Source organism: Falco punctatus (assembly GCF_963210335.1).
Source record: "Falco punctatus genome assembly, chromosome: 5".
In the NCBI taxonomy this organism is placed as follows: domain Eukaryota; kingdom Metazoa; phylum Chordata; class Aves; order Falconiformes; family Falconidae; genus Falco; species Falco punctatus.
Window position 1 is genome coordinate 52,385,570 of NC_137584.1, and position 118,477 is coordinate 52,504,046.

General features: G+C 41.5%; 1 protein-coding gene across 5 annotated transcripts; it reads right to left on the bottom strand.

The window, feature by feature from the left end:
* Positions 1-2,891: 2,891 nt before the first annotated feature.
* On the bottom strand, positions 2,892-101,360 carry ARFGEF3 (ARFGEF family member 3). 5 transcript variants are annotated; one of them, XM_080390095.1, is made up of 36 exons: positions 99,158-101,360; positions 97,949-98,000; positions 81,727-81,808; positions 78,434-78,565; positions 63,404-63,472; positions 60,586-60,717; positions 58,161-58,283; positions 56,548-56,590; positions 55,467-55,545; positions 52,237-52,341; positions 50,466-50,790; positions 49,037-49,149; positions 47,378-48,288; positions 43,740-43,823; positions 42,374-42,540; positions 39,283-39,448; positions 37,777-37,884; positions 37,314-37,529; positions 36,947-37,057; positions 35,424-35,574; positions 34,082-34,396; positions 32,414-32,547; positions 30,739-30,884; positions 28,984-29,163; positions 28,459-28,603; positions 27,225-27,347; positions 24,829-24,932; positions 23,123-23,267; positions 20,315-20,443; positions 19,584-19,760; positions 18,895-19,009; positions 18,154-18,256; positions 17,388-17,519; positions 15,638-15,768; positions 10,915-12,145; positions 2,892-10,161 (listed from the first exon to the last, which is right to left on the bottom strand). In XM_080390095.1, exons 1-36 carry the CDS (start codon positions 99,240-99,242, stop codon positions 9,970-9,972), a joined length of 6,756 nt encoding a protein of 2,251 aa, XP_080246221.1. In that variant the 5' UTR covers positions 99,243-101,360; the 3' UTR covers positions 2,892-9,969. The 5 variants fall into 5 exon arrangements, with proteins under 5 accessions (XP_080246221.1, XP_080246223.1, XP_080246222.1 ...); XM_080390097.1 differs by lacking the exon at positions 60,586-60,717; XM_080390096.1 differs by lacking the exon at positions 58,161-58,283.
* Positions 101,361-118,477: the final 17,117 nt, after the last annotated feature.

Below are 118,477 nucleotides of genomic sequence, written 5' to 3' on the forward strand. Positions count from 1 at the left end.
GAGCTGTTACCCCAGTAGGCGCTTAAGTTACCTACTAAAAACAGTGAAGGGAAGACTGAAGAGCTCTTACTATGGAGCTGTAAATGGAAACTAAAATGTTAGGGGACAGAGGGGAAAAAGAGACGAGTTAAACACAAAAGGTGGAGGTTTTGCAATGTAAGGGATAAAAAAATGTTTCAGAATCAACCAGTGCAAGGCTATAAGGATAAGAGAGCTTGGGACAGCAGGGTAGAGGCACTGCTACAGTGTCCTTGGGCAGGGGCGATGAGAGCTTACAGAGATGCAAGTGGAAAGCATGCTATGGGATTGGAAGTGAAAGGTCCTTGGTATTATAAAAGGTAAGGCACCATGCAAGGCCCTCAACAGAAAACCACAGGTACAAAAGCAAAAGCTGTAAGTGTGGCTTCTTAAAATGAGGGGCTTATCCCGGCAGCAGGGTGTGGCACTGAAAACAGGAGATCATGGATGAAGTGTGTTGTCTAAGGGATGTGTGAATGATTGGAGGGGAACACTTACACATTAGAAACACCGGGACAGCAGAGCTGCTGAGAACCATTACTCAATGTGGACAGCTCTGCAACAGGCTCGGTTTTCAGCTGCAGCCCAAGAATGATGCACTGGTATCAAGGTGTATGGAGGTCCCCAACAGCGTCTCCCCAACAGTGTCTCTTGTGGGCAGCTGACATTGAGGTGGGAGCTTATGCAAGTGGAAGGGCTAAACCAGTAGCAAAATACAAAAAAGATTGTTCTGGGGCTTGGGGAGGTTGAATGGATGATCTGAACAGCCATTTCATGTGCGCAGTCTGTCATCTCCTAAATCTAGGAGACCTTATTGCCATTTCAGAGAGTACTGAGAAAATACCTACTGCGGTGACCCCCTTCTGAATAATGTGTAGGGAGAGGGTGCCCCGTGGTGCGCTCCAGTTCAGCCTGCATGGGCTCCATTGATGCTGCTGTGCAAAAGTTGCTCCTGTGTGAAGCTCCAGCGCTGCTCAATGGGAACAGAGTTTACAGTGGGGAAAGGTTGGGTCCAGGCTGATTGTATGTGGATCTTCTTTTTAAAGAACAAATAGATCTTGCCTGGGGCAGCGGTGTGCAAACAGTCACCTGTGGACAGAACAGCTGAGGCAGTTATCTGACTTGATTTCCGCTAACAGGCGGGAATCCTCTCATTCCACTTCCAGGCAAAGCCTCACACTCTGTGTGAAGTGACTTGGTGTATTATGGCAAGGAGGAACCGGGTGGCTGCTGTGGAGCAATGGAGTCTACCAGGGTGAGCAGTTACAATGGGCCCAGGTTGCAGGGGCAAGCACTACACCTGATTGGTTAGAGGCATTTGGGTTCTCATGTTGCTCTTCAAGGTTTGGTTTTGGGATTTGGGGTTTGTTTTTTTAGCTCCAGACATTGCTTTTTGCCACGTGTAGGATAATGACTCCTTGCAAGGGATGCTCGTCCAGCCAGCCTGGCTTGGTTTGATGGCTCAGGCTCTTAGAGACACCAAAAGTGATGTCATTTGGCACTTGTGCCCTGCCCCAAGCTCTTCTTTCTCATCCTATTTTTGTTCAGCAATCCTTGCAGATCTGTGCTGTTGTATAGGATAGCTTACCCTGTACTCCACCACCACCCCAACAGACACTTAATGGTGGTCATCCGTCTTATCCCACTCTCAGTACACCTCTGCCTAAAAAATGCCATGGCAGGCTGATACGCTGTGTTTCTTTTGCATCCCTCTTACTGCTCTTGTTCCCCTGAAATGCTACAGGAAATTTGATTGAAAACTTGTATGAAAAAATTATTAGTGAGCTAGATTTAAACCTTCACTTTTTTCTTCTTTTTTTTTCTCCATGGTTGGCTTTGCAAACTAATAATCTTTATTCTCTTGGGCTTGGTGCTAGTACAAGAGCCTGCATTGAGATATTCAATTATTTAGCGTCCTTTTAAAAGAAAAGGTAATGTATGCGAGAGAGATGTAAGATCTGCTCTGATGGCCATCCCTGCAGCTGCGACTTTTAAAAGAACATTTTCATCAGGGCACTTGCTCTTGTGGTGCTGCCACTGCAATTCTACCCAGAAACCAATTCCCGTGTTTCCTCAAGGGAAGATGAATTGCTTTTGCAGGGAAGCTTTTTGAACCAACCAAGAGCCATGTCACCTTCCTCTCCTTACATGAGTTACTGCAAACCATTTTTCACTTTCTCATTATGTTTGACATCCTTGTTTCCCAAGCTTGAAGATTTGTCTGTTTCTGACCTCCTGGGCACGCTTACTTATAGGACAGATTTCAGTATAGCATCTTGCCCAGCTTTATTTTGGTCTGTTTCTCTCCCCATAACCTCTGGCATGAAGGAGAACCTGATGTGAAGTACAAAGCAGTCTGCCAGGGATGTAATGTAACATTCAAAACCATAGTAAATATTTGATAAATACTATGCAGGAAAATATTCTAAACTATTTTAATCTTAAGTAATTTTGTTTGACTGTGGTAGGGAAGGAGGATGATGAGAGACCTCCTCAGAAGTGGTTGCACTAGCCACAGCAAACAAAAATAATTCAGCTTGGGCATATTTCCTCAGACCTGGCAAACCAGATGTCTCTACTTTATGGATACAGATCTCCCAGTAAATAAAATGTAGATAGAAGTACAGTTCTCTTGTAAAAACAAAAAAAGAAACCAGATTTACTACCATGGATTTCTATCAGGAGTCAGAAAATGGCACATGCAGCCTGACTAATGTGTTGGGTGTGAGTTTTGTGGTGGGTTTTTTCTTTTTTTCCTTCAATATTAGACTAGGACCTAGCTGATCCAAGTATTTCAGGCCCATTCTCAGTTCTGATCCTTTGCTTCATCAGTAACTGTAAAATAACTTTCTTTAGACAAAACCAAAGCATCGTTTATTTTGCATCTGCTTCTTTATTCTACAACACAAGCAACATAAATAGTTTATAATTTCATTTTAAAATATTTCCATTTCAGAATTCAGTCAGAATAAAATATACACAAAATACAATTTGCAAGCCAGCTGACAGTGACTGCCTGACCACTGGACACCCAAGGACCAAACAAAGCTAGCAGCACAACAGGACGCGGCGGACACAGGGAGGTGTTTTTCTAAAGAAGAGCAGAATAGTAGGGGGAGGAAACGTGTATGAGACCGGGGAATTGCAGCTAGGTATGAACTCAGTAGAAGCTAAACCCAATGTAAGCACTTGCTTGACAAGGCAATTTACAGTCTCTTTTAAAAAGTGTTAGTGGCTCCTCCTGAATATACAGCTAGAGAGATGAAGTCCTGGGAATAATGTTTTGTGGTAAAATGCTTCCTATGGCAGCCATCATAATGGAAATAAAATTTGATTTTTTTAAATTTTTGAACAGGAAAGGCTTAGATCTTTGGCAAAATGTAGCGTCCACTCCCTTTGGCTTGCTTTCAGTTTTAAATTCTGGTTGAAGGGCCCACGGAAATATGTTTGCAGTCTCACAAATCATGACAAAAAGAGGGGCGGTGGGGAAGAAGAGAAAGAGGGGGGAACTGAAAGAAGGTGCTCACTGCTGTCATTGTATGTTTTTCAATCTCTTGCTCCCATCTGCTCCAGCGAACAGCACACTGTACATGGCTCCGTCAGCATCACGCTCTGCCCTTCCTGGCTGTTCTCCCCTGGGTATTGAATCCTGCTTTCCTCTGCAGAGCCCGGGCTCAAGAGCCATAGCCTGCTTGTGGAGGTGATATTTGTCCCTTGCTTGAACCTGTGTGCCTGTGCCTCTCCGCTAGCTCAGCTCTCTCATTTCAGCTTGCTTCTTGTGGAAGCATAGCACTTCACTGCAGCCCAGATGAACTGAATGCAATAGGAAATAGTGCCCTGGTGCTCCACAGAGTTTAGATGAACTTTATGGAAGTACATAACTACCTTTTCAAAAGTGGGATGTTGGGGTAAAAGGATTGAAATAGAACTTGTTGCCATGTTTCTTAGCAAAAACCGCCTTCCATAAACTCAGTTCCCTGATTCAATGTGGTAGTGGAGACTACGCAGATCTGAACTTGTGAATTTGCCAAAAACAATTTGAGGGATCTGGTCCCACAGGCAAGCTCGGTATTGCATTAATCTGTGATCATACAGTGTAGCTCCACTGATATCTACAGAATTAGGGCATTTCTTCTTCCCTCTGCTTTTAGTTTTTAGCTTGGAGACCTCTGAGCACTAACTGAAAAGACTGATGCATACTTGTGACATGCTTTTTTAATTTTTTCTTCTTAAAATAGCCAGCACTCCGTGTTTGGCCAAAGCTGTTTGTTTAGTATGGTATCATACAGTTAAGTGTCACATAAAGTTTATGTTCCGAGAGGGATCAGTGGAAACAACAGAAAGAGGAGCTATGACTTCTTCCGTGCAGCCACACAACTTCCTGGAGTCCCAGGCACATTGCTGGTGAGGGCTGCCAAGAGACCCTTAGGTCGTGTCCCTATAGAAGCTCTACTCAAAATAGGGAGGTTCTGTGAAGTGGGATCTCTAGCTGCCAGATGCTGTTATCTACATTGCATAAAATCCAACATTTGTGCTTCTGTGCTATGGTAACTTGGTCCTTTTATACTAAAAAAGAAGATAAACTTTTTTTCTTTAATTGATGGTATTGTATAGTTTCTTCAAACGATTGTGGAATGATCCGAAATTGAAAAAAACTAACTGTATTTTGTGTCATATGCCACGATTAGCACTGTACATAGATCTTCCCAGAAATTACTGTAACTGGAGTAATGACTAAATAGCTTGCTTAAGCATAATCTTAGCACAGCCCCACAAAAGCAAGGGCAAGGAAAGAAAGCACTTCACTGTTTGGGGTTTTTTTGTGAATTAAAAGCAATTTATCACTGAGTAATGGCATTTCTAGAATGGATTGCTCAAGGTGAAAATAGCCAAGCCCCATACTCAATTTCTGAGTAAGCTTCTATACGAATGAGCTAGGTAGAAATAAATTACTTTGGCTTGCTATGGTCAGACTCCTACATGTTAAAACTGGATCTGTGCAACGAGTTTTGGGGTACTGGGATGCATGGGAATCTGTGCTGGTTCTTGTGGATTTTTCAAGCAGAAGGTCTATACAAGACAGCAGCAGAGGGTGGCATCAGGAACTGTCCAGGACTTCCCCTTTCCTGAGAACTTGTGAACCTGTATATAGAGACTGAAGGATTCAAGGACCGAGTCCTGAGTGTTAAAGATTCCAAGTACAATACTTGCATTGATTTCAACAGCTTAGGCACTCAGAGGGTGGGTCTAAGCTGTGAAGAGAGGTACAAAGTGCAGGCAGCACGCAGAGCTGGACCTCTCTACTTGCTAACTTGTTTGCCACTCCATTTCATACGGGTGCTGCGCTGAGCTCTGCAGCGGAGATAACAACACTGAGATGGTACTGTATCAAGTGCAGATGATGGAGAGCACATATGGTAACACACGGTATTTAGAGATGGGGTTTGTATCTTTGGCAGGTGAGGATTTGTCAGTGAATTTTACAGTACGGTGTAGGTTTTAAACAAAACTTGAAGTTCAAATTGAAAGGTAAAGTACCTTACAAGTATGGGTGTAAACTCTGCTTGGCCTTGGCATGAGCCAGCGGTAGTCCAGAGGACATGAATTTTTTATTGGTGATGAGGCACAAGCTGTACTGCCTCTGCTTGGAGTTTTAGAAGGAATGTTTTGCCCAGCTCTATCTAAATCTTTCCCTAATGATTCTTTCTAAATGCTAAATTGTCAGTTATTCTCACATGAGTGTTTATCCCTAGGAGAGTATTATCTGTATATTAACGTCTTAAGGACATGAAAGCATGTTAAATGAGTTAGCGGTGGTAATTCTATGGCTGCTGAACGGTCAGAGAAGACTGCTGTGGGGAAGTTAGCAGAGCAAGTGTGTTGAGCACTGATGTGACACAAATATTCAGAGAGCATGATAAACATACTACTAATGTGGACAGTGCCCTGTAAATATACAGAAGCTCAGAGTATGACAGTGACTGGAGCTACAGGTACCTATACATAAACACATCCATCAGCCCATATATCTGCATATACTCACACTACAGAATGAAGTGCAAACATGCAATGGCCTGAGACCATATCAGCTGGGGGTCAAGCCCTGCTCCAGCTATACGAGAAAAATAGCGCTCTCCTGGGTGAGTACACTGCTTTTTCCAGCTTTAAATATTTGCATGGTGATGAGCTATTCCATGTGATATAGATAGCGGATGCTGGCTGACAGCAACTTTCTCCGTTAGTGGCTGCCTACAAGATTTTAGAATGTGATGTCATTGCCTATGATTGCTATGGTGGCCCTGAGGAGGGTAGTATGAACTAGGCAAAGGCAGCAGAGGTGCAGCTCTGGTACCTGAGAAGAATGTCAAATCGCCCCACTTTTTGTATTTATTTCTTTTCTTTTGAAGTAGTTCACTTAAATAATGACTACTTACCAGTCATTTTTATAAATAACTGGCCAGTTCAATAAAAATCAAACCCAACTCCTACAGAAATATAGGTAACAAAAAAGTAAGTGCAAGAAAAAAGAATAATGTGGGCATTAGCTAGAACCAAGAGAAAGAGCAAGCTCAAGCTATAATACACAGACTGTTTTTTCAAGGCTCAAATGTTCTGATGCAACAGTAAAGCTGGTAACGTGCTGCTGTTAGCTTATGCATTACATTATTGGGCTATAAGTGAGGATTTGAATGGATTATGTGAGAAAGCCTTACATGTGTGGATACAACGGCTACTTTGTGCTACTGCCGAGGTGCTTCCTCACTCACAAGTGGAAAGCAGAAAAGCTGCTGTAGGATGGTACAGCTGGACATGACTGGGGTGTTCAGTGTTGGGGAGTCCTCTCCTGAAGCTTAGGACAGGCTGGTGCCAGTACCTTTTCCTGGGACTGTTCTGGCAGACACTTCCTTTAGGCTAGAACCTTGCTTTGTGAGGCCTGGAGGCAGCACGCTGGCAGCCTAAAGCCCCAAGTATGCATGAAACAGGCTGCACAGGTCTACGAAATGGTGACTTCGTATGTCTCGTGTTGTATTTCTTTGGGGTTTGCTGCTGTCTGTGGCTAAACTAGCAACAAAATAGTTGAGAATCTGACGAACAACTCCTTTTTTAAATTTATTTCTTTATGTTTCGGAGGGGCATCAGAAAGCTTCTTTAATGGTTCATGAAGTGGCCATGGGTTGCTCTCCTCAGCTGCTTACCGTTTCACATATAAAGAAAAGGAATAGCAGCCAATGCTAAACTTTGCTTATATAAAGCCTGCTGCTTCAAAGGTTCCTTAACCCTCACCCCCTATCCTTTTCAATTACATTTCTGGTATTATTCAAACTTAACTTGTGCCCTCTTATGGAGGCGTGTTAATGAGCAGAGGCACCGAGATTGACAATGGGCACTTAATTTGGAGGGCAAACGTTAAAACAGAGCAACAGCAATACAGCAAGTTTACTCCTACTCATTTCTAGTATGGCATTTGTACTGTAAAAAGTTTAAATGAAATTACATTTTGGGTCATGATGGTGGCTAATCAAATAACACTACGCAATGCTGCGTTCATGGGCTTGAGGGGTAGTAGCGGTAGTATTGTCACTCCTAGAGCTTTTCTTTCTGTTTTACAGAAGGGTTTTGTATTGCAACCACAACATATAACCATGGTGTTCCCTAGATACTAGGTCCTCTTCTTGAGTCCCAAGTGGTTCCGTTGGTACTGCTATCAATTTTAGTCCTCCAGTGTAATTTAGAGATTTGCTTTAGTTTTAGCTTAGTGCAGCAAGGATCTGCATCCATTCAGTGCACGTATAATGAAAAACAGCAGGGCTGGGTGTTTTGCATACAGTTTATTATTCTGATTTCTGTTGTTGCCTAATTAATGTACTCTTTAAAAGCAGTTCTGTATAGATGCCTGATAAAAACTTCAACAAAAAATATAACCACCCTTTTACTCTACCTAAAGATGTGTAAGAAAGACATGGCAACAGCAATTAAACCATGTCACTACCCTCAGAAATAGCAAAGGATAATCTCACCTGTCCTCAAGGAAATATGAAAACTGCTGGGGGAAAACTGAAAATTGACAGTTGATAAAATTGTTAAATTACTCCTTTATAAAGTCAATGTAGGTGGTAAGAAAAAAAAGAGTTGTTTTTACAGAATTTGTATGCCCTTGAAACAGTTTAGCAGAGGGAAGCTTTGAAAGAAAGGGAAATGGTGTCACTGGCACTATAGAAAGTTAAGGGACAAATATTCCCTGCACAAATCTAGCAGGTGACAAATGGGAAGTGGGCAATGGAGGAAAAAAGCAGGAGCATAGTGGCAGACTGTCTGTAAACACATCGGCTTGGGTGATGGCTGTTCAGTAGAGCCTCTTGGTTCCCTCTGTTTTTCTGGGTTTAAGATGCTAAAAGCAGTTATTTGTCCAAAATCCAGGCCTGATATGAAGAGATGACATTTTAAGGATGCTTTGGAGCTGGAACTGAAGCTGTATATTTAGTTGGTGTGCATATGTAAAAAGCCTTGGGAGAACATCATTAAGGGGTCACCCAAGATTAAAATAATCCTATTTTCAACAAAATATTTCAACTTCTAATCAACAATTATGTAGTATGGGAGTACTGAGATGGAATGTCCCGGGGGCTGTGACATGACTTGTGCAGCAAGGTAACCCTTTGCTGTGTCTAGCGTGAAAAGCATCACATGTGTTTGACAATACAATAGTCAATCCTTCCCCTTCTCTGCCCCCTTAATATCAGCAAATTGGAGTAGTGCCTATAGGAGTGCTGCACAGAGGGGGATGTACCTCCACGGGGATCTCTCCCCTTCTATTTACAGCAGCAGACAAGAAATGGGAGAGAAAGAGGAAAGATACCTTCCTTTCAGACTATTTTCCATCTTGATTCAGCTCAATGGGGAGCGATAGGCTAAGTTTAACAAAGGTGACAAGGGAGTTCCTGGCTGTAGCAGCTCTATATAAGCAAACATAAATTTCCCGTAGAAGCATAAGCTAACTTAGCTGCAGTGTTGCTTAAAGTGTTCCAGTTTATCTCTACTCTGTTTAGTTAATGCTGGATATTGGCACATGCTGGTATTTGCTCTGTGGTGTGTCTTCCTCCCAGCTTCACAGGAAAGAGCAAAACAAACTTCCCTGTTGCCCTTTGAGGGAATTAGACACACAGAAAAATGATCAGCCGTAGGCATAGGTGAGGAGGCAGTCAGGGTAGCGTTTTAGAGAGGGCAGCTCAACAGTGCCATTTCCCTTCAAGCAATGCTCCACAAGAGCAATGAAAGGATGAATAGTCTGTGCTTGGCTCACCAGTTCTACATCTGGGACACTTTAATAGTCACTTATTAGCTACCTCAAATGTGACCAAACTTCAAAGGCTCTTGCCAGAGCAAAATACATTCCCACTTTCTCTAGTGAGTGAGGCATATGGTTACTACAGTAATCTTTATGCGGCTCTCCTCTCGTGCTCATTTCGGAAGGGAAAAAAGCTACCCTAAACAAGTGTCACCTTGTAACTTGTCCTATAGCCCATCTTTTTCCTGACTTTTTTTTTTTAAAGTTACATAGGCTTACTGGCCTGGTTTGACGTCCAGATGACAACTGTGTTCACAGCTAATTGCGAGTGTGGAAGTTCTGCTGCAGTTCATTGTGGCTCCCACTGCTGCAAATGTGAATTAAAATGAAGGCTACTGAAATGTTCACCCCTTTAGGTACCAGCCCGATTTACTGGCAGTTTCTGGGTTCTGGGGCCACCCCAGACTCCCTGGACACACTCATGCTTTGCCTCCTTTGGTAGTGTGAGTGAGGGACACACAGTCTCAAGTGGATAGAGGATATACATCGACAAGCTCATTGTTTCTTAATTTATCACCAACAAACAGGCAATTAATGAACCCCAAATACTTCTTTGCTGTATACCTTGGATGTCTTCTGCCCTTTGCAGCAGAGCACAGCTAGGTCTAAATGATGATATCGTAAACTCGGCCCACTCTTCCCAGCCATTCCCGTACTGCCTGGCGGACACGGATGTCTGTCACATGGCAGGTCAGCTGGCTGATACAGGGGAACACCGCTGGCTGCAGGGCTGTGAAAGTTTGGTCTGGCAGGGCCTGAATCTGGTTGAGAACTGTCAGCACCATGTTGGTCCATGCCTACAAACAAATTGGATACAAAAAACCTCTTTAGAAGACTTTTCTAAATAGATGAGCCCATAGGCTGAGGCAGAAAAGAAGATACCTATCTGGTGGTTGCAGCCTCACGAAGAGGACTGAGTAACGCCAGCATATTCATTTAATATTCGCTGTGTCTTTCTAATTCACATTTAGCACTGTAAATCATTGTTGGACTTCGTATTGCCGGTATCATGCTCACCCTTCATCACCTTTTATTTCATCCCACAGTGAACAAAGACTTTCAAGTTTGATGCTTTCACTGATTCATTCACTTCGACATGCAAGTAGCAGGTTTCTGTTTAGCAACAGAGCCCGCTATTTCTGCTGTGGAATTAAAAAAACCTTCCTAAGCACGGAAGTATTGTGACAAGCAGCACGGCGTTTTCAAAGGCCTTAAGTGAGCTCGAGCCCTTAGCCGTAAGCGATGAGCTCACTGTAGGCTGTTAGTTGTTAAGGCTAAGCGCAGCTTTGGCCCTGGTCACAGAAGCACTCTTGCAAGCTGTACTCAGATGCCTGGTAACACTTCCCTGAAGACTGATTTTCTTTTGATAGGGCAGAGTCAGGCTTTTAGCAGTGCCAGCTGCAGAAATAGTCAGTCCTCATCATGATGACTTCTTTATGAAACAAAGACATTTAATGAAGATATTATAATCCCTGTAATAAAAGCAGTAAAAAAATATTTATCTTTTTAATTATTACTATTATTATTAGCACTCTGAAAGTATGTCCTACCTGTATCTGGGCCTCAGCATCCCTAACAGATATATTCAGGGAACTGACTGTGGATCCTGAGCGTGGTCTTTTCTCTTGTCTCAGGATCTCTGGACCAGCACTGAATGAATGCCTCATTTGACCTTGATCTATAAGATGTTGTGGCCGCTGGAGTACGGGCGAGTCTGGCCCTCTTGAACCCAGGAGCTCCCCTTTCTTTTCTGCTTTGACCTCTTTGGTGAAGGATGTCGTGGCCTGTTGCTGCTTTCTTTTCTTGTATTCTGTCATGAGCTTGGAGATAGTTTTGTCAGTGGCTATGGTGTAGATCTTGTTGCCAGCACTCTCCCACCATTCTTTTTTCCTGGTTTGCTCTTTTTTCTCTGGTTTAGGACTTAGGGGTGGGGGTAGCAGCACCATTTCTCCACTCCCTCCTCGGGGTGTCAGGCTGTCTCCCAGTTGGTCCCTGATTTGACTCCGGTCATCTTCCGATGGCGTTTCCTTCCCAGATTGCCCTCCGGTCGATGGGGTGGAGGTTTCTGAGTGAAAGGATGGTAAAATGAAGAAGGGGTCACCTTTGAACACTGGAGGCTCCTCTACATTATTCTCCAGGTCCAGATGCATCTGGATATAGTTGTTGCACAGCTCCATACAGAGCTTATGAAGCCGCTTAATTAGCCACCCCCAGTCCGCGTTGCTGACAGGCTGTACGCTCAGAGATGGTATTCGAGCCCTCCACTGTCTCTTCTCCTTCCCTCGGGGAGGACTGACCTGAGCAGTTTCTTCAAAAATGTCTTCATCTTCTGAAGAACACTGCTGTGATGAGTCTGTGCTTCTCTCATCATCTTCAAAGAGGATCTTTTTCACTTGCTCTGCCGTGACGTTCTCCTGGTTTGTCAGGATTGCACAAACCAAAGCATGGAAGTAGATGTTGAAGCTCATTGCGGATTGGCGATACAAGTTGGCAGCTCCACTAATGCCAGACACTTTTTTCAGCAAACATTTCAACCCAGGTCTGGTGTCAAACTCTCTGGCTGTTCTATAGGAGTCCAGCAGTAAGTCAAAAATGACAGCCAGGTTTTGCATGGAGATGTACCTGAGAAAACCAGCCAACTTGTTTTCTGGTACTTGTATTGTCATTTTCTCCTCCAAGTTAGAAGGGCCTTTCACAAATTCTTCCAGTAAGATGTCATATAAATTCTGTAACAGTACTTGGTGGGACAGCAAGCTCACCACTATCGTCCTGAAAGGAATACTTGGTAAACCAAGCATGGTAAGGAAAAAAATAAGATAAAATCAAAATGGTGCATTGTGCTTTTACTAGGAGTACAGGAAAACTTTGTATTTTAGAATCTAACATGAAAGATGCAAATGAAAGGCCAAATTTTCACAGCCTTATTATAAAACAGTGGAGGAAGATAAAGCTGTCTAGAATGGTCTTTCAGCTACTCTTTCAAATACTTGCCTAGAAATGAAGACACTTACATTGGTTAAGAAAAATAACTGTCCACAGCAAGCACCCTAATGGGACTTGTGCGGAGGTGGTATTAAAACAAAGCTCTTATATTTTTTTGTTCTTTTCTCCTGAGGTGTCTAACACTGAAGGATTAAATATTCTGTTTTTCAATTTCACGACAGCTGCCAGTACTCTCAATATTTCAACCTGCTATAATTAAGGAATTAGTTAACACACAAGTTATTCCTCTAACAGCATTTCAGCCAACCTTAACTTTACCATGACAAATTGAGGCCCAAGCTAGTTTACTACTTGGCTTCCGTTTTCACTAATGCCAGGAATACTTCTTAAAAATAAACACAAAGAGCCAACCAGCCAATCAATAAAAAAACATCTATAGAAACGTCAGCAGTGCAATGGAGCATGCAAAGAAGCTTAAGTCTTGCTGAAGGCACATCATTGTTTGCTCTTAAGACTTCAACTGGAACACTGAGAGCCTAGCATGAAAATACCTATTTCTGACCCTGTTTCTCATGTACACTACTGGGCGATTCTTAGCTGTGCTCCTGTTAGAGAAATGCTGCAAGTTGTTCTAGATCTTACTGATACTTGATTTGCACAGGGACAGGAATGGCAAATTCGTCCCACCAAAGTTTTCAGGTCATTCACCAGTAACACTGAGAAGCTTACAGACAAGGGAGGCTAGGAACAAAGGGGGGACAGGATTGTTGTTTGGTACCTCAAGGATTTAAAATTACAGACTATGCAACCTATCTATTTAAAAAAATATTTTTGCATAAGCTTACAGCGGTTATGTTTTGAATGGAGTTGACGCTCTGTTATACGTACTAATACTTGTGTATTAAATACTTTGATTTAGGGAGCTATGATGGGTCACATTCTAATTAGCATTGCTATCAAGTGAGGAAGAGATTTTTCAGTTTGCTTACAATACTGAAGTCTTAGGTCTAAGTCAATCTTCATGTGACATGAGATGTTTAGTTGCAGACCTTTAATATTTTTGTTGCAAATAATATCCTACTTTCATCAAACAATTTTTGAAAGTGTTTTCAAAATACCAAACAAAAACTTTTTTTTTGAGAAATCATATCAAAACACAGTTTTTTGAATGCAACATTGAAAAAAAAAAAAAAGGTCAGACAAAACTGCTTCTTGGATTAATTTAATTTATCTATGTCAGTTTGCTTACCATGACACAGCTGTCAGTGCTGATACACCAGTAAAATTTAGTAGCCTTATTATCTGACAGTGCTAAAATCTTGATGAATAATACATTGGAGCTCTTTATTGGGAAGCAGTTTACTGCTGTAAAAATAATTAGAGGCTCTGACTCAGGAAAGCTCTTAAGAGCGTGTATAAAGTTAAATGAGTGCTTGCATTGATTTCAAGAGACTAATCCTGTTCCAAAAGCAGGATCAGACTGAGGGAGATCTGCTTTCCTTGTAATAGCCAAAAAGGCAATTTACAAGGAGAGCTTAAAGTACTGCTCCATTCCAAAAGAAACTAGTACAGAGCTACAGGTGGAAACACACGGTGCCAAAGCTGGTTAAGGATAGTATTTTCTTATTCTGCTCAAACTGAAATATATTACTACTTTTTAGGAAGAAGAAAAGCTCCCTTACCCCAGCTTCCTGTGAAACGATGCAGCATTAAGGAAACAAAAGCAAAAAGGGAGAAGAGAAACCCCACTAAGGTTAAAGTAAAATTTTTGAAAGGCCACAGTTACTAACATGCAAAATTGGCATATTACTGCATTGCTGTAGCAAATAATATGAAAAACAGTGGCACAGTCAACTTTTGAGCCCTGTTTTGGTGAAAAATGAGCGTTGCTGGGGTAACATTTGCCTATTAGCATATACGCTTTTTGCAGTTGTTTAGACAAAGCGCAGTGTGAAAGCATTCAGAGTTTGTATTAATTGCAAGCTTTAATAATTTGTTTAAAGACAAGCAAAATCCATGCTACCTTTATGAACGCAGCCTGTTAGATTGCACGGCCTTAGGAGCCACAAGAGGGGAGCGAGTACTCCAGTCTTTTGCTTTGCATTCATTATAACAAGAAGAATGATCTGCAAACCTTTGAATAAAGCAGGTATTTTCCCACCACAAAGGAAGGGTTTAGACTGTGATCTCAACTTTTCTTCATCTCTGCACAGGGCCCTATTCTTTGAAGGCGAGGCAACAGAGCACCTGCTCTTGGGGGAAACTTCTGTACAGCTGCATAAGAATAGAGACATCTGGCATGGTCTTTCTTCCTGTCCATCCAAAGAAGGACCATCACATTCTGGCTCCTTGTTGCTAGCAATAGTTTAGTTTTGTATAGGAATGCCTGAAGTGATACAGAAGCAGGTTTGGTATCTAGTAAAAGACAATTTCATGCCATGTATTAAATATCTTGCAATACAAACACAAACCCTGAATGCAGAATTCTAATTCTTGGCCCTATTGACATTATGGCAGTTGTTTAAACAACCAAATGCAAGCAAAAAGAAATATTGAAATATTTTTTGACAGGATCAGATTGTCATGCAAAGGCATGAGTTTCTAAGTTGGTAACATATAGAAGGACTTCCACGAAAATAAAGTGCCAAGCAGAAACATCATTCCCTAGATCAGTATGTTGGCAGTTTCGCAGCTTTAGGTGTGGTCTCTTCACTTTAAACTGCTCCAGTTTATCCATTAGCTTTTTCTACCTTCTTAATCCAGTAATACTGATTTAAAAGACCATTAGCAAAGCAGACATTTCATTTGTTAGGTATCATTACAAACATAACAGTACTTCCGAAGCTTTCTTCAAACTGATATTTTTAACTCTACTTTTTAAAGAAAAGAATCTCAATATTGGAAAGGTTTTCCTACTATTTCCTATGAGATTCTTTTCTTAATTTAATCTGAGTTTCCTCTACTTGAAGGCTTTGTGTGACCTTTTGTATCCTTCAGGTATTTGTAACCTACCAATTTTTACTATTAGAAGAGTTTTCCTTATTTAGGTTGCTAAGGGCCATATTACAGACCCTGACACAGGCTTGTCTATAACTGTAACAGCTGTTGCACATGCCTGCTCACCAGTGTATGATCATGGGATCATCTGGAGAGCAGACAGTACTAGCCTATAGTCTCCTGTGTCACAAAACCTGATTTTTATTTGATTGGTGTATTTCGGTTTTTTATGAGACCTGGCACAGTTTGCCAGGCTTGGTTCTCATCTCTGCCAGCCTGACAATATTTTTATCTTGCTTTTAATGACAGGGTTTTCCTGAGAAGGTACTTTACCTTCTCTGGGTATGTCCATTTGGTTTCTTATCTGGTGGCAGGTCAATGATGAGCACGCATGACTGGGCATGTTCAAACCCTTCCTTGTTGCTAGGGGTCTTTGGGGAGCACTGTGTCTCCAGCATGAAGACCTAGAAAACAACAAGTTACATAAAACAATCAGGTTCACACTTGCACTGGGTCCTTGGGGGGGTCTGGAAATGGGATTTCCTGTATTGCAAAAGATCTCTTATGATGACTGCCTTTACAGTGATAGAGAGAATGCAAGGTATTCCCTCAGGAGCATGGTGCTTTGCTAAAACAGCCTCAGAGCCATGGGCTACCTCTAGACACCCAGAAGAGCGCAGGGGCAAAGGACAGACATCTTTTTCTTTGAACTTGTGTAAGGCATAATACCAAATGCCAAAACAAGCTTTCTGCTGTCTGTATACTACTATCAGAAAATATCAGGTATAGTGGAGACAAAGACCTGGGGACAAGGAGTTGCATAGTTGCCTGTTGTACCTAGAAGGGTTGGCTGTTGGAAAGATTATTTCCAGCCATGAAGATACAACAGACACCTAACTTGCAAATCTTTGGGTGGGAAATGGGGAAACAACTCTCAGTTGCTGTAGCTTTGTTTTGTAGCTTAGTAGTTGTGTCAAATCCCCACTGAGGAGGACGTAGGGCATGCTACTGACGGTGTCTACCAGAAAAGAAAGCAGGGAATGGGGCATTTATGCTTGAGTTCTTAATCTTTAAAACTTAATTTAAAACATTTTTTTCTATTCAAAGTCTGCCTCTGCCACTGCCACGTTATTAGTGATCACAAATCCTGGTCTGCGTGTCTCAGATTTTCAATTTTCACACGGCATCAGGGTATGATTAATCAAGTCAGAAACTGACACCAAACATCTATTGGCTCTTTTAATCCAGCTGCTTTCCAATGCTGAAACTGTCATACAGTATTTACAGTTTCATGGTACCCTGCAGGTCATTAAATTCAGTCTGCTGTATTTCAAGGAACCCGTTTCATACAACCACTTCCATAAAGTGAACAATGTCCATTGTAGTCAAAAAGACCCTGAGAAGGTTGTCTCCAAGCTTGCTCTGCTGATTAGGATTTAGTGGCGAGTTTTAAATTATTTGTTAAATGTCAGCATTATCCTCTAGCTCTCAAGAACTCTTTTTCTTCTCTGCAATCTATACTCAAGTATTTATAGAAAAAAAAATTTGCATTCCTCTTCAAACTCTGTTTTGATAGGTTGAATAAATCTTGTTTTCCAGTTTCATATCACAGTCTCTGTTGCAGTGCATTTTTTGTCCTTTGAATTTGTTGTTCTTTAACAGAGTCATCAGAAATATGTATGATATTCTAGATGAGGATTCATAGTGACACTACTAGTTCCCTTTCTCCATCAGAAACATTTCCGCTGATGTAATGGCAACTAGGGTTGCCATTTTCAAAGCTACATTACACAGTAGGCTCATCGTCAGTCCTCCTCAGGTACCTATGCATCTTCCCCCCCACCTTATGCATTCCCAATTCCTGCTTACGGGGGGGGGACAGTTTTAAGGTGTGTGTGGGGGGTTTCCTATTTTTTATTACTTTGTCTCAATACTACTGTTAGACACATAAATGTTAGTCTGGTGACGAGGAAGTCTTTGCCCATATAATTTGTGAGGAAGGTGGTGGTAAAGATATCCTTTTGTAAAGAAAAGCCCCAAGTTTAAAAAGTTCTCTGGCTTCCCCAGAAATGTCAGTCAGTACCTGTTGTGCCATGGCTCTGATTCTCCAGTATTCAGCTTCAGCGCTTGGCGAGAGGGAGGGGGCTGCCACCTTCACTTCACAGGCATCTCCACTAAAGCTTTCAGAACCACTGTGGAAATAGCCCAACAGGTTCTATAGAGAGACACAACATCAGACTTTCACTGTGTGTTACATGAAGCCAGTGACTAGTGCTGCGCAGCCTGTTTGTGTGTGATACAAGATTCAGAGGGATCTGTCCCGTTACCATCAGCTGGGCACTTGCTGTTTAGCAGTAATTGTGTATTGTAATGCAAAGGCATTACACATTTTTATGTACTCTGGCCTGTGAATGACTTAACAGGATTTTTTGTTACAAGAAAGACAGTGAGTTGAGAAATAATCTATATGGAGCATGGAGCTACAGCATCAAGTAAGCAGCTTTGTCTTCTGTCTAGTTTTAGCCAATCCAGAGGAAGAAATTGATCAAAAGGTAAGTTTTCACCTACTTAACTCTTCTGATTTCATACTGGCAAGGCAATTTAAAGCCTGGATGGTAAGCAACTAGTGTTGTTCATACATGTTTAGAAAAACTGATTTCAACCTCCATTGTTGATCCAACACCTTTCATGGCGAATTGACAAAATAACAAAAGCTGCCACATAACCTTTATGCTTCTCTTCTGGGCCCTTTACCCCAAAAGTTTTCTGAAAAATGAAAACCAACCTGTCAAAAGCGAGTCTATAACTAGTGTGATTACATTTTGACTGTCAGCAAAAAGGCAGTTTACCTTTACTGGCTCCAGAGTGGCAGAGAACGCATCCTGCAAGGCACAACATGCAAGCCTCCACATCTCTTCAGTAAATACAGGCCCTGCTGTCACTAACACGTACCTGCAAGGACACAGGAGAGCGTTACCATGTTCAGAAGGAACTAGACAATTCTTACTTGTAACTGGAGACGGTTGAAAATGGAACAAAAGGCCTACTCCGTAGCTAGCTAATGATATCCAATCTCCTCAGCTGTTACCCTGACCTATTTTTGTAATTACGCTGTAGCATTGACAGGTTTTTTGTCTCCTTTGCTTTTCCTCTTTCAAGTAGTCATCTTGCCATGACAAGAACCATATATTGTGTAACTATGTAATGCAGTGCTTATTTTGATTATGATTGTAATAACCTGAAGACTGGGAAAGGTACTAATTACCTCTAAAGACCTGTGAATTCCAACAGAAGGACCCTTGATTATTTTCCTAAGGATTAACTATTGACTGACTGCATATAAGTAATGTATGAGTGCTTTTTATGGGAATCATACGCATAGTAATGCCTAAAATTACTGGTTCTGAAGCAGACTGAAAACAGCAAGAAAAGGTTGGTAAAGTCTAAAATTCATTATTTCAATAACAAGAGATAGATATATTGTAGACTTCTTTTGAGATATTGACCGACGTAAGCAGCCCACAAGTTCTTCAAAGATATAGACTTTTTTTTTTTTTTAATATCCTAACAGAGTGAACAAACTGTGTTACCTGATACAAGAGCAGCCAACTCTGGAAATAATTTCTGTTGGTTCTGCTACACAGGCTACCAGCAACTTGAAAAGATCTTTCAGCATAGTATTGATCATATTTTCATAACCAATATCTATAAGGAAAAGACAGACTGATTTTAACATAATTGCCTTTTCATTATAATTAAACAGTCTTATTAAACTTACTGTTATTCAGAGACTTTTGAAAACCAAATTCCTTTTATGCAGTTATCACTGGAGTTCAATTTTGAAACGTGTCATATCAAACTGGAATAAAGACCAATCTTTTTGATGTTAACAATATAAAATGTCTGGACTAAAGTGGTACTGTAGAAATCCTGTTAGATCCTGTTTCTGCTAGTCTAGTTCTTTATGATCAAAGTCTCGGTATCTTCTTTTAGAAAGTATAATATAGACTGTGATGACTTAATTTTGAAGACAGCCCTGCTCTGAGCAGGAGGCTGGACTCAGTAGCTTCCATAGGTACCTTACAATTTATTTTCTTTTTCCATAATTCTAAACCCTATAAAGAAAGAAAAAAACCCCTCAAATGGACAGAAATTTTCAGCCCTCCTATTATATTTGAGCAACCAAAAGCAATGAAACCATCTCCCCAAGTAACTGTTCAGTAACATGCCACTGACGACTGTCAGTAGACATGTATGTACATACAGTACAATGACATACCTGAGTGTATGAAATTTTGAATGTGCTCTACTACAAGTTCACAGGAAAGGCCAATGGCATGCTTGAAATTAGCAGATGCCACATCCCAGTAAGAATGGTCACCATGGCTGCGATGGAGCCAAAGAGACATCGTGGGAAGAAGAAGATGTACAACTGCATAAATGCCAAATCCTGGTCCTTAAAATAAACACAATTATGGTTGTATATTTTTGCTTACAAAGCCTACATGCACAGCAAATTCGCTAAGCTGTTCCAAGCTTGAGGCCAGGGATGATGCTAAAGAAAGCAGGTTCTGAAACATTTTTTGTGGGATGAGAGAGGTAAGCAGTTTGGGATTTAGTTGTGAGGTAATATTATACGAACATTTAGCCAACTGTTTAACTGCTGTCTTTCCCAGCAGGTCTACAGGATTACATGATTTTCTTTTTCCATTTCCTGGACACCAGGCAAATGTTTTTTGTGGCTAGGACATCAATAGAGTACTGCACCTCTTTATTTGTGCAGTAAATCTAAGAGTATGTTCAACAAAACTTTTACAAGACGCCTTTTGTCAACATAGAACAATTCACTAACTGGAACAACAAATCATACTCTAAGAAAATCCCTTTCTATTTGAGAATGTCTCTGTGTAGCTCTAGTGTCAGTAACACACTTTACAGAAGTGGTTTTGGATTCTAAGAGGTTCGGGTTAGGGCTCTGCTAGCTCGTGTTTTATCAAGCCCTTTCATTACCAGGTGTCTTGGCAACATCCCTCAGCAATTCAAAGAGCAGATCCAAAGTAGGAGGCTGGTGCTGACGGGGACAGTTGGATATGGCAGTTGTTAATTCTTCCAGCAGAATAATCCAGACATTGATAAGGCCTACAAGTAAGGAAACAATGATTAAAAATCATGAGTGAGATACTGCACTGACCACAGGTGGAACTTGTCCTCAGAAAGTGACAGAGGCTAAGAAATTAATTAACTTAAAGATCATGGTTTCTTGCGTGTTCACTGTTGCTGCGTAATGGTTGTGGGCAACAGCAATTTTTAAAATTACCTCCTTTTCCTTCTCTTTGTATTAAGTTTGTATTTTTTCCCATCCTTCCTCCTCCACATATACCTTGTTCTGGTCTTCTTTCTTAGTTCACTACTTCCACTAGTTCAGTCTTTTTATCTTCAGTTTTGTTTGTTGTTTTTTTTTTATGGGACATTTTACGTATCTCACTACCATTGCACATGCTGCCCAGAATGGATTGTACTCATTTAGATTACGCTTTTAGGTAAGGAACCTAAGGTGATTAGCTAGGATTTAACTGGCTCTATTTGGTACCCAGAACTGAACAGTAATAATACCTCAGGCTGCCTCACAAGTCATCTTTAGATGTTAAGAGGTCACAGATAGAAGAGTATTAAATGTGGATAGGGCAGAACTGGACAACTACAGAACAGCAGTTAGGATACAGGCAGTACTGTGAGTTCATATCTACATTACCAAACATGTATCTCCTAAAATATTATGGGATATAAATAGTTTTTAATAGAATTAAATACCATCTTAATAGAAGATGGTTAGGAACTGCTGCCCTTTAATTTTGCACAGATCACTTAAGTACTTGCTAGTTCCCCATGATACTCTGAAAGACTAGAAGCATCTTGTGTATTACACTCATAATGCTCCTGCAATATATAGTGTTATTCTTGAGCTAAGTCTCCTTAAAAGGCTGTGGGTTTATCAGGCTAAAATGGATTTTATTTTGGTCCGTTTTCTCTGCCCCTGGTAGCCATGCTGCTGTAATCTGTGTCTGCATGATGCTTGTTGGCTAATTATGTTCCAAAAGCAATAAAAAAGGCTGTAAGGGAACTTTGTTTAAGACACGCTAAATTCACTGACTGCAAGAGTCTTCCTGAGAATCAAGGAAAAAACAGCGAAATCGTTACTTAGTAACTGGGTCATCATTTATTTATTCACACCATCTCCACAGGCCAGTATGTATGGTGGCATTGTTTGAAGTCATACAGACTTTAATGATATTTCTAGATAAGGAAACAGCACCAATCACTCAGCATGAAATCTGGGTATCTTCAAATCTGGAAGAACTGAGTATCTTTTAGAAATACCCTCTTTAAGAGTATGGCATGGAATCAAACAAACTATGAAAATACACTGCACCACCATATGGCAAAGCGGGCTAAAACATTTTGCCCCATCTTGGTACTGACTTTCAGCGCTAGAATGCCAGGTGAAGCACTGTCTTCTGTCTTGATAAAGTCAGTTTGCCTAGCAATGTTCTAACACCATTACCAGCTAAATAAAGATAAGGTGAAAGTTTCAGTGCTTAGCTCTGACAAGAGCCAAATCAGAAGGTTTCTTTGCTGCAGGGTGGCATTTTTATTTAGAGCAAGCAAGACATTAATAGGCAGAGCCACTTCAGAACAGCAGGCAGCGGTGCTCACCTCAGATGGGGAGACCCTTGGTCAAGTCCCAAGCCTGACTCAAAGCAGAGACTTCAGTGACTTGGGTCTCCCACATCCCAGGTGACCATCCTAAAATTTCCAGACAGAAGAAAACCGAAAACAGAAAGAAGAAAGTAAGAGTTGGTTGGGTTTTTTTTAAAAAACCCCAACACCTAGGACTTGTGGTTTGCTTTTTTCAGAAAGCAGCTTTTCTCTCCTTTATCCAGGGTAGCAGTGGAACAGGACAACCCATGTGATGGAACAGCCTATATAAAATCAGGTACCACGAGTCATTCTGTTGAGGCATGTGAATGAAATGCATTGGAGTCAGCCTGCTTTCTGCCTGGTTGGAGCTGGCTCTTCACAGAGGCAGCCAGGTCAGAACAGCTCAGTAGTTCAGATATTCAAAAGCATCTATACTGCTTTGAAGGACCATCACTAGTCCAGAAGCAGTAAGGCTGCATTCCTGTACCGCTTGGCTCTGCACAGATCTAGTTCATCAAGCACCTGATTAATCCACAACCCACATAGCCACACAAATAATCAAGAGACAAATGCTGCTGGTTTTTCTGGAGGTCATAGTGCTTTTTATGGACTATAGAAATACACCATTTAGTTCAACAGACCACAGAACATAAGTTTGGAAACGTATTTAAACAATTATTCTTTATCTTTCTAAACTCCTACTCAACAGTGGTATTTTTTCTGTTAAAGGAAAACCTGCCAATATAAACCTTAAAAGGTTTTCACTACTTTACTTCAGCTGTAGTCCAGAAAGTATTTTTGTGTTAGCTTTCAGAGATACAAACTCGTTGTATTATGCATATCAGGATAATGAACATATTATCTATTAAAATAATATAATTTTGTCCCAAGAGAGGGGCAGTATTTTTCTTCTATCGAACTGTATCTTTTAACATAAAGAAAGTGACATGACCTGAACTTCCAAGTTCTGTGTGCATGTGAGTGTGGGTAGACAACAGGGATATGATAAACTACGAAGTTTTTACCTTCCTTTTTGCTTTCAGCAGGTGGCAAAATTTACAGTGACAAGTAGAAGAAGCAATTGATTGATTCCACATTTACTGTTTTTAATGCACTTACCAGTGTCGTCATCAAAATCAGAAAGGATGCACTCAATGCCATCCTCACTGCTGGCTGACTGCTCCTGCACTCTTCGGGGCAAGTTAACCAGCCGGCCACTGAGGAAGATGGGTTTCAAGGGCATTTTATAGATTTTGGCTAACAACTTGAGAAGGCAGGGGGAGGGGGTTGGGGAGGAGGGCAGGGAGGGAAGAAAGAGAAGAAAAGATAAATATATATGGGAAAGTTTGTAAAAGCTATCACATACAACATAGGTAAGTAAAATAAAATAAAAGCTACAAAAGCAGCATAATTTCAGCAACTGTTCTGTTCATTCCGCAACAGTGTAAATGAAGAACAACTAGAGGCCGTAAGTCTTCTGTTCATTTACAAGTAAGGGGTGTCAGGGGGAGAAAGAGAGGGAGAAAAGCCATTTAAATAACACATTCTTGGGAAGTGAGTGTGGTCCCTCCTCATTTCTGAAGACAAATGTTACTACTTACTGATTGCACCTATGACCTAAAAAGCTCCGCTGGCTGTACACAAAAAATTATGGAGCTCTGAAGGAGTAAGTAAACACTGACAAAAGGACCTGTACAGGTTTACTTCAGAGCTTCATTGCCTGGGTTGTCCATTACATAACAAATGCAAGTTTTGCAGAATTGTGCTATAGCTGGGACGCTACCAGTATTTTACCAGACCTTTCTAAACAATGTATTTGCAATATACAGACAGGATTTATTTTTAACATCCTTGTTCTTCTTCTACTGGCTAGTTAAAAGGTGTAACCAGATAAAAATGGCTGCTTCTTTAAAAGAGGAGAAAATATTTCTTCCTCACTGTGGACTGGGGTTTGTAAGAATGAGGAAGAGTGATGTGATACACATAGCATATACATAGAACATACATTAGATATACACACAGATATCCAACTATATTTTTTTAGGTGAACAAGATCACAAGTACAGTTTGATATGTCTGCTGTTTATTATTCTGAGCTGCCTTATTCTTTCCTTCTCCTCTCAGCCTGTGTACTGAATCCACCCATTACTCTGAATTTAGGTATTAAGTCCTTTCAGCTACAGTGATATCTTTTGTTATACGTTTGTATTGTACCCAGAGAAAACATGGCCTTGGTCCAACAAAAAGACCTCCAGGTACTACAGAAATACAAACATATAAAATCAGACAAAAACTATCCTAATAACCCTGGATAATAATCCATAATGTGTGCAAGGAGATTACAGGAAACATGCCAGCATTCCAGCATTCTAATTGTTAGAGATTTGCCCTGAGCTTCAGATAAGTTTTCATGGTACAGATAAGCTGCTGCTGCGTTTTAGAGGGTGTAACCTGTTGCTGTTCTTCAGATCTGAGAATTCTCGGGGGTTTTTGTTCTCCATTCCCAACACTGTTTATGGTAACCATTTAAATAAGAATGAATGTAGCTTTGAATATGTCACTACTAGGTTTTGAACATTCACATTTTCCACATGCTCCTTGGGTCTGAGTGTTTTTACCTCCTCAAGTTTTCCACCATTACCTGGCCTAGAAGGTGTAAGGTTCCTTCAGATCACACTTTCCTTCTGGCAGTGCAGGTTATTACCATCAGGCTTACCACAAATCCTGTGGTATTCATGCAAACCAGCTAACCATTGATGCATAGCCCAGAGTTTAGAACAGTTTCCTAGGCCAGCTTAGCACCTGTGTAAGATTGTCCACTATACCTGAGAACATCTCCTGAGGTAATCAAGCGCGGGAAGGCACAAGTCTGTAGATGCGGATCCTAATCCTGGCACACAGTCACCCATCTCCTTACAATCTACTTCCCCTGGGGACAGGAAAGGCAGCATTGGGAAGGACAGAAGACAAAAAAACATAGCATTAGTTTTCCTTTTCCATTCAGTTGTGCCCTAATGTCTGAACAGAACCCAGAAAACATCTTTTGTTTGATCTTATTAGATGACAACCAGATGACCCTCATACAAACAACAGAGTAATATTGGTCACAGTTTATACATGGACTTTTATATGAATAAATGCTTTAATAGATACATGCCTATTTAGTAACTCTTTAGTAGAGCCTTTGGGAGTTCTTATAATCATACCTTATAGTCATCTGTCATATTGACTCCCACTTTTTTCCACAAGTGTATGAATTACTTGCTCAAATTCACCCTTCACTCAATTAACGTACTCATTTTTTTCTATCCATTTGCACCCCAGTGCCCTGGCAAATGCTTCTACCACAAGTTTTTCCTTCTAGTTTATTTACTTCTTAAATACAACATTTTATGTTTTGTGCCACAATATTTCCTTCTACTAATTCAGATGTCAAGGTCTCACAGTTTCAGCTGTAAGATGTCCTCAGGCTCTAGTGTCTCAGTGTGACAGGTATTACTAACTCTGTGGCATGAGCAGTCTCCTACTTTTAGGCCAGCTTCACTAAGAGTATTAAATAAGCAGGTCAGTTCCAAGGCGTCCTGTTGCAGAGCTCCTCCCTGGATAACTCCACTTACTCCACTATCTTCCCTGTCTGCACAGCCTGTTCTCCTCCGCTCTCAGACAATGTTCTGCCCATTCTAGAATATCTGGCTCAAAACCGTTTTTCCTTTTTAGCCAAATCTGAAGCTTTACTCAATACCTATATACATTAACATTTTATTGTCTTAAAAGCTATTCCTCTCATAAACCCCACAAGATTATATTAATACCTTTTATTAAATCCTACTTTATCTCCTTTGACTGCATTTATTTGCTTTTTCTATGCCCTTAACTGTTCCCTCCATAATGCACTTTAAAGTCTTGTCTACTATTGAGATCAGCTAAGTCAGACAGTGAAGTCTGAATCCTTTAGTTTTATGTTAAAATGCACATAAATGCTCATAAATATTTGTTATTGCCTAGCACTTAAGTATCTATATGTATAGTAGACTATACAGAAGTCCTACTACCTTTAATACCAAAAAAAAAAAATCTTGCTTTTTGACATGTGACCATAAAGCAGATAAGTTTATCTCATGAAAGCAAGAAACCTAAAGAAATATGACAGGCTTTTAAGTTCTCCAGAAGGAACACGAGTTCCCTCTACTGGTACTGGCCATGCAAGTTTTTTTTCTCTTTTGTAGTAATAACTATAATTCTGGTCTGTCACCACAAGCTGAATTCTGCACCCATTGAAATCAATGGTGAAACAGCTTAATAAGATGAGCTAACGTTAAAGACTAGGTCTGCTGCAGTTAGGTGCTTCAATTAAATCCGTCACTTACAGACCTAGATACCTCTGTGCATTAATACACATATAAAACACAAAAGCCCCATTTTACCACTCATTAGAAGTTTTGCAATTTACGTAAGGGGAAAAAAAAAAAAAAAGTCATTGCTACAGTTCAATGAAAAGGGTCAAATTCTAATGATCAAGGCAAGCCAGGGAACACATGGGGGCAGAATGACCCAACATCATTTACTTTTGTTCTGAAGTCTGGTGCAGCACCACAATTACTCTGCAGGGTTACCTTGACTTGACATGCCTAGTCTCCGCTGCCCTCAGTAACACAACAAAGAACACCTAACCATGGGAACAGAGTGTTGTTAGTTGCAAAGCTCATGATCTCACTGAAGGTTCAGCCGGTTTTCAGCACTGCATATGCCAAACTACTGCTGCTGCGGTGGGCAAGGCTAGAAAGGAGCCATATGGCTTTGACCACCGAATGCAAAACGTACCGTGTTCTGTTGCAGACAATCCATGCTGTCACTGCACAGTGCCAGCCCATTTCTACAATATTCTGGGTTTTGGTGTTGGGTTTTTTATTATTATTTATTTCATTATTTAAATTAATATAAGCAAGTCCTGATGAAAATTAAGATCAAACGAAGCAGACGTTTAATAGTGAGATGCATCTCTGCTGCTACAATAACTTGAAGAATTGATACCATTAAAAATGTTCCTGAAATAATCCCTTGGTCTTGATTTTATTTTGTTAAAGTATTCTGGACTCAATTTCTTGACTGCCTTTCTCTTCCTTACCATACTATGTATTACATGACTGAATTCTCCTATTCTGCAGGATCAAGTTTGACACACCGTGACTTAATAGGATAATATGAAAATGAAAATATTTACCCAGTCCTTTGACAAACTTCATAAGGCACATAATATAACTGGTGGCAGCGTTGGCAAAGACCTGGATGCTGTCTGTGTTTAGAAATGCTTCAAAGACATCAAACACCGGAGCCTGGTGTTTCCCTGTGGAAATAACAAGATGAGAACTCTTCCCCATCCGCCATAAAGGTAATTTTCCAACAGTTTTTCAGCAATTTAACTGAATCTGTAGAATCTCGTCTATTCTGGGCAGAGACAGAAATTAGCTTAGAAGTAAAACCTCCTCTTGCTCCAGAGGCAACTCTGGTAGCCCTTCACAGGAAGAAATACAGACTCCCTCCTCTGCCTTACATCTATGAAGAGTGTCAGCTGATGCCTGCCCAAATCGTAAAAGCAGGTTTGAGCTTTTCAGCTCAGGAGGTTTCTGGTTTAGTTTTTGATAACTGCCAAGATGACAGCAGTCACGTGGGAAAACTATTCAGACTGTACAGTAACAGAATAGCCTTGCTTTTCCTAAGCAGATTATCAGTCTTCAAAAGCTGTATACACTTGCATTTAGCCATTGACCATAACAGATATGAAAGACAAAATTTAGGAGGAAACCATATCCCTTACATGTGACCTGTAACATTTCAAAATACCTTCTAGTGTGGCAAAAGCACAGCTTTAAGTGACTTTCTCATACTACTCAGTTTCCATACAAGCAAACACCTCTAGGAGGGATGCAGAATTATTCTTACAGCAAACATGCCTTGTAAAAGTGCTAGAAATTGACTGCCTTCTGATTAAGTGCCTGGACAAGCCCTTGCCTAGAGTATCACACTAAGTTACCCTGATCTATAAGAGTGATAGGTTTCACATAGTTAAGAAAGACAGTCCACATGAGACGTGGTGGTTGTACACAGTATGCTTTTCTTTCTCTAGCAGGACAGTAACAAGTGCCCAGCCAAGCTCAGTACTCCTGCACTCCTGTTTTGCTCAAAAATATTTCAGTAGGTTTGAGGCATTTCTTTCTCATTCTACTCATCTGCCAGAATCTAGAGGATAAAAAGTCAGAACAATACCTCTGCTTTCCCTCCCACCCCAACTAATAAACCAGATACTTCAGTACAGTCCTGAAGTATCGCAGTGCCGCTGCTAAGTGCCACTGTTCAGGTAGGGCGTTTAAATGGAGTTATAGTTAGTTATCATGTCCCCAAGGAATAAGACAGGGAAACAAAAGCACACATGAGACAGTCAGTGCATAAGTCCTTACCCACAGAGTATTCTCCTACAAGGTACTCTTTAACCTCTGACTTGCTGCTGCTGTGCACTGTTTCCAGAGCACTGAACAGGGGTCTCCATCCTGACTGGATCTGGGTAGAACACATTTCCACCAACTCTCCTATAGAGGTGACCACCTGCAGACAGTGCAGGAGAGGTTAAAAAATAAAACCAAACCCCAGAACTGGTATATAGATGGACCTTCAGAAGGAATGAAGATGGCTTTAAACACATTCTCGTATGTCAATACGTCAGTCTAGACTAATTCAGGATTTTATCTTTTAGATAATAGAGAGGTTTTATTTAATTGTTCTAAAGCCAGCTGTACTGTCTTTGTGCTTTGCCACAACGCTGGCTTAGGTAGGCAGAGCCTTCCCGACTCCTTGAAGATGATTAAGAGACACCATTTGAAGGGAACTTGGGAGACGCTCTTGAGTGGACCAAGTGCACTCTGGAAAGCATCCACCTTTTGGGCATGGGAGGCCAGATACAGACACCGTGATCAGGGCCAACTTGCCTGGTCTTGGACATCCTCATCACACAGCTCTAGCTGCATGATACGCTCAAAGGGGCGGAAAAGCGCTTCATTAAAGTGAAAATGAGAAGGCTCATTCCAGTCTGTCAGCATTTCGGTAAGGATGTCATGGATGAAGGAGACAGCCTTCCGAGACACGTGTCTCTCCTTATGACAGGCAGCCTGCAGAGAAAGGAGGAGTATTAAAGTTTGTCCAAGCAAAAAGTTTGCTTTTAGTGAGACACTTTTAAAGGAGATAAGCACTTTATGTTGCTGAAGCCTAAAAATGGCTTCATGACTAATGTGACTAGGGACCCCACTAATGAAAATGGGAGAGTACTGCCATGGAAACAGATGACTGAGACTCTGAGTTGCTTGGAGTCCAAAGATGCATGAAGGTTTGCTGACAATTCAAAAACCACAGAGCTAAAAACAAATAAATAATAAACCCCCCAGAACAGAAATTGTGTGAAATGTTGTCTTTCGTTTCTACCATGTGACCGTTTTTCCCTTTAAAAAGGTAGTTTCTGCATATATTCACCATACCTATCTATGCATGACTAAATGTCAGTTTTTATTTGGCTATTTATGGAACTTAAAAGTGAGAAGGTTCTCATCACTTTTGGAAGAGCTATTAAAAAAATTAAACCATCGGTGAATCTGGATATAAATTTACTGTTTTGAACAACCATGCAGGTTTTGCTAAATTCTGTCCTTTCCCTGATGCTGCTTCTTCCCAGTAATGCCTTCATCTGCACTGAAGTCAACCAAAAAGACTGACCAGCCCTGCATTCTAAAAAAATGGAAGGTACTTGAGTTTAAACTGGCTTGGGATCTTAAAAGAGTTGGAAATTTTCAGTATGTGAAAAGCATTTGAAGCGGTCTCAGGCATCTAAAGGCAAGCGAGACACTAGTTTTCAAGGTAAAGGGCTGTTAAAGCATACAATAAAATAATTCTCTGCTATTTCTACTTCACTTAGAGGGATTCCACTGAGACTCCAATGTCTAAACTCTGTTGTAATATAGTCCACCCATTTCTTGAGTCAGTGAAATTAAGTGCTATGGCAATTTACTCAACAGCTCATCTCAAAACTCCAAAGCAGCATGCTGCCGGTAGGCTTGGGCAGATGACCTCACCGACAGAAAGAAAGCAAGTACTGCACGTTTATTCATACCAACGATACAAATCAAAACACTCCGAAACGTTAAGACACCAGCATTTCAGCAGGTAAGACTGAATGTTTGGCTGAGAAAAGGTCATTTGTTAGGACTGAAATTCATTACGTGGCTGCTGCTGACATGCCACTGCCCAGGGGTAACAAGGAAGGAGAAGGAAAGGAAAAAATGTCACCATCCTCTCAGTTGAGGTGGCTTTATGTGGGAAAAGAGAGCCTGTATCCTTTTATAGGAAAACTTGCAAGGACACAGACCTTGACTGGGAAAATAGGTAGATGGAGAAGTTACTTGTACCCTCTTAGGATGGTTTCCATCACATCCATCACATCCACCACAGACACAGAGGAAATACATTGCAAAAATTCAACATGCTGTCACTGGACCTGCCCATTTCGGTTATTTAAAAGTGAGCTCCTCAGTGGCAGTATCACAATAATTGAGACAGTGTATACCATAACCCAACAGGAGTGTAACCAGATTTGACAATGTTGAGGGTTGATACGCATTTTAGGAGCTCTCTTCTCCAGCTTTTGCAGCTTTGCTATCTCCTGCACATATTCCCATTTTCTCCCCAACTCCTACCTCTACAAGGTGCGGTGCCACCAGGCTCCAGCAGCGCATGAGATGGAGCAACGGGCGAGATTTACTCCTTACAATTCTGAGCATGGCATCACCAAGTCGGAACAAGTGAAGTGCACTTCTCCTGTCCTGGGTAGATTTTACTTCACCTACAAGAAAGTATAAGAAAATAAATGCAAGCTAACAACAGCTGCTCCTCCATCTCTAGATGTCTAAATTGGAATATAAATCAGGTTAGAAATTATTAGTATTGTCTGGGCGAAGGCAAGGAGGGTGATGGAGAAAAAAAAATTAAAAAAAATAAATCAAACTAAAATACAGCCTATGCCTCTACAGGTAGAAGACCAGGAGATGGACCCAAATTTTAAGAACAATGTGTTAAACACATTTTATTTTTCTTAAGCGATCTTATTTTGGCAAACTTTTTAAAGGGATGGGCTTGGATAAGTAAAGCAAAAAAATTAAGCAAGGAGTTAAATAATTAAGACCCAAAATAGCAGCTGCAAAAACCTTTGGTGACATCTACAGGAAAGAATATAAACTGCAAATTATTTAGTTTTGGTTTGTCCTTTTGTATTTCTTATCAAGCAAAGGATATGAAGCAGAGAATGTCAGAAAATACTTCATTGTTCCCCAGCCAGTAATACTTGTTATCTCCTATTGAAAGGGATTCATCTTCCATTGCTCTTACAACATCTGGAAAGACACTTCATTCTCTCATTTAAAATATGCTGGTGCCTTTATCTCTAATGAAAGACGCAATCAGGGGGTATACCACTTTTAATATATATTACAAAAATTCAATTAATTGCTGTACCCTAATTTTAATTTTGCTATAACTAACTACTGTTGATTGAACACTATGCACCTGATAAGAAGTTCACTATATATTAAAAATAAAGTATGCATGTTGAGGCATGGAGACAAGCAAGAGCAAAAACTGAACAACTTGGAGTGTTACATGGAGAAAATGACAAGTAGTGCTTCAAGCAGAGGCGAAACTGATTGAACTGGAGACATACACCAGATAAAATCCATGTCTGCTACAGGACAGAACAAAACCCGTATGATTAATGTAACTTCTACAGACACAGTCGAATATATTCCTCTGGGTCCAATCCTGCTCTATTTGAGACAGTGATGGAAACGACAATTTGGAGGCTCTGCACCGTAAGGTATATGCTCCACTTGGCTGGGGAAGAGCAAGACAAATCCCACTGCTTCATTTAATGTTCTTCACTTGTGTGCTTTGTTTGCTATCACCCATTTTCTGAACACTTCTGAGGTTATCCCACTGTCAAATGCCTAACCTAAATCCACCGTCTTACGTCTACATTCACCCGAGTTCCCTAACTGGATCAGGCTCTAAAATGGAGCTGTGAGTAAATACCTGTGGATAACTAACACACCCCAAAGTCAAGAACCAAATTAATGTCCTCTGAAGTGTTTCATAGCAGGTGTGGATGCAGTCCCTGTCCAAAAAAAGCACTCAACATTTTCTAAAGACTTTGAATCACTCCTACAGAAAAAGATCTTACTAGACTACGTGCTGTGTTTTATTTACCCCTTGAAATTTCAATTGGAAAAATTAAAATTGTAGGAACACAAAGCAATTTCTGTAAGCAATACAGTTGTATATGAAACACAGAATTCTGTAAGGGATCTTCAGGCAATTTACCTGGCATTGCTAGGGAGTAATCAACCGTATCTGTGACTGAATGGAAAAGCTGGGCCTGAGAAGCCTTCTTGAGCTGGTAAAGGAAGCCTGCCAATGCCATCAGGTTTAACTTGTCAGCAGCATCTTCAAAGAGCCTGTGAGTGAAAGAACAGGATCTAATTGAAAAATTCATGAGATGCAGACTTAAAAGCTTATGTAGGAGAACCCCCCTTATCTGTACATGGCTACTATGTGTTGCCTTTGGTGACACATTGAGCTAATGAGGACTTCTTCATTTATACATGCTACAGAAAGACTTTGATCCAGAAGCTTTATTAATTGGAGGGTAGAAAGCAGGGTGCTGTAGGACCAGCCAGAACCCTTCCAAGGTTCAACTGCAGTATTACAACCAAAAATTCGCTTTTTCAAGGAAACTTCCTCATTTACTGTATCTTAATTGCTATAAGCAGTTCGTGAAACAGTAATCAAAAAACAGTGAGAATATGCCCAGTCCGCAACACTGATCATGATAGCTTCATTGACTTCAGAGTTACACCAGTTTGCTCCATCTGAGGTTACAGCCCCTTGCATAAAAAACAAATTACTTCAAGTCTTAGACCTAGAGTTACTGTACCTGAATTGCTATTTTGGAATATAAACAAGAGTTGTTATTTTCAGCTGCAATAAGCTCTTAATAGTTAAAATCTGTACCCTTAAACCAGTAAACATGCTTACATAGGAGGTGGCTTCCACAGAGATTAGTGAAATTTCACATGGTGCAGCCATAAGTTGACTCAAAGACGATTTTCTGACACTGTTTTCCATGAAAAACTTCCTATAGTCCTAGAAGACTGGGGATCAAGTCCTACTAATGCCTGCACTGAACTGAAAGTGCAGAAATCAGACCCGCATCGTTAAAATTACAGTACTGCTATTCTCCAATCCTCAGAACCAAGTTGTATTGTGATGTTTCTGAATAGAAGGTACTTTCCACGCACAGTCAAATTCCTACAGGCAGTGTCAGTATGCGTTTCTTTTTCCTCTGAACTTACCACCCTCTTATGAGCAGAGATTAAGAACGTAAAATGTCAGCTGGAGAAAAAAGGTTATTAGAAGCATGCAAACGCAGGAAATTTTCAATTCTAGCCTGGGCTGCCAAAAGAGTAACAGAAATAGTGAGAAAGTCTGCAACATAGTCTGCAGACTGGACTGTTATAGGGACATTTAACCTAGCCATTCTGTGATCGTGCTTGGTAGCCCTTCCTCCTCCGGACATGCTGGGGCAGGCTGACAAGCTGTCCACACAGTCCTGACAGAAGCAGCTGCTTTCTAATTGACACTGCTCTTGTCACTCAGTACCTCAGGAGAAGACACCCACTTATTTTGTCAACAGATTAATTTACATGCAAGCAACAAATCCACCCCTCTCAGGATACATTTGATTTACTTGGCATATTCACTGTTGTGCACAGACATACTCAGCCAGTACCAGCAGGACAAGTACTGCAGAGATGCAGAAACTCAGGTCTTTTAGGAACTGCTGGTTGTGATGCACACACAGCTCTTGTGAAACTCAACTGAAACAAGCAGCTGCAATGGACAAAGATCAGGTGACACTGTACCACAAAAGGTCCATTTTGGTCACGTTTTGGGAACAAGGATTCCGGTTCCTGACTACAATGCTTTTACCTGTCAGCTTGCGTGGAGAGCGTGAGAACAGCCTTGGCAGCACTGGTCCCACACAGCAGGCTGCCCCCACGGAAGTCAAAAGCTCTGCCCTTACTGCTCTCCTTGATGAGTTCCTGGATAGAAACCGGCTGAATGACAGGATTGCTGCTGAGGCTGGTCTCCTGCTCAGAGGTCAGCGCCTGGGGGGATTCCCCAGGCTCAGAGTCTGGGTGCAGCCCTCCAGGTGCCTGCTGTGACTTGGTGATGGTAAGGGAGGGCTGGGAAGCACCATCACTGAAGTGGGTGTGCTCCAGCGTGCTGATGTACTCGCACACCCTGAGAACAGGAGAAGCAAAAGATTAATAAAACCCCCAAAACAACAACTCCTCCCCCCACTAATCACCACAGTCACTGAAAAAATGCTTGGGTCTGCACTTCGGAAGCGAGTCAGAAGGACAGTGCAAGTACAGCTCTCAGCCGCCGCACAGCCCCATCACTGTGAGAAGCCAGCTTGCAGGGAAACCCACTGCCAATTCACGGGCATCGATTTCTACGTCTGAACCAGATACAATGCATGTAGAGGGATTTTTAAAGGCCCGAGGTCATACGTTACCATTGTCTGGGTTGGACAACCCAGGCCTGTTAGTTGAAGCTGCAGAGCAGTTTTAAATAGTCCTGGGAACAAGCCGTGGGAGAAGGAAAACAAGCTATGCACAAACAAGAAGCCAGGTGCAGCGCAAGCCCTGGGAACTGCAAAATCAGCACACTCTGATCAGGCACCTGCAGCATGCCCACCAGTCAGTGACACGGACCCCCACGTGGCCCAGAGACTTTTATCCAATCACCCGTGTGTAAAGTCAGGTGAGCGGTCGGTTTAAGTTATAAATATGATCTGTTTGTTTAATAAAGTGAGCGCGGCACATAGCCATATTGGTGTGATTGTCGTGACTTGGCCGACTCTCCACGGGGAACTCTCTTTGAATGCACAGAATATTTTCCTCAGACTGTAAACAGACAATCTCTAAGCTCTCAGACTACCCATAGATAACCTGTCTTCTTACACCCTTTGGTCTCCCATGTGCCTAGATAGCAAATAGTTTAGTGGTGGTGCCTGAAAAACCCATTTTAGGTTCCTGGGTCTGACACAGTCTTCTGGTAACTTTGAAGTTTCTAAGCATTAATTTTGCCTCTGAATAGCAGTCGAAAACAGCACCGTCTCTTCTCCTACAGATACTGGCAGTGAACTCACCGTGACACTGTTTATACAGAACACTCCCAGAATAAGTAAGGTTCTTTTTCTCAGTCCCCGACTTTCAGACAACACGGCGTAAATTCTGTTTCTTTTGGGAAAGCTGGTGAGTACCTGAACACATGAGGCCAACAGTCCTGATTGTGGCTTCCCATCTCCAGGCCCACATTAAGAACTGCATCCATACACAGAACATGAGCAGTGTGCAGGCAGACTCCCTGCACCTTCCCCATCTGCTCCAGTTTCTGCTCCACTTTCTGTTTCACTGCAGCATGAAAAATAAATAAAAAACAGCATTAGCTTCTCCAGCTTTTTAAACAAACGTTGGTTTGTATATAGGGCAATGACAAACGTATACAGTCTAAAAGTTATAAGCATGTGGATTTTAGACAAAAAAACTAATCACACAAACCCATTTATTCCTAATAAACATAAGGCAGTTTTAAAACTAAAATCCCTTTTGATTGATCTGATATGCATGAAAAAAAAATCAATGCCAGATTGACAGCCTCCACCCCCAAATTCAAATCTTGTTGCCCACAGAACAGATGCAGATTGCCAGTGATAGTACATATCTCTCTTTGGAGCTGGCTGCTGGATATTTATTTATTTTTAGCAAAATCTCTTTCACTACAGAAAAAAAAGTTTGTGGATTTCACATCTATGTCCATACAAGAGTTTCACCAAAGAGCTTTTGTTAATGGATACTCTTGTCAAAGCAAAACTAATCCTGATCTGAACTTCAAGCATTTGGACCTCATTCTTTTTCCTGAGAATCTCTGAAAAGCTTAGGTTTTAAGTGGAAACAAATGTTGAAGCTTTGCAAGCTTTCACAGAACAGATCTGTTGGCCTTTAGCCACCACTACCACCTCCTCTTTGCTTCAGTGTGGCCTGGCCAACTAGCTTCAGTCTCATCTAGCAGAGCGGTCAAAAGCTAGTTTGTGCTCAGGCCTGTTCCATTTTGTTTTGTCTACTGAGACACCAAATTTAAGTGCCAAGCAGGGTCATTTCTGCAACACGGTGTTTTATTATGGGCTTCTTGCCATTAGAAATCAGATGTCATCAGAGGAATTTTATGTGCTTCTCCAAACAGTCATTGGAGACAGCAGCTGACTTCACTGATTTCCACTGGGTTTGAAAAGTAGTGCTATAGAGATGCAAACTTTTTATGTTGTATCTTTTTTTTTATTCCAGCTTCACCTAATGTGATTTAGAAATAGTTTTAAATATCTGATGATGAAAAGACAACCAAAGATGTACACAAAAGACAGGGAGAGGGACACAAACTCAGTTTATATTACCAACCAACACCACCCAAAAAAATGATTCCCTCATGCCATCTGGTTGTTCTAGTATCACAAGACTTAAAAAAAGCATATTTCAAAAATGCTGTTGGCTTATTTGTTATTCCACTGATTATATTTGATATGGAACTGAAATTAGTATGACATAACGTTAAGAGCCTAGGACAGCAGGACATGTACTGAAGTCTCTAGACATACATCCCATATGCCTAGAAGTGACTGGGGCACAGTAGTGGCATTCCTCTCCATCCTTCTATGTGTAGCAAGGTACTTTCCAGTTGCATCTTTGCAGGCAACGTGAAATAAGGTAGGTAATATAATCACATAGTTACCTTGAGCTATAGTATCACTAGGCTCTTGGATTTCTTTTTCCTCTTTCTCTTCTTGGACACAGGAGGCAGCAGCCATTTGGGCAAGAGCTGATGCACAGTTAGCAGCAACTCCTGTAAAACACCACTACAATTACTGTTCAACCAGCATTCCCTCCCCAATCCCATGCAATCTCAGCAACAGGTTGTGTCAAGGAAAGTTGGCTGGATATGTCTGTGCTGTAGGGGAGGTGCATTCTATGGGGAGTCCTGCAGTCCAGGTTCCTGTTCAAGACTGGAACAGGATACTGCTTTTCTCTCTCCCCAGTTCCTTCAAGGAAAGTTACCATCCTATTTTATAAGTCTGCCATGACATCCTACATAGCAGTACCTAGAGCACAGCTCAGTCTGGCTGCCCTCCTCAGTCCATCCAGGCTCACGCAGATGGAATCCTTCTCCTTTTGGTTCTGCTCCTTGGCTCCTTCTGCTCCCAAGATGAAGGCCAGTCCCTTGGAACTGCCTGCCATGCGGCCAGTCAGTGGCGTGGACAAGGTATCAATCAAGTTCTTCCAACAGCCGATTAAAAGGTATCGGGCAAAAGCAACTCCTGGAGTGAGAAATGTATTACTACTACTGAAAAACGACACAACAGCAGTTCTATCATCAGTGGTAAAAAACCAAGTCATATTTTGTCCTCTGCATGGCGAACTACCAATTCACATGTAGGATGTACTGATATACTTCCCTCGATGCTTAAACTGTTGTTCTAAACCACAACTTATCTGAATATGCTTACAGTATATAGCAACCCACCGCTGGTAGATACAGTTACGCTTGTAGTACAGTCTTAGTACCTGCAACAACAGAATCATCTGTCTTCCGGTTTTGGGAAAGAGGAGATTGAGCTGAAGCAGATGCCATCAATTGGCCACCAATCGCGCTGCTTCCCAAGCCATCGATATCTGCCAGAACATTAAAACCCAACAGATTACTTACTATTTGACACACGGATGATACAAGGAAAGCATCTTCCACAGGCTTGTTGTTCAAGTAAGTAGTAGCACTCCTGACTTCTCAGGTATGCTTTTGAGCTGCTCTTTTCTGGCAGCCTTCTGAAACCTTGGCATAAACATGAGCTGTGGCATCTTATGCTTTGCCCAGTATAACCAATGTTTTCTTGAAGAGGGGGAATATCCCACTCTCAAAAGTCCCCCACCCCTCCCTGCCCCAAAGCTATATGGTCAACAGAACTCTCAGCAAAGATTTCATGGTATTTCTTAAGAGTTCAGAACTTCCCACACCCTTAAACTTCCATATTTCTTAGTATAACCTTTCAAATCTTGCTAAATCCTGTATCTAGATGTTTCCAGACCTCAGTCTTAGTCCTCAAGATGCACTGGGATCCTATGTCCTAGAGGTGGTATTTAGTAGACCTATATAGGTTCAATCTCAAGAAAAGAAATACAAGCCTTTCTCCAACACAACAAATGACCAGCTTCTCATAGAGTTTAATGTTAGGGACATCAGGTTGATTTCCCTTCTAGCAGCCCCTGTCTGCCTGCCTCTTCTCCGCATACTTTATGGCTACTATTTTCCCAAAGTGTTTCTTTCAGCTTCCCAGCTCAATAGCTAAAAGCAACACTGAGCTCAATACAATTAGCAAAAAACTTTCAGAGCAGTGCCTTTTGATTACCAGTTAATAGCTCAGCTGAAGCCAGTGTTCTCCCCGCATGCACTTTTTTAATTATCTCTTTGTAGTCATACAGCATACACATTCAAGCAGATAGAGCATTTTATATCAATACACTATCAAGACCTCCTGCTGCCTTTCAGCTGATACAATTTGATTTTTTTCCCCTCAAATGAAGCCAAGGATTGTTTTTAAGCATTTGTTAGAGGTGCCTCAGTGTTCAGCTTCTCTCTGGTGCCATTTGGCATATACCTGGCACAGCACAAATCTGAGCTAAGGGGAGCCCCATCTGTGGAATGCTTCCAGGATCAGACACCACTACTTATATTTGTATAGCACCACAGGCACACTGAAATAGCTTTGCTGTGACATCAAGAAAACAGCAGCCTTACTGCTTATCATAAACAGGTACCAAGTCTACCAGAACTGAAGCTAAAAGTGAACAAACTTATTCTCCCTGTATCCCAGGGACAGTCTGTTTTTAATCCCATGCTTCTAAAGCTTTCTGCCTGACCCAAAACAAACACTTAAGTACCTGCCAACTAAATTTCATTAAGTTCTCCTCTACTGGTAATTTCGTGAAACACCGTGTGTTGCATAATGCACCGAAGCAGTGTATTGTTGTAGCTTGGTTTAGACACCTTTGGAAGTTAGCCTAGCCTGTACTGACCTGTCAGCATGGTGATAAGTGGAAGGCTGTGCTCTTCAGGGCTCCCCCAGTATCCAGATTCCCCCAGCATGTTCCTTTCTAGTACCTGGTGGTACAGCTCTTCAACCCAGGCCTGGGAAAATACCATCAACACTCCACTAGACTGCACCTGCTTCATGAACTCCTTCTGCAGAGAACCATAAAAGCCAGATATAAGACAAAAGTAAGCCCCACAGCATGATTTTCAGCCCCTAGATCTACTCCTGAGCGTACGGGGCTGCAGGAGTAGAAATGAAGTTATGCAAAAATAAGAATTAACCAAGGATCACAATGTGTATCTATAGTGGAGAATGACATGAATAAGGAGCTTTCCCTTCTCTTACTGCAGTTCATGCAAGATGCAAATCATGACAGTTCTTGTACAGTGACAAAGGTACATGCTGATCTCTCACTATTTCCTCAAGGTAGGGGTGGGATTCTCAATTCACAGTATCACAGAATGGTCAGGGCTGGAAGGCACCCCTGGAGATCATCTAGTCCAACCCTTTGCCAAAGCAGGTTCACCTACAGCAGGTTGCACAGAGTCGCATCCAGGTGGGTTTTGAATGTCTCCAGAGAAGGAGACTCCACAGCCTCTCTGTGCAGCCTGTTCCAGTGCTCTGTCACCCTCAAGGGAAAGTTCTTCCCCATATTCAGGTGGAGCTTCTTGTGTTTCAGTTTGTGCCTGCTGCCCCTTGTTCTATCACTGGGCACCACTGAACAGAGCCTGGCCCCATCCTCTTAACACTCGCCCTTAAGATATTTCTGTGCATTGATAAGGTCCCCTCTCAGTCTTCTCCAGGCTCAACAGGCCCAGCTCTCTCAGACTTTCCTCATAAGGGAGATGCTCCAGTCCCCTCATCATCTGTGCAGCTCTCCACTGGACCCTCTCCAGTAATTCCCTGTTTCTTTTGGACTGGGGAGCCCAGAACTGGACACAGCACTCCAGATGGGGCCTCACCAGGGCAGAGCAGAAGGGGAGGCCAACCTGCCTCGACCTGCTGGCCATGCTTCTCCTAATGCACCCCAGGATCCCACTGGCTTTCTTGGCCACCAGGACACACTGCTGGCTCATGGGCAACTTGCTGTGTCCACTGGGACTCCCAGGTCCTTCTCCACAGAGCTGCCTCCCAGCAGGTCAGTCCCAGCCAGTACTGGTGCAGCGGGCTGTTCCTCCCCAGGTGCAGGACCCTCCACTTGCCTTCACTGAACTTCATTGGGTTCCTCTCCACCCAACTCTCCAGCCTGCCCAGGTCTCGCTGGATGGCAGCACAGCCTGCTGGTGTATCAGCCACTCCTGCCAGTTCTGTATCACCAGCAAACCTGCTGAGGGTACCCTGTGTCCCTTCATCCGGGGCACTGATGAGTAAGTTGGACATGATGGGACCCAGCACTGACCCCTGGGGAACACCACTGGCTGCAGGTCTCCAGCCTGACTCTGTGCCATGGATCACAACCCTCTGAGCTCTGCCATTCAGCCAGTTCTCTATCCACCTCACTGTCCACCCATCTAACTCACACTGCCTGAGCTTAACTATGAGGACACTGGGAGACCGTGTCAAAAGCCTTGCTGAGGTCAAGGTAGACAACGTCCACTACTGTCAATCCATCACAGAAGGCTCTCAGGCCGGTCAGGCATGATTTCCCCTTGGCGAATCCATGCTTACTGCTCCTGATAACCGCCTTTTCCTCCACATGCTTTGAGATGACCTCCAGGATGAGCTGTTCCATCGAGGTGAGGCTGACCAGCCTGGAGTTTCCTGGGTCCTCCTTCTTGCCCTTCTTGAAGACTGGAGTGATGTTGGCTTTCCTCCAGTCCTCAGGCACCTCTCCTGTCCTCCATGACCTTTCAGAGATGACGGAGAGTGGCTTGGCAATAGCATCTGCCAGCTCCCTCAGCACTCAGGGGTACGTGCTGTCGGGGCCCGTGGATTTGTGGGTGTGAAGTTTAAGTGATTTCTAACATGGTCCTCCTCAACCAAGGGAAAGTCTTCCTTTCTCCAGTCTTCGTCTCTTGCTTCCAGGGTCTGGGACACTTTGAGGACTGGCCTTGGCAATAAAGACTGAAGCAAAGGCGGCATCCAGTAACTCCCCCTTCTCTGTATCCTTCATTTGTGTTCAATAAAAAGAAGTTGTGGCACCTAATGCTGGCTGTCCAGCAATCGGGCCCTTCTGCAACAAACAGTCACCACCGATGAACTGGGGTGCAGTTAGATATCTGAACTATTTTCAACAATACTTAGGTCATGCTCAGCACTGCTGCACACAGTGCTGCCCCTAGAGAAGTTTCTGATTCACAGATTTGCTCTTGCAGCTGCTGAAGAACATACCAGAACTGCTGATGATGTTAAAACCCATTTGTTTTGAGGTCTTCTAGAATATATGTTCTCTTACATGGGAAACTCAGCAATAATGGTACTTCTTGACAAACTTGTTTTTCATTTTTTCGTTCTGTATATCATTGGGGGTTTTTATTTTTAGGAAAACTCTGAAGCAACTTCTCTTGGACAACTTAGTTGAAAAACATAGATCTATGTTTCGTAACTCCTACAGCCTTCAAAACAATTTTTTAAAAGCCCAAGAAGCTGAGAAATCCCAGGTGCTACAGAAATCATCAGTTCATATTACTAAAACCTAATTATTTTTCACTCTAACATCTCATGTCTTCATCTGCGTAAATACAAATCAAGTATTAAGCAAGAAATTTGTCACTATGCTCAAAAGTAGTTGCAAGATGAAGGTATGTCCCTTGATAACATGCACAAACAATACTTGCTATATCACATCATGCTAATGAAGATCTGTTCTGAAGATAGAGTATCCATCTAAAGACCGCTACTTCAATGATAATCAGCAAGCAGCATTCATCCCCCTCCAAAATTACAGAGAAGCTGTGTAATTCAGATGCATGACATTCAGCATGCAAGATTCAGAAGCAGCTTGGAGAACGCTTCATTTGCAATTATTATTTCACTACTTAGCAAGCAGCCTGAAGGCTTTATGTGTGGACTGGTTTATGTGAAAGGAAGTAAAATTTCTTTTCTAAATAGTTTTCCCATATTCCCCAACTCACCAGCAACACAGGAGCTTGGGCAGGCTTCTTCCTGTAGTAATCCGAGTTGGCCAATTTTAGGTTGAGCAGCAGAGTATAATGTGAGACCATGTAGAGACTGTCTGCATTCATCAGAGTCTGGAAGCTGAAATTTAGGTTTCCCTCAAATCCTGGTGAGTACATCATACCTAACAAAAACACCATGTGAGCTCTCACATTTTACACAGATTTTGCCTGGAAAAAAAACATATCAGAAACTAACCCTAGCATTTCAGCAGGAACAGATTGCTAGAATAGTTAATGAATCATCAGTAGAAATTACTCTACTAAATGCGCTAGAATAGGAAACAGAAAAATAAGTAGTCCATCTAGACTGCAGTGCTGCAAGGCAAACTGAACACTCCAGTCACAGTCCAGCAAAGCAACATGCTCAATGTGAAATACACAAGGAGCACCAGCACTCGTTGGGACGACTGCTGGTACAAAGCACAGGGCAGGATACACGTGCAATGCTAACTGGAAAGGTGAGGTGGGAAGCAGCGGAGGCAAAGCCTGTGTACTTAACTGAGCATACATTGCACCAAATGGTGCTAATGAGGGTGACAGCTCTTTTAACCCCCAGTAAATCTGTCCTGTCTGAGTTGTTGGATGGGGACTGGAGTGCTCAGCACCTTGTTGGATCAGGCTGTAATCATCATTCTCTCCATGGCCTAGAGGTATGTGGACAAATATTTGGGGCCAAGCTGGCTGGAATTCGTTACAACTCCAAGCCCCATTTAGTTCATACAAGACCTGCTTTCTGAATAGCTGAGCACCTGCAGCTCTGTCAGCCCCACAAGCCACCTGTAAGTGCTCAGTACTCCTGAAAACACTATTTGTATGAAATGACAGCCTGCAACCATGCCCAGTGGCACAATCCCTTCTTCCCAGGTAGGATGGATGGCACATACATTTTCCTTTGAGTTAGCTGACCTACTGGTAGAAAAACATAAATCAAGCATGAGCAATACCTAATTGAATCCCCATGACCTGTAGTTTGAGCCATGAAAAAACCAGAAATATTAGATATCCCCCTAAATGACCCACAAAATTTCATGGTTTTCACATCAGCTGTGAAATCCATTCATGTAACGTCAATTAGAGATGATTAAGGAGTAAGCTTTATCCTAGAGGAACATTTGAAATGAAACAAAAAACAGCTTCCAAGGTTAGTTACATGATGAAGCAAAGCTGTGTAATTCGTTAACTGCTGCAGTGGTTTACTGTGAATACATTCCTCCCACCATAAAGCTCATACCTCTTCTTAGACAAAATACAACAAACCATTAACATTAAAAAAAAAATAAAAATAATCCACACACAGAAAAGAAGCAAATGTTTTTCTTGCCTCGTGAGAGTTTGAAAGCTCTGTGCTGCTGCCTTCTCGGACTTTCCACTGTCGTCACTTTGGGGGCGTGGATAAGGTGAGTAACTGTTTGAGGGCGGATTTAGAAAGACAGTAACTGTTCCAGGGTGGGTCTAAAAAATGAATAGCTGTTCAAGGGAGCAACCTTTGTGGAAGAGGGGTGATAGGGCTGGCCACAAACCATACCCACATGGGTTGGCATGTGCTTGGGGTAGAGAATCTCTACCTAGTACCAAAACTGCAACCCTGTGCTTGGAAGTAGCCTGTGAGTAGCTCCAGTGACTCCTTCATCACTGAAGGCAAAGATGCATCTTAACACTTTGCTGGATGGAGGATCATGATATTGATGTAGCTAGAATATATTGATTCGATGTCTTATCTCTCTTAAATATGTACCTCAGGGACTAGAATCTTCTGGAGTAACAAAAACCTCAGGGAAGAGAGGTAGTAAAAGAAAAAAAAAGCCCACTTTATTTTGCATTAGAATATTTTGAAAAATTGTGCAACCTCCTACACAAGACTGCAATTAAAAAGGAAGGTGTCTAACTGCACATAAAGTGGCTACTACATAGTGGGTATGTATCTGAGCACCAGAAAGTGTTTGGGAAAAATGGTCCCTAATTTCCTCTAAAATACAGGAAAATAAACAAGTGCATTTAAGAGATGCAGAGTTCTCAAAAGCAGCTGATTAGCTTATGAGTAAACTTGCAATGATGCTTCCCAACATAAAAACCTTGCCACTAAAAGCTATGGAATCAAAACTGAAAAGAGCTGCTAAAAATGTTTCCTACGATTATTCACACAATGGCACACCATTTTTAGAACTAATGCCTTGACACTGAAGTTGACAAGAATAGTTATGTCTGAATTAAGAGAAAACTGATCATCAATTTTAATTACAAAGACCTGCCAGCTATAATAAACAATGAGGTCATAAGACTCTTAACAGAGACTGCAGTTCATTCAAATCGCCCAGGTAAAAGTTGGTACTGAAAAAATGCAGACAATGTTTTCTGCAAGCCAAGATAATGTGGAGAATTTTTAGATAATCCAGTATTTTTTAAGATAAGACACCACACGTCAGTGTCCCTAAGGAATTTTTTGGCATTGCTTTTATTTAGCAACAAGGAGGAACCTTCTGTGGAAAGATGAAAACTGTAGATTATGAAGGCTTTTAACCAATTGACTTCCAAATCTTAATTTCACGACTTCACTTTTTCTATGCTTATACTCCCATACCAGTGCCTCAGATTCCTACCTCCTTTCATTGCTTTTCAATCCTATGAGAACATAATAATAGTACAGTATTATTTAGCCTGTAGGAAAGACTACTAAACTGTAGCAAATGTATTTTTCCCCCAAAATGTAAGAAAAAATGAAAAATGAAACAAATCGGTTAAATAAGGTCTCTCAAACACAAAAATACTGTTTTGTACTGGCTGGTCTCAGAACTGCACCAGTCTCTTTCCTCAACATCTTAACTAATACTCAAATTTCCTAATGTATTCTTCAGGAATTATAAATGACTAGCTGTTGTACATACAACGAATAGGACCAGTTCCTCTAACTTCATCACCTAATTTGAGCCCTGAATTGCTGCTGTTAGCGAAGGAGTCCTGAAGTAAGAACTCAAACACTGACGATAGAGGCAGACCAGACTGGAGTGTCAGCAGCTCCTCAGGGGGAGTGCCTACTCACAGACATGTGGTTCAACTTTAGTAAACCTCCCTCTACAGGTCTTCAGACTCACACAGCTCTCACAGTAACACAAGCCCTCACCTCAGGACTGATGGACTTTTGCTTAAGATCCGAGGTACAAGTTAAGGGACAGTTTCAGCTGGACTGAGTCTCATTCCAGGTGCCCAAATGAAACGTGAACTGCACAGATCCTGTGAGAGCGTAAAATTACAACTCTGTAACAGCCACAGCTCTATGAAAACACCAGGATACCTCTTCTGAGCAAATTTAATACAGTAACCTGCTACTATATTTTCCCATGATTCCTGAGTGGCATCTTCTAAGATTACTTCACCAAATCAGACTGGAAACATGGTGCACATTTTCATGCACAGGTTTAACCGTGGAGGTGGCTTCCTTAGCAAAATGAAGGGTCTGTCTCAACAGTCTAAGTCCGAGACTAGGTATCTGTTTAAGAGGGAAGTACAAACCATAAATTATGGACTTAATGCAGAAATGGAGTGTATTATTCCATCTTTCTCACTGCATTAGTCATACTGAAAGACAACAAAAGCTGCTTTTATCCTTAAAATCTAGAGGCCTGCTAAGTCTACCCTTTCCAATGCTTTAAAATGTTTTAAAGGGATTTGACAGAAAAAAGAGAAAGCAAGTGGTATACTCATTCACGCACAACGGAACAGGTGCACAGAGGTTTGAGCTAGAGTTCCAGTCTTGGTCTTTTAGCATAACCTCAAGATCACTCTGTTTCAGGAAAAATAAATCCTTGTGACAGAAAGGATGCTTTTGAGCACCTCAATTAGGAATGAAATTAATATTAATGTCCCCTTTAAGTACGCCCTTCCTGTGATATAACATGGACAACGTATCTTAAGAATGTCATCTACCATGAATTAGGGCTTATTTGGCCAGCATTTAAACGAGGGTATCACAAAGATCAGCTAAGTTACCCAGCTTTATATCTAAATTATGCTCTATGATGATGGGAGGCATCCCTTCTGACTCTGTATGAGTTTAATGTGTGTGTGACAGCACAAATGAATGAAGCAATGATTAGGAGAGGAGCAACAGGAAAGGCAATTATGGTGAATTAAGTTAAAGACACAAAGAAATATATTTTAACAAACATTTCCACTTCGGCCACTGTCAGAAAAAAAGACACGCTTCTAATATATATATATATATAAACATTTAAAATATACTGTCAACAGGACAAACTAGCCTTTGCACAGTGTTTTTTTGTTTGATTGACCAAGTCAGGATCCCCAAGGTTCTAAGCCTGAAAGAACTGCAGGTATTTAATCTCTTAAAAGGTAAGATCTTTATTTTTCACTTGGCCTGGGCTTTGAGCTTGGCATTTCCTGTCATGATAGATGGCAGTATTAAGAGAAACAGAAGAGTGAAGAAGGGAGATGCTCCTCTTTTCTTAATCCTTCCAAGAGCTTTCTGCCATGGAATTTTTACCATTTTCCTTGTGAGGCTGGCATTACTAATAGTAATGCAGTATCGTACTAAGCTACCACTTAAATCTCTTTCAAAACAGGTGATGGTCCGCCCCACACCCTTTCATGCTCAGGGGCAACCCAGCCTCCCTTTAAGGACAGCATGTGCAAATCTTTTCAACGGATCTTCACAAACCTGTGAAGAGGTATCGTACTACAGAAAATTTAGTTTTCTCTATTGACTGAGGATGTAATCCAGAGCCTGTTAAGAGTCAATGGATTGACCTTCCTTTGAATCAGTGCCTGCATACTCAATTTGCTTTGCACTGGATGAAGTGTGCTGCTGTGGAGGAATGTGCTTTGTAAAGCACAAACCTCCTTATTCTGGGTATGTTCTCTGAAGATGAAATCCTACAAGACAATTTACATGCAGTGCTGTCACAGTACGCATGCTGGTTCGACAGTAAATATTTGCTTGCAAACCTGAGCAGAATGTTGAAGAGAAGCTCTGCAGTGCTCCATCCACCTCCTCTACGCTGGAAAGAGCTATAAGCCGAGGAAGAAGAGCTTCAAGTGACTGGATAAACAGCCGTGCACTGTGCTGGTCTGCTTCTTGGTTTTTCAGCAATTTTAGAGAGAGCGCAGCAGTACGTAAGGACCTGTGACCTGGACAATCCCGTGGTGTCTGCTCCTCATCAGCCAAGGAGCAGTTGTCAGACCCTATGTCTGAGACATCTGACCTGCCCGAGTCCTTCTCTGCTGCCATGGAATACTGATCGCAAGAATCAAACTCAGTCCTAGAAAGGTCCTGGTCATCTACGCTGAAGTTACTTTCACTATATCTGGATCCATAGGACCGGGTCTTGCAATCAACTGATAAGAAGTTAGTTATATCTGGATAGACTATGGTGTGGCTTCTCTGAACAACATCTGGCTGGTCAATGGTTTCTGATTCTGGTTCTCTATAATGAATTCCTTTGCTTTCGTGACCAGCTGGAGATGGCAGTGAGTTTTTTTGACTTTCTGGGTTATCCTCTGGAGTTGTCTGTCCCATGTCCCCTTCCAAAGTGGTCTGCCCAGTGTCTGTGGTAACGCTAATGCTAATATCAGGACTCTTCTCATTTCCTGATTCCCAGGCAGGATTTTCTGAGGACAGGATGCGCCTCTGCCACCTAAAGTCAGCATCATTGATCTCCATGGAGTCCCTGCTCGTCTCAGTTCCATCCTTCAATTCTTCTAAGCGTCGCAGCAGTAGCTGGACCTGCTCTTCACTAAGACCTCTCCCTTGGCTCAGCTCATCTAATGCTCCAAGCAGGGCAAAGACGCAGGACACTGAAGCATAACATGCTTCAATACCACCTTTGATGCATGCTTCCGTCATCCCATCCATGATACTACAATTAAAACAGAGTTTATTTAAGTGATGCAGCACATATAGGGAGCATGTCACTATCATCCAACACCATCCCCCCATAACCAGCAAAAAAAAGAAGTTAAATTATCCTGTAAGACTACTGCTGAGAAAGACAACTAGTATTGTGAGAACAAATTATTAAGTCTCCCACACGGACACAGCCATGCTGTAAAGGAAATGCCAAGCAGGGAAACAGTTACCAGGCATTTGTACCAGCATGCACAGCATGTTTTTCCTTACAGACAAACATTTACACTAGAAAAAACCCTCAACACTCAACTGAAGCTAAATTTAAAGCCATTTGCGTCCTGAAAATTATCTTATCTACAAGATGTGATCTTTATAGGAACTGAGAATCCTTCTTGCTCAATCCGACAATGTTTAAATTTTCCGATTACCTCCTTTGACTTCATCTTGGAAATATACATCTAAATAAGCACAGTTATTTCATTGCAAGGTTAGGGACCCAAACCCAAGAATTTCCAGCTGTAAACCAACACATTTGAGTATTTTGGCAAATTCCACAAGGTAGTTATCTATGCTCTTACAAACAGGCCCAGACTGATGACAAACCAGTAAGAGCTTTTACCCGTCTTCCATTTTCACAGCTTATTTAACCAGGGAGATACCCTGGCTCATATTTGGGTATGTTTCTGAAGGTACAGCTATTTAAGTGTCCTGTGTACGCAGGTTTAAGAGACAAGAGGCTAAAGGAGGAAACAGCATACAGCTTGAGAAGATCCAGATGGGACTTCCTTTTAGAAATAGACCTCTTCCTGGATTCTGACTCAGAAGAGCAGGGCCCTGCCAAATCACAAAGCTGCTGAGGACTGCCAAGTATCTGAAAGGAAAGGAAACAGAAGTTACTAGAGGGTTATCTAAGCATTATTTAAATACAATAAATGAGTCATAGTTCTACCAAGCCTGGAACTTGAAGTAGCAGTACTGTAATTTCTCACAGCAAAAGAAAACAGCACCCTGATGTTCTACTTATTAAAGCTATCTTTCCTCTTTTTAAAGGCAGAAAAACAGATAGAGAAGAGCAGAATATTCAACAAGAATGACATATAGAATGTTGTCCAGTGCTTTACATTTTTGACTGAATACGTTTTAATAGATACTGCACGCAAGACAATCTCTATGCTTATAGGTAGAATAAGTATCTTACATTGTATTATATACCAAAGGGAGCCTTTCTCTTCAGTCATCCAGTTATAAAATGATAGTCATGCAAAGACAGACAAAGTGATTCCTTCTGGCTCAACCTGCTGGGTGGCGTCCTGTTAATACCCACCAAGAAATACAAGGCGGCAGCTTTACAAACAAGCCCATATTAATAAGCAGAAAGAGGCAACAGACATGTCCTGCAGGAAACATTAGACTGAGCTTTTCCTAAAGGTTCAGTTGTCATCTTGCTATTCTTTAAAATTAGAGGAAGACAAGTGTCACGGTGACTGCCAGTTCAGACAACAACCCAGAAGGTGTCTGTGTGGTGTTAGAAGAGATCTTCAAGACACAGAACAGCCTAGGTATACAACAAGCTAGAACAAAAATCCTCTAAGAAAAGACCACTGTTCCTACAAATTACGTAAGTTGCCTTGTGTTCCACAACATAAGAGAGCTGCACACGTGAAATGGAAGAGCCCATCTTGACAGGGCCACTAAGGTATTGGCAGCTTACTTGTGGCTGTTCTAATATAGTTCCAGGAAACCAGATTTAAAAAACCTGGCATGTAATCAAAACATATTCACCTTAGTGCCTGGAATACTATGCTGTGAGGATGAATGTCTCCTTCAAGCAAGAGCAGAGAGTGGGGCAAGATGCCAAAGAAGTTGAAAACCGGATCACTACACTGCATCTCACTCAAAAGAGCAGTCATGACTCAGCTTAAGATCTCCATGCAGTACCACAGCATGAACGCTGATGAAAGTGCCACAGCAGCTTGTGTTATGGAGACAAATAAAGCCATTACAACTTTCTAAAACTAAAAATATTTGTCAGATTTACTTTGATGTAACAGCTATGCTCAGAAAGGGCAATTTCAGCATCCCTACTGCTAACATATGGAATGGACTGGCATGCACGTATCACCGATTTTTACTGTTAAATAAACATTTTGCTTTACATGCCTGGATGTGCACATGTGATTATCTCACCTCTTTCATAATTTTGATGGCTTCTACTCGGTGCTGAGGTGGTGGGTAAAGCAATATCCGGTGATAGAGAGACTGCAGCACAGGCTTCATGGATTCCACTGACCCCACCAACCGAACCAGTTCTGCTGCAATATAATAAATGGTCCGTGCAACGGGCCCACTGAGGGCAGGTGCTGTGGATGAACAACCTGAACCCCGGCCATGATCAGAGATTCCTGAGGAAGGTGAATCAGCTTCAAGGCAGATGCTGCTGTGGGCAGAGGTGATAGTTTTGTCATGGATTGGATTTCCCAGGATTACTACCAGGGCTGGACACAGTTGCTTCCTGAGAAAGAGAAAAGCAGCAGATGGTAACTGGAAAAAAATAATCTCACAGGAACAGATTGAAAATAGCCCACAGTTTAATGAGATACACATGCTAGTTTTAATGATCAGTCAACAGCAGATAGAATAGTTAGACAGAATAAAAAATTACAACAGGCTTTTTTCACCTCCCAAGTATCAGCATGCTAGGACATATGGAAATACTTTTGGGTGCTTTATAAACGGTACTGATTCTGCAAGTTCATGTTGCTGCCCAGTGCTGTCCTTTACAAGACAGCACGCCTGCCTCTATTGTCAGCTGTAACCTATTGCAAGGTAGAAATTCTAGGTTTCTACTGCTCTGTTTCTTCTTCAGTCCAACTCAGGAGCTTTAAAAAAACATGACCAAACAAAAACTAATCTATGTTAACTAGATGGCCTGACATTCTACCACTGAACTGCACATGCACCCTCAGTTGTGAGTCTCTGTTTTGCTGGCTTTTGACAATATAATTAAAGCCCTCTACAGTAACTCAAAGTGTGCATTGTAACATCTCATATGCCACTATACACTAAAAACAACATCCTTCCTTCAAGTGATTCCACAGCAGCAGATCACTCTTCTGTGCAGCCAGAGCCAAAACTAACTCAGCACTTTGCTCAATTAGCTGTTATTTCAGCTTTGCACTCACGCACTTAACATTTCACTGCAGTCTGCATGACCCTGATTTAAAAAACCAAGTGAATGCAGTCCCAAACCTGATTTTCACCCACATGCCTCACAGGTTCAAGCTGCCGCCTGGAGCAAGCACCCAATGACAAGTAATGTTTCAGCATAAAATGTAACACATCCTCATAAATCTCTTATTTTCTCAAGATTTTTATGCAGTCCAGAAATGTCATTGCTTCTCTTAATATGCTTGCTAAAACAGTTCTGCTTACTGAAGTCACAGAAAGAAAAAAAAAGCTTTTAACCAGGCATCAGATAATGACTTTGAGTCTGCATATTCCACTTCTTTCTCCAATCAGGTACACTTAAAAAATGTATCAATTCACTCCTTAAGAAACACACCTGCCTCAAAGCAGATGTAATCACAGCTTTCAACAGCAACAGCTGCTGCATCAGATCAGTAAGAAGCTATTCAGCACCCTCTAACAGTAAGCAGAATATTTTGTGTGCTCAATGCCACACATGATTCTGCTGAGCTACTACAGAAAGTGTAAAGAGTTTTTCTGTTCTAGCTAAATATATTAGACTTCATTACAGTGATAATCCACTACAGGGATTTAATGTGCTAGCTGAGCATGAAATCCTAACCAACCTTATATGAAGCACAGAATGAACTGACAGCAGGTTAACAGCAAGCTCTGCTCACATCTGGAGATTTATTGCAGGTTTGTTTGCATGGCTGGGGGGAGAAGGTCCTTTTATACTTATAAACTGAATATTTGCATCAGATGTACTCACCATATTAAATCAGTGAATCCTTTGTGTTGGTGCATGCAGGGAGAGGAGCTGTTTAACATGGAGAGGATACACTCCAAGTAAAGAAGCTGAAGATGCCGATTGTCACTGGCAAAGAGAAAAGATACCATTCATGTTACATTTAAACAAAGATTATTTGATTTTCTAAAAGAATTACATTAGTTCACTTGAAAATTATACCGCAATTTACAGCAGTGACTTCTTTTTGCTTCTTCCTATGGATTTACAATGGTGTGATCACCTTTACCATCCTATTTATTTTACGCTGACTACATGCAGTGATCTGCTACTGAAAAAAGAACCACAAACAACTTTGTGAAAAAAAAGGAAGAAGAAAACAGAAATAATTATTACAGTTCAATCTAAAAACCTGAGGAGGAGGGAACTCTCAAAACAGAGGAAAAGGAGACACCCAGATATCCCAGATTGGATGGTTTCTTCAGGCATTCTGAAGGGCATTGAGGCTGCTCTCTTCTGGTTACTTTTTCTCTTTTCTTGGTGACAGCCACAGTGGTCAAAAGTCAATGTCTACAGGCAGTAAGTCACATGACAACACGGCTACCTTCCAGGGCCTTACCAGTTACTCTGTCAAAACCATAAACACCAAGTGAGCTTCATGAGAAAGAACGTAAAAGATCCTGTGGACATCTGGGATTGATACACTTGTAACGTACAATGTGCTTGTACCTACTCTCAGAATTACCTCTGGGATTCAGGAGCAGCTGATAGCAGGTGAATGAGAGCTGGAGGAATGTATTTTCTGATATATGATGGTGGGTAAAGAAAGCTGTACAGAATGGACTTAACTGAAATTAAAGAGTGAGAAATGCCTGCTCTTCTGTCACTGCCTGAATTCCTTTTGTTCCCATAGATGAATTTTCATTTGAGTAGAACAGTACCTGTTTCACATGCCATGCAGAAAATAGTGAATCCTGAGGCCTGAAGCTAGATTTCTAACTCTGTGCTACAGAGGGTTTAAAACTGCTGGCTGGTTATACGTTTTAGAGGTGATAGCATTTTCCTCACAACAGTCGACACCTATCTGGAGAGATGCACACAATCCAGGTACAATTGCCTTCCTTCCTGACAGCTTATCTTACAACGTATCTTAAAGTAGATCATCAACAACTTACAGCTGACACTTGCATGGGCAGGCACAGGGCATCCCTGCACCTGCGATTGCTCTAATGCTTCTTACTACCATATTCTTTTCCTGCTGTCAAGAAATTAATATTGCGCTCCTGCATGCCTCAGCATAGGCAGTGTGTTCATTTCACTGCTGCCACAAATTCCAGTACCACCAAAGTCACCAATGGTCCCAAGAAAAAAATTCACCTCCCTGAACTATTGCTCATAGGTGTGCCTCCCTCAAAACCAAATTCTAATAAACTTGAAATTTAGAAGGAGGAATTTCTTTGGACTATGAAATTAGAACAGGCAGTATATCATACTAAAATCTCACTTCACTGACCGGGAGGTTAGAAAGTTAAGTTGCTGCCAATTAAGTGTTTTGAAGGAGATACTAAAATTTGCCTTGAAAGAAGAAATAAAGGCTTTTCATTCATGGAGCTCTTTAATAAGCCATTCTAACTGTATTATTTTTCCTCAGAAAATAAACAGAGATCTCATAAATAGAGATCCTAACAGTCTAGGTACATAATTACAAGCATGAATTAAGCCCTTTAAATTTCTTATTGTACTTTATCTAAAGCATGCCTCAATCTGTTCTGATTCAGGACAGTTTTATGGAAAGCTGGGATTGCAGGTAATTTTTTTAAAGACTTTCAGTGATTCTGAGCGATCCGGTCAGGTAGTTTAATTTTGATGTTTCATAACCAGTAATAAAAAGTGATTACTTGGAGGACAATACCTAAAAGATGATAGCTGTTTATAGCTTCATATATGGGCAAAAATTGATACAAAGAATTAACCTTTCAGCTGGTTTTGCCACTTGATATTGTTAGATACACACTTTTGAAGATCTCTCCTTATCCTGTAGCTAGACACAGAACTGGGAAAAAAGGTTCCTTTAGAAGATTCAGAAACAGGCTTTTATTTTCCCAAATCGTGACACTGATTATATAATGCTAAGTAAGGTAATCTTCCCTTCCAAATCTTGCTGTAATTAGAAACAGTCATCAGAGAAAAGTCTATAGAATTGCACACAAAGATGTCTGCGCTGTCTTCAGCTCTGGCAGTTCCTAAGCCATAGGTTTCCTGAAAATGGTACAGCACATGAAAGGAAGGACCGATGCATGCTTGTTTTGTGTATCTCCCATTTCCCCCAAGTTCATCACAGGCTACTTTCACGGACATACAGGCCAACCAAAGAGACAATGTTATGCTACATTTTCAATACGTTCAAGATTGGCTTTTTTTGCTACCACTCAAGAGGACTTGCAACTCGGAGTAGTAGCAAGTTAAATCTTACTTTACTAATACAGAAACAGTGTTACCAAGTGAAAACTTGTTTTTCCCCTTAAAAATTTTGAACTATTTCCAGCTTGCTATACTTCTGTTTTTCAAATAACTGCTGTATAATGTTTGCACATCTCTTTAAGACTTCAGGCTTTTTTTCGCTCATTTCTCAATAGCCCATTAGTCCAGCTATGCTAGAATGACACAGGAAGTAATTTTTAACTCATGAGTAATTATTACTCTTACCATACTGGCCAACAAGAGACTCTTAATGCAGTGTAACATGCTATTACTGCCCATAATAACTGCATTTTAAAAGTCAGGCTAGTGCATTTCCAAGTGTACAATATTCCTAAATTTAAGGAATGCTTTGGTACTGTAAATTATTTTAGTTGGATAAATGCCACATTTCTAAGGACACATTAATTCCTTCTGCATATTGTCTCTGTTACATTTTTCCACGTCTCTTGTAATTGTTCTCTTTACAATGATTACTTTCAAGCCAGAAAAGACAACTCCTTTGACAAGTATTTTGCTGCTGTATGGAAGTTACTTACAGATTAGATTTACTGGAAGCTCTTTAAAGCTGAACACTGCACAAAGAAGGCAAATTAGCTTCTTATTTCAAGTGAGGATTAAATTAATGCATCATGAACAACACTTCCTCTAATAAACACTTCATTTAGGCACATTTTTGTTCCATAATTCCAGGACTACAATAGTAAAATCACACGTATCAGTGAAACTCTCAATCTCTAGGTAGTAAATTCAAATTATAAACTGAAATAACTCACTTTATGACAGCCTGGAGCTTCTCACAGAGCACAGTGAGGACAGATACAACATCATCACAAAGAGACTCAGTTGAAGTACCTCCAAAAAGAACAAAGATCAGAGGCATTACATATGTGCAGCTGGATTACAACCCCAATTCATTGCATGTACTTTCAGAGCTGGTCCATGCTTCTAAACAACAAGCAGTGCTGCCAAAATTTACAGAGAAGATGCAGTAGGAAAAGTCCAAGATCGGAAAGTGATCTCCACACAATGAAAAAGCAGTAGTATTAGATCCGGAGAGAGCATTGATTGCTTACGTGCAATCACAGAAGGTTAGCTGAAGTCTAATCCAGATAATAAAGTAAGTATACTAATAAATAATAAAAAAGGACTGGCTCCAGTACTTCTAGATGGCAGCTAGAACGTCTGTATCTCTCCCCGCAGTTAGTCTCTGCTACACAGCTTCTGATGTCTGATCAGGTCCTGATCTTAAAAAAGGATGCTTGTGCACTCCAAAGATTTTAGCCTCCATCCATACAAGTTCTCCTGCAGAAATCCAGTGAGAACGTCAAAAGCAGGGATTACTTTTACCTATCAGGGAAGATGTTGGAAGCTAAGCCAGAATGGGAACAGAAAAAAATCCTCTTGTAAATTAATCATTTGGCAAGCCTGAACAGACCTTTGCTAGTGGTGCACTTTCAAAAGCTGCCATTATAGACTGCGTCTCTGGCCTGAAAGACAACACAATCATTTCCAGATTCCATGTCCTACCCCATGAATCTGTTTCAATTTAGGAAGTAAAGCCACTTACTAAAACTTTTTCCTGAGCACTGAAACTCACCTTGAAACAATCCTTTTATTACTATGTTGAGTGCAATGATGTTACCATGGTCCAAATGAACACACGACTGAAAATATCAGGAGCTAACAGGGCTGTCTCAGTTATTACCACAGGTAACACAGCATCAAGCTACGGAGAAGGGAAGAAACCCTGAAGATGCAATTCCTGTGACATTAAACAGCACTGTGCTGATGAAAGGAAAGCGAAAAATAAAAAAGCTGGATTGGAAGAAGTCACTAAAAAAGTGTTACAAATACCTTGACTCTTGAATTTCTGCAAGGCATCATGGTTTTCAATTGTCTGTTAAGGAAAGACAAAGGTGGTGTAACTGGTACAAGGGGCAGAAAAATACTGCAGAAGCAACATTTAACAGCAGAGCTTTCTTAACAAACCCATGTCACCTATGTGTTCTGGGGTGGTGTGGTTTTTTTTGTTAGTTCTGTTTTTAAGCAAGCTTTTGCAAAACATCTTCAAACATTCCTTAAGATCTGTTTTAACAGTCATTTACATTTAAGGAACTCACATCTCATTGAGTAGAACCAGGATTTATAAGTTCTTTAGGCATTTATTTCCTACACCTAAAACAACTTAATAATAACTAGGCATGTAAGTTGCATTAACTGAGAGGAAAGCATAGTCTAGATTTCACAAAGTACCAAAATCAATTGAGTATAAAAGAGTTTATCACATTGTCACTGTTAATGTTACAGTGCCAACAGCATTAATGGCAGTCAGGAAATGGAAACAATCTCTTACATCATTTGGTTCAGCAGCAGTATAGGATTTTTTCCTATCAGTGCACAAAGGGGTCAAGCCAAATTCCTCTCTCAAGCATCAACAACAAACCACCAGGAAATAAATGCAGCTCTCATATGCTTTCACCCACTCCTCAGCTAAGAACAGATCTAACGAAATTCAGCTTTCAGACCCAAACTAAATCTCAAAACTACGGGGGTTTTTTTGTTTCTTTTTTGGTTTGGTTTTGGGGGTTTTTTTGGGAAATGTTTTGGCTGTTAGAATGAACCTACCTAGCACAGACAGAAGCTAAGTCTACTTAAACTGATTAATTCTGTTCTGCAGTTGTTCATTAGGATAAAAGTAATCTAGTCTACTAATCCAAAATCGAAGTGATCATCTTAACCCAAAACACATATAAGGAAAATAAACTGTGCAATTACAGTACTTAAAAATTCCTAATAAATAGAAACTGACTTTTATAAACAGTAATTTTTTTGATAATATACACAGCAGCACGAATGACTATAAGAAGCCAATGTACTTTTGCATGTGCCCAGAACACCTACAGTTTTGCTGACAATATGCTGGGATTTCATTTAAACAACTCTCATGGATTTTAGTAATGCAATAAATAGAATTAATTTTTTTGCTAGCCAAGCAAAGAATGTCATGACCCTAAATTATCTTCTATAAAAAAGTAGAAGAAAAACCTCAATTACACTTTCCTTAGTTGAGAATTATATAGGTAAATATCTGTCATGCAAAAACTTTTGGCAAAATTATTTCAATGAACCTTAAGAAAACAAGCAAACAAAAGAAAAAGAATGGAAAAGGAAAAAGCCAAGGCAGCCTGACAGCAGAGCAAAGACTCTTTTGTTTAATGGAAGGAGAGAAAAAATAAATAAATAAATTAGCCAAGTAGATCTGACAATATGAGAGCTGCGTTTCTGACGGACTGCTGTAAGGCAAGCACACAGTCAGAGCCCCAAAACGCTTTTAAACAGGATTAACTGTGGAAGTGTCAAATAAAAGCCGTAAGGCACAACAAGCCAGTACAATACACTGCATTCAGAGAAACAAAAAGGTACGCAGCCATGGACGTGGAACCACTTGTTGATGCCAGAAGGCTCACCATGTTTTCTTGCTTTTGTCGTAACTGTAAAGTCAAGTCACTCAACATTTGGCTGAGGGTTGCCCGCACAGCGGTGTTAATGCTCCGCTGGTGACAGCTAGATACATATGTCTCAATGCAAACCTGATGAGGAAACAAGATAGCAGTACACAGATATGAACTGTAACTTACCAGTAACACATTTTAGGAGGAGGATACCAACATCTCTTGCATGCAGATAGCCAGCCTTCCTTACTATTTCAGATTGCTTTATGAGCACATTAGAAGTTTTCAGCAATATGGAAAACTGAGTAAATAGCATCTAGAAGCAATTCATCAGTCTCACAGCTGCAGGAACGGTAGGGCAAAAATGGTGAAATCTCCTGTCAAACCCAAGTGCTTTTGGCACTTGCCTTGCTCCATAGATAATTCACTAAATGCTACTTGAATTGTTCATTTCTAGATACTTATTTGTAACTATCACTCTGCAAGTCTGTATCTGCAATGTAAATACCCTCCAATTCTTTAAGATTGTTGCTTCTGTTCTATAGGTATTTGCCACTTTTTCTGTAATTAATTATTACATACTGCAGCATATCTGAAAGCCTTTGAAGGCCTGTCCTAATACGGAAAACAACAGCGCTTCACCACAAGTAACAGAAATGATTGCCTTTTAATAATTGGCAATCAAGCCAAGGGCTCCTCAGCTCAGAGATCCCATGGGAGCTAAGGCAGCAATGGAAGATCACTGACAGACCACTCAGTTCCCAGATCCATACCCAGTTGCTGGCAGTTTTTTGACACTGCTGTGACCAGAGCTGTCCTTGACTTTTGCCCCAGATGATGTTATACAAATAGTTGCCAAAGCATACTGCAGCTAGGATCCTGGGGACAGCACACTGCAAAATGCAATTTCTGTCCTTCATCAGATTTTCTGCAGGAGATACTAGTCTCCGTAATAGCTGCTGTAACTGTAATAACCACTGTAATATAACTACTAAAATAACTACCGTACAGCAACTACCAAGTGGATAACAGTCTTGATGGAGCTAAGTGGGACTGCAGCAGAACTGTACAATACGCTCTCCTCAGACTGTGATCCAAAGAAGCAGTTTTGGTCCTTTGGCCTACACTGAGCTTTGTCATGAACAATGAGCATTAAAAATTTTTTTTCAAAAAGTAAATGACTGTTCACATGCTTTTTCAGTCCTTGTGTTTTGATTCTGCCATCATTTAAATATGTAACTAGTGAGAAGAACCATGAATATAGATTAAACTATCTGTGAAAAAGTATTTGAGAGATATATAGTATAAATTATATGCATAAGCAGTACACAGAAATGCATCTGGTGCACATTTTTGAATGAGAAGGATATTATATGATGGAAAGCCATTTTTATAGTTCCCTAATGAGGATGAGTTTTTAAGAGGGAAAAATCAAAGTGATCTGATTACATAGGCTAACCAGTATTGACATAAGCACACGGACAAGACTCTTGATTGTTTCTAACTCCTATAGAAATGAAATGAAGCTATTTCAGCAGCTAAAAAAAGCAGGCTGTGGACTCAAGGCTATGCAGTTTAAGATGTTGCTGGCCCACTTCTGCATTTGTTAGAGTGGAAAAAAAAATATAGGTATGTTCCTAAAACCCTTCTGACTTCCTCACTTTGGGCAACCTCACATCTCAGCATTTCAGTAAAGCCACAAACACAAGACATTACTGAGTTTCTTGGATACAAACAGTATCTTTAGTGAGTGATCTAAGACATCACACACAGAAGCTACTTAATTATGGCTCTTGCCTTATCTTCCCTTATTTCCCAACTACACTGACAGACAGGACTTCAGAGTTTTTCAAGTGTATGTGTATCACTCTATCTCATGCTAGAAACACTATGCAAATGACAAACTCAGACCGACTAACTCCTTTGACCATATACTAGAACAGGTTACAGTTACATGCATTTGCAGGATATAAGGGACTGAACCGACAGCCTCTCATTCTTGTTGCCCTTTTTCAAGATTCCAAGAGCTGCCAAACAAAGAAGGGATTTTATTTAGCTAGAGATCAATGTCAGTGATGAAGATGGTCTTGTAAGTTAAAAGAGGGCTTGGACCAACTCTGCCCATCATCTCATTCAGCTATGACCTGAACTCCAGTGGACAAAAAACCCTAAATTCTGTTAATCATATACAGCCCTTTGTAGAGGCCAAACCATTCCAGTGCTGCTGAGATCATTCTCCTCTTGAGCTGTAAGCCTTTTTCTAGAGTACCTGAATTAATTGATGAAATACCATTCTTAGGATGTAGGCTGACTTTCTGGAAAGAGCATGACTGGTATCTCCTTCTCTCCCCTCCCCATGCCAGCTAATGAGCAACAGTCCTTTCCACTTGGGCTCCGATCTTATGGAAGGCCTGTGTTCTAAAATGGCTGGGCAAGGTACCTTTTGAAAAGCCATTGATGAAGAACCACCAGTAAAAATGCGAGAGCTCAGGGCCCCAAGGAGGTGTGCAATGGACTTTTTGATCATTTCATGCATTCGGGGACTTCCAGCTCTATGGCATGCAAAACACAACTAAGAGCAAAACACAGAAGGGTTAGCCAATGAAAACCAACAATGTTAAACAAATCAAACCTCCATAAAGTAGACGAGAGTAACAAATACACACATGAAAACAAGCAACAGCATAAACTACATTTTCTTGCAGGGGTCTAGGCAAGCATGGGAAGGCGCACAGAGCAAGATTCAGTCTGTTTTCAATACTGTTAATACTTACGCCACAAAATATAGTACTCTTCATGTTGGATGCTTCCTTAATTCGAAGCTGATAATATTCAGAAAGATCTGAGGTGCCACTATTTTGTGCACATGAATTGAGAATGATCTGGCAGGGCAAAATGGCCAGACTCCAGCCTTGTTTGTCAGGCAGTCCCCGGAGATTTCTACCGGTAACGCAGGCAGCACCTTTCTGATTCTGCAGTGGCTCCACTTTGCTGCAGAGGGCAGGCTAGGAAAGCTAAGGGACTGACTTGGACAGAAATGTCAAATAGCAGGGGCACTGGAGCAGAAAGCTCCTCTCTGCCACCTTTCCCTTACAGCAGGTCAGAAAAATAAATGCTAAGCAAATGCTGAACTCAGAAATAATTTTCTGTTTCCTACTGCTTATAAATTGCAGAATTCAGATACCAAGGCATATTGATTCCAGCTGCTAAAGTCTTTGCCTTACCTAAAACCTGGCCAGGAGGAACCTGAGGAAGTACATATGTGCCTGGTGGGACTGGCTAATTAATTAGAAAGACACAGGCATTGAATGAGGCAGTATTTTCTCAGGGTGTGGGGACAATAGCTGTACCTCCAAACACCTCAAATAGAAACACGCATGCTCTGTATTACAGCTTGTTCCAATTCCCTAAAGGAAATTGAAGTTTTGTTTGTTTTGCTGGCACATCTCATCAGCCTGCATCAGAGCTCCTCCTCTTCGCTTCAACAGAAAAAGGAGAAGCTATCATTGTGCTAATTTGTGCCACTCTACTAGTAAAGGTTTTTAAGAGCCAGGCTAGCCTTTTGGGAATGAAAGTGAAGTGCAACTACCAAGAACAGCAGGGTTTAACTCCAGTCTATGAAAGAAAACTGCCATTTTTCAGGATGCTTTAAATGAATAACATTTGTTATCCAAATTTACACAGAGAACAGAAAATATGATTTCTGATACAGCTTATAGCACACAGAGCATGACTGATGGGCCATTTCCCCCCTAGTCTTAGGCAGTGCTCTTAAAGATTGAAATCTGAAGGGTTTAGAGCCATTAAATACTTTTCCCAGCAAGTATTTTGACTAAGCTAGAGCTCTTTACCTACAGCAAAGAGATACACTAAGCTTTTGCTTTGCATGTTAGAAAGTCTGCTGAGAAAAACTACAGCAGGGGAAACTATCTGTATTTTCTTCAGTTTGGAACATTGATGTAAAGAGCGTTTAGTAAAACTTAAAAAGTTGTGACTTGCTCTAAATACCAATTCAGTTCATCCTTGCTGCAGGTGGGACTTACAAAGACCTCCAAATACAGCCAAACCTTATGGTCTCACATAGCACAAGAAAAACCAAAGTTTAAGCGGTGCAGGACATCTGGAATAATTACTACTTTTTTTTTTTTATCCTATGTTTGTTATATACACAAACTGTTTATGTTGTATCTCTGCCTTTTAAAGTCCATTTGTTACAAACTGGCAGATGTTTTCTTTGGCTCCCTGTTATCCCTACATCCCCATTTTCAGCTTCCAATATGACAATGCAAGGTCAATTTTATTCCTAAACTTAGAAAATACTGTATACTGTAACTTCCAGGTAAAGTGAGCTATTTTCACATGGGATTTTTCTTTTTTATGGAAAACTCCACCCAAAATACTAAAACCTGAGAAGGAACACTACAAATGTCTACATATACTTGGAGTGTATGACATGTCTATAACCATTCCGTTGTTCCACAAACATTAGCTTTCCCCATACCATGTTAACAATATAATTTTATATGTTCTGCACACAATAGCAAGTGCTTCATGGGAGGCTTAAGTGTTCCTGTGCATCTTCTCTAACCTGAACAAACAGCCTCATGGCTTGCTACACACTGTGCTAAAAATATCATCCATCTACAAAGGCTCACTTAACAAACACGCAGGTATATTTTTTCTACAGCCAAAGCTCCTTTACAATGTAATTCAGACTAAAATCTAATGGAATAAAGGGAGAAGAGTGGCTAATAGCACCAGGACAACACCACGTATCTAGAGGTGTAATAAACCTTTTACTTGGATGTATTAGGAAAAAGATACACACAAAGCTAACAAGGCACGTTGGTGGCACTTATATGGGCCAATACAGTACGTTACAGCCTACATGCCTCTCTGAGAAAACTTCACTAGTTTTAGACTTGCAGCAGGTAAGGAATCAGCACAGTGTTGTTTTATAAAGAACTCAAGGAATTTTTTCTATTGCAAAAGGCAAAGTAAAGTGAATATGAGGATTAGTAAACGTGCAACACTGTAATGCACAACTGTCAGTCAATTCCCTAGTGCCTTCCCATGCAAGCCCATCAACCCCACCTAACTTGGAACTATTTTTTCACACTAGACAAGAAGTAATACCAGCCTTTAGGATGGTAATTATGATTTGGACTAGTTTAGTTTCAGGGTATGTATGGAAGACACAGTCTAGGTAGCGGGGGAATGTTACGTGACACAACCACGGGTATGACAGAGGCACTTACCTCCGCAATCTTCAACACTGAACTCCCATTCAGCTCAAATGTGGAAGTATATGTTATACAGAGCAAGACCTTGAATCAAGAGAGAAGGGGGAAGAAAAAAAAGTGTGAGTTTCATCCATTATTGCCTCCCTTCCCCACCCATGTGCTTTCAGCCACAGCTCCTTCCATTTTTAGAGCAGACATCAGAAGCTTCTTAGGACCACGTGTTACCAGGATAAAGGAGATGGCACAATCAAGTTGCTTCCTCCTGAGAAGCTGCAACTGCTGGCCCCAAAGGTACAGCCCAATGCATGATTTATTGCAGTCTCCTATGTCTGACCATGGATGGAAAGACAGCCCTGTGATCAACTTTGGCCTCGAACTCGATAGCCAGAATCCATTCATACTCTAACTGCAAGCTTTGCATGATTTATAATCAGTCCTTCCATTCATTTCTATCAGGATAACAAAGGAGGAATGAAAAAATGCATGTAATACAAGTTATTACTTAGGCGACACAGATAAATATGTATTATGTGAAACAAGCCATTAATTGCTGCTTGACATGAGGATTTCCCAGCCTAGCATATTTCCAGTAAGTGATTACAGTCATTTGATAATGAGCAGCTAAAAAACAATTCACAAGCCCCTGTTCATCAGGGAAGGCTTGTCCTGTCTCAAACTCAGCAGGAAGACTAAGAACTAAAAGCCTCATCCAACACCTTACTTTGACGAGAAGCGGAGCGGGAATGTGGTGTGATCTACCGGGAGTACTGTGGTGGGTAAGTGGGGCAACGTGGTGAGACGTGCCGTGGTGTGATGCCTTTGGTGTCTAGAGGTGTCCTCCCTCCTTGTCTTCCTTTCCAATCCCTCCTGCCCACAGAAGACAGAGTCTGAACTACTGTCCTCTCTCCTTCAAAGCATAAAATTCCCCCAGTGCCAGAATTTATGCTTTGCTTGGTCTGAAATAACATGAATTTCTTGGGATAAGCGTACCAGCAAATATCAATGACATTAACACTAACGTATTGGTCCCTACAACTTCTCAGCTCCTAAGAACTGCTGTTTTCTGCTTCACAAGGAAATTCAAAGCATCAGATAAGTTAGCATTACTGGCTGTTAACCATTTCTCTTATTACCACATACATTTCATTGGTATTTTTATTTTATGAGTAGGTTCTGTGACAGCTACTAATGCACAACACCCTGGGGTAATCTCCTCATCTTAGAATACAAAACAATTGCCACAGTGTGTCTGGTCAGAACTTGCAAGTTAAAAAAAGGAGGCAAAGGGATGCATGTTTAAAAAGATTATTGCCCTTTGGTTCCTTGTGTTGCACAGTTTCCACATTACGGTGCAACAGCAAAAAATCATAATGTGACACTTGAAGCAGAAAACCAGATCACCTCTCAGGTGCAAGCTGTACCTTCTCTCTAGGTAGTGATAATCTCTAGAAGCATTTCAGAGCCTTCATAAAGAACAAAAAGAAAATGCTGATCTGCGGGTTAAAGAGAAGCAGACAATTCTAATATAGCATCACTTAGCAATGCTGGAGCCACTGAACACCCATCATTACTACTGAATCTCTGCTTGGGAGACTATTCCTCTCTGCACTTATTTTGCACAAGGGAGGGGAAAAAAATCCATTACTGGAAAGCAGGCATTTAATAACTGTAGGAGAATTCGAATTCTCTGTCCAAGAGCAGCTTTGAGCACCAGCTATTTCCTCTTACAGATGCAGACAGAAGATCCTGTCCATGAATGAGTGTGCCATTTTTCTGGAGAAGGACATAAATAACCTTCTTTGCATTCTGGGAGCCTGAAAAGTTTCTCTGCACTGCACCTTTACAAGTATTTTTCTCAGCAGAAAAACTGTATTTCATGGCAGGATGTCACACCTCACTCCAAAGGTTGTGGGGTTTTTTTGTTTGCTTCTTTGTTTTGTAAGTAAAAAAGCAGGCAGGAGCTCGATCCTATTTTTGCAGAAGATGGTTTAACTATAAAAAGCGTTCCAAGAAAACCACTATGTAATGACGATTTTACATTTGTTTATACCTGTTATCTTGCCTTGACTCTCACTCAGTCCTTCATAAATAGAAGCTGAGTAATGTGGATAAATACTAGAGGCAATGAGAACAGAAAAAGACATGCTACTCTTCCGAAGTACAACAGTCCTGGACTATATAATCTTTATAAAATATTTAACATTTACACTTACAGCAAAGTTTCTGAGCCAAGTTTCTTCTTCATAGTTTCCCTTTTTTGTGAAATGGGCAAAATGGATTTTCTCATCTTAAAAGCATGACGCAGCCTACCTCAGTATTAAGAAACAAACTATAGAGCACTTGAACTTGCTGGAGAAGGAAATCTAATCCTAATTACAAACGATTAAGAATGCCGTGCTTTGTATTTGTTGACATGAACTCTGCAAAGTTCTCTGCAATTCGCTGCACTTGCTGGTACACAGACAAGTGCCAGTGACAAGGAACAGTGATAACTTTTTTCCTGTCCACAGAGCAAATCCTACAGAATAGCTGAAAAGGAAACTGTCAGTTATAAAACCCCTCAATAATCTCATTTGGTTAATAAGTACAGAAGTTACAAGGGCTGTTATTTCCATCTGCTGCTCAGCCCATACCTGCAAAATTTAGAACTTCAAAACCAAAATTTTGTTTGGCACTAAGTGAATTCTAAACTACTGGCCAGCCTCACAGACAGCGGCGGGGTCTCATTTTTTCAGCTGTTAGCTACCCTGAAATTTTATTGACATTTCTAATAGTTGTGAGAGCTTGGCAGCTGGCTTAAAAATATATTCAGTATTTAAGGAAAAAATGGGATTTGTACTCTCCATACACTGCTGTGTAAAACCCAGGTGTAGTGCATAGTTCATAAACCCAGAGAGAAACAACTGTCACCTCCCACTGAGAAATCTCTTACCGTGCTAAGAGCCAAGACAGACAGCCAGACCTATGACTAATCTTATTCAGCAGTTCACATGTCCTGATTTTCCCTGCTTGGAAAACCTTGTTTGCTTGATGTGATTTTCTGCTCTTTTGTACCACCTTGACTTTGTACAGTTTGTTAATATCTAATGCATAGATCAAAACCTGGAACCCACACACTAGAATACAGAGAAATGCACACCAGTTTAGGCAGTCTTATAAGCCCTTGCTCTTCACAATCTCTTCTCCCCCTCCCTCTTTATTATTTTTAAGTTTCCTACCTTTATGGAGCTGAACTGTGAAAAGTTAGCACATATATGCCTAATCTTTTCTGTCACAAGTGTCAATTACCTGCTTATAACAGATGAATGATAGAAAAGTCAGGTATATCAAGCACAGTAAAGAAGTAATGATCAAAACCTTGCTATGAAGCAATAGGGAATTTCAGCAAAGACTGCTAAGTCTTGACTGCTACTCTTCATATAAAATGAGATCTGGGAACCTACTAGTTAGAGAAAGGGCATATGATCTGATGTGATCAAATGACAGAAGCATAACAAGTTATCAGACAGCATATTCTTGGCTTACTCCACTTGCTACCATCTTCCTTCACAAGCCATTTGTGAGATCTGAAAGATGGTCTCTGATCAATGCACGAGACTGCTCTCAGCTATGACTTCCATCAACACTGCTGCAGGGCTCATTTACAGTCTTGGCAATGCTCCAGACACTCAACTTGTGTGTCTCCTCATTTATGTGGAACAAACAGGAAGACAGCAGGCTTCTCTTAGATTACTAGGTGAAAAATGGGATTAAAAACAAACAAAACCAAATTTAATCATCCAGATCCACTAAAAACACTAAGTCTCCAGATAGTATATCCTATAGGCTGCTTAACTACTCACGACACTAACTCGAGCAGTCTCAATGAAAGAAAAAGAAGATATGTTTTCTTGGGCAATGACATTTTGGTTTTGCAACCACTGGTAGTGGAAGCAGAAACAAACCTAGAAAGCAATTCCTCGTAACACCTTCAGTACAAAACATAATTGAAAAATCAGCTTTTGATGAGATCTTAATCGGTATGGACTCCAAAACATATTTTTTCCCCGATCTATGCTTTTTTAAAGAAGGAACTTACATGACTGTCTGCATAATTTCAAAGTCACACAACCTCCAAGATTTTCTAATTGGCTTGCATTACCTTGTAAATGCCTGGATGAAATCACATTTCCATAAATGGCTTATCCATAATGAAAGTATTTATTTTAATTACTGCTGAAGCTCTGACTGTCATGGAACAAGGAATACAATTCCTACTCCCCAGAGCCCCAGGGTACCAACTGTAGTATAAGAGTGCACATGTGGACAGTTTTCACATTAAGCAGAAACAAACAAAGTAAAAAAGAGGTGCTTCTGACGATACAACAAAGGTCAATTGACACAAAATGTACAGGATTTGAACTGCAGTATAATTAAACTGACATTACAATGTCTATCCCCTATTTTAAGAGAGGTCTCTTGAAGCGGTAAAAAGAGGGAACATTTTTAGGTTTTAAGACTGCTAAGTGTTGCTAGCCAAGTTCCCCAAGTGTTTAGGATGCCTTTGTAGTAAAAGACGATTCTCACATCAAATAGATTATGGTGGAGTCACATCAAATAAACAAGGTGTGTAAGAAAGCAAGTAGTATCTCCAAGATGGAGAAAGAGGGAAAAGGTACACAACTTTAAAGCAATTGTAATCTGTCATCACCTAAGATTCACACTTCACTGTATTTAAGTGTGAAATCCAACATCCATATACTACTGCTATTCTTTTTCTATTCCAGCACACAAAGTCCCATTGACAAAATCCTCTGCACATTCATGTTTTTCCTAGTTGGGATGCACGTAGACATTTTAGTCCTTACGAGTGCTGAATTTTGCAGCCATCTCTAATCCCTTTGTGGGTTTCATAAAGGAAATCTTTCCTGGCTGACTTGACATGCAGGCTTGTAAACTTAGTTGTAATATATGCTCAGATGATTCTCAAATCCTCCCCCCCCCGAAGGAAAAACCCAGCCAGAAGACAAGGCAGGACAATGCTTCCTCTTGTTCAGTAATCTGACATTTAAAGCAGTCATCTAGTATCTCTGCAAAATAGTCTGGACAGGAGGTGTCCTCCTATTTGGCAGTATAACTAGTTACCTGTTCATGTTGCATTCTTTGGCCTTGAAGGTAAACAAGGGCAAGAGAAACAAAGTGTATTAATGAACCCATGTACATTGTGTCACCATGTAACACTGTACAAAACAACAGATTTTAATTATGGAGGGAAAGGAGACAGTGCCTTCTATGAACCAGTAAACCCGTAAAACACCTTGCTATCACAGCAGCAACGGGTGCTCAGCATTATGAATGCACCAGGGCTTCAAATGAAAGGACTGTACCTGGTACAGAACCTCACACATTATCAGTGGTGACATGCTGAATGCTCCCAGAAGACAATCCCCATTAGTTCACTAGAGTAAAACAGAACTACTGCTGAACACTATTTATGGTAGCATGAAACCAAGTGAAACTTCTGCTTGTATAGTACAGTTGTAGAAGGGAAAGAAATTATTTAAAGCAATTGCTTAACAGACATTTAACAGGTTTTCTTAGAGCTCTGACAGGGGCTTTTATCTTTAGAATTACAACACTTAAAGACAGGGAAGATTAAAAAAAAGGCTGACTAGCTCTGCTAGGATGGCATTTCCCCTTCATAGGTTACAGCCTATTTAGGTATACTGCATGACTTTATGAATCAGAAGATAGATAATCTGAGTAAAACAAAACTGAAAAAGAACAAATACCAAACTGAAAAATACCAACAAAAAGTTTCAAGAGTTCCCAAATAAAAATGAAATTACATGCATCCACTACCAAAACAATCAGAAAGGATGTCAACACAGGTGTAAGTAAACACAGAGCTGTCAAGGAAAAAAAACGTATATCCCCTGGATGGAAAATTCTGACATTTATTCTTGGTAACAAGGGAATTTTTTGGGCAGGGGAGAGGGAAGAAAATTGCCTTACTCTTATATACATGCAAGGTTCCACCAAAATTACATCAGGGGAATTTCCTGTGTGGCAATGCACTTTACAACAGCTAATTTAAAATTACTGTTCCAAGTCACTAGATTAATTGACAAGAAGTTAGCCTGAAGACAACCTAAGAAGTGACATCCCACAGGCTGTCTGTCCTGCCAGAGGATTTCACCCTATCCCTGATCATCTCCTGACCTGCATCTAGGAAAGAGATACTAAAAAACCAGATAAGCTGGTTTTGCAGATGCAACATCAACCACTATGCCATGTGAAGTTTCAATTATCTTTTTCCCCCTTCACAAGAGATACAGGTGAGGAGCTCTAGGGAAGAGGATCCCCAGGAGCTGGCTGACAGTATCAGAACAGCTTATTGGGACACAAGTTCTCTCCTCAGCTGCCCCCAGGACCAAACGATGTTAACAGCTATGGCGGCAGCAGCCCTTACCAGGGGAATCTCAGAAGCAGAGAAAGTCTAAGCTGGGTGCATGTTACCTGTGGCACATCTGGAGTACATGTATAATTGCATGTAAATGCTATGGCAAATGGCCCTTCCCTGCCACTGTTATGTGGCCAACTTGGCTGGCAGAACTTGGCACTGTCACCTTCAGTAAGCATTAATGTCTGGCAGCAGGGAAAAGATTAAATGGCAATAGATGAAAGCTGAAGGGTTTCTGTATCTGGTTTTGTGATCACACAATGTCTTTCCTATTCACTTTCTTAATGGTAAAACAAGCTCCAGGTTCTTGGTATGTGTCTAAGACAAAAGAAAGCCTGTAAGAATTTGTACTTCCACACTGGACAGGTCTTAAATTACACTTTCCAGAGCTAGGTACTTGCTACTTTCCATACTGGCACTGGAAAACCTGCAGGTATGACCCAATGACTCACTGCTTGCATATGCTGCACAGCACAGAATAGCTCTGATGAAGAAACACAGGCACTGTTGGACTTGATTTCTGCAAAATCTGCACTGCTACAAAAAAGACACCTGTCACAATCACTCCAAAAACACACACAAAAAACTCTACATAAACAACAAAATCTGTGTACTATTAACTCTACTCTTGTGCATATATACTGCAATATAGTATTTGATCACACCATACCACAGGTTTGGGGTTTTTTTTCTCTTCACAAGACTAGTCATTTATCAGAAAACCCAGAAAGAAACCTACTGCTGAGTTAACCTGGAGTAAGAAACCCTTCTGCCATCCATCCATGCATCCATGATTGCAGAAGGAATGACCACAGAGGACAGCAGACAGGAATCCCACTCCCTTACCCTTCCTGTGATTGTTTCAGCCCCATGGTAGAGTATTGCTCCAATTACTGCTTTTTGTGCCCAACCCCAATGATTTTGATTACGTCAGATCAAGCAGGACAGTTCCAACATGACAGAATGAGTGCATTCTCTGTCCAAAACCACCTATATAACCTCAAAGCTGAGGGAACACTTAGAAGGTTAAAATTTTTGTGTCAGAATTACTCCAGGCAAGAAATTGCACCTATTTGTCTATGCTGCAAACGTTTTAAGAGACAGGACGACCCTATGTTTAGATTTTTAGTCACACAGCTGCCCAGACCCCCAGAGGTTGCTCAGGCCTATGAATTCAAGCACAGAAAGGTACTGAGAAAGAGCCACAGATCCTGAAAAGAGGCTGGATTTTTGAGATGCTGCATTTACTACTGACTGGTTTAGGCTGCACCCACCCAGTATCCATTTGGCCATATTCAGACCATTATCATCCTCATTCTTTTGCAGCCATTAAGGAGAAAGCTCAGGTATTTAATTCAAAACTGCAATTTCTGCTACAATGGCCAGACGCCTAAGAACCAGGGGAGTTTTTTAACCACAATCTTAATTGTAAGTACTAGGCATTTACTGTAGTTCTAATTAACTTGGGAAAGGATGAGCTTATCTTGAAACATGCAAGGCAGATTACTCAATCCATTAGAATTAACCTGGTTACTCATAACTAAGCACATGAATACAGTGATTTTAAAAACTAACCAAAAGGGAAAAAAAAACCACTAAAAAAACCCAAACCAAAACCAGAAAAGTAAACCCAAGAGAGTCTGGATTTGTAGTTGGCCTACATTACAATAATTTAACTTACGAAAAGGCTAAGGACAGAAAGCACTAAGAACTCTAGCTAGCATTCCCAGGCAGGGCTGATCTTAGAGAATAATCTTATTTGCATGAGACTGTGCAAGTCTTTAAAGAGTGCAGTCTTTTGCAGTGCAGACTGCTAACACATCTCTAGATTATGGACTGGACAAAACTCAGTTACTGCTTATGACAACTCCTATCAGTCACCACTGTTACAAGAACTAACACATCAGGTGAAACTTTCTTCCACAGATTTTCAGCATTTTATACATTTTTTCTTGTTAATATAAATTTTAAACCTGTTCTGAATTAAAGCATGCAAGTAAGTTGAATAATGGTCTTTATTTTTTACTTTATTTGAAACATAGTCCTTCTCTGCTCAGAAAGAGACTGAACTGCAATTTATATTGCAAGTGGTGTTGATAAATGTTTGCAGTAATGCAGTGCATAACACATACTGAGGGGAAAAAGTTATCTCTTATTCCAAAATGATATATTAATTAAAGTATGTAGATTAACAGCACGTATCAGCAATTGGGTTTCTGATTCTCATCCTGATAATGAGTCTCTCTTCTCCATCTACCAGTTAAATTTTTACTGTTGCACCAATGAACTATTATTTTTAACAGGCAGCCAAATCACTCTTTTTATTCCTATATAAAACTATTAAACATGTCTTGTCACAAAGAGGCAGCACAGGCAATAACATAGTTTACATACACCTTTAAATCCAAGTTGTTTCAGTCCAGCTTCCTCCTCCATTTAGTATTACAGTTCAAGACAAAGAACAGTTGCAAATGATATTCTGTTAAGCATAACCAAGTTGTATGTGGAAAGATACACTCCATAAACATTAACCTTAAAGCAATTCAAAGATATAGATATTTGTGCAATATCTTTTATTTTTTTACAGTGATTTAAATAAATCACTATATTTAAATATACAGATATTTATTACAGTGATCAGCTCATTTACCAGTATTCATGAAAAAGTGCAGAACAATCATCCACAGAGACTAGGATTTTACAGTTGTGTTCTGTCAACATTTTCGATCTAACAATTTAGAACTACTCTTCAAATACATAATACGGTATGTTCTCTGTCATGGAGGGCCAAAGAAAAAAGGTTAACTAAATAACTAGCTCCCCATCAAACCCTCCATGTCTTGGAAAAAGAAAAAAGTTAGGCTTCCTGTTCAACGGCAAAGTTCCTGCCAAGTTTTCTGAAAAATTTAACAGGAAGTTTTGCTCACTTGCTCAAGCACAATCCAACTTAATCCAATATTTGCATTAGATCAGAATTATCTCCATGAGCAACATGGTTGTGCAGAACCTAACACAGGTCAACTATGACTGTTAAAAAACTAACCGCCAACAAAAATTTGACCCCAAACTTTCTACTACACCTTGTATCTCTTCAACAGTGACCTTCTTAAATTACTAATATGACACCGTAACTGTGGTCCAGTCAATAAAATTATTTATTACAGAAAAAAATAAATAAAGACTAGAAGATGGCTTAGTACTCGAAGAATTACTTTGCATCTTTAAAGCATTCTGGTAGTGATCTTGGAAAGGACAATTAAAAATACCCAACCTAAAACCAGCATTTCAGAGGCAGAACCATTTGCTCCATTCTGCCTATCCTTACACAAGCTAAGTTTTTCCACAGATCTCTAGTTCAGATTTCAGTTCTGAATATATCCAAAATGAAAACTGAAATCACAAGAAGAGCTGGCTAGTATTATTACTGGACAGTTGCCAAACGCTGTATTAATGGATCAGTGAAGAGACAGAGAGAAAAGATTGCCTTCACACAGCAGATTTAGCAAGGGTTCATTAAACCTCGTTCACAGATTAAAGACTTCTGGCTGACTCCTCACTGAATGCCTACAAAAGAAAACCATAAAAATTTTGCCCATCAGCAAGCAGTACATCTAATCCACTAATAAACACGAGCTGGAGTCGCTGGGAATAAACTAACCTTTCCTAAATGAAATTGCTGTTCACCATGGATAACAGGTTGCCAGAACATGCAGGGATACAATAAAGAAAGCTAAGGTCTATTTGGAATTAAATCTGGCGAGGGACATCAAGGACAACAAGAAGGGCTACTCCAAGCAGAATGTTAGGAAAACGGAGACTAGGGAAAAAGTGGGCCCACTGCTGAATCAGGTGGGTGCCCTGGTGACAAAGGATACAGAGAAGGGGGAGTTACTGGATGCCGCCTTTGCTTCAGTCTTTATTGCCAAGGCCAGTCCTCAAAGTGTCCCAGACCCTGGAAGCAAGAGACGAAGACTGGAGAAAGGAAGACTTTCCCTTGGTTGAGGAGGACCATGTTAGAAATCACTTAAACTTCACACCCACAAATCCACGGGCCCCGACAGCACGTACCCCTGAGTGCTGAGGGAGCTGGCAGATGCTATTGCCAAGCCACTCTCCGTCATCTCTGAAAGGTCATGGAGGACAGGAGAGGTGCCTGAGGACTGGAGGAAAGCCAACATCACTCCAGTCTTCAAGAAGGGCAAGAAGGAGGACCCAGGAAACTCCAGGCTGGTCAGCCTCACCTCGATGGAACAGCTCATCCTGGAGGTCATCTCAAAGCATGTGGAGGAAAAGGCGGTTATCAGGAGCAGTAAGCATGGATTCGCCAAGGGGAAATCATGCCTGACCGGCCTGAGAGCCTTCTGTGATGGATTGACAGTAGTGGACGTTGTCTACCTTGACCTCAGCAAGGCTTTTGACACTGTCTCCCATAACATCCTCATACATGCTGGCCTGCTGGAAGGCAGCTCTGCGGAGAAGGACCTGGGAGTCCTTCCTGGTGGATACAGCAGGTTGACCATAAGTCAACAGTGTCCTGGTGGCCAAGAAAGCCAGTGGGATCCTGGGGTGCATTAGGAGAAGCATGGCCAGCAGGTCGAGGCAGGTTGGCCTCCCCTTCTGCTCTGCCCTGGTGAGGCCCCATCTGGATTGCTGTGTCCAGTTCTGGGCTCCCCAGTCCAAAAGAAACAGGGAATTACTGGAGAGGGTCCAGCGGAGGGCTGCACAGATGATGAGGGGACTGGAGCACCTCCCTCATGAGGAAAGGCTGAGAGAGCTGGGCCTGTTGAGCCTGGAGAAGACTGAGAGGGGACCTTATCAATGCACAGAAATATCTTAAGGGCGAGTGTTAAGAGGATGGGGCCAGGCTCTGTTCAGTGGTGCCCAGCGATAGGACAAGGGGCAGCAGGCACAAACTGAAACACAAGAAGCTCCACCTGAATATGAGGAAGAACTTTCCCTTGAGGGTGACAGAGCACTGGCACAGGCTGCCCAGAGAGGCTGTGGAGTCTCCTTCTCTGGAGACATTCAAAACCCACCTGGATGCGACTCTGTGCAACCTGCTGTAGGTGAACCTGCTTTGGCAGAGGGTTGGACTAGATGATCTCCAGGGGTGCCTTCCAGCCCTGGCCATTCTGTGATACTGTTGATGTATTACAAGGAGATCAACAAATGGGCACTGTATGATTGTGTGATTTTTCATTCCCTTGATACTGCCAGTTGAGCATAGCAAACCCACAAACTGGTAATACATATATTAGAGGGCATTTCAGTGTAATAGCAAAGTATCATGGTAATGGCAAAGGTGAACGCTAAAGCGGCCCTGCGTCACATACACTGCTTGCTCCCTCCGGAGCCTTCTGTATTACCTGGTTTGTCAGTATCTTTTAATATGATTTAAAGCACCTAAATAAGCTCAATTTAGTCCACAGTGTGAAAATGCTAATAAATCTCTGTCATAAAATGTATCAGAGGTACAGAGAACACACTGACAGCAGTCTTTGAGATATTCTGAAGAAATATTAGGCTCAACAGGTCAATACCTGAAAGAAAAATCTATAAATCCCAGACAGCTTGCTTTCACTATCTGGGAAATCAAATGCAGTCAGTACACCTGTGTTTGTTACAGGTGCTCATTCACATCACAGAGAAAGCATAGTGTTTCCCCCTTCCTCACTGAAAAGACCACTGCCTTCTTTTGGGCACAAAACTGCTGTTGATATAAGAATTACCCATTGCTTAGTAATAATAAGGGTGTCCTGCAGAAAGATAAACAAGGACTTTATCACTTGTGGTCTGGGAATTCAAGGGGGGGAATTTCCCCGCATAATCACTCTGTATGAAACATCTAAGAGAAAGGTGCAATCCACAACTGGCATTCAGAAGAACTAGAGATAGCTGCAGCAGTCTCCAACCTGGAGTTCAGTTTAATATTTACTTATTACAAAAAGTAAAATTCCACTTTAAATCAAAGTTTATAAAAAGGATAAGAGACGCCTCACCTAGCACAGAGGAGAGATGTATTGTGAGAGAGGAAAGCTTTCAGTTCATCTTGACAGCTGCATTTAGCAGTATGAATCTTCCCTGGCTGCCCAGGAGCACCATTCCCAGCCCTGGCTCTTAAGCTTAAACACTGTCAGCACGCTTTTTGTGATCCTCCAACCTGGGAATCTGTAGAGCATGCCATGACACTCACCCTTGAAAATAAGGAGGATTTGGTACCTAGCCATAAATTAGCGAGTGCTGTTCCACTTTTACAACTGGCCCCAAATGCTTTGGGTTTTTAGTGCCAAAACTGGTCCAGCTAGTACTCCCCTTCATTTATTTACAGCAATCATTATCGTTACTCTATTCCATTTCTGTTTAATGCTGGCCCTTTACAATAATATTTGACAGGTTCCAAAAGCAGATCAAGCAAGGCAACCAGCTGCACTTATGCCTCTCTCCTGTGTTCTTCCTTTCACTGCCAATTCCAACTTGCAGTCATCTGAATGTAAAAAGTTTACAGACTCTTCTCCTCAGCTAATCAAATCTCTTCATGCTTGCATCTGCAATACAGGTGGATGACAATAAACCATCAAAACAAACATGATTTTTTTTAAAAAAAGTCCTATGCAAAATATCTCCTGTTGTTCCCAGTAAATGTACGTCAGAAATTCACACTTCACGTATTATTGAAAACAAATGTTTTAAATATTTAAGTGATTTTAGGAGCTTACATGCCAGCAACTTACAGTGAAGTCTGTACTCCTGCACCTCTGTTTCTTAATACCTGTGAGACTGGTGCAACCATGCAGCAAGTCACAAAGAACCAGGCCAGTATCACTGCTGACCCAGTTTCACACAAACCACTCACACTCAGGAGTGTCTAATATCTGCAATGGATAAAGATACATTCAATCTCCTCCAGATGGAATAACACATCTAACGTACACTCATATGCTGCCTTGAGGACACATTTTAGCAGATCCAGGGATATAAATGCATTGCTACAACCAGCTGCTTGAAAACACCCCAGAGGCTTTAGCCATTCAGTAAAGCTGGGGTTAGCTACAACGTTTTCAAGTATTGCAATGTCATCTGTAACCTTCATGTTAACAATGGGAAAAGATCTCTACTTGATTTGACTTTAGGCAAGGCTCAGATTTAATGCCTCTGAGTTTTAACTGCCCTGATTGCAATATGTTTTGGCCCTCTGGTCTCTTGAAATATCTTCGTAACCGTAGTAAAATACAGTGCTCACATTCTGCTCAGTGTCACAATGTGTCACAGATGCATGTCACTGCTTTCAAAGAAAGAGTGCGCATGCAGATTCTGACTCTGCCACACTCAAGGAGCTAAAAAAAGTGACTTGCAAAAAAATTACTGTATACCAAGAAAGACTTGCTGGTTCAGTAGTGCTACTTCTTAACTCTTCCCCTTTCCCACTGTAGAGACAAAAGGGGCAGGAAAGAGGTGAGCTGGGTTAGGAATGCAGATGTGGGTGCCACCAGTTAAGCCTGTACGTGGGCAGAAGCCTGCTCCTATAAAACAGGTAACAGTCCACACAAATCCTCCTCCCTTTTTTCTACTGCTAGGCTCACCCTTCTGCATGCTCTGACACTGAGCACATAGCACTCAGCTACTCATCTTCAGTGGCAAAGAGTACAGCTAATACAGAGCAGTTTCAGGGTAGGCAACATACATTCATAAGAACAAGGATGTCACATATAAGGAAGAAATAAAATACCTAATCTGTGCACTCAGAAGTAAGGGACAGTAACGTATTAGATCCAAATATATCAGTCGGTACTAGGTATAGTGAACACGCAAAAAGGACCTCCAGGTTTGTTCCAGAATGGTTTTGACCAATTATAGCACAACAAAGCCTGTAGTACCAAGTTTACACCCAAACGTCTGAGAACTAGCCAACACCATATTGCTTCACACAAATAATACAGTATCGGAAGTCACATTTTTATGGCAGTACTGGCAAGTCATACAACCAACCCAATGACAGGGCATGGAAATTTAACAGCACCTCTCCTCCAAAACAGTACCTCCTGGCAGCTGAGCTTCCTATGGCACACAGAAGAATGCTAAACCATTTGCAGAAATTGAAGTTTTCACTGAGTATACAAAAGAATAATTTCCCTTATGCACTAGTCCAGGGACATTTTGGTGCTTGAAAAATCATGCTCTATCATAAGCATTTTACAAAGAGAACACAGACCTAACAAACTAAAAAGCAACTACGCACGCACAAAAAATTACAAACCTGCACAGCCCACCCTCATGAGCACTAAAGCTCAATACCAAACACAAACTTCCCTATCTGCAAGTCATTTATCTGTGAACTCCCACGGAGTGAACCGATTGTCCTGTTTCAGTTTGCTAAAACTGGGACCACCAGTGTGCTGACTTGTCAATATCAGCTGTCTTCTATTTAACCCAGGGAAACACAAACCAAGTAGAAATGAAAACAACTGACATCTGCCAGCAGTAAGGAGGGAATCAAATGCTGTCCCAAGGTGAAGATTTCCAAGGCAACAGCTAATTTATTTGCTAATTCCAGCTTTCAGTCACCCAGCCTCTGTTGCAAGTACTGATGTGCGTGAAACACTAACCTTCATCACTTCAACCTGCAGGTCTTCGTTGAGTGAAGGAGTCACTTTGACGGCATTCAGCATCTGATTAAGCAACTGTTTCTCATCTGAGTCTGTTTCCACGGATACAAACCTCTCATCAGACAGCAGCTTCTGCAGAGAGAAAATGGCAATGTACAGGTTGAGACAAAACTGCCTCTGCCCAATTCTGCTGTAAAATACTACATTCAAGCCTCTTGGTGTTTAGTACTATGGTGGCTAAGTTTTCTATGTACAAATTTCAAATTGATCCAATAGTATAAAATACAAAAGTACAGCAAAACTGGGAGATCTGTGCCACAATGAGGGGATGGTTAACATCCTTCCAATCAGCTGCCATTTTGGTATCATCTTTCCCTATCCTACTTCTCCAGCATCCAGAAGAAAACAGACACCAGTAATTGATGTGAGAGATCATAAACCATTCCAAGTAATGCCCTCAACAAAAAGTCTCAACATTTTAGAAGCAGGAAGAGAGTGGAACCCTCGCACCCTCCCCCAACCCCCAAAACCAACACCACACACGCACTCGCCCTGGCCAGTATCCTGCCCTCAAACCAGCGCTATAGTGCTGGGCAGATACCCTGCCTAGCAGAAGACGGTCAGCTATCATCCCACTCACTCTGACAGGGCACAGAGCACAAGCACTGTGGAGGTGAAACTTCTGATCACTGACAAGATGCATTCTGCGTCATTCAGATGTTCGACTAATAATAAATGTAATCAAATCCTCAGGAGGAAGAGTACTGTTACAAGTGAAAGGCATGAGGACCACAAACATACATAGAAATGTGTTCAGTACAGATTCACTGAACTTCAGACTGAATATTTCAGACAGATCAGATTTCATTTGCCTAGAAAAGGTCAGTATCTGAGCCAGTATCTCCCAACATAGCCAGTGGCACTATTTCCCCAGAGTTCTACTACAGATGCCTTTTCCATTTAGTCTATAACTACCTTCATGGGTGCCTCTTATTAGTAGCAGGCCTCCTGCAATAGATGTACCCACTCAAGTTTTTTTCCCAGCTCCAATCTTCTCAGAAGCTCCTGTGACAAAGCAAAACTACCCTGTCTCAGTTCCCAGGAACACAATCTTGCTCTGCCCCAGTGCAGATTTCGAGCAGCCCACTTCACCCTGTAAATCCTGCATCACTTTTGTACTGATGCTCCATCCCAGCTTCAGCTCTGTAGCACATCTCACTGGTTCATTCTTACGTCTTATTTTCTGTGCCTGTACTGGTTTTGGCTGGAGTAGAGCTAATTTTCTCCACAGGAGCTTACAGGGTGTTGTGTTTTGGATTTGCAACCAAAGCAGTGTTAACAATATACCCATGATTTGGCTGTTGCTGAGCAGAGCTCACACAGCATCAAGGCTTTCTGTTTCTCAGACTGGTCCCCAGGCAAGTAGGCTGGGGGTGCACAAGAACTTGGCCTGGAACACAGCTGGGACAGCTGACTCCAACTGACCAAAGCGATACCGTATACCATATGACACCTTGCTCAGCAACAAAAGCCAGGGAAAGGAGGAGGAAAGGGAGGGGAGACAGGGGAGTTCAGGCATTTGTCTTCCAAAGTAACAGTTAAACATGATGGAGTCCTGCTTTCCTGGAGATGGCTAAACACCTGCCTGCCAATGGAAAACAGTGAATGAAATCCTTACATTCATTTGCTTGCACATGCTGCTTTGCTTTCCTATTAAACTTGCCTCAGTCCATGAGTTTTCTCATATTTACCCTTCTGATTCTCCAGTTCCACTGAGAGAGAGTGAGGTTGTGGAGTCTCCATCTTGGAGATACTCAAAAGCCATTTGGACATGGTCTGGGACAAGTTGCTCTAGGTGACCCTACTTGAGCATGGGAGTTGGACCAGACAACTTCCAGAGGTCCCTGTGGCCTACTTTTGGTAAATTCAAGTGTTACTTCATCTCATTTTTATCCTATTTTTCAACTTCTATCCATAGCATAGTTGTAAGGTTTGCTTTTTTTCCTTCATAAAACTTCACATATCATAAATGCCAATGAAAGACCGTACTGTTGCCTGGATTACTTTTTTAGGCTTCTAGATAGGAGGTGACACTCTTATTTAAGGTACCATGCTGCAAATCTGTAACTCTGCAGTTCCAGTTCTTACAGAACTCAAGTATATGTGCAGCAAGTTAGAAGAGTAAAAAGATAAAATTTATCTTCACTGAGTGTTCCCAAGAAAGTTATACTACAGTGGGTTATTCATAATTCCTTCACTTGGCGATACTGGCACAAGAGCAGACATGTTCCAAGTCCCACTCGCCTACTGTTGCTCTCACTTTGATAGTAACTCCTGCCCCCACCTCTCATATCTGAAACACAGGGCACAGGATCTCAGCACGGTACCAGAGTACTAAGCTGCAAGAAGGTGCTATGCGTCTTCTGGCAGAGCACAGTATTTACAGGAATCCTTCAGAAAGTACCTTTTTTCCTTAACCAGAGCCTCCTACAACCATGTTGTGCCCCAATATGGGGCATTCTAACCAAACATCTGACACCTCATATGCTGAATTAAATAAATGTGAATGATCCAGCTACATCCTTATACTCCCAAAACAACTTCATGCTTGCCCTTTGAAGGAGGAATTTCTTTTTGGAAAATGGTGACATGCATTTTGTTCTTCAGCAGTGTACCAGCCTCTTCCACAACTATCATCCCCCTAGTGATAAGTATTTACTAATATGTACTCATTTGTCCAATTAAAAGAAAGGTAAACTGCTTTAGTTTTTATACTGTCAAGCCCAAGAGAGTCTTTTTGTTGCTTGTGCTGCACTGCTGTTTTCTTTTGCAATTTCATAAACTCCCAAATCAGATGCTACTCCTACTGTTTTCTGTACAAAATGCCCTGAAAAGTGCCCACACCTAGAGAATGCAGCTCCCAGATCCTTTATTAAACTCTCAATCTTTCAAGAACTGCACTCCTCTCTTCCAATCAAAGAAAACAGCAAGACTTGACTCAGTTTACCAGCAGCAAGGCTTACTGAGAGTAGCACAAGGCCACACAAGGAAGGGTACATCTCCATTTCAACACTGAAAGCCAGGAACTCCCACCTACCTGCAGAACATTTTTAGCTTCCACAGAATCACTAGCCTTTACTTGCATCCTAGCTTCTGAACAGTTACAGAATCATGAACATTATTGTTACGTCCACCCATGGACAGACATTTTTTCTGTAGTATTTTTCAAAAGAAAAGCCTAGGTTTCCTTGATATCCACTGCCTGCTAACACACCCCTACTCTAAAGCCATACCTGCATCCCTGCTAGAGCCTGTTGGGCCAGCTTCATGCTCTTCGATTCCAGAGCCAGTTGGAGAGGAAGGAGACACTTCTCCCTGAGGAAAATTGGAAGGGGGAGGGGGGAGAAGAAAAAAAAAGAATGAGTGGGAACAATGGAACTAAAATTGATATTCAAAGAAGTAACATTCCAGAAGGGCTGTATATCACTTTCAGTAAAATAACACTTGCATACAGTAATCGAGAAGAATTTCAAAACTCTGTGAAGCACATTTGCCCTCTAAAGAAAGCTGGCATATTTCTTCACATACTGTTAAGAATGGCCTTTTAATTGAAATTTCACAAAATAGTTCCCAACTGTTAGCCCTCTGTGTGCATGCATGAATGTGCAAAGCATAAAGAAGAGATTCACAGATCACTAGTGGTCCTTCAACTCAGCATGTTAAGCATTACACTTCAGTTACTTACCTTCTGTTGAATGTTCAAGTTGCCAGAAAAGTGGTTTCATAATCTACTTTCTATTAGTCAAGTTTTGCTCTATGGCCTCCTCTACAGAACAGTGTGCCCTGCCATGTTAGCTTCCTCCAACTATAAATGGTGTAGAAAAAAGCAAACGTACACTAACAAGTTTGGCTTACATCTGAATTAGCACGTGCTAGAACTATGACTAAGCTGTACTTTGATTACAGAGTAACAACATTTCTAAAATATTAAAATAAATCTCTAATTAGGATAGTATTTTAGATGTTTTTGACTCAGTGCTCAGATGCTGACTTTTCTTTTTTATTTTGTGACCAAATCAAACAGTGCCTGGAGCTGTGACTTCACTACTCCTTGCTCCTTATGAAAGAAGGGCTGTAGTATCTGAGGAACACCTAATAACCATGAGCCTTTTAACTAAATCCTACTAGTTGGCAGGAAACTTATTCCTGATCAGAGGTACTCAGCTCGTGTCCAACTGCAGGCTCCCAGATGATTTGCAACAGTTCATTAGGTCACATATCGTAAGAGGCACTTATCTATACCTACAGAGTCTATTTTTGCATTTGTATAGGCACACTTGCTTATGGCAAACCATTCTGTGCCAGCCTGTCGAGTTTTAGTTCTCCAGCTGTCTGCACTGCACCCCAAAGAGCCTCCCTGGAACTGCATTAATCTCCTCTCTCCATGGGGACAAATGTGTACAAGGTAAGAAGGAATAGAAAACAACTAGCTGAGTCTTTTCTTACCCAACTGGAAACCAAAAAGTCCTGACTTGTTCCATTTGGAGCACTCTTCTTTGTCAGTCTCAATGCATTCAAACACACACCCAACCCCCCTGTCTTTTCAAAGCAGAGCCAAAGCTGTTTAATCTCTAAAAAAACCCGAAATTAAGTCTTCTCTCTTGCTCCTGTGAGCTGCCTTTGACCTAAATTCACTTAGTTTCAGTTGACCCAATGACAGTTTACTTGCCCAACAGTATATAGAAATAAAAGTATTGACTAACTCTCCTAAACCTCCAAAGGTTCAAGCTCTGACACAAATGAAACACATGCAGTATACTAGCTTGTATATTCTGCTCCTCTCACAAACCCTCCCTTCATAACTAGCTAAGGAGAAGCCCTTAGTTTGGTTAGAGAATAGTGATTACTGGAGTTTCAGACATATTATCAAAGCTACCTAAAGTCATGCTTTGCCACGGTCTGCCCGTAACCTACAAATTTCCCTCCAAAACTGGCAGTCTACAACCTGAACTTGCTTTTTAAAAAACTTAAATGGAGATTGCCAAACATTGGCTGTCTCAGCTTTAGGGACATAGCTTGTAACGTCTTCAGTGGATCCTGTTTGCAGAGGGGACTGAATGTCCACTCTGAAAAGTCAACTCTGTTTTGGGTGTGTTCATTGGTATTCCTGTCTCTCCACCTTCCTCAAAAAAATCACAGATCACTAGCTACCCCAAGGGGCACGAATCTGCTATTTGCTCCTTGAAATGCAACCCCTTCCTTTAATGATAAATTAAAGACTTGAGAGTCACAAGCATAGCTCAGTTACGCAATCCAGCAAGCTTCTGTACTTGGCAAAGCTCTTGAGTATCTGCAGGTCTTTTCATATTTGTACCTTCTTTCCAGGTTATGGGAATTTGTAAAAGGCCATTTGGCATAACAACACAAGAAGCTTTATAAAAGAAACATGAATTACACAAATTTCTAAAAAACTGGAAGCTGACTACATGTGTATCTTAAAATAGGTTTCTAACTAAAAGCTAACCATTTGCTTCATTTAGGATATTCCGAGAAACAGGCAGGCACAAAGCCCAATTTTCTCAGAAGCTCCTTTCTTGAATGTTTTTGGAAACAATTTAACTGGAAGGACTCTTAAAACCTGCGAGTTTAGCATCCAAAACAGCTTGTACTACAGAACATCTAGGAAATCTTTCCTCATAGAGCATCATATCATCCAGATCTACAGAAACTGCCAAAACATCTACTCCAGTGTTCACACAGCAGTAATCCTCTACCCAGTAGAGAGCTGGCTACCGCCTATGTATCTACTGCCAGCTTTGCCTGGACCTGGGAACACATGTAGCGTGCAGGTAAATTGTGATAGGACTTTCTAGTTTAGAGAGGTGCCAAAGCAATACACCTCTAATCCACAGAGCACCTGTAAGTGCTAATTTTTACATTGTGACTTTGAGATACTCTTGTCTTTTAAAAGAAGTTGTCACTATCACCTTCTGGGGGAAGACTAATTCACATTTGAAATTAGTACATCAAGAGATGCCAAAACAAGGTACCAGTGCATTAACTGGTACTCAGATCAGCCAGACATACACAGGAAAAGAAGAAGGAATAATAAAAAAAAAAATCACAACAGTGTATAGTACTAACTGCAGGAATGCTAAAAACTGATGATTATTTAGACCTGCACCTCTTCAGGGCAGAATGCCACATCTCTTTTAGGCTTTCTACTGTTCACTGCAACAGCATATAAATGTCTGGGGCATTACACAACAAACTTATTCTCACATTAAAGTGGACGAAGACTGGGAGAAGAGGGGAAAGTGAAGGCAGTCGTAAGTCACTGGAGTGGATCCAGTTCAGTTTCATTATAATGAAGACAGGTGGGAGCTCCTATGGCTTGTGTGTACCTGCCCTGCACATCAGCATGTTGCCTACCATCTGTCATCACATACTGCAATCAGCAGAGAACAACAAGAGCTGGTTCTTGAGAAACCTCCCAAAATGAAGAGGAAAAAACGGCAAACAGGAGGATGGAAATTAGAACAGATTCAATTAGCTCAACTTCCCAAGCTTGCTAAAAATGTTCTAACTTAAAATCTAATTAAGGTTGCTGCAGTCTGTGTTCCACTGTATTCTTGGAGAAAATGAATTGCCATTGTGTCATTTCCTGTTCTTGTTACACACTCAGTCAATTAAATCTTTAGCATTTCCGTGCTACAGCTATAAAACATCTGCAGAAACACCTCACAATGTTTGATTAGCTTGAGCATCTTCCACACTTCAGTTCAACCTGCCATTTAAATGCATCATCTGCTAGTATGAGAATGCAGAAAGACATGGCAGAATGGAAGAGGATGATGTAAATTAACACAGTCAGTCCCTACTAAGGTCTACCACTTAAGAACTTGGTTCAGTAAGGCTGCACAAGAGATAATGCAGACCAGAATTTGGTCTCAGAGTGCCATGAAGAAAGGGATTGAGGATTTCTCTTATATGTTACAGCCCTTTTATAATTTCCACCGTGTTTTGAGGGTGCCACGCCATGGGATCTCATTGCTTACTCCACTGTCTGCAGCTCTATACTGTCAAGTGATAATTCATTCAGGTTTTTTAGTCCTACACATGTACCATATTTTACGTATGTGAAGTTCTCAGAATAAGCTGATGCATGTCAATATACTTCAAAACACATTTAAGAATGTTTTCTATTTATATTACTGTACAGAAACTTGCTTCACACTAGAACTCCTAAGTTTCCATATTGATACATGCAGTTGTGGACATACAAACACATACAGTTTCAGGCACAAATACCAACTTAACCCTGAATTAGATGAGTCAAGTACAACACAGAGGAAGCATGAAACGAAGGGAGCACCTTTGATTTGGAGGAGGGGAAGCTACTGAAAGCTTCAGGATAAGCTATCCTGGGCAATGACAGATGAAACAAAGCCATGAAAATAGAAGCTAGAGGGAAGAAAGAAGTTTAGATGGTATAAAGAAGGAATGACCATAAAGAAAAAAGGATGTGCTCAGATATAAGTGGTATACTATGCTGAAATCCACACTAATTGCATTGTTTGCATATGTCCATGTAGAAGTGCTTTCAAATGACAGTTGAGTTTAAAAAAAACAAAACAAACACCAACACCCCCAAAAAAAGGGGGAGAGGAGGAAAAAAAAAAGAGAGAGAGAGAGAGGCAGCAATAACAGATCCTGGCTGTAGTGCTCTTTCCCTGAAAGCAGAAGAGAAGATAGGGATCACTCTTTACCTGCTACTGTTGTCTGAAGTCACCTGTGCAAAGAATATGGTGAAAGTCACTGCAGAACAAGGGTCTAGAAGAATGATTTTACAGCACAGAATGTAATTGCAGAGACATGAAACAGCTTTCCTAATCATGATGCTTCTATTCAAATCTGGTAGATACTGAACAAATGAGTGTAACATGATAGTAACCCACTCCCTTCAAAACAAAGAATGCCAACCACCTCCCTGTCCTGACTCAGAAGACCAAATAAAAATCAAAAAAAAACCCCAAAACAGCTATACAAAAATATATATTCTATAGTCACTACAAACCAGTAGGCATTTTCACTAATGCACATGCCATTAGAGAAAACAGCGTTTGGTAAGTGTGGGTCTTCTTACGTGCAAAACGGAAAGCACCAAAGACAAGGACTCAGTCCTGTTCCTATTCAGGCTACCTCGAGTTTTGCCACTAGACCTCCATGGTACCTGGAATGAATCCCAAGTGCTGGCTAGGGTCAAGCAGAAAAGTTAGAGACTGAATCAAGTGTGTAATCCAGGACCAGTATCTCCAGGAGCACAGGTTGTCCTTCCTGAGCTACCCCACTCTACACTTGTCAGCTTCGTAAACTGCAGAATGAGTCATGAGAACATAAATAGCCTTTATATTCAGCACACTGGGTTACAATGACCTTTCTAGTCATCCGAGTTTGCCATGGCTTATCAACCTAACTCCTTCCCTGCAGGTCTGTCACAAGGGATGCTATGACAGGTCAGTCAAAACAGACTGCCAAAAAGGTCAGAGCAAGACAAATTACTATTGTAGGTAAAGAGATCATAAAAATCTTTCTATCCACATTGTAGTAGAAAAAGCCTTTAGAGAGAAGAGAGTAATGGCTCATTAATTCACTCTCATTATGAAAACTGTAATAAAGATAGGAAATGGCCCAATCTTAACTCCTTCTTGTTAGTGCCTAGAACACAGTCTCATGGCAAACCTTAACCTCCACTATACTGGCTTAGGGAAGGGGACACTATAAACAAAGTATTTGTCATCACTGTAAGAGTTATTTCCCTTCATGCAAATGGTGATAACCGTATTAATTTCAGAAATGGGATTAAAAACAAAGCTTAAAATTAAGACATCTCTCTGCATTATCTGCCCCTTGAAAATTACATAGGAGAAGCAAAATCCAGAACCTCAGGACCTTATCAAAATGTAATTTGCATTCCATAACATAATTCACAGCCCAGTCAAGAACAGGTAAGAATGTGATTCACGTCTGTTGCCATTTTCTGATAGGCTGTTCGTTAGGCAGGGTAACAGTTCTAGCCAGTTTGACATTTTGCAGTCAAGTAACAGTGACAGTTGAGAAGATCTTCTCAGTCTTGGCTGCTTAAAATGAACAAAGCATCACAGCATGTAACTCCATTAGACTCACTCACTTAAGCAGAAATTTGGCCCATCATGAGAAAATAAATGGTAAAGATGAATTTTCAAAATTCTGGAGATAATTCCAGCTGCTACCCTTAAATAAACCAAACAGGAGCAAATACTGTCCCTACAGAAAAGGGGATGATTTAAATGGTGTAAAACAAATTCCAGCAGTGTATACATGAACATGTGAACATATAAAAGTAGAAATATTCATAACTCTTCCTTTCCTGTGCTAGCTTAGAGAACACTGATAAAGGACTCCATCAACAACTTCATGGTTCATAATGGAAGTACTTAAAACCTGGAGGAGGAACAGGGAATAAATACATCCTTTTTCAAGCAACAGATCTTCAAGAAAAAAGGAGATTTTAAGGTCTTGCTCACATTCTAGAGAAACAATTAATACTATCCACAGCAGAAAAATTACCATCCCACTTAAAAGTATTACAGTAGAGCTCAGACAGAAGTTTAGAGTTTGCAGCATACAAATATAGGGCAAGTTCTCATGCCTCTACAATGCAGGAAGTCAGACCAGATGACTACAACAGACCCCTCCAGCATTAAGGCATCTATTTGTATCTCCATGCAAATACAAGTTTGTTGATAGTACTTAGAGACTCCATAAAGCAATAGGATGAAAGACAAAATCTGAAGCCTTCCGGTTAGAACCCTCCTTTTCCAGAAAAAAGAAAACAACAATAAATTATCCTTATGATGCTGCACCACAAGATGATCATGCACTGTTAGACAACTTCAGTGTTACAGTGCTGCATAATGATGAACAAGCAGTCAGTATTGCAGTTTACAGGTCCTGAAAAAAAGAACTGTTGAGAGACTGCTGTCATGCTATCTTGATATAAATTCTGACTTGTTTCAGCAGGGCCAGGATTTTACTCCAGTTACAAGCATAAAGGCACTTGTGTGCATGTTTCTGATGTCAAGAAATTTGCCTCTCACATAACCAGGTGAGGTTCCACCTTTACTTTATAACTTTATAACTTCTGGCTGAAAGCATTTTCACTTTCCTTCCTCACTACTTCCAGCTTACTTTTTTAAAAAGGTCTCACTCTTTTTCTCCACACACAGTACAAAGCTCTTCACTTTTATCCAGTTACAATGGAAAGGCTTCTTTTAATCTCACTTGAGGTTTAACTCTCCTGTTCTTTGCACATCCAATTCCCCCTCATCTCTGCTGCTGACATAGCTCTCTCTTGGAGTTCCCTCTGGGTCCCTCCACCAGCTCAGTATTTAATTTTTCCTTTCTCTTTGCTTCATATATTCTCTCTTCCCTTCAATCCTTCTGCTTTTCAAATCAAGATACAAAGCAAACACTTCTCCCACACTTAAATGAACCTGCCTCTGGAAGGGAAGCATACAAGTTGCTTATCAGAGGATACTTAATGACATAGGGAAAAGGAAATGAGGAATAATGCCTTAATGTAACTTCATACAGTTTGTTAGTTAGAACTTTAACCATTTTTCAGCCTGGATTGTTGCATAAGATTGTAATTTCATAGTGTTTGGTATTAAAAGAGTGACACAGTGGCACTTTCGGCGTTTGTTATTTACATACTTTCCAAGAGAAATGGATTTGCCAATAACAGCAGAAGTATAGCTTTAGTCATAGGAAAGGCAAACATGAACTATTTAATCTTTCATCCAGCCTAATGCAGCCAAGACCAAGAATTCATACAATCGTAATTAAAGAGCTCAGCACAGTCACTCAGCTGGAGAGCGCTTCTAAGGTCATTTTCTTCCTTGCTATACTCGCTAGTAACATCTTGATTTCTACACAAAGTTCCTAGATAGGAGCCTGACACTGTTGTCAAGATGAAATCAAAACAAAACAAAAACCGTAAGTACACTATGTACCTTTGCTTGAGAGGAGAGAAAAACCAAAAGATTCTACACAATATTAAAGTGGACAAGGCCAAAATAATAATCAGGATGCTTCCAGTCTCCAAAGCTGTAGTGCAATCTCTCTGTGATACGTTATCATCACTCTCACTAGAACATCCACCCCAGTAGATTTTTGTCCTTTGTGCACAAGGTCTGACAGTCACTTACTAACTCTACTCCAGGAATTTAATGACACACGTAAACTTCACAAGGTCTTCATTATAAAGCAATCTGTACCCTTTAGGTGATTTTATTGATTATCATTTGAAATACAGCATGAAGATGAGTTGAGAGGCAGAGCACCCATCCTTAGCGTACACCTCCTGGCCTTAGGTAGAGCATACACTGGACCTGCTTAGTCTACAGTTTTGAAAGCTTATCAAGCTATCTCACAAAACCTCTCCTCCCTGTATTTGGTAAGCCTGAAAGGGAAGCTAAGGATTTTTCCAGTGAAAAGATTTTTCTTTCAAAATTTCAGTACACTGAAAACAACAAATAAAGCACCTTACAAGAATTATATTTCCATCAGAAGAAGTTTTACAATGCTGGGTAGATCCTACAGACTGGGTAGGACTGAGGGGACAGAAAAGAGACACAAAGGTACTATAGCACATCTTACAAATGACCTTATTTTCTCCATTACAGCTGGATGGCATAGAGTTAGTTACAAAGGTTTGACGAAGAAATGGGAGGATGAGGTGTATTGCTAGTCATTACTAGCTACATTTTGAAGGTTAATATTGCAATCTGCAACAACCACTCAACTTTCATAAGAGTGCAATACTGAATTTTGACAGACCTAAGGGATGGTTGTTAAAAACTATCCGCACATTTGCAATGCATTATGTAATTTTACACTCACTGCACCTCAGCATATTCTATTTCTAAAGCAAACAAACATTCAAGGAAACCAAAGGTAGTGTATTTCCTGCAGCTTTGTTACTTTTCATGTAAATAAAAATACTTTTCAATGTAAATAAAAAAACCTGTGAGAAAACTTTCCTTATTCCCACTCACCCCTTCATTTTCAAAACAAAGAAAAGTCACCACTTGCACAGCATCACACAAAGACCACAGCAGAGTCAACCCTCATTAAGTAAAAAACCAGTCCTCTCAATTTCAGTGCCACTTCTCTTCTTCCATTCCCTGGTTCCTGCCCTCCCTCAACCATATTTCATTCTCTAAGGCAATTATCAACAGCCTTCCAATGTTCTCACTTTCTTCTTCTTTGCAAGCACTAGAAAGTGATCAAATGTTTAAAACAAACACACACTGCTATCCTATTATCATCCTTTGACCCTTAGGGCAATATTTTAGTTGCATTTATCATTAGAAGTCAGACAAACACTCAAAATTATGGCTGCTTTCTTCTTTTACTGGTGCTATTCTTGTACTGAAGGAATTATAAACATCCCACAATAACTGAATGTTGGGGGTTAACCCCAACAGGCAACTCAGCCCCGCTCAGCTGCTCTGCACCTCCACCCTACCAGCTCCCATGAAGAAAATCAACTTTAGCACAGCCAAACCCAGTAGACTGTGGGCTTCTGTCACCAATCTAGAATGAACTTTCAGAAGAATCCATAAAAGGAACAAAGACCCAAAGCAGTGGTGAATATTAATTAAGGCTCACTGCTACAAAGAATGTCAAGAAGGGCAGAAATTTAGTTTCAGAAACAGCAAGCACTTCACTTTAACAATAAAAAAAAAAAAACAGCCCACAAATTAGAGCAACAGAAATAATGTTTCAAAAACTATGCTTGTTTTCCCAAGACAATACCACACCTTCTTTGATACCTTCAAGAGCCATAACCCTGGCTGACAGGTTTTTATGGATTCTTAGATCTAGAGGCCTTCCAACACTTCTGGAATCTTGTCTTGACAGCAAGAGTTCAAAAACGCATGATGAAAACTGGCTATATACACACTTTTCCTCTGCAACACTGCTGTCTTTTGGGGTCCCAGAACAGAAGCAAGGTTCTACTGAGATAAAAATACCTGCCCATCAGAAAAGAAACAGGACCAATTACATACCCCAGATTAAACATACAGATTGATCCAAATACTGTATCAGACAGTGCCACACTGACTTCCTAAACACTAATCTCCTCCCCTCACTCAGCCTCCAAAATTAGACCTAGGAATGCAACATTTCAAACCAAGACCAGAGTATATACACCATTCCAAATACCAGAAGAGCTACATAAATGCCCCAAAAGTCTGGATCCAGCCTATAAACTGCCAACACAGAAGATGCAGCTCAGCAATCTACACTGCCACTAGAATCTCTTCTTGGTCACATGCCTGCCAGGGAACTCATCGTCCACTTGCTGAATGCCAGACAGAGACCGTGTAATGGTTGAGCAGCATGAGTCACACACCCAGCAATCATGTTCAGGAGGAAAGCACAGGAGCACTTAATGCTGGGTTGTGGCAGCAAGTACAGGAAGTATTTTAAAAATGAAAAAGAATAAAACAGAGATATGCTAAAAACAACTCCAACAAAACCCATCACAGACAGTTATTCCTCCCTCCCTGCTCCTTTCTTCTGGTCAGGGGATCTGTTATATGTATCAGCTTCCCTATCTACACACTTCAAATAGAAAGAAACTAACAGAAATCATGAACAAAATAAAGTAGATGGGAGAAGAATGAAATAGTAAAATCACAAATATTTCTTCACAATGGAGAAGCCAAAACGCATCCCAAGCCTCAAGATTCTTTAAGTGGATGAATTATCTGCAAAGCTAAGTAAATTGAAAGTCTCTGTGGTATTGGATGTTCGGTGACGATCACACCATGGTTACTGCTTTTATTATTTGTTGAGCACATGTAAATTAAATGAGTATGTTTTATTTAAGAGTTTGTAAGCTGCAGCTGCTTCTCAAGAAGTATGTCAAAATGCAAAGCTAGAGACATAAAAATAAAATGGTAGAGTAGAACTACCATTTTCATCCCCAAATTCCCATGACTATACGAAAACATAAAAATGCAAGGAGGATAGTATTTCAGAGTTCAGCTAAGTTTAAGGCTTACTTGTTTCTGACTGCTCTTCATTGCACCGGCTTCCCGAAGTTCACAAACTGCCCTCAGAAACTAGCACCAAGATGAACAGGACTGGGAGACAAACAGGACAGACAGAACTAGACATAAACTAGTTATTACAGAGGACCCTGCTCACCACTGACTTCTGACTTTCCAGCTGTAACTCCAGAAATATTGGCTATTTTTGAAAGGCCAATGTGAAATACCAGAGGGATTCAAGCTTTTGCAGTAATGAACACAGGAACTCCTACCAGCACAAACAGGACTTGGAAATGCTCAGCACCTCTGAAAGCCAAGACCCATCTTTTTCCAACTAGGCACCCAGAATCAGTGTTCTGAAGGCTTGAGCCTGTACCTCCATTCGATTTCAATTACTTTCTGCAACTTTTAGGTACAGAGAGGTGCAGTATGCAGATATGCTGAAGAGATAAGTAAGCATTTGGAAAGCCCTTCTGGTTCTTGTTTGAAGGAATGCAAATCACATCAGTTACTATGCCAGAATGGCTCAGTCATCAACATGTCTCATGGCCATTACTTTAAAGTCCAAAAGGCAAACTTTAAACTAGCATGAACCACAGTTTATACTATTGAGAGTCTTGCCTATGCATCATCTTCTGCACTCAGCCACACTATTGTGGGAATAAAGAGACAACAGCCACACTAGCTCCACAAAACAGCTCGAACTCAAGTCGGCAATGATGCTTCTGCTACACTGACAAAAGGGCAAAACAGTGTAACTTGCCATTGTTCTGATCAGAACAAAAGAAAAGTAATTACAGGATAGTAGTAACACCTGGAAATTTTTGGAAATGTCTTAGAACTATGAGAAAATCTCTTTAGCATAATAATAATAAATAATAATAATAATAAATTCCTAAAGAAGCATGGCAGGGACATGGTAAGAAATTCTATATATAAGATTCCAGTGAAGGTGAGGACAGCAATACCAAAACACAACAACCAAACTACCCACCAAGTCACAGCCTCCCTCAGAAGGCCCAGACAACCTCCTCTTTGCAGCACCAAGTCTATGCTGACAGCAAGCCACGAAGCTTTACGTAGCCTATAAGGCATGATTTAATTACATAAGCCACTCTTAAGAAATTCTGGTAAACACAAGTTTTTTCAAAGCAGCATGTGACTGGCAAGCACTGTATAGACTTTTATTTCATTCACTGATATGCAGATAATCCTCATGAGTATTAAACTGCTCTGATCAAACATTCTTTTTCAAGGCTCATTTTCTTGTGTCTGTTCAGTTACCTTTCATGGATCATATTTCAGACTCTAAAATCACAAAGGAGAAACTAGTCAGGAATTAGCCAAGACAGATTTATTCAGTGTAGATTGTTTGCTTTAGGGCAGAATTTGTTGTCTTGAAAATACTGAAGTGAATAAACTCCAACTTAGCAGCAAACAATGGTTTGCTAGCAGACAACGTTAAGGTCTCTTAAGCTATTTTCCATGTGACCAATCCACCAATTAAAACACCAGCACATCAATTCCTTTTATCCAAATCATTATTTATAAGTCATCCACCCAGCCTCCTCAAGCACTTCGTATGTATCAAATCTTCACAACACCTGCTCATCAGAGACAAACGCCACTGCAGTAGGCAGGCAACAACAGACCAGTTACCAATGGGTTATGTGACTCTCACTTCTCAAGAATCCTCAGGACAGCTATGGCAAAGCCTTGAACTGACTTAAGGTCATTTCCATCCTGGTCCACTTTAACCTGTGATCAGAGTATTAAGCAAGGGTATGAAAGAGTAAAGAAGATTAAAGTACTCAAAAAGCACACACATATTCCTGCCTCAGGGCAGAGCTGACAGTTTCTGTGGGAAACTCCACTATTTGTTGGAGATTTGTATTTCTTTAGGAAGTGAGACAATGCATATTAATTCTAGTGAGGGGCATTATTTAAAAGTCATTAACTGGGATTTGGATTCTTAAGTCCAATTAACATCAAAGGAAGCTGAACAGCAAAATAGTCTCATTTAGCTCCCTAGAGATATACCCAACAGATCTCTATCAAACTAACTAAAGAATGACATTCCAGGCTGAATGTCCAGTCATTGCACTCCCTTGCAGCAAAAGTACCCCAGGTGCTCCCAAACATAGCAGGCACATGCTATCTAAACTGCTACCAGACAAGTGCTGGAAATAGCTCCCATACAAATGCTAGAGGTGAACCCCATAATTAATTGCACAGACTTCAGGGAACTATAAGGTGGCCTGCCTGCTGTTAAGTAATAGAGGCCCAACACAAAAGAGAAGCTACGGACAGGGCAGGAGCAAGCCAGAATATAGAAGTAACCTACCCCAACAGTATCATGGAGGTAAGTATGTAGCTGATGTAATACATGTAAAAAAAACTTGAACTCAACTAGTCATAGTCTGAAGAAACGCAAAGGGATATCTTGTCTCCCAGCTCTCACACTAGGATCATGGTCTTAAAAGATAACACTATGAAGAACCTCTATTCAATCTAGAACTATGGTATTAAAACCAGTAAATGGGCTTTTTTTAAGTGAAAAAAAAAAAAGGGGGGGGGGGGGAGCATACAGTTTACACATTCTCATTCTCATCAGCAGACTTCATTCTTCAGTTCCAGAGGGAGAACTCCTCAAGTAAGGACATGGCCAACCTGTTAAATGGCAATAATACCAAGCATAACTCGCTACTAGAAACCAGACACTGCTCTGTGGAGAAACAGAAACAATACTGATTGGGATACTTAACTAGATTTGATATTTCTGAAACTGAGTTAGTATCTGTCTCAACTGGACATGACAGCTCATGAATCTGTCCTCCATTCTTATGCAGTACAGCTGTGCCCTAGATTATCAATTTCCCCAAACACACTGTAGAGAAGCACTGACGCCCTTTCCTTGTATCCAGTATATTCTAAGGATGCAGCAAACTTCCCTACTAAACAAGCTGGAATGTCCTCACTGCATGGACAGCAGTCAAAATACTAATTCAGCTGCTGCTCCTGGAAGAGACCTCACAAATACCTATTTTTCTCCTGAACTATCTGCCGCACAGCATGCCTTTAACACACTTTCAGTATGTTGCTGCTATGGATCTCAGATCTGAGTTGTAGACTAGGGTTACTTGGTGGAAAGATTATAGGTATGTTCACTCTAACTCTAGTATCATGGAGTGTTCCAGAACACATCCCCAGGCTCTGCTACTACAATCAAAAATATTATAGCAGAAAGGGCGAATGGCAGATTCAAAGCAGACAAGCAGCCAGGCACGGATCTGCGTTAGTGTAGATGATACTATCTGCACCTGATAAAGATGAAAGCAGGAAAGCCGCACCGTCAGGATGCCGCCATCCTGCACCCATCTTGGCTGCATTTCTGGTCATTGCCATTGCTCTATTTTCAAGGCTAGTCTTTTACAGTGTTAAGAACCAAGCAGTGACAGAGCTGTTCTTTAACAAGCACCATGCAAAAATGAACCTTTATCTAATTTTCACATCATGCTGGCAAACTCCAGCCCAAGACGTGGCCCAGTGCACTGATGTGGAATCTGACAGTAGCTTGTTAAGCAGAGGAAGAGTAAGCCCAGGGTAATGGTGACAGCAACATCTCCCACACTGTCTGAGGTTCTGTAGCAGAACAATACCAAGCACCCCACAACCAAAGCTTTTATTTTAATTCTTTAGTGCATCCTTCATTTTGTAAAACATCCAGTAATATTGAGCGCATTGTTACTAACAAGTCTAATGTTAAGAACTTCCTTTATCATAGTTACACCTGTGGAGGTATTAGCTTTATTTAAAAAGATTAGGATTTACAGTGAAAACAACCCAAACAACTAAACAAACACAACATTAAGAACATTGGAAAAAGAAGAGGAAAAGGTATGCATATCTGTAAAGAGGCAGTAAGCAAATGAAAAAGGAAGAAATGTGATAACAGCTAACTGATTCATAGGGAATGAGAATAGTACTTAAAAACAGAGAGACCATACACTGTATTAAAGATGAAGCATGATAAATGGGAAGATAAAGAGCAACGTTTTGTCCAACCATAGTGCCAAATAAACATAATCTATTCTAATGGAGCTACTGGAAATTACTCATTCAGCTGTTCTCTGCTGCCCAACCTGTGTTGGATGCACGTGTCTGGCACTGGTCAGGTCAGACTTGTGCAACATCCATTCCCTGCTGACTTGAGGCCCTTTGTGAACTGCAGCTGACAGGATTTTAGAGCAGCAAAAGAACTGCTCTTATTTCTTCCCTGTTTGGTAACTGCTCTGGAATATCTAGATCTTCAATCCTTAATTTCCCTTGCACAAAGCTGCACCAAGCATATCTGAAAGCAGCAGCGGGGACTAACAAGGTGATAAAAATTCTCCCAAGAGAGTAATATTGTGGTAAAAATATTGTGGTAAAAAAGTGTCACCTCTGTCCACAGCTAATAGCAGATAACTAGGAGGACTACAGGACAGGCCAAATTTCTAGCAACACTCCTACATACTCTCTTATAAATTCAATCATCTCTGACTAAAGTACTTCTGCATCTCATACGACTGCAATCAATTTCTTCCATGGATTTGTTGAGGTGCTTTCTGAATCCATGCAAACTTTTAGCATCTATTACATTCCCTAATAAGGCAAGCCTAAATTATTTCTCATTTTAACCATAAGCTGTATGAAATAGTGTCTTCCTGATTTGAAAAGTGCACTTGCTAGTTTCTTTTGCTGCTTCCTAATGGTTCTGTCAGAAGTGACAGTGAATAATTTTGCTTGTTTACTTTCTCCATAGCAATCAGAATTTCAAAAATGAGATCTTCTATAGCTCTACGAATGAGTGTAGTGCCACCTCTCCCATTGTATAGGTGTACAAAGGGAGGCAGGAAGAAGGGAGAAGGCTTACTCAAGATAATCTAGCAGGCTAAAGGAAGAAGCAGGCATAGAAACTGTATTGTTTTAGTTCCTACCCAGTGTCCTAGCTATATGATGATATAACCTTTCCATTTCTAGAATATCTATTTTCAGCAAACAAAAACCGGTCTAGATTTAAAAAAAAAAAAAAAGAGCACACTAAGAAGACTGAGAAGCATCAGCACTTATACTGAAGGCTGCCATTCAGAAGGCAAACTCTTTAGACCATAACACTGCCCTTCTCTGCAACCAAGTGTCACCATTATACACACTCATGCCCTTTTTAACACATTTCCTTACATTTCATTGCTAGAGGCCAAGAGCTCATCAGCAAATTATCCACTACTACCAGCCTAGACATGTACATCTACAAACTAAGAAACTGCATAGCTTCAGCCCCCTCCTCTGTCTACCTCACTTTTAATTCAAATTTTTACTTCAATTTCACAAATATAGTTCCACAGGAGTCAACATTAAATGTTCTTACCTTAGCTGATATGGAGGTATCTTGATAGCAGCATCAGGAGAATCCAAGGTTTCTGTATAACCAAAGGAAATGATGGGGCTTTTAAAAGAAACTTTTGAGTTCAACCATAGTAATGCACCTGCCTATAGTCTCTGAACCAACAATCCTAAAGTTTATACCTACATCAGAACAACAATCACTGCTGCTCCAAGTCGCCAAAGCTTTGCATGAATCTGTCAGGACAATGAGTGCCCTGCGAGAAGGCACCAAGTACCATCTTTTCCTCCGTGAACTCCCTTTCACCTGTCAACAACTTCAGCAGCACACATACTAAAACTGGCACAGTATAGAGGATATTAGCATGGCTGCTGTGCAAGGATAACACCCGATTAACGAAGCAACTCATGGAACATCACGCTGAAAGGCCAGTATTAAGACAGCAACAGGTACAAACTACCGCAGATTGCTGTAACTATGTATGGATGAAAAATAAAAATGTAAAGCAATTTTAAGTATTGCAGTTATGCTGATGTAAGTTAAGGGTCTTGCTGACTAGTGCTCCAGGTAGTTAGCATCAAAAGCACTTCAAGTCACAGCCAATCTCTGAAAATGGGTGGATGCTGAAAGGTACCTAAGCACCTATTCCTTTAAAAGAACAACTCCTTTTATTGATCATTATTTCCTTTATATGGCAAGGATAAAAGGGCTCATGGAATCCAGTCAAAAAAATACAGATTTTAAAATAGCTGCCCAAACATAAATCAGCAGTGAAAACTGTACTGGAGAGGTTTTTGATGATGATTTAGGAAGAGGGGAGGGGGCTTTTATAGAAAAGACACCCCCCCTTCCCCAACATACACAGAAACTATCATGACAGCTACTGAGAGCCGCACCTGCCTCGCAAGACCGCGCAGCAGGCCCGGCAGGCTGGGGCGGCGAGGGGCGCTGGGGCGGCTCAGCCCCTTCCAGCAGCGCGGGGCTCCCGGGCGCGTTGAACCGCCTGAAGCGCCCCGGTGCCGGCCCAGCCGCAGAAGGCCCGGCGGGCAGCGCGGAGCAAGTTTGTTGAGGTGTCCCTGCCCCCGCCGTTACAAAACCTGTCCCTCGGCGGCTCCCGCACCGCACCGCACCGGGCAGGGCCGGGCCGGGCCGTGCCCCGCTCCGCTCCCCCGCGGGCAGCCCGGCCGCGGCGGGGGCAGCCCGGCGCCGCTGCCCGCGCCCCCTGCACCTTACCTATGGCCCAGGTGCAGCTCTCCTTGATGGCCCTGTGCTTGCTCCCCGACGCCTCCTTCTGCAGCTTTCGCAGGATTTCTTCCATCTTGCCTCCCCCGGGATCCTCGCGTAGCCGCGGGGGCAGCGGAGCGGGCGGCGAGGAGGAGGAGGAGGAGGAGGGCGGCTGAGCGGTGTGGGGCTGCCCCCGCCGCAGCCGTGCCTACGCGGGGACAGTGTGCGGCACCCCGCTGCCGCCCCGCCGCCCCTGATGAATCACGCCGAGCTCCATGGCGGGGACACGTCAGTTGTTGCCGCTGCGGAGTCCCTCCTCCTCCTCCTCCTCCTCCTCCTCCTCCTCCTCCTCCTCCTCTCCCACCCCGGGCAGGCCCCGGTGGCGCAGCTGGGCTGGGGCCGGGCCTGGCCCTGGCCGCCGCGGGCAGAGCCCGGCGGCTGCAGCTTGCCCCCGCCAGGGGAGCGCGGGCAGTCCCTTGCCGGCGCCGGGAGGAGAGGCGGCGGCGGCGGCTACCGGCAGCCGGGGAGCGGAGCGAGAGACGGCGCCGCCGGACGCGGACCCTGCGGCGGCGGCCGCCCCCGCGGGAGGAACACGGCGCGGGCAGGCGGCGGGCGGGCTGCGGCCTGGCTGGTTGCCATGGCGACCGGCGGGCGGGGGGCGCCGGCAGCGCCCGCCTGCCTGCCCCGGGCAGCGGGAGCGGTGCGCTCGGTCTCTGCCTGCGGTTTAGGCTCCGCCGTTCCGGCCGGTGGACGCGCAGGGTCGGGCGGCGGGCCCGCGTCCGGGGCTGGGAGACGCTCTCTGGGCTTTGCGGGGCTGCGGTGGGATCCTGCTCCCGGGCCCGGCCGGCCTCCCCGCCGCCCCGCAGCTGACTCCCGTCCCCAGCCGCGCCAGCCCGGTCCCCCTCACCCTGCAGCCCCGCCGCAGGGCAGCCCCTCTCTCCCGCAGTCCTGCGGAGCCGCTCAGGGAGGGACGCAGGGAGCCAGGCCCACACACCAGCATGGGTGCAGCTGCTGGCCATCCTCTGAAATCAGCGGGGTCAAAAACATGGCTATGAGCCCTGCAGGATCTGTGCCTCCCTCCGCAGCTGGCAGGTGCAGAAGGTCACGACTCGGCCTACTTGTGTGTGCCTTGAAAAGGGTGCACAGCCCTGAGCCCCCCCAACAAGGCAGCCCCCAGGACAGAGAACAGCCACTCTGCTAGCTCAGGCCTTCCTCCTCACGCCCCAAATGCTTTCTGCCCAGCAAAACTCCTGCCTTCGCAGTTCATCGTTTCCCTGCCTTATATCTGGGATATGCTAATTGTCCTTTCTGTGACTGCATCATTGTTTTAATGCTGTTGTCTTGTAGCAGAATCTCTCTCAAAAGATCCAAGAGGTCAAACAGGCTAGGAAAAGAAAAAGACAACAGATAAGAAAGGCAGTCCAGGTAGCAGCTGGCAGTATTAGCGGTTATGTCTCCCGCTGCTAATTGGAAGAGTACCAATTGTGAATTACCAGACAGAATATTGGCACCTGGTGAATCAGTCGTAGCATTTCCCATAGGATATTGGGCTTTCAAAGGCTGTCCTTTATCCAAATACTTACAAGGGTATTGTAAGTGTTACGATCCTGCTTGTGTTCAGATGTATAATGAACGCATAATCCATAGCTGCATTTTAAGGCCAGAGTGTAAAACTCATATCTGAAGAAAAGGATTTAGAATGATGCCAGAAAGGTCTGGAAATGGATAGAGAATTCCTAGAGCTAAAATACTAAGGATTAGAAAAAAACCCAAAACCTCTAACAGAAGGACCATTAAGCATCGGATTCCAGGGTGTAAACCAACCCCTCAGAAACTGGAAGTAGGTTCCCGAAGTTTCTTATCTCTGACCATGTGTCTGCCACCTTCCTTGGAATAAAAACTGGTAATAGCTAGTGGCCAGGGTTGTCAGTGAACCATGATGCTGTAAGTCAAGACTTAAGTTGAAGTCGTCATGAATTGCTCCCCAGCTATGTGTTTCCTCTTTATTCTGTGATGTGCTTAGTGGAAATGAGCATTGGGATCAGTTTCTGTCTTTTCAAGTCTTCGATTTTTTTTTTCCTGAGCAGAAAACAACAAAAAGGACTGTGATGATGTTTGAGGTATTTTTAATGTAGAAACAACGTACCAGAGATAATGTGGACCTGTGTGTGGAACACTAAAAAATAAAAATGCATCTATTCATAGTAAATAATAAATTGCTTATTTTCAGGAAGCCGCTGATGAAACAGAATTATTTTTTAATTTTATATTATTTTCTAGCTATATGCATCATCAACTCACTAGTTAATTTCTCCATAGTCTCTACAGGGAGCCCTTTGCAGCGTAAATCTTCACCAGAGCTACAGTGTTTTCATAGATGCTGATGTCACTGCATCAAGATTTGCATTTATTTGTCTTTCACTCGTTGTCCAATGTCTTTGAGCAAAATGGTTTCTGTGCTGCTAAACACTTTTTCCCAGTAGTTATGTTAGCAGAGTAAGAGAAACAAAGGTCGTGTTCAGGCTTTGTAGAGCATCTTAAGATCTGCCTATAAGATTACACAGATAGAAAAACAGCCATGATGAATCTTCCTGAGCAACAGTATGTCAGAGCACCATGAGTCAGCTTGCTGACCCTTTTCATGTGAGGCCCTCCACTTCCAAATGAACAGAAGTCCATCAGTCCTTGTCTCTGTTATCTATATTAAGCACATACATACACAGCAACCATGTCCTTCCTGAAGTCAGTCACTGAATGTGATTTGCGTAGGGAGAGGATTGTATTTAATCATGTGCTTTGGGCTTCCCTTCAAGACTTGTGACTTGAATGTCACAAGTTCTGGAAGTCCTGCTACGGTGTAGGCATGATGGCAAGGAAACTTCCTATCTTCTGCGATAAAGAGACAACTAAGCTTTCTATGGTCACGCTTACAGGTCATAAGTCCTCCTTGCCATGTCCTGGCTGTTGAAAGCCAGCAGCCTTCTACAGTGGTAGTGGCTACTTAGGACTCGGCTCTGATGATCCCCTGTACAGCTCAGGCCTTGTCCAACTGGAAGTCAGAAGGACCCTTTGCAGATCTGGTATCTACAGGATGCAGTGGTTATATATCGCTAAGATGCAGTGGCAGATATGCAGTGTGCTTTTGTGACTCTCACCTGGCAGTGCCACTGATCTTCTGCATTACGTGAGTGCAGATTATATCCCAAGATTTATCCATAGCTCTGAACACAGCCAAGAAGCGTGTAAGCAAAGCCAAGCTACTCAAGATACCCAGAGTAATGGAGTTGTGTACGAGTGTCTTGTCTAGGCTGGTAAGCAGAGTTAAGGAACAGCATATGCTTGCCTTCAGACATCTCCATGCTACTATGGCTCTGCTCCTTCCAGTTGCCAAGGAAGGCAACGTGGCGCTAGTTTAAATCTCTTCCCATAGCAAATAGCCATATTGCCCATACACACACCTGCCCTGTCACTCTTTTTTGAGATCCGAAAAAAGAACCAAAGGTAGAGTGGAAAAGTATGAGAAAAAGGCATGTTAGACTGTGACATAACCACATATATTTGCGATTAGTCATTATCACTCGTGTTACCTGTGCTTGGTCATGATCTCATTGTACGCTGCAGACACTAGACAGTGTGAACCGAAGAGATGCGCTGTGTCCCTGACAATGTCAAAATTTATTACAAAATATTAAGAATTACCTTCTAATGACAGGAAAAACACCTGATTCCATGATTTAAAATGGTGCTTAGCCAGATTTTTCAAAATTTCCCAGGAACACCCTCATGACTGAACTGACCAGACTTGCAGAAGACTCTTGGGCTCAGTTTTGCTCAGGAAGCTCTATATGTGTGACTCCTCTTATGTAGGACAAATTGGTCACAGAACGTGAAATGAAGGGGGCTGTAACTGGAGCATGGGTTCACCAGCACCTTCGTGACACCTGATACCAAAGGAAGGTACCCTTCCTTCCCTCTCCCAGAGGGCAGCAAGACTCAGACAAACAAGACCCTTATCAGGGTTTATTTTCAGTTTTGGTTGTCTAGACTGTAACCACATCATACATGATAGGGTGGCATCTGTCATTCTTTGCCTGATTACACACTGAGTTACCAGAGGCTAGCTGAGCTGAATGCTCAGTGAAGTTGTTCCTGTGCAGGTGATGCTTTCTGCATCCTCCACAGCATGACCTTGCTGAACAAGGCAAAGCACTGCAAAGCACAATGACGATGGGTGCTGCTGAGCATTACAGAGTTAGAGAGAAAAAACCCTTTGGAGTGGGAGCTGTGCATAAAGCTAGCCTATATCCTGCACTGTCTGCTCAACATAACCTTGCATCATTTATTCTGTAAAGAACAGTTAAAGCAAAAGTAAAGTCTTGAGATCCATGCCAGGATAGAAATAAGAGACAAGACTTTGGCCTTGCTGAGACATACTTTCTGCAAAGACAGATGAAAAGCAAAAATCCCCTAAACTGCTTTCAGTCTACCATTATCTTGTCATCTCCCTGCAGAATTGCAAAGGCAATTGAAGAGGGTATCAGGACCACAGAACAGCTATTCAGGGTCAGATCAAGGTCCTTTTTACCCAGTAGCTTATTTCTAAGAGAAGTTAGTTGGGGATTCTTAAAGGAAGGGAAGAAAGTATATAGTGCCCCTTCCTCTGGTAAATTCTCCTGGTTTCTCTTAATTTGCAGACTAGGTACTTCCTGAGACAGTGGTTTTGTCTTTAAGTGTTCAGTAATACCTGACAGGTTTTTCTTCTGTGAATGTATCTAGTTCTTTTTGAACCTTTCTATGCTTTTGACCTTCACAACCATCTTGTGACAGCAAGTTCCACACCCGAGTTGCACACAAACAAAATAGAATACCTACCTTTTGTACTGTGAGAAACACTGCATAAGCATTCCTTATTTTCTCCCCACCATTCATAATTCCTTACGCATTGAGCATGTCCTCCCTCGGCTGTTTTTATTCCAGTCTACAGTGGACTATTCTATTTAAAATTTCTCCCTATATGATCTTTAGTGGTACTGATTGCCCTTCTCTGTATATATTCCATTTCTGCTCTATCCTGAAATACAAGAGTTTGGGAAGAAGAGTGAATATATGGGAAAAGGCAGCATGAAGATTTGAACTCTAAAAGGTCTCTTTCTTCTACCAGACTCTACTGAAAAGACTTCAAGGGGAAAGGAAATTACAACAGTGGAGTTAAGCTTAATGTCACAAGAGCTCCAAGCTGGCCAGAAAGCTAAATATCAGAGGACTCCTTGTGTCCCACTTTTCTCCCTGTAATCCAGAGGATTCCCGTAGTCTTAATCTATGGAAAGAGAACTTGAAAGTCTAACATTCAAGGGCTGAATACAGAAGTCAGAATTGTACCATCTGGCCATCGTATATTTGGAATATGCAAAATGGGTAAAACCAAACTCTGAAGCTGTGTTTAGAAAGAGAGTGAACTGATAAGTTGCCATATTGCTGTATGAAATGTAGGTCACTCAAAGTTACAAATGCATTATACGTATTTGGGTCCATAAACTGCTTTGAAATCTGTTGTGGCCTTTGACTGAGAAAAAGATGTCTCTCATTATAAGGAAACAAGGACATCATGGCATCTACAGCTGTCAGATGCTTGTGATGCAAAGTCAAGAAAGGTCATCAAGACCTAACTAAATACATCTCTGCTGGCCAGGAAATAGATTGTGATTTGCATACCCTATTTGGTGTTAAGCATGTAAATAAATGGGTTGAAGTACTAGAAATACTCCTAGAAAAGCTGAAATTGCTTAAGTTTTTAAACTGATATGCTCTTTTTAAAATGGATAGATTTTCATGGCACTATTTAGAATTTTAATGTATGGCTCCTCTGTGACAGATCCCTAAATTTATTAAGTATAGTGCAAAGTAAAGGGAAACACAAAGGGACAGGTTAAGTAAAAGTTTATTTAATAATGTTGATTTGCAGATTCTGTTCTGCCATAGATAGGACAGTCTGAAATGGATTTCCTGGTTTCAAGGGAATGTCATCAGTTTTACAATGCAATAGTGGCAAAATTCAAGTCAGAGCCTTTATGCATTCATATAATGTTCACATATAAAAACTAAACATGAGAAAAATTCTTCCTTTTCTTATCCATGCTGCCCCCAAACTTAAACACAAATGTGTCTCCATGCTGCCCCCAAACCAGGTGTGGTTTGACTCAATGGTGCTTATTTTGCCAACTTTAAAGACCAATTTAGAAGATTTAAAAGTTAAAGTGTTCTGAAGTAAGAGAGCAGGTTAGCTTCAGGACATAGTTTGGTTCCTGGTTAGTATGCTTTTTTCTTTACAATAGTAAGTGGGCATTTATTTCAAGGAAGGTAAGCTCTGGACTCCAAAAGCTCTTCCAAAGGGTGTAAGGATCTGTTACTCCTTACATGCTCTTTTCCCTGAAGACACTACTTCTCAAAGGCAGAGCATGTTCAGTACTTCCAACGTGAATTAGGAGATTATTAATTACTTATACATCTCTCTCCGCCATCTGACTGGGCACAGGACCAATTAACAGTAAAGCTGACTTGTAAGTAGACCTGTGGGTATAGTCACATGATTGGAGGCTTTCTTGGAATGCTCTCCAAGAGAGCAGTGCTATAAACTGACCAATGAACTTGCACATTGAGTGATACCCTTTTATATTTCACTACTAGTATTAATCAATGTGACATGAATACTCAGCTTGTTATTGGCATATACCTTCTGGAGATACAATCAGAGGGAATATAGGATTCAGCTTCCAGCTTGCTAAAAGCAGACAGTAATTGTCTCTAAGTCATGATCTGAAAATCCAATGCTAAGTGGATATTGAACCACACAAAAGCTCTCATTACAGCAATAGCCAAACAAGCACACAGCATTGTAGGCTTGAGGGAGAGCATCGTTATTCAAATGTATCTTTTTTAAGGCTTTTGGAAATTGCTCTTACGTTACATGGAAAACCTAGCAGAAAGCCACAGTGTTTCCCAACATGGATTTTGAAAAAGGATTTCAAAGAATGGCATGGCAGAGTTCTGTGTTTGGATTTCATTAGCTTCCAGATCAAATATACTCAGTCTATAAATAAAAAACCTTAGGGGGAAGGGGATCTAATAGCCAAGGCTACAGATTCATCTGGGTTTTAATAGTCCAACCAGACTTGCTATATACAGTATACTATAGGATAAGCAGAAATTAAAAACAAGATGAAAGTGTTTAGGACATTATTAAAATTATGGTCCTGTAAAGAACAATGATGATTTATAGTGATACAGTGTGAAAGTATTTCATTAGCTTGATCTTAAACATACCTAGCAGCAGTCTTGCTTTCTGTACTACTGTAATCCTCACTGATTTCAGAGGTGCATGACTGGACCTATGCAACTCTTTTCCCTCATATTTTATTGCCACAATCACAACCACCAGAACTGTCTGATTTCAGGTCTCACTGATATTAAAAGAGAGGAGTTTTTCTACTACAGCCCTTTACTTTTACAATGTGCTCTCTATCTCCTTTGATCTGTAAAGAGCTTAGGTTGCTGCACAGTAGCTGCACTGGTTTGCCTATTTTATTTTTTTCCTGGACCTGTAAGGAACAGGGAGATAGAAATAAGAAGCTAGACCACTTGTCTGAAGAGTATTGTTCTTTATTTTTATATATTTATATATTTATTAATACGTTATTGGAGGATAAGGTATCTTTTTGCCTTTTCAGGTAATTAATTTCTCAAAATAATTTTGGTATATGACATATTTTACAAAAAGACATTTGATATTAACACAGAAGTTCTTCTGTGTAAAATTTAAACATCAATGAATATTCAGATGTGTACAATAACATTTGATGTTTAGCTTGAATTAAAGATGCTCTGAATTAATATTGCTATGATTTCCTGACAGCTGTTTTACAAGAGGTGGTGACTCTGTCCTCTTTTCTTTTCATCTGTTTTTGCTATTCTGTCTCATACATTCTTGTATTTAGTTAGAATGTACACACAAAAGCACAGCTATTAAAAGAACACAGAGGTGCAGCCTGTGCATTGTGGTAAAGTCTAGACGCTCATCCACCTTCATGCCTCCTCACAGTCCCAGCCTCCTTGTTCACTCTGCCCAGTTCTGCCGTAGCTCCTCTGCTCTTCATCACATCTCTCTTTCTGCAGGTGCTTTCAGCTATTCCCACTGCCTTCCTGTCCCATGCTTCTTGCCAGGCCAGTTCATCTCGTACGAGCATCAGCCTACCTTGCCCCTTGCCAATGTCTAACCTCAGTCAGTCCTTCTGTCTATGGCTTTTTTCTTTAAAAAATTAAATCTGTTTTGTAGATCTTTAAAGTAAGATGAATTATTCTTGTACGTGAGACAGTTCTAGACTGAATTGTTAGAGTAACTTGGATTGAGCCATGTGTTACTGCAGTACTCTCTGTTTAAGACATGAGTAACCAATCTATGTCTAGGTTGGGCACTGCTAAGTTACACAAACACCATTACGATACAAATGAGTCTGCTTGCTCTCAGCTCCTGCATCACACACTAATGACATGCGTGTTTACAAATAGAGGAAAGCTTGTGGTTAGTCCCTTACAGTACAGAGTATTAGCATATAACTGTAAAAACACTTTTCAGAGATATTAGCTGATAAAGGCTAGTGATCTTACTGGACACACGTAGAGTGCTTTTCTGAAATTGGGACAGATTTGGACAAGTTTTCAACAAGGCAGCAGAAAACATAACCCTGATACATAAGCCACTCATACATTTTGATTAATTCTTCATGACAACAAACAGGGACAGTACATCTTCTCAAAGAAAGGTTATCAGATTCCATTAACATTGGAAAAGCATTAACTTCTCTCTTTTGTCTAGAAATAGTGAAACAAATCTGATCAAAATGCGAAGCAATCAGCCCTGCTTCCATCCAGATGGAAGATTTCAGCCCCAGTTAGTATTTGGTGAAGTGAGTGAAAATGAGATCGTACTGTGGCAGTTGCCAGGTAACCTTAAGGTAGTCCGATATATAATGCCAGCTAACTTTATAAATTACATATATATTACAGATACAATATTTATTTCATGCAGTCACATGTCATTAGTAATGAGAACATTGTTCATTTAATTTATTGTGCCTTTTCTGATCTGAGTGGAAAACATTGTTGTTGTGGTTTAACCCCAACTGGCTACTAAGTACCACGCAGCCACTCACTCACACCCCCCTCACCCCACTGAGTGTGATGAGGAGGAGAACCAAAAGAAGGTCAAATCCATGGGTTGATATAAGAACAGTTCAATAACTGAAATAAAATAAAATACAATAATAGTAATGAAAAGGGAGACAACAAAAAGAGAGAGAGGAATAAAACCCAAGAAAGACAAGTGATGCACAATACAGTTGCTCATCACCTGCTGACTGATGCCCAGCCAGTCCGTCCACAAGCAGTGATTGGTGGTCCCTGACAAACTCCCTCCAGTTTATATATGGAACATGATGTTCTATGGTATGGAATATTCCTTTGGTTAGTTTGGGTCAGCTGTACCAGATATGCTCCCTCCCAGCTTCTTGTGCACCTCCTCACTGGCAGAGTGTGGGAATCTGGAAAGTCCTTGGTTTAGAGTAAGCATTACTTAGCAGCAACTAAAATATCAGTGTGTTATCAACCTTACTCTCATACAAAATCCAAAACCACACCACTGTACCAGCTACTTGAAAGAAAATTAAGTCTATCCCAGGTGAAACCAAGACAATTATCTTATTCAATACCAAAAGTCTAACTTGAATAATTTTGTCATTTGGGAACAAATTAGTCCAATAGTTGCTCATGTCAGAAGTAAGCTGATCTTTATGGTGCAGAAGAACAGAGCATCACTGACTCATTAATGAATAGCAATACAGGTATCAGAATAAGAGGATTTAGTCATATTGCCCAAGGATCTCTAAATAAAAAGTGTACGAAATATAATTTTTTTTTAATTAAGCTTTAAAGTTCCATTTGTTTCTGCTCAGCCTTGTGCAAAATGCTGTATTGGCCACTGAATGAAGACACACCTTCCTGCAGCAAAGGTCGATCATTGTTACAGGATATCCCTTCCGAAGTGGAAGCTAGTCCTGTAGCTACCACAGTCCTTCCCAATAACACAGGTTAACATACCTCATGTATTTCATGCAGTTGCTGGATGCTTCGGTATGTGTGCATGCACTCTACCCTCTGAGGAGGGCAGCAGCAATTCCTGTATTCTCTGACTTCATTCTTAAAGGCTGTTGCTGTAAATAGAAGATGGCCATGGTAGGTATGTGCAAGACTGTGAGCTGACACAGGTCCTTCAATGTCACTGGAGATGTTCCAGTAGAATTACACCAGCAGAAGAGGTAGGCCTATATTTTTTCATGTTGAAGCATATATATATATATATATATATATATATACACACCACAATTTAGAGTCTCTGGTTTCATAACCCAAAGAGAAAATACAATGTCTGGATTCTAATTAAATTTTATTTACTTAATTAACTTAAAGAGAAATTAAAGGAATAGATATACTGCTTATTAATCTTTTCATTAATGATCTTTTCCCATTATGCTCACAATGAATCCAGTTCTACAGGAATTTGCATTCCACAGATGAATACAACACATTAGATTATAATTTTATTTCTTAAGGGAAAACCCTTAAATGGGTATTACAGTGATTTATGGTAAGTTGTATGGATGGCTCATGTCTTTTGTCTTCATGCTTAACAGCGCAGCAAGAATACCATATAACAAGCTGCATGTTGATACGAGGTTTCATCACTAAGTGCAAAATGTAAGCTTCCCATGGATGATGCATCTTTATTGATGCTTGCATGTGCTGAATCTCATCATTTTCTTCCCCCCTCCTAATTATTTGCCCCATTTATCTATTCACCTCAATGCTTTCTGATGGTTATTCTCCAGCCAACTAGCTGCATAGATTTCTCAAATTCTCACATGGCCAGAAAACCACAATCTTCCCATTTGTGTTTGTTTAACAATTTCCTTGTTGAACATGTCACTGGGAAATACTTTCAGTGAATGCCTTCTGTGCTTCTCAGATATCTCACAGTCTTGCCGTGGTGTTCAGTTACCTACAAAAGCCATTTACCGCCTCATGCATTCCTCCACCATGGGCCATATCGCTTACATAATTCACACTCCATTGTGCCTTACTGCCTAAGTTGCAAACAATATAAAAAATATTTAAGGACAGTCTTTACATAAAGCTCACATAATTTCATATAAATACAGTGGAACCCTCTTGGAGTCAGGTTTGCTTCAAGAAAACTCCAGCTCAGCAGGAAATTTACCCGTTGTGTGTGAACTGTTTTCCTTGTGATTTGTGTCTGAATCATGAGAAAGAACATCTTCAGTGCAAGCTGCATTGTTGGCGGAGCATATACAGGCAGTTAAATCACTTTTATCTCCTTGATGCTCTTGTGATTTGTTCTTTGTGTTTGGTTGTTTTTTTTTTTTCCATTTACAATCAGGGGCAGAGCAGATGGCAAAGGCTTAGCTTGATGTAAGATGTCCATAAAATAAGCAAAGCTGTCAGTAAGCCTTCTCTCCAGCAGGCTTATTTCACTTTCAGGAGGATTTTTCTTCCACTGGAATGAACCTCACAAAAGTATGCCTTTAAAAAGAAGCAAGTAGCTCTATGAGCAGCAAAAGTTAAACGTCGTGAGGTTCCCTCTGAGCTCACTGTAGAGCTTCTCCTTTAGGGGAAGGAGGTGATACTTTGAGATTCTTTCCTCCACAAGGTAATGTGTTTTGATGAAACTTGTCAGAATTCCTCAGTTTTGCTGTTGCTGCTCTTCTGTCATTAAAAGGTGTTTTGGGGAAGTAGGGAGTGGCAGGAAGCTGGCAAAGTCATCAGCACTGCATGCGTTCATGGCTTGATAAAGCCAATCACATCAGTCAGTGCAGTCTCATTAAGTTTTTCTCATAAAGTTCCAAAAGAAAAAAAAACCAACTTAGATTTTTTCTGCCATAGGATTTGAGTTAATTCCTAAATATCTTCTAAAGCTGTAACTTCAGAAGCTATTTCTGCTGTTACTTCTGCTGCCAAGAGTGCCCAACGTGTGCTAACATATACAACCCTTTACAGATAGACAGTAAAGACAGGCTTTACCCCAAAATAATATCTAAGCAGAAAAAACAGGTAAAACAAACTTCAATTTTGCTTATTTCTTAGCTAAAGAAATGATGGCATGGACTGCTTCAACAATTGTCCTGGTTTCAGCTGGGATAGAGTTAATTTTCTTCTTAGTAGCTGGTGCAGCACTGTGATTCGGATTTGGTGCGAGAACAATGTTAATAAGGCACTGATGTTTTTGGTTGTTGGTAAGTACTGTTTATACCAGTTTCAGTTTCTCAGGCCCTGCCAGCGAGAGGGCTGGAGGGGCACGGGAAACTGGGAGGGGACACAGCCAGGACAGGTGACCCCAGCTAGCCAAAGGGATATTCCTTACTGTTGGATGTCATGCTCAGTGTGTGAGCTGGGGGAAGAAGAAGGAAGTGGGGGATGTTCATAGTTACGGTGTTTGTCTTCCCAAATAACTGTTACTCGTGATGGAGCCCTGCTGTACTGGGGATGACTGAAACACTTGCCTGCCCAGGGGAAGCAGTGAATGAATTCCTTATTTTACTTTGCTTGCATGCATGACTTTTGCTTTACCTGTTAAACTGTCTTTATCTCACCCCATGAGTTTTCTCACTTTTACAATTCTCTCCCCCATCCTACTGTGAGGGGAGCGAGCGAGCAATCGGTTAAGTGAGGCTAAGACACTGGCAGGGGTTAAACCATGACGATTTGCCCAAGGCTACACAGAAGGTCTGGGAAAGCTGTGTCTGAGGCAGAGCTGTGAACAGACTTCTCCTGAGCCACAGTTCAGTGCATTCACCGCAGTCCACCCTTCCTTTTCAGAGTACTACCATAGAGTAACACATTGTTCAAAGTTGCTGGTAAGTCTGAATAGATCTTTTTCGCACAAATGAAGGAGTGGCAGTTGGCAAAAGGTAGTAATAAAGTAGCAGCAAAGATTATAACTGCCTGTGCCATGCATTGTGTGGCACATTTTTTAGGTCTTGAAATGCTCCCTTAGAGAAGAACAGACAAGAATACAAAGGAAGCTGAAATCTAACACCTACCTATAATTTATAATACTCATTTTATTTTTGGGACAGCCATCTCATGGCAAGGTAAGTTCTTTTATTTATAGGCAGGGGCTGCTCACAATTTGCATGCTAATGCATTCACATCTGCAAAGCCTATAAATTAGCCTCCAGCTCATTACAGCAATGCCATTGTCCTACTTGCCAGTATGTAATCTGGCACCCAAATGTAATCTAAACGCAAATGTTTCGGATGTCCACAAAATAAAACCAGCCCAGGGTAAGAGCTTCACTGTTGCAGTATTAGCATGCCAAAAAACCTTTCCCCCTCTCCCCACTGAAAAAAACAAAACAAAACCCAAAACAAAAAATCCCAAACACTAAATGACTGTAGGAAAGGAAACTGCTAAGTGTTTAGGAAGATGAGCCCAAAAGCCTAACACTCAAGAAACTGGAAAGCTGTTGCTGTATTTTGAGGTACTTATGCCAGTTCAGCCAAAAATGATGTATAGCAGCTTTTTAATGGGATCCTAACAAAAGTATCTTCACAGAAGACTAAGTCACTTTGCTGTGCATCCTGATTGTATCCTAGTATGTCATAGATGAACACTTATGTTATTATTACTGTTTAAATTCTGGTTGTGCCTAGCTATATGAGACAGACAAGGAGGTTCTTTTTTTCTTGGTGAGCCTTATAAAGGCAGTCCCTACTTTCAGGTAGTCAGAAGTTTACAATTATGTCAGATTTTGCCACTTCATTAAGCTGGCAAAAAGAAAAAATGCAGTGTAGACAGAGCATATATCCTCTCCTATGCAGATGTGCAGATGCTTCCTATGTTAATTCACTTTGTCAAAGTTAACTGGATGGCGCGAGATTGCTGGGCCCACAAGTTCACCTTCTGAAATCTCTAGAGGCTCAACTTTGCTTATTGTGAGTAGGGTGAAGAGGACTCACCACTAACCTCAGAAAAACACTGGCTCACTCTTGTAACTTCCATCTGCTTACCTTTAACTGTGCTGAGACACACAGACATACCCATCCTTAAAAACGAGAAAAGGAAAACCCTTACAAACCCAAACCCCAAACCCTATCTGTGTTGTTGGAAAGATCTTAAACAGGGTGACAGAGCGCTGTCAGCAGGCTCTCACCCACTGCCCAGACTTGCTTCTGCATTTCCCTTCTGCTTGCATCCTCTTGCCTTTTCATCTCTTCTTCCCAACCTCTCCACCTACTCTTCTTGGGCTGTAGAATCCTCAGAAACCTCCCTTCTTCACTGGCCTACTGCTATAGGTAAATGACCACAAATGAGAAGGAGGCCTGAAACAGGAGAGCTTCAAATGAGACTTCAGAGCGGGAGAGGGAAAGGCACAGGTCATTGCACAAGTATGATATTGGATTCATGATCCAGATGTACCTGCATGCAGGAGGCACGGTATATAAAATTTCTTTATTGAATTCTGGTTGATAATAACAGATGGTTATTTATTTATGTACCTGTAACTCTCTTGTTTGTCAGAGTAGGTGGGAGAGGAACAAAAAACCAGGGCTTTGCATGAGTCATAACCCAGAAAAAGCTCAGCTGAGAATACAGCTCACACTGCTCTGCAGAGCCCAGGTGATAAGCATCAGTGTTTCTGTTGTTTCCATGTTTTTGGTCTCATATTACCATGAATGACAAGATTCACCATGAGGTATTCAAATGGGGCTGTAGGCAGGGATAGGTAGGGGCTTTTTCATTTTGTTTTCTGACATTTGTCTTTTTCATACTACCATAAGAAAGAGGAAATGCAGCATAAAGAAAAATAACTACTTGTTTAGAACAAACATAGAAATATAGAAAAAAAAGATGTTACTTCTGAATCCAGGTTTCAACTTCAATTCCATTCAACTGTATTTTTGATCTTGCAAAGAGTTGCACAAGACTAGATCCAGCTATGGGGCGTAGGGAGGGTTTATACATCTCTGCTGCTTATCTCACTACACAAATGGACAGTGCCTATGCATGAGCCACAGCCCTGTCACCCTCTGTCACCCCTGGAAATGGCAGATAGCTGGCAGGCCTTTTAAATGTGGGACAGTCACAGTGAATTCTGTGGGACCTTCCTAGGTAAGAGCTGGGCACACAATGAGGGAACAACAGGGCCCGGTGTTCTCACTGGAATCTGCAGTTCCAGCACATGTTTAAAGGCAGCCTTCCTGCACGTGTTAGAGCCAGGCGGCTCAGTGAGAAGTCTGCCATGAACTTCTCACAGATGGGCCCTGCTGGATGATGACCACTGGCTGCAGCCAGACTGCTCTGAACACACCGAGCTGGGGATGGCAGCAAGCACTGATCTGGGTACCTCTCCTCACATCTGTGTCACCCAGAAGCCGAAGACCATATGTGGCCACTGAGGAACCGGAGATACGAGGTCCCACGTGCCCCACAGATAGCAAGCAAGCTCTGGCTGTGCCTGGAGCTGTCCTTGTAGGCTGAATCTCTGCACAGGCACTGCATATGACCCACTGGGCTCCTCCAGCCCTGCAGCAGACAGTCTGTCTAGTTGCAAGGGATTCCAGCATTTGAGTGGTTTATCAATGCTTCCCATGTTTGTTGTGTTTCTTCTTTTCCCAGCAGGACAGAGTATGGAATACAATGGATGTTGCTGTTTAGATACTGCACTGACAAGTATAGTGCCAGTGCCTAGACAGGGCTGATTCCTATCCCATTGCTAATTGCATTCACTTTCTAAGCATGGCATAATCTCTTTTGCAATAATATGCGTGGGAAAAAACATCTCAGTAGCATTTTTGTTCAGATGACATGTGATAAAGCCTCGTTTTCTCTTTCCCCTGCCTATTATGCTTTTCTTTAAACTTTTGATGAACCTATATTTTGTATCCAGTTCCTTCATGCTTTGTACTATAGAGATCCACGGAATTATTTCTTCACAAATTGTAGCCAAAAAAACCCCAAACATGCAAAGGCTAAAAGCAGGCATGCTGTAAAGATGGTTTAAAAACGTACATCTTCTTCTGTGTGTATTTAACAGTTTCCATCTTTGCCATATGTTCTTTCCCTCATCAATTTGCCTTTTAGATTGTTCTTTAACATTTGCCTGTTTTCTTGCTTCTGCAACAGAAGGGAAGTTGATCTTTCATTTGTTCCGCAAATATTCCTTATTGTCCCAGGTTTTATTACCCCATCTGTTATTGTGTGATCAATTGAAGTCTCTTGTGGTCTCACTTTTCCAACTGATCACACTGTACCACAGGCTATTTTTCAATGTAATGTTATCTACTGTATGATGTGTAAACTAGAGAGAAAGGAGCAAAAAGATGAGGATATTTTTCCCCTGCCTACCATTCCTCTCTTTCTGTGTAAGCACATATCTTCAGTGCTTACTTGTTATCAGTGAGAGCATTTAAATTAAATCCCTCATCTCCGCTCTTTTCTACATGAATCCAGTGCTCCCATCTCAGTGTTCGCTACCTTGAAGCAAAAAGGTATATACAGAATAAGCTCACCAACACTTGAGGGAAACAGGCAAATACTGTCACACTTCATAAACCGAAGCCACACTTTGCTGCAGCACCCTCGCCAGAATGGAAACTTCTCCCAAGCACAGTGTTTTTCTGTTCTCCCACCTCCACCTCCTAGCCCTTTCCTACTGCTGTCAACACTTACTCTTGGTCATGCATGGTTGTGTTAACTCTGCCTCTGTGAGTAGTTTTAAAAGCACTTTTTCTCACACTTTTTTAGGCATTTACAGACACTCTCTTCTGCAAAGTCCTCTTTCATCTTCCTGCACTCAGCTCGCTCTATCACAGCAAGGGCTCAAAAAAAGACATGCTTTTAAAATTAGAGGTACAGTACCATTTCTGCAAAGGGAGGCTAACCCTGTAAGTGTGATCAAGCTGATTTGAAGAAAGTGAGTCTTTCGCAGCAGGACTAATAGATGGAAATTTCTTCTATCTGTCCAGCACTATAAGAGAGAAGACTCAGCATTTTATAACTATTTATAACTATGGCTTTTCATAACAATAGAGCAAAGTGGGTCATTGCCAGGGAGGAACACGGAGGCAGCTCTTGCTGTAACAAGGCTTGGGAGAGATTGCGTAAGAAGCAGCACCCCCAATTTGCCCCTGAAAATAATGACTTAGAGTATTGACGTTCATGCATACTGCGTGAATCTGGTGTCATGTCCACACGCGCTACTAATTTGGTGTTGTGATCCCTCATTCAAGCATGTGCGTAAAGACCAGACTGTTTCTTAGAAATTGGGCCTTGGTGGACTGAGCTATTGGGTGAGTCACTTTTTGTTTTGTTTAACAAAACTTAAACAGGGTCTTTAATGTGGAGCTGTGCAATGGAATGTACCATCTGCTTCTGGACGTGCAGGTGGAGGTTAAATTTATCTCAAAAGCTCCTGATGCCACTGCTGGGAACCCAGCCATCATTTTGGAAGAGCTGCCTGTGCTGAGGCTGGGAAGAACAGAAAAGGTGACAGCCTTCTACAGCGCTGTGTGGGCCCGTTTGAGATGCGTGTGGCCTTCCAGAGGGGAACGAGGAACTGAAGCAGGAAATACGGATTGATGCAAACAAATATAAATATTGGTGGGAAGGAAAGCTTCTGTGTGTCTATCAAGCCAGCTTTTCCTCAAAATATTTGAATGAAAAACTCCTTCTAGATTTGGGTCTTTCCTCAAAAGTATTGAGTAAAATACACACACACACACATGTAAGCTCAGTGCTAAGAATGGACTGCAGCCTCCAGCTTCCTAAATGAACTCCAAACGCCCACTGGAAGGGGCTCTGCCTTGCCTGCCGCTGTGGTGCGGGTGTCTGCTCCACAGCTAACCCCATGGTGACTCCCCACTGCTGGCGGGCCGGCAGCCAGACGTTCCTCCTCACTTCAGCCTAAAACAGCCGAGTGAGAGGAATTCCACCTCGGCCTCCTGGACGGCAGTTTCCGGGGAGACAAGCGCCTAAATACCTCGTGGATACAGCAGCAGCAACAAGGCCAGCTGCCTCGGCGCCCGTGAAAGGGTCCCGCCGAGCCCGGCCAAGGCGCCCGGCAGGCGGCGGGGTGCCCGGCGGGGGCCCCGCGCACGGCCCCTCCCCTCGCCTTGGCGGGAGAGGTTTTGGCGGGAGGGGTTTTGGCGGGAGAGGTTTTGGCGGGAGGGGTTTTGGCGGGATGCGCGCGCTGCCGTGCCGCGGTGTGCCCTGCCCCCTGCTGGCGCCGGCCCCCGCCGCACCGGCCGCACCGGCTGCCCGCCGGTAGCTGCACCGCATGCTCTTCTCAAAGCAGCGTCGCCATAGGAGAATTCTCAGGTCTCAAGCAGAGCTGCAAATCTGACGGCCGTGCTCAGAACGGCGTGAAAAAACTAACAGCACCCCTGCGGACTGGGGTTACAATAATTGCACTTCCAGCTTTGCATCTGGTGTTGCACAAAGACATTTTGCAAAACACATCTTCACCCAACTTACTTGATGTGAATGCATAATTCAGAATAAATGCAAGCATGCTGCTCTGCAAGAATTTAGTAAGTCTTCCCTGTACTCCCGAGTAAATACAAGTTTATGTCAAAAGAAAAAAACCCAAACCCCAGTGAAAACCTCCAGACCCTCATGCATAAGTGTACGCTGTACCTTGGGTTTTGTTGGAGGGGTGATTCAAAAAGAAATATTAGCAACTCTAGGAAATAATGTTCATGTGCTGCACCAACTCTCACTCCTGCTGGAAGAGTTTTAGTGATAGTGAGGCAATCGCTAGCGCTTTGTTACCACTCTTAAACGTCATGCCTGAAGATGGTCAGTTTGCAGCCTTGGAAAAGGACTTATGGGCAAACCCAAGATTAATATGGACATCAAGGATGACACAGTTCTTTATCTGATGCTTTTGGTTTTTACATTTTCAAAATGAAAATAAATGAGATGATGAGGTAAAGGAGAGGTTGCAGCAACAACTCCGTAGACCTTAATTGGCTGAAGACCCTGTATATTGTGTGGGCATGAGCTAAGTGAGCCTGAGGCCTCCAGAGAGCTCTGGGGTAAAATCCCAGCCACCAGGGGTTCTGCCGTTTCCTTTAATAGAGATTAAATTTCATCCAGTGCAACTCCAGGACAATAGAGAGGCCTCTACACAACCTAAGTGTAGAAAATTGGAGTTCATGAGTTTACCTGCACCTTTATGACTGTCTGTATGGCAACCGTAG

Coding starts and splice junctions, on each gene's coding strand:
- ARFGEF3 (XM_080390095.1), bottom strand. CDS start 99,242: ATGGAAGAAATCCTGCGAAAGCTGCAGAAGGAGGCGTCGGGGAGCAAG. Junction 55,546..56,547: donor GCAGAAATTCAAGAGTCAAG/GTATTTGTAACA, acceptor TTCTTTTTGGAG/GTACTTCAACTGAGTCTCTT. Junction 39,449..42,373: donor CCCAAGCTCCTGTGTTGCTG/GTGAGTTGGGGA, acceptor GGTTCTCTGCAG/AAGGAGTTCATGAAGCAGGT.